Genomic DNA, 144179 nt, shown 5'->3' on the forward strand with positions numbered 1-144179 from the left:
ACCTATGCAGGATAGACAGGTAGAGCGGTCTTGCTCTAGTGAGTCAGGACAGAAGGACGTTGTGCAAGAGTCTATGCATAAGGAGTTAGAGCATGAGAGCTCTTATGAGTCACAATAGATTGAGTGGTCATGTTTGCAGTGGATGATTGTAGAGGAGGCTGAGACGTCAACGATTATGCAATCATTCCTTTCTATGATCGACACTGAGCATGGGGATATAGTTGTGCAGGATATGTCTTCCAGCAGACACCTAGAGCAGTTGGTTTGCTCTGAGGTTGCACGACAGGTTGATGCGTCTTTTGCGGACAGTCAGGAGATGCATGTGGCTGACACGCCTTGTCAGTCAGAGATGCCTATTGCCAGGGATATATATGTTGATGCATGCTCCGTAGAGCTAGCAGGGCCCGCTAGCATTGCATCGGCATTCGGCGGTCTCATGTATGAGATGCTGATCTTGAGAGCGGATATCGCACTGCATGGGAGAATTGCAGTTGGGGTTGTCAGTCGGTTGTTGACTGATGATGGCATAGTGCATGAGGGAGATATGCAGGTATTGCATACATACTTGCAGTACGTGTGCGGTACGTCCGGTGGTGTATGGACTTACACGGGAGCAGGACAGCCGGATGCACACGATCACAGCCAGCCAGTGGGCATCGGTTGAGAGTGATTTTCTCTCGCCTTTTGTAGTCTTTAGACTAGGTTCCCTTGCTTAAAGGCATAGTCGCCTTTAAGTGGGAGGTTGTTGGGGTATAGGCTCCTGTGCCTTGCCCGGCCGCCCAGAGTCTGGACGCCCACTGACTTGTATACCTTATACATAGCATAAGTGTATAGGGGGCTTCTCACTCATTGAGTCTCCCCACCCATATCTATGTGTCGTGTGTCTCCTTCTCTCTCTCACTCTCTGTCTGTGATGCTCTCCGATCCCCTTCATCTGGAAGATGACACGGTTACATGGTTCGAGTCAGTGAAAAGACGCAATTTTGAGACTCTAGACGAGTTGTTTGAAGAATTCATCAAAGAATTCTCCCAAAAAGGCATAGCTCACAAAACAGTCTCACAAATACACAGATTCAATAAAAAAGAGGATGAATCAATGTGCAAGGTGGCATTACGGGTCAAAAGATATGTCGAATTGTGTCCCAGAACAAAAATACCAGTGTAGGTACAATTAATGATGATCTTTATCTAGGGAATGAGACATATGGATATTCAGAGAAGGGTCTACATAAATTAAGGAGCTTGATGCTAAACAAATTCATCAAAGAAGCTCTTTATGGGATGGATAACTGTGAGGAATATAAAGAAAAGTATTGTAAGAGTAGAGATGATAACACGTCCTCTCAGCAAAGTGATTCACAAATGACTGAGTCCATTGCAAAACCAACATCACCTTTCAATCAAGAAAAGTTGATCGACAAAATGGTAAAGAGGTTAACTCCTCTTGTAAAGTCTAATCCGGGGAGCCTAAATCATATGCAAAATTGAGAGAAAATGGACAAACCATACAAGAGAAGAGTGTTACTATAGCATGGAATATGTTGGGGATAGGTATGTACAACCTATTCCAATAGCACCTCCTCCACCTAGATACATTACGGGGAATGTGTCAGGTCCAGTAGGAGTCTCAAGGTCACAAACTGTCTTAGGACAATAACCTCCGCTATTAGGTGCTAGAATTCCTATAGACATGAGATAGATGCCGATGATGGAATCATCTAATAAACAAGTGCTAGAACCAACTACAATGCATTATTACCACCAAAGCGGGTAGTATTTCCCTTTGAAACGACAGAAGATGAGAGACACATGGAGTGGTGAGGCCGGTACAACCTCTAACTCATGTGTTTTAACCTGAAGAAAGAAGGTATGAGATGGATGAGAGGACATTGCAGTTCATTGTGAATAGAGGACTAGCTAAGTTAGAACCTGTTTATAGCCAAGAGGAAATGCAAGAAGAATCTCCTCAATGAGAGATAGATTGTCACAAAAGGTGTGACAATCACTTGGTCAAGCAGTGTCCCAAGACGAAGATTACACAAGTAAATGCATAATGTCTTGACTGTGGTTTCATTCACTTGATCCTTGATTGTCCAAAAAACCCAAACCGAGTCATAAAGATCACAACAAATGTCTTAGGAATCGTTCAGCTACCCAGTAGTTTGGAAAACAAAAATGTCATACCATTCAAGTAGCTACGGGAGCGCAAACTCAAAAGGAAGTTGATAAGAATCCAGAGATGAGAAAATGGAAGTGGACACGAGTCCAGAGACTAGTGAACCAAAGACCGATGCATCTACTCAAAAAACCAACAGCAAACGGGATAGCTAGAGGGCTAGAAAGGCTAGGATGAAATCATATAGGGAACGAGAGAAAAATCCATAGCTGAGGAGCTTACCCAAGCTAAAGAGAAGATAAGACAACATGAGAAAAAGGTTGCACCGTCTCTTATGCAAACATCTCAACCTCCAAAAGGACCATCCACGGAAGCTAAACTGAGAAGTACTAGTTCAGGAGGATCAGTATTGATCGAGAAGGTTAATGAGCCATCAGAGGCCCTCCTAAGATGTGTGCACTATTCAAGATTGTCCAACAACAAAGTTTTGTGATGAAAATGTCTTTGATGTCGTTCCTTACTTTGCAGTGAGTGTGATCCATGAAAACAAAGGAGAAGAAGAAGAAGAAGACAAGTTCTATGACTCTGTAGAACACTTGGAGCTTCAAGAAGATACTGACAATGGAAATCTGCACAACCCAGCAGGTGGCATAAACAACACTTCAACTAATGCACGGTTTTATGATTGTCCAAATCAAAGACACACGAACCAAGGTCACCGCCCGCTACAAGACTAAAGTGCATCAAAAGTGGATTCGAAAATCCCAATGGTAACACAACCGCAACAAGCATCCTCATATGTGGCTCCTATACAGGAAGAAAAGACTCAACCAAGAAAAACACAACCATGTCAACGAGCTAAAAACACTCTAATCAACTGGCTAGAAAATTTCTCCAAGAACCAGTAATCCAAGTGCAAACAGAAAGTAACTTTCCATAATGAGCCAAACCACAAAGAGAAATTGCTAAAATTCAATTCTGATGAGGATAGTAGTGAGAGTAACGATTCTTATGAAATCCCCTACCAAGAACTCAGGTCACCACTATCACTAGCAGCTTCTGTAAGAACCAAGGAAGGCCAAAAGCAAAGAACAACCACGGAGAGCCAAAAAGTTCGACAAATCTAGATACGAAAGAACCAGGTTGGCCAAAAACAGATATGGATCAAGAAGATGAGGATCTTTGATGAAAAACCACAAGATCCAACACCAAAAGAAAAACAATCAAAGCATGCAAGAACGGCTAAGAAAATCACAAAGTTGTAAGCTTTCGCAAATCAGATTTGGGTTCCAAAGACGTTGACTCAAGCACAAAGAGGTCAAGAGTTTATTTGGATTCCAAAATGGTTAGAATATCAACTCCCAAAGTCTAAATATTGTCCCCAACCAAGCGTAGAAGGGATGGAGCAAAGGCTGCTTCTGACTCACACAACAACAAGGTGAATCCCAAAGAAGTCTCTTCAAACACAAACGAAACAGGGACAAATATGGGTTCCCAAACGAGCTGCATCAACAAAATAGCCAATAATCACAAAGAAGTGGGTCCCAAAGGAAACCAATAAGACTACTGTCACTGCACCGCCGCATGAATTCTTTCAATTCCTCCTACGCAGTACAGGTAAAAGAGAGCAAGTCGCTCACTTCACCATTGCATGCTACCAAGTCTTACGGATCAAGAGATGAAGTGAATGCACGTAAAAAGCTCGGAATAAAAATAATCAGTGGCAATCAAAGAGGAAGTCCAAATCTCTCTACAACCTTCAATTCAAAGATCATCACATTGCTTAGAATAGGAAGCCTCTCTAGCAAATGCCAATAAGGAAATTTCTTATGTCCACATCTTGCACATCATAAATTTTTTCCATGCATTGGCTATATATGCATAATAGGGCTCCATTACAAGGCCTACATTGGCACAATTTTCAAATGCAAGAGGCATTCTAAATGTGGACCTAATATTGAGGGCAATGTTTTGTGAGCAGCATTGAATTTTTGCGTTTAATTGTGATGATTTTTTGACAAAATTGAGAGTATATGCCCTCATAATAGCGTTACAAGATGAGTATGCGGACAAAAGCCATACATAAGCATCTAGGAACATGTGTACAATGTACATAGCATTTAGAATTCTATGTGAATGATTGTGCTTTTCGTTGAGGTGATTTTTGGTTTTATTTAGTGGGCTTTTGAAATTTTCTTGAGAAAAGTACACAACAGAGAGTGTTTTACTTAGTGTACAATGGAAGGATGAGTTAGCCCTAGAGTGATGGGCGTATATACAATGCACGGAGGGAAAAACATCCTAGAGAGGGAAAAAATGCCTCGACGGTCCTAAGTGTGTTCACACACATCACTACCACATGTATATGGTAAGAAATCCCCCCTGGAATGATGCGGTGAATGAGAGCTGGCACATAGAGTAAAGGGAAGTGCCATGCCCTAAGGACATGATCAGTCCACAAAGGGGAGTAAGCCCAAAGCTTTGCAGAAAGCTTCAAACTTCTCACGAGACAATGCCTTTGTGAAAAGGTCTGCAAGGTTGTCCTGTGTTGGCACATAAGCCAACCTGATCTCTCCTGTTGAGAGCCTCTCCCTGACATAGTGGTAATGCACCTCAATGTGCTTTGTGCGAGCATGAAAAATTGGGTTCCTCCCGACAGCCAATGCGCTCTCAGTGTCAGTGTAGATAGTGCAGGAAGTGTCCTGTCGAACACCCAAATTAGTCGGTAAGGTGTCTAAGACATACACACTCAACTAGAGCTGTGAATACTACCTTGTACTCATCCTCACAACTGGAAGTGGCCACAGTAGGTTGCTTCTTGCTTAACCATGATATGGATGAGCTGCCAAGCATGAAACAAAAACCAATTGTGGACACTCTGTGTCAAACAACCAACCCAATCTGAGTCCGAAAAGGCATATGATCCCTCCTTGGGATAAAACAAGCCAAGATGTAAAGTGCCACTCAAGTATCGGAAAATTCTCTTGAGAGCCTGTCAATGCTTAGACCCTGAGCTATGCAAATATCTGTTGGCCTGTGGGACTGCAAATCGAATATCTAGCCTCATGTTGCATACATAAATGAGGCATCCAACCGCATTTTGGTAAAGAGTGACATTTGCAAGATGGCCAGCATCATGAAGACTCAATTTTACACTTTTTTCCATGAGAGTGGCAATAGGTTTGCAATACTCAAGTCCAAACTTAAATAGCAATGTCTCTATGCAACTTTTATGACACAAGGCAATATCACCATCACACTGCTTAATTGTACACCCAAGTAATGATGCAATAGCCCCAAATCTTTTATCTTGAAAGTAGCATTCAAATCAGCCTTAAATTCATCAATATGTCTCTCATTTGGTCTAGTGATGAACAGATCATCTAAAAGAACCACAATGAGAAGTACATCACCCTCACGCTTTACATACAATGTGCTTTTTGTTGGATTATTACAGAAGCCTCGTTTGACCAAATGAGTCTCAACATTCTCATACCAAGCACGAGAGATTGCTTCAACCCATACAAAGCTTTGTTACATTTGCACACCTATCCTCTTGTCCTTTCTTGACAAAATCGCAAGGCTGTGTTACATAAACTTCCCCAAATATGTCACCATTCAAGAAAGCAGTAACAATGTATGACTGATGTACATCCCAACCAAAATAAGCTGTCAATGCACATAGAAAACTCACAATAGTCATACGACAAGTGGGAGCAAAAACCTCTTCATAATCTATGTATTTTTGTTGTTCATAACCCTTTGTAACAAGTCGAGCCTTATAGCGATCAATCGCACCATCCAACTTGCGTTCAACTTGTAAACCCACTTCGTACCAATGGCCTTTTTTCTAGGAGGTAAATCTCATAAAGTCCATGTGTCATTTTTTATGAGTGCATCGTATTCTGATTGCATGGCAGCCATCCAATTTTTTGAATTTTGTGCTTCATCAAAAGATAGAGGTTCCTCAACATCATGTAAGCTAGACATAGCCAAAGCATAACAAGATGATGCATAAGATGCATGGTGAGAGCCTGTTGAATGAGTGTGACTAGACAAAGGTGCATTCAATTTACTGTCACGCAATGTATGCACCATCCATTTTGGCATACCTCTAGCCTGCTCATTTTCAGCCTTTACCTCATCAAGTACATCAAGTACATTTGCATCGGTAATAGGCTGATCTGTAACATTTTCAAAAACTCCCATAGGCTATGCATTTGCCTCATTGGAATTTACATTTGAACTTTCACCACTGAAAAGAGGCAACAAAGTGTCATAAATGTCATGTGAGCTTACATTACTGTCTCTAGTACATGATAGCAAGGGCTGAACATAATCTTCCTCTCGTGAGACCAAGATACATTGTGTTTGCGGAGGCCGGCCTCAAATGATGCCCATCCACAGCTCCCCAAGTGGTGCGAGCTCCTTGCCTCTACTAGCGCTCTGGCTGCATCCTTTTGTTGCTTCCACTTGTCGGGATTCTCGCGCGCTGCTTTCTTCGCATTCTTCCAATCTTCTTTGGCCAACCAATCTGGCCTGTTCCACCCATGCTTGATTGCTTTTTGCACTTCGGAACGCTTGTGTTTGCAGTATTCGCGCATTCGAATCTTCATCAGGTCTTCATTGAAGCGCTGATCCCGTGTTGGAATGGGAAACTCATCATGAAGTATGTTGATGACTCGGTTTTTTAAATCACTTGGTACTTCACTCCATTTGTTTAGTATGTAGTGTCTAAACAGCTGAGAGCAAAGACCACGCATGCGCGAGATCACCTTCTTGCCGTCATGATCCATGATGATGCCACCGTTGTAGTCGACGGAGTAAGGCAAGCCCTCTGGCCGGTGACGCGTGAATCTGGGTGTCCCGGCAGGGGTCTCTAGCAGCGTGTCGATGGGGGTACGGACGTCAGGTGTCTCCACCGGCGTCTGGGCCCCGAAGCGAGGAGTGTCGAGTGGGGTGGCTCCTGGCGGAGTAGGTAGAGGTGTGTAGCTGCTAGGAACAGTCAGCCGTGCAAAACCTGGCGTAGATGGCGATGATGTGGCTGGTGTGGGGGCGGGCAAAGAAGGGGAGGGTAAAGAGCCTCGTCGAACACGAGGCGGTGTGGAGGCATCGGTGGCGGAATCCCCACAACAACCGCCACCGCCACCACTAGAGCGCCGGTGTCTAGACGAGTGTGAAGCTCGTCTCGTCGACGCCGAAGCTTCGAAGCGCGCCGAATGCTCCGAAATAGAGGGAGATGCGGATGGAGTAGGAACGCGCGATGATGCGCCAGAGCGATGACGCTCCACGTACCACTGTCTCTGCTGCGGTGACAAAGAAGAAAGAAACTCCTCATCATCCATACCTGCATTAAACACACAAATATTTAACACTAGGTTGGTAACCTAAGAGGACATAAAAGTGTCCTTTCAGGGTTTTGAAAAAAACCTCCAAAACCATAGTAGATCCGTTCATTTTGTAAAATCCTTTCATGAGGATATAGTTCAAGGCCTACTAAAGATGGAAAAAATAAGAAACTTGTAAAATTTCTCATCTTTTGGTCACACCAAGCCTCCAAAGTTGATGGACCATTGAATTTTCATCAAAACAGTCATTTCTTACGTTTTGTTGCATAAAAATAAGATTAGGGATTTTTGTAGGACTTGAGATAAATTCCCTACTTAACTTCAATGGGTTGGTGATCAGAACATATGATTGCTTCTCACTCACTATTTTTTGTTTTGCCAAAATAAATAGGTACAAAAAAGTTGAATTTTTACCATTCTGCAAACCTATCATCAAAGTTTCTATAGCCACGCTCAATACAAATAATATATGCATGTTTTATTAGTTCCCTATTGTCCTTTATGTTCATAAGGATCCATGGAGCATGTCAAAAGAATAATACATCTCTTACCAAGGGGAATCTTGGGAACAAAGATGAAGTGTTAAATACAGCAAACATGAAAAAACTAGGTTGAACATTATGAGTTGTAGAATCCCATAGAAACTATTCAATATCTAGCCAAATTTGATCCTTATGACTAGATATGGTTACTACCTACAAAATTCATGTAGTTGTCACAAGAAACTAACAATATTGAAAAAGCTATACTTGATATACTAAAATGTTTCGTTTTCTTCCATAATTGAAAAAATCAACCATCGTTGTGTACTATACAAAATAGGGTATTAGGTGCCCCAAAACTCAAGGAATGTTAGCTTTATGTTACAATATGCGACATAGAAAATCAAAAATGAATTTGGATATCATGAAATCCACCAAAAAAATCATAGAAGAGCTAAAATTGGCTAAAAAATAGGATTTGACAATTTTTGTAATTTGGTTATAACTTACAACTTTAATATTTATTTCTCCCTAGAAGCATCAGGACATGTTGAGGACTACTAAAGATAGTTCTCTAGCATTATAGACCTCACAAACATGAATTCTAGAGTGGTATAGTTGCAAAAAGTTGAAAAAAGCCAAAAACATGACCCGTTTTTTCACACAGTTTAGGTTGTGAAATGTTGTGCAAGGACAATGTTAAAGATGGAATTGATATTCCAAAAAAATGTCGAGTTTTTTTCAGCTCATGAGACAACTTTCTAGATAGATAGCACCTCAAAATCCATTTTGAAACTCTTGACATAATTCAAGGAAAATGGTCACTTCACAGGACATAAAAGTGTCCCATTACCAACCTAGTGTTAAACTTAATATTGAATGAATAGAGTAGACAATGACGCAAAGACCATTAAATACAATGACGTAATGACGCATATAAATACAATGACGCAATGAATTGAGTGATAGAAGAGGCAAGTCGAAAACTCAGAATTTTCAATCAAAAGATGTGAGCGCGAGTAGAAAAGAGCGTTATACACCATGGAAGGTACTTATAGAGCCAGAGCTTTTACAACACGGAGCAAAATTATTCAAATACAATATTTGTGGCTTTAAGAGATCTCTCTCTCATCCTTGCATAACTCAGCATAACTTCCTATATCTATATAGAGCTCTCCGTTTAAACACATATCCTCTGTTTCATTTTGTAGCTCCTCTGCATGCACCCCATATAGAGTAGTAGCATCTTGATGCTCGTCTGGCACCACCGCAGCGGCTTCTGATTGAGCATCTTCTCTGATCTCCTCCATTGATGCCGTTGTGATTGGCACATGGTAGCCTTCATACGTCCTTGCACTACCATGATATTAAAGTCCACATTTTATGCAATGATATTAAAGTCCACTATGAACGTACCTGACACATTTTATGCCAATCGTGTGACTTCAAACCGGTAAGCTTTCCTTCTTTAGTAAAACACGTTCGGAGCGAGTGCATTACGCCAGTGGGGGTCCGCAAAGATCGAATGGTCTCTTTTACTTTGCGTTCTTGGGCTCCTGTGAAAATCCATGGTGCTTTAGGGAGTTTTATCGATCCATCAGACGCTGTTTGCGGCCAATATTGCTCCATACGATCCACATTTCTAAGGTCAACTCTGGCTCCCAAAGTATCTTTCTTACCGGTCAGATGGTCCCATAGTAGATTACCCACATTCTTGAATATGTGCATTGGATCGAGCAAGTGATTGATCATGAGTCGGGGCCAGTATGGTAACTCGTACCATAGAGATAGTCTCTTCATCCCTGGAGGCAATCCGTCATCGCACATCTCCTTCTCCTCTAACCATGCTTGTGCAGACATCCTTGGTGGCTCTCTTCCCAAAAAGCCGTCGCGTAACACATGATTCTCTGGAAGATACGCTTGATGACCTTCGTAGATTTGCTTCTTCAGTGAGGGCGCCCTACGTGCATTCAGTCTAGGTCCACATGTGACACATGCTCTGTATCCGCTTGTTTGAAGCCCTGCATGTATACACATGATAATAGATCAACTATGGGAAAAAACAAGATTTACAGTGTCTGAGTGAGGAGTGTCAATAGATCACCTGAGCATTCTGTTAGCCCGGGATAGTCATGCATGGTCCACATTAGAATGCCTCTGATCAAAGCATTCCGTCGTCCTGTGTATCGGCTCATATCCACCACCTCTATGCCAATCCACAATTGTTGTAGCTCTTCCAATAGTGGACGAAGATACACATCCATATTCCCCACTTTATATCGCCCTGGCACAATCAAGCTTAGCCATAGGTGCCCCTTCTTCGTAGTCAACCACGGGGGAATGTTGTAGTTGACGATGACAACGGGCCATACACTGTAAGATGTTGATCTTTGACCAAATGGATGTACGCCATCCATAGCCAGGCCTAAGCGCAAATTTCGAGCTTCCCTGGCAAAATCCGACCATGTTCCATCTATATGTTTCCAGGTTGCGCAATCTGCAGGAATTCGTAGCACACCATCCGAAGATTTATTCTCCTCATGCCATGATGCTAGGGCGGCCATGGACTTACATTCGAAGAAATGCTTGATGCGAGGAAGCAGAGAAAAATGTCGCAAAACCTTTTGTGGAATTTTTGTCCCGTGGAGATCTACTCGATATCTTTCAGAATCACATTTCGGACACTTCTCCATGTCTATGTATTCCCCTCTGAAAAGAATGCAGTCATTAGGACTAGCGTGGATAGAATTGTAATCCATCCCCAAGTTTCGCAAAATCTTTCTTGCTTCATCTCGGGAATCTGGCATCACATTGTCAGCTGGTAGTATGTGCTCTTTAAGCAATCTACACAACATAAAAATACGATACAGTCGTGTAAAAATCTATCAGATCATTATACATTTAGAGTTTTATTAAAGTAAACTAATTGTAATAGAGCACCTGAAAAACGCTGTGACGCTAGTGTCACTCCATCCAAACTTTGCATGCATGTTGAGAAGAACCAGGAGTGCTTTCAATCTAGACATACATGCTCCATTATACAATGGCGTATCGGCTTCACTTTTCATATCATCATAGATAAGCCTTTCTGAATCCATGATCGTCTCTATCATTTCATCAATCTCGGGCTCAAACATTGCCTCGTTGGGAATGTGCTCTGCATGATCATCCCCCGAGCTGTCAGAGGCTACATCTTGTGGCCTCACATATGTTGCTTGACCAAAGCGCCTGCAAACACGTCAATTGGGTTGCAAGATTGCTGCTTGTTGGCCAGCGTCAGAGTCCGACGAGTTATAATTGGCAACAACTCGATCTATAATAGATGGATCGAACTCGCCAAATTCGCGAACGTGCTGCAAAGAAACACGTCTTGTCCGTCGCACAGCATGCTTGCATTGATTACAAGGACATAAGACCCTCGTTGAGAGATAGGTGTTTCGGTTGGACGGTCCCACATCCTCGTCACTACTCATAATGAGGATAAACCTAAATCTAATAACCTGGACAAAAAATTTAATATTCTATTGGCATTCTTCGTCTTATCTCTCTCTCTCTCTCTCTCTCTCTCTCTCTCTCTCTCTCTCTCTCTCTCTCTCTCTCTCTCTCTCTACCTCACATTCTCTAGTCATGTCCAATCCCCGCACACCTCGGTCTAGAGGTGCACCGAGATCAGAACCACCGGGTTATAATCTCGTCTTTATTGGTCAATACCTATATTTATGGGTACAAGAAATCTACAGACCCACGTCTACATGATACTGCATGTAGTGGACAAAACCCCTTTGCCTCTTCTCTAGCTGTAGCACTTCACAACATCTTAACATTTTTTCACAGTAGATCTTTTCACTATTCGTCTAACTCTAAACCTTAAACCGTAAGTAATTCTTGCGTGGACTCGATCTAACGTAAATAAGCGTAAATCTAAATAAACGTAAATCTAACTAAAAATAAACCTAAATCTAATTTAACATAAGTCTACATCTAACATAATCTTTAACGTCTTTTGGAATAGTTTCCTACGACGTTAAAACTCTCTTCTTCTTTTGTGTGTGTGTGTGTGTGTGTGTGTGTGTGTGGGTAAACCTAAATAAACCTAAGTCTAATCTAATATAACATAAATCTAAATCTAACGTAAATTATGTTATATTAAAAACAAAGAACGAAACTAACAAGGATTATATGAACCTTAAAACTGATTTAACACATAATTTTTCACATAACTCGGCAAGAGTTGGCATTCTCATCACTAAAGATGTGAGAGTTAACTTCCAGCGGTGACGCTGCCTCATCTCCATCCACATCTGACGACAGCAATTGGCCCTTTAGACCATTCTTGCTCTTGTTACTAACTTTGAAGTTGTTGTTGAATGACTAGAGGTTGTTTAGATGGTCATTGTGTCGGGGATGTAGTGACTCTTGCCGCCCTGAAGATCCACCTTCTTCCCTATCTTCTGAAGACATTTCACCAGTACTTTTGGATCGACGGAGCCCACCATGAGTGAAGGCAGCAATACCCTATATTCCATTGAGGGCTTTCTTCACCCGCTTCATGCAGGCATCGCAGTCTATGGAGACCTAAATCTAATCTAATATAACGTAAATCTAAATCTAGCGTAAATAAACGTAAATCTAATTAAAAATAAACCTAAATCTAATCTAATTTAACTTAAATAAACCTAAATCTAATTTAACGTAAGTCTACATCTAACCTAATCTTTAACGTATTTTAGGATAGTTTCCTACGACGTTATAACTCTCTTCTTCTTGTGTGTGTGCGCGTGTGTGGATGTGTGTGCCAATAAAAAGAGATAAATGGTATAACCTTTCTATCACCCATGCCAAGTATGATAGATTGGTTATGCCATTTCCCTCTTGAATAATAGGTCTTGAGTTCAACTCCTCATCGGCTAGATCTTTAGGTCTTTTAATTTTAATTAGTTTCCTATGACGTTAAATTAGTTTCTCTCTCAATGTGTGTGCGTTTTTTTGTTTATGCATGTTTTCTCTCTCTTTTCCTCTCTCAATGTGTGCGTTTTTTGTTTATGCATGTTCTCTCTCTCTTTTCCTCTTTCAATGTGTGCGTTTTTTGTTTATGCATGCTCTCTCTCTCTTTTCCTCTCTCAATGTGTGGGTGCATTCTTTGTTTATGTATGTGTGTGTGCATTTTTGTTTATGTTTGTACTCTCTCTCTCTCTCTCTCTCTCTCTCTCTCTCTCTCTCTCAAAAACACTATGTGTGTGTGTGTATGTGTGTGTGAGAGAGAGAGAGAGAGAGGGAGAGAGAAAGAGGGGAAGGGAACATGAGAGTGAGGAGAGGGAAGGAGCATACCTGGCTCTCCTTCCTCTCCTCGTGTGTGTGTGTGTGTGTGTGTGTGTGTGTGTGTGTGGAGAAGAGAGAGAGAGAGAGAGAGAGAGAGAGAGAGAGGGAGAGAGCGTTACCTGCTCCTTGTTTGAGGGCGCCGAAAAACTCAAATCTGAGATCTGAGTTTTTGGGCGCTCTCTGTTATTTTTTTAGCTCAGTCGACGTCGCTATGAGCATCGCAAATTTACAAAGAAATTTACGACGCTCATAGCGACGCCGAAATTTTTTTTTTTAAGCGTCGTTAATATGAATAGCCTCTTGTAGTGTGTGGACAGGAAAGAGAGCTCTCCAAGCTAAAAAGGGCTAGGGCCAATGCCCAAGATGTGGGGCAAGAGAGGATCTGCAAAATCTATTTGTTAGCTACCCTGGAAACAGGGAGATGCTTAAAATATTGCAAGGAAACTGCAAGTCCCTTCATCCACAACTATTTAGAAATATAACTGGGGGAAAGTAGACACATGGTTATATCCCTTGTGGACTATATGGAGAAACTCTTACATTTGACAAGGAAGCTGCAAGTCCGTCCATCCATAAATATTCAAGAGCCAAGAGATATTATAGGGGGAGAAGTAGACACATGATATCCCTTTGTGGATTATACGGAGAAACTTTAATATTTTGCATTGTTGGTGTGCCGGGAATAATGTATTATTCAAAAATGTTGCTACCAAAAACTCTTTTTCCCTGCTACATGAATTTAGAAGATCCCTAGCTGAGGTATTTAGCAACCTTAGAGAGGTTTCAGAATTTCTCTTATTTCTTGCAAAGGCAGCTTCAAGGGCAGTGATGGAGATTAGCTATGTTGAAATGCTAGTGTAGAGAGAGAATTTTGATGAGGGAAGATTGTTTGGCCCTCTGGTTTGTTTCAAGGATTGCCTTTTTCTCCATTTTTGAGGCTTCAGCTTTATTTTTTTCCATTTCTTCATTTAATACAATTCTTGTTTTGTCAAGAAAAAAAATACGGCTTCATTTAATACAATTCATGTTCTGTCAAGAAAAAAAATCTTTGTTTTTTACAATATTTGTTTTAAATTGAACATGCTATTTGACTTGGCTTCATAAAGGATTTGAACATGCTATTTGACTTGGCTTCTTTATGAATGCCATAGTAACGTAATGCAAGGATGCTATTGTTTAGGGGATACCATCACCTGTGGGTAAGAGTTTTGAGCCATATACTAACATCATCTACGGACATTTGTGAACCCTCTCTTAGGCTTGGGTCAGACGAGACGATAGAGGCAAAGGTTTGGAAAGAAACGTGTTGCTTTTATGGCATGTACTCATTGGAAAAGAAGCGCAAGGAGAATTTTTGAATCCACCCGGAAATGGGTGAGCCCCCTCTTCGGAAAGGTTGTGTAGTCAAACGTGAAGTGTGGACTGTTCCACGTGAACACGGACCACTCTCAACCAGTTGAGGTGGCAGGAAACGATTCGTGGAAGAGGGTGTCCGTTGCTCTGTGAAATCACCCAACGCAGACCCCTTTCCCATCCTTGCCTCACGGCAGACACGCTCAAAAATAGCAATGCGAATTGGAGTCGACCCGACTCGGGACTAAGTGGCACGGGCAAGGAAGGGTGGGATCTATGACCGTAGGATTGTGGGCCGTAGATCTGGAATGCGGGTACCCTAAATTACTTTTGTAAAAAGTAATCTAGGGTTCCTGAGTTTTGAAAGTAATCTAGGGCACCCACTTTGGCGGGCGTGAGTATTGAATGCGTGACCTCATCCATAAGAGGCACATATCCTAACCACTACGCCATGCGCGCGTTGTGAAACATGGGGGTCCTAATTTACTTAAAACATATATACACAAGGGTGGTAGCCAAAAGTAATCTAGGGTACCCTAAATTACTTTCGACGCCGCCACTGGGATCTACGACCCACAATCCCCTGGCCGTAGATCCCACCTTCCCATGCCCATGCCACTTAGCCCCGAGAGTCGACCCGGTGTCTGGGGACAGGGACACCGCTGAGAAACCGTGGATGATGTACCAGCTGGGCTATGCCCATTCGATGCACAGAAATGATAAGGAGTAAAGTATTAAGTTTTGTCCGCCTGGTGTGACAGCATATGTGCCTCTTAGGTCACTGTCCGGCGCCCGCGTCTGACAGGGGCCTCTTCAGTCTGAACCCCAACGTCACCATTTTGGCTTTCCTCGAATCAAATCCTTCAAATTTTCAAAGCTCAAAAAGAGAGAGAAGGGTTCGCCACCCTTCGCTGCTCCCGCGTGTCCTCTCTCTCTCTCTCTCTCTCTCTCTCTCTCTCGCTCTCTCTCTGTATATCCTTCCACAGACATATCCACACTTCGTGTATGAGCAGCAGGACTCCATGGAACCTGCGTGCTCGAAAGTGCAGGAAGAGCAAGAGGCGACCTCTAGCGATCATGAGCACGACCTCAAGCCCATCATTTTTCAACAGAGAAATGGAGGTGAGGAGGAGGAAGACGCAGACAAAGAGGAACAAGAATTAGACGAAGACGAAGACGAAGAAGAAGAGGACACAGATGACGATGGTGATGTAGAGGACGTTGCTGAGGAAATGAGCCCTATAGTCGCTATTGATGACGCAGAACCTAATTTAACCACACATTTTTCAACCCTGGTTAGCCACAAGCAAGGGCTTGATGAGCCAGAGCAAAGTCCGCCGAGCTATGGAGACCTTCATCAGGCAGAAGGGCTCAACCCTAACCCTGACTCGAGTCCTGATAATCAAGCATATCCGGAGGATTACATTGACGATCGAAGATCCGAGATGTATATTGAATTCGCCGACTCTGTGGACAAGATTCTGATAAATTCTTCGGTAGAACTTGATACAATCCATGAGGTTGCAGCAGAGGAAGATACCTGCAAGGAGGAGGATGTGCAAAAGTCACTGGCGATGTGCGAGAAGGAGAATCTTGGCAGGCTCCCCATTCGGCCTCCGACGCCACCTCGCGCAAGTGCGAATCACGACCATTTCTCGCGCAGATCACCGCGCTTGCTCAAGAGTCTGCCCCCTCTCTTGCCAATCACGCAGCAGCAAAGCATGGCTCCGCCTCCATTGAAGGCCAGCAAGAAAGACGCCTCGTTATGCAGAAAGCTACTGGTTAACGAATGCGTGAAGCCGGTCAATGATCAGGGTGCCAAGCCGACGGCTAAGCCCGTCAAGGGCGAGGTGGTGAAGCAGAGGCAACCGGCGCTACCAGTTAATTACCGGTCAGCAATTAAAAGGAGGGGCAATAGCAATGAGTTGAACTTGCAGTCTCCCTCTTCAAGGATGACAGAGGACATGAACGAAGACGAGGCCCCTCAAAACTGCAGCCGCGCTAGCATTGAAAGCAGCCCATGCCTCCGTAAGTCCTTCTTGCACTGCCCTTTCTTAATTTGTGGGTAGCTCACAAGAAGATTTAGAAATTTTCTCATGTGAGTTTTTTTCAGTGTTTTTTACACTGCATAACATCATGAGCTTCTCCTCGGAAGGCACCGCATACCTAGCTAGGTACGATTGGGAGCAAGGAACCGCCGGCCCCCCCACCGGGCAAGGAACCGCCTTGCCCCCAATCGTGCCTAGCTAGGTATGCCGTGCCTCCCTCACAGAAGCTTATGATATTGAGATAAGCCACAATGTGAGAATTATTGCGAGAGTATGTCCAAAACTTCTTGTGTATATATAGTGGGTCATAAAAGAAATGGTTCAAACTTCACTTGGATGGCCAAGATCTTATTGATCTTCTCCTTGTTAGGACGCATATGCATGGGCATCGTTTACCCCCAACCCACATGCATCAGCAAAACACAGCCTCCATTTTTCGACTTTGTCGATTTTGGCAAAGTTGGAAAATCCCATCGCTTACACCCGCCTTTTGCAAATGCAGCTGGGTTTGCACATGCTAGTGTTGCTTGCTATTATTCATATCCAACAAGATTGTTGATGTAAGGCAGGGGTTCTATCCTCCCCCATGAGAAATTGCTCTTAGATTGTGACTTATTTATTGGGTTCTTTGTCTTTTTTTTTTAACAATGTTGTGAACTATATGTACAATGATTTTTAAATTTGAGCTGCCGTGTTTAGTTTCTCTCAGCTTAGCTTTAGAAGTTAGAACATCAATATGACATAAAGTCATTGAAGAGTGAAAGATTTGCCATAAATATCGACATAGAGTTTTCAAAAAAGCCAATGTATAAACTGTTGGGCTATTCACATAAAACTAGTTTCAAGTAGCCAAATGGCTTCAAGATCAAGCCTTTAACAGAGGGCCAAACCATATTTCCATATTACAACTATATACTTATGTACCACATCCATTCAATATATTGCCATTTTTGGACTAATTGTTATTTTGTATTGTCTTTCGCGAAGTATATATGCTATTCGTAAGGACATAATTCTTGTCGCATTACCAACTCTCTTTTGGACTAGGTAGATATAGCTCGGTAAGCTTGCTATTTGTTTCCTCTTTCTTGTTCATGCAAACTTGTATCACTTCATTTTAGACATTGATCTTCATGGACTGAGTGTTTTTTGAAGGCATACATGTCCGTACGAGAGCGAGAGAGAGAGAGAGAGAGAGAGAGAGAGAGAGAGAGAGAGAGAGAGAGAGAGTTCCTCTACTCATGGTTTGTTGGTGTGTCAACAGGTCAACAAGGATGTATAAGTTTGGATGATGTGAGGAGATTCTCCTCTTTACATATAACAAGTCGGTCTAGTAGTAGGTTGGAAAGATTTTCACTAAGAGGTGGTAAAATTGATCGAGTTGCAAGGTAAATGATCTATTCTATTGGGAAAATACTAGTCGATGAAGAGAAAATTAATTTTTGGTATAAAATTCATTGTTATTGGTAGCTTGTTAAGGTTGTATGTAATACTAGAAATGAAAGGGTTAAGATTATGCCTTGATAAAAGCTAGAAGACACTAATGATAATCAGGAGAAATGGAAATTTTATTTCTTGAATGAACATTACCAATTTTGACTTAAAATTTTCATATGATGAAACTTTGATTTTTGGATTTTAGATTTGCACAATTGCAAAAAATATGGAAGAAGGATTCTTTTGTAAGAGGTATAGATGGAGAGAAGAGACCACAAATTTTGCATCACCTCTTTGCTCCCACTCGAGCCACCTAAGAAATACACAAAAGCAGAATCATATTATGGTAATTATCCAACCTTCCGTAGCAAGTCGACGTGGTTGAATTTAGTGCATATATTTTTCTAAAGATTAAGCACTTTTTTTTTTTTTGGTAGGATTTGCTTGTGGGAAATTAAGTCCATGGAAGGGAAGAGATCTTGTTTTCTATCTAAAAATGATTTCCAAAGACAAATTTCCCTTCACATTGTGACCTTTGTAAGGTTGTGCTATGAATCCTCAAGTTGTTCATATACAGAGGAGAGGTTCAAGATGTGATTGGATGTTCCACATCTCTTCACACTAGCTACATAAGCTACTTTTTGAAACCATCAAGATTTGAGGCTTTTGTTTCATTCCTTAATGTCATCTTTTTATGTGTTATGAATCTCTAATGGATCCTAATCCCAAATAAAATCATCATCTTTCAACAACAAATTTATCTTTTTTCTCAAATGCCAAAAAAAATTCTTATGGATTTGTGTGCCACTTCTCATATCACATAAACATTGGCACCTTACGTAGGACCTAATTGCCAATACAAATCTTACAAGAACCATTTCATGTAACAGTCTATTCCCTTTATATTTTATTATTTTTGGCAAACGGCTACAAAGTAGTTATGCCCTTGAGGCATACAAATTGGTGATGCATAAGCTTGAATTGGTACATTACATACTAGCTTTGATAAGTAATTTGCATGCAACCAAAAATTTCAATCCCCAAACATCACTCGCTACTGAAGTGCTAGTACTATACTAATTGAGAGAGAGAGAGAGAGAGAGATTATAGCTAGTCTGTGTTTTTATTGAGAACTCACAAAATGTAAATACCTACAACATTGTGACTACAAGAGAATTGCATAACTTAGTGCTCACACTAAATGTTGCTGGATCTAGAGGAATCAAGGCGTAGGGAATGGTCCTCAGCTGACCATTCCCCATAATATGTGCGATCCATGTTGGGAGCACATATTATGGGAATGGTCAGCTCAGGACCGTCAAGGTCCGAGGTCGGGGGGCAGAGAATCTAGCCCGTCCATCCACTAGCGTTTCCTCACTATTTCTGCCAGGTCAGCACGCAGGACGTTCTTGCCATGCATTCAATCAACTTCTACCAGCTCAGCGCACGGAAACCTGCTGGCTGCTTGCCATGTCAGCGCACGGAATGTTTTCCGATCATTGCCAATTAATGTAAGCCCCGTCAACACTCATAATGAGTCCGTCGACCTCTCGCAATCATTGCCAATCACTGCAGGCCCTGTCAGCATCCGTAATAAACCTCTCGAGCAATGGAAATATGCCAAGTCAGCAAGCGAAGTTCGTATTGGAATGCGAATAGGCTATGCGTGGCATGTGTGCTCTGACACAGTTACGCATGCAACCGGCTGAGCTCTCACACTGCATATTATACGCATGAGACCGAATCTGTGTCTGTTCTGTTGGCCCCCCTCCCTCGGACCCTTGGCGGCCGGGAATGGTCTCGGGACCATTCCCCACAATCCTCCTCCCCCATGGCTCCCGGCATCCGCCGGTCGCCAAGTGGTCGAAGGATTATGGGGAATGGTCCCTCAGGGACCATTCCCTACCCCATTCCCTCCTGTCCACAGTCCAGGGGAGTGGGGGCCAATAGGAAGCTTACACATGGATGGCAAAGCACAAGCTTCGCAGGGGAGGGAGGCGGCTTTACAGGTACGCAGATAGATGATAGCTGCACAGACACGCAGATTACAGACGCAATGATTGATGCATGATTAATATTTCCAAACGGTGCTGACATGGCAAACGGTGGTTAATATTCCCACTACTGACGTGTGAGTCCGTCATTTGAAACCTTGAAATTTGTTCTACATGATTAATATTTTCTAGTGCTGACATGGCAAACGATGGTTAATATTCCCACTTCTGATGTGTGACTCAATCATTTGAAACCTTAAAATTTAGCAGCTGATGTGGCACCCATCCAACGGATGCAAGAGAGGATTCTGCAGAAGAAAGGACGCTAGATAGAGGGTTGTGATGCACTGCCCTCCGGCCTTTGAATGTGACGGGGGAGAAGGAAAAAGCATGCCTATGTTGATGGGGGATTTATCCTTCAAGGAAAATTAGCATTTGAAATATGGTTTTGGTCAAATTGTAGAATCCTCCATCATGTAATGATCCTCAATGTTACACACAGACACACACAAACACAGACACATTCCTTACATATGGGGTAGGGAAAGGTCTTTTACTGACCTTTCCCGTAAAAAGTGCGACCCCATGGCGACCGGCGGGAAGCCGGGAGCCATGGCGGGAGCAGTTTTTACGAGGGAAAGGTCAGTAAAAGACCTTTCCCGACCGTCAAGGTCTAGGGGAGGGGGGCCAAGCAATGACTCTGACGACGAGCATGTGCAGTCCTGCAGCGCAAGTACAGGCAGCCATTTTTCCGCATGCTGAGGTGTCATAAAATGATTGCCAATCATTGCCATGAGTGATTACGCGTACTGATTTGTCTCACATCTGACGGCCCATGCTAAAATTACTGTCAGTAATGGACAGTAGATGAGTGGCCGAGATCCCCTGCCCCACGACCCTGGACCTTGACGGTATTGGAACCACCCAATACTTTATTAATGGGACCACCTAGCCTTAGTGATTTCGGACCACCCAAATTTTCTATTGCTTTTGGCTTGACTTGTTCTAGCTAATAGCTTCCATTAGATTGTGTCACTTTATGGCTTGTGATTCTTGGGTTGTTGAATGAATTCTTTCAAGTTATTGTTTCAGCTTTTGAACCAAGTGTTAATGGTCATTTGATCCTTGACAATGTTTTCCTTGAATCCCTTAGCATGGGTTTGGACTAAGGGATTGCTTATGTGAATTGCTGGAAGGAGCTTGTTATGACTCAATTCTCTTGTGAGTCGCTTTTACCAGTGTATATCTTCCCTTATTGTTACGGTAGAAATCTTAAAGCATACTTGCAGGGAATTTTGGCTCTTATTACCCTGACCCCTTCACAAGACACTTAGTTTTCTTTCCTAGCTACTTATGTATGCTTTCTTAACCCTTGATAATGATGGGCTTACTTGAAAGTGTTGGCCGAAGAGGTTGCCTTGGAAATGTGATTGCAGATTGGAACCTTTTGTGTCTCTTTTTAATATAATGCATAACTCTTGGGCCAGTATGACGTCTGTTTTTCCTTTGGAGAATAAAATTCATTTAAAAAATGTCAACTATCGCTATTTTATTAATGAAATTAAATTATACAAATATGCTCATTGGGTGCGGCCACGTGCTCAACTAGGTAATAAAGTCTGGCACTTTTGCATGCCTAACCTCATGATTTTCACATTTTGCACTTCACAAACTTTTGTTGTTCTCAAATCCCCTTAAGTGCAAACTTCCTTTGCACTAAAAAAAAAAGGACGAGTGTTTCTCCTTTTGCTATTGAACGATAAAGTACCATCAATGACATCTTTAGGCTAGCTCTACTTCTCTTTACCTTTAATTGGGAATCCTCCTCGAAGCTTGTCGTTGCCTCTCCCCCCTCGATAACATTGGTCTATATGTATGCTTGTGATGCAATATCGCTATTCTCTCTCTGATCAAAGATGGTCGACCTTGTCGCTACTCCAAGGTGCTATCTTCCTCACTATGGCGATTGCTAAACCATGTTTTAGTTGACAATGCTTCTTCTTTACAAAGTATTTAGGTAGGCTTTTTAAGCCTACCTAAAGATGTTATCTTCCTCCCTATGGCGATTGCTAAACCATGCTTGAGTTTATGATGCTTCTTCTTTACAAAGTCTTTAGGTAGGCTTTTTAAGCCTACTTAGAAATTGCTTTAAGTACACGTTTGTTGTTCCTTTGTGCATGTGGATCTTCATGAAGCATGCCAAAGTTGGGTCGTACAAGCTATTTGTTTCTCAAATTGGGTTGTGAATACCTTTTGGATTGTGGTGCTCATATTGTTAGGTGAGTAATTCTTTCTAGATATAAAAGGATTGCCTAGTGCAAGGTGTGGATTGTGGTTTCCATATTTAGAGTAGTTTAAAAACTCTCAAGCGAGACCACTAAAGTTTCTTCATATTTTTGTAGCTAACATCAGGGTATTTTATAAACTACTTTGCAAAAGGACTATAGCTATGGTGATGTTCCATGGTCTAGGACACTAGTGATTCTTCCTAGAGCCGTGGACAATGAAGAACTACTTGGTTGTCTTGGAACTTTTACTCTATTGACATTCAAGTATGAAGAACTTTTATCTTCGGGTTTACTCTATTGACATTCAAGTATGAAGAACTACTTGGTTGTCTTGGAACTTTTACAAAGAAGTAGTCAATTAGTTATGTATTAATTGCAACCCGCTTGCACTCTCGCATATACTATTCTGTTTAGATTTTTGGGGGTTGTACATTGATACTTGGAAGTTTTGACTAAGTGGTTTTCATGATTATTGTCTAAAATGTTAAGACTCCATTAGAAAAAATATGAACCCTTTAGGGGGCCTTTAGGATTAAGGTTAATTAGAGGTCATCCAATAGGAAGAGGGTAGTGGACACACTCTATACCCTCAAAAAAGTAGGGGGGCAAGGTAGCTTTACACCTCTTAATTGCCTCTTACCCAGTGAGAAGATAAGGGAGGTGGCTAGGGGAAAGAAGGGGGGGGGGGGGGGGGGGGGGGAACCACTTTGACCTCTTTTCCCCCACTTTTTGGCTCGGATTTAAAAATATACTAAAAATTTCAAATTTTTAAAAAATTTCAAATTTCAAGTTTTCCGTCCTTAAAAGATCCCCAAACCTATTTCATGGTCAAAAAAGTATTTTTGACCTTCAAAAGTTAAAAACGTGCACTAAAAAATCCAAAAAAATGATTTTAAAAAAAAACAAATCAAAACATCATTTTCACCCTCCAAAGTCTTTCCAAACCTATTCTATAGCTAAAAAGTATTTTTCTCTCTCTACAAACCCTTTTCCAAGCTCTCCATTGCTACAACAACCACATGCACCCCCTATAGTCCATCATTATCTCTCTGCTAGCTTTCTCCCACCTCCATTGTAGCACCAAGCAAACTCCTCCTCCATCTCTTCCCCTTGTCCACCACATAGTTTCACACCAAGCTAGCTCCTCTCCCTTCTCTCACCTCCATTACAACACGAAACAAAATTCTACTCCTTCTACTTTCATTCACTCACACTACATGGAAACCTCTACTCCCGAAGGTGGCAAAAGTATGAGCTCACATGAGTTGCATACCACAACAATAGGAGGTGTGAATATCGCGTGGGTATTGCAAGGGTTCATCTACAACATAAAGATAGAATGGTAAGAAAACTACCCTTGTAGCTTACATTCAGAGCTTAACATCATCTCCATCTTTAAGTTTATCATACTGGAGAGAATTAACCTCTTTATGGCTTTCAGTGTTTAGGCTTCACACCTCATAACACTGGGTGGTGCTATTTTGTTGATGGCTTTGGTGCGCCATCTATAGTTGTGTAGCATGTGATTTGAGTCTCACAATGTAAGTAAGTTGTGTTATCTATGGAGAGTCGTCAAATATTTTTCTTGTAATTTATTCTTCGTATAATTGTCATTAGATAATTGGAATGATATCATTTTGCACTTTATAACTTTGTGCTCACATAATCTTTTGTTTACTTACAGATTCAACTTGTTTTAAAAGGACATGAGCAAGCAACCATGTGCAGAGATGGAAATCACTCTATTTTTGTTCCTTGAGGAACCTTTCACTACCATGTTAAAAGATTTTGATAAGAATAGTAGGTGTTTTTTAGAATCTTGAACCAATAGGGACTCTCTAGGAGCTCTCATAGAAGCCATCCATATAGTACTACTATCTTCCCTAGTGTCATAGACACACAAATACTCAAGTGTATATGAATCTCTAGATGAGGAAGACAAATACTTGTAAGAGAAGCCTAATAGCAACAACATTGTTTCCATTTGTAATTATTTTTCATGACGCTGGATTCCTCTATAAATGCAATATAAATATGTTTTTTTGTTAAATGGTGTCACATTGAGTGAGAGTATTTAATTTAGATTACTGAAGTTTCATACAGATCTGAAAAATATTGTTTACTTTTATGGATATTTTGATTTGCATGTACGATTATTCAAGTCGCAAGTCTTAATCACTCCACCTTGAAGAAATTCAAGCAATATTTTGATTTCAGTTTAATCATTAATGGTTATTCTTATTAAAGTGGATCATAAACTTTGTCAAGATGTCCTCATTTGGGGATGTTGAATATATATCATTAGCAATCATGTTTCACAAGTTAAGAAAGCTAAACTCTTGCTTTCCAACATGTTATTGCTTCCATACTACACATATGCCAAGCTTGATTAGAGAAATGATCACTTGAGATGGAGGTGTCTATGTATAGGGGTGACTTATTATTGATTCTTGTTTCATCATACATATATTGTAAAGCCTTTGAGTTTCCAACTTTTTGAGTAGTGTTGACAAGTTTTTGGTATGAAATCTTCTTAAATATCCCTATTCATTAGCTATTGGTAGCTATTTCTTTGGTATTGCTAAAGATGATACCAATAGCTATCACCTTGTGAACTTAACTGTTAAATCCCGGATTTTATTTTTACCATATAGCTCATTTGGATAGAGAAAGTCTAAACATAAATTATAGATACATGCATTGTTAACATAGAAGATATGTACCACTCGAGCCTATGTAAACTTCCAATCAAGAAACCTTTGGTTGGATACTATAACGATACGGGTCACATGTGGTTTCAAATACCAAAGAAATGGCTTAACCAAAACATTCCCAAGAACACTAGGTGGACACAAGGAAGTAAAAATTGGCTCCTGGTTTGGTCGATTTCTAGTGTTTAATGTTTAGTGCACAGGATTTGTGAGGCCGTTGACATGGGGAGTTCACTAAAGTATATGTAACATAGCACATGTGTTCAACAGAAGGGATTTTATATTCATGTAAAGTTGCAGAAATATGTGTAGATAAGGCCTATAAGGGGTACTTTTAATCCATTCTAGTGAACGCACGTGATATAGGAAAATTTTACATAGTGAATGCTCCGGACCTTTGAACACAAAGAAAGGGGGGGGGGGAGCTCTAATTACATCTGAGTGAAAAGAAGTGGAATTTGTACTGTCATGTTGCATAAAGATTTGCTTTCACTTAATCTTTAAAAAAAATTGGTATCCTGGGGTGCAGACAAGGCCATATAATGCAAAAAAAGGGGTGGCCACAAGGGCACTTAGTGAGCCATCCAAAACTGCTGGATGGGCCCTTGTGGCCACCCTTTTTTTGCATAATTAGGCTATTGCTGCACTCCAGGACCCTGGAAAAGATGAGATGGACCTAAAATTGAACTTTTCAATCACCACATTATGCCTTCCTTTAACTCAACTTACTAGTTTCCTGCACCAAAAGGGAAAATCATATTCGACAGTATAAAAATCTAGTCTCATGCTGCATAAACATCTGGTTTTATCAAATATTAACATTCTTGCTATTATAAGGGGCAGACAAGGCCCATATAATGCAAAAAAAAGGGTGGCCACAAGGGCACGCAGGTGAGCCATCCAAAACTGTTGGATGGGCCATCTGCGCGCCCTTGTGGCCACCCTTTTTTTTGCATAATTAGGCTATTGTTGCACTCCAGGACCTTGGAAAAGGTGAGATGAATGTAAAATTTAACTTTTCAAGCACATTATGCCTTCCTTCAACTCAACTTACTAGTTCCCTGCACCAAACGGCCAAATCACATCGGACAATATAAACATCTAATCTCATGCTACATAAACATCTAGTTTCATCAGCTATTAACATTTTTGCTATCCTAAGGGGCAAACAAAGCTAGAAAATACAAAAAAAAGGGTGGCCACAAGGGCGCACAAAGATGAGCCATCTAAAACTGCTAGATGGGCCATGTGCGCGCCCTTGTGGCCACCCTTTTTTTTGCATTTTCTAGCTTTGTTTGCCCCTTAGGATGGCAAAAATGTTAATATTTGATTTAAATTTAACTCTTCATGGCCAGAACCACTTAACTTAAAACACATGGATAAACCGAAAAGCCAAATCACTATGGAGACAGTAGACACAACTCTTAATCATTTTGTCATTGCAAAGTCATCTGAAATGATGTGAGCCTCTACAACTTCTTGAATAGCCTCCAACGCTATTGCTTGCATTTTATACTGATTTGCATAGCTTTGAAGCACCTCCTTCACCGTGTGAGCATATTTTTTATGCATGGCATGATTCAAGTGGTAAGTTTTTTTTTTTTTTTTTAAGTGTTGAACTTTTCAGTTGTTTTCAACAGCTTCTAGATTTCAATCAGCTCCGGATCTGTTTGGGCTTGTCTCACATGAATTTGTTCATCTCATCGCGTTCTTCGACCATCATGTGATGAGAAAAAATCATATCTTGCTCGCATTCTCCAAAAATCAACGTGCAAGTTGACAATTTATTTAAAAATGATGTAAAACATACATTTTTTACTTTTTTCTTAATCTACGGGCTCCAACGAGCATTAAAACCATGGAATCTGAAAATACTCAAAGAACCATTGTTTTTTATTGAGTTAAGGATTGTATTTCCTACATACAAAACTTTCCCAAAATCTCGCCCTAACACCTTTAAAAGTGGCTTCCAAGGAGTGCACTCGGTCAAAATTTGAAACTGAAGAAAAACAATCAGAATGAACTCCTAAACTGTGTATAAACTTTAGAATAATCAAAATTTCCTTCAAAAAAATGTTATGCTAAAAATTTGAAAATAGCCCCCGCTTGGACTCCCCACAACGATAGAAGTCAAAGGGTTCAAGGAGAGGTATGGTGTCACAAGTGCATGGTGGGAATCTCATCGAGGTTTATTCCGTCAAGATCTCTTGTACTTTATCATGTCTTCTCATGTACAATCTTACAAAATAAAAAATAAAAAAATTGACACTTTAATGACTACAAATCTTATTTAACTTATCAAACAATCTAAAATATGATAGACCAAGAGTGCTCTTACACATCAACAAACAAAAAAGTCCAAACTTCTTCTCATTAACTTTGATAAACATACATTCGTGAACAACTTCCAAGGGGTAGTGCAGTCATAGTTCTTACATCCATTCCATGACATGGTATGCTCATGGGGTGACCTATCATATAAAAATATCTCTGGTGGGGGTGCCCTCATGTTAGGAAAGGGTGTGCTGCTGATGAAAAGCTGTTGTATTGTCCTACTAGGGATCTCTCCATGTTAGCATAGTGATTTTTGGTGTAGTGGGAGCCACATTGCTTGAGGAGAGCTTTGTGCCACCATAAAAGCTTCATGTTATGCCAGTTCCTTGAGCCATTCTTGTAAACAACGCCACTTAACTAGCATAGTAAGAGGTCACCTTGTATCATGACGCATTAGAGACATGTTCTTCAAACAAAAATATGTATGAATTCAACATTTTTAAGTTGTATAATAAAGACACTTATTAAGTATATGTTGTACAAATTTGCAAGTATTTCCATCCAACTAGGAATAAAAATTCCTAAAATATACATTAAGATGAGATTACCCACCTCTAATGAGGATGGATTTGAAGCACCTACCAAGATGTAACAAAGAAGGCTGTTTTAGAGGAAAAGTGGTGACACTTGACCTCTCTAACCTGCACCCACTGTTTCTTGTAATTCCACTGTTTTGAGCTGAAGAGCTTGACATTCGTGCATCCACGAATGCAAAGAAGCACCTGCACCCATACACAACCAATTGCAATAGCCTAACAAGCCTACTTCTCCTCTCCCAAGATATTGAAGAACCATACACATTCGTCTCACCGACAGTATGACGATCTTGGGATGACCTCTGCTCACCCTCACGTGCGGCCTTCGGTGCAAACACCGCGGACAAGCAATATGTACACTTTTGTTGTGCAGAGTACATGGTGGTGGAGGCATACGATTTGTGATGTCCGTGAGCACCATGGCAGCTATTGCGTGAGGAAGCAAAGAATGAAAAGAAAGAGGGGGGAGAGAGAGGGAGGAACATGGGAGGAGAGAAGGGGGCAGGGGGGGAGAGGGAGAGAGAGGGGAGGAGGAGGAGAGAAGGGGGTAGGGAGGGAGAGGAGAGGGAGAGAGGAGGAAGGAGGAGGAGAGAACAAAGGTTTTTTTTTTTTTTGGGATTTTTTTTTTGAAAAAATGGACTTTTAGTGTTTGTAGGTTTAAAAAAATGTCAAAAAATGATTTTTTGATGTGTATATATGCTGGGAGGGAGTTTTAAGTCAAAAATAAGTAAAAATAACTTTTTTGAAAAAAAGTCAAATTTTGGCTCTTAGTGACCCACGTTTTTGCTGATGTGGCCACACCCCTTTACTCCCTTCACTTTCCAAAAGTTAAAGAGAGAAAGTGACCTCTTAGGTCCACATCCTACATGTGTCTAAAAAAAAGGCTAGAAAAGTCTACTCAAAACTAGCTTCTTGAATGCCCTTGTCCCCTTAACCATACACAACATTAGCCTTAATCCCTAAAAATTAGGATTCCTTACAAGGCCCATGCAAAGTCCATATTTCTCCTAATGCAATAGGGTTTTTTACACATGACCAGTCTTTCTAACCTATAATTGGTGGTTGATAGAGCTTCAAGTAGTGATCCTTTGGTGAGGGTTAATATGACATTGGCTGGGAAAAATAAGGGTGGTCAGTTGGTTTGCTTACTTGTATGCTTTATTTTACATACTTCGTACTTAAATGGTGATTTCAAGCTATAGTTTCATTTTGCATGAAATCGACACTCGTAGGCGTTTAGTTGGAGTTGGGGATATGAAAGCTCGATCAACCTTCAACCTTCTTATAGCTTGTGGATGATAGTCGATATAAAATTGGCTCAAAGTTATAGTGTCAAAACTAAAAACCTTGAATGATAGGATTTTTTAAGTCGATTTTTGAAATGGTACTTGAACATGTTGATGGTCTGGGGGATTTCTTTGTAGATGTAGGTCTTTTCTTTCATAAGGGCTGTAGTAGTGAGATCCACAACCTACTTTGTAACGATGCCATCTGAAATTAATGTGTGCTTGAGTACTTTCTTCTATATTCTTGATGTGTCTAGGGTTTCTAATTGGCCTTTTTTTATTCTTGGCCTCTTGTGAGGTGCTCCACTTGGTGTTGAAGTACTCAATCCTTGTTTGGGTGGATTTATGTTTGTGGATAGTGCTCTTACACCATAAAATGAGTGATAATTTTTGGAACTACCTGGCTACTTTTTTTGTATTGGACAATATGCTTTGGCTGGATTGTAATAGTAATGACCCGTCACATTTTATAATTATGGGCTCAGAAGTAGGATAGATATATTGGCAACGAAAGAAACATGTCCAACACGTTGTTTTGTTCCATGGGGATTATTTAAAACTTTTGGAGCTCAAGTATAATAGAAGACTTATTTATCTGGATTTTATTGTTTCCCTAAGCAGTTTTGGTATTTTAGATTTGAATGCAATTTTGAGACCTTGGCTAGAAGTTTCAGTTCATAATTTTTCTTCAAGCCATTCTCTCTTATAGTAAGGGTATTTTTGGGTTACTTATTTTACTTGGCTTTTATGGTAAAGATGTTCTTTTCAACGAGTGTAATTCGTAGATGATCTAGTACCAAATCGCCTATACGATAGGTGACATAGATCACAAGTGTGAGGGTGCATTGAAACATACTTTTCCAACCAACTTAAATTTCATTATAATTAAATTTATTTGGTTGATGGTGGCAGATAAAACTCTCTCACTTTGTGTCATAGACTAATGTGGTCCTAATTGTCGATACAGCTTTTTGGAGTCTATCAAGTTTCTAGTTGTCATTATTAGCTAGGAGACTAAGTGTTTGTACTACTAATCCAAAAATGTTGGTAGCCAATGGACGCAAATGCATACTTGTCTAATTTTTAATCCATTATTGTTGACCTTCACTACATGGGAGTAGCTGCTTCAGTTAATGTTGTACTCTTTACTCATAATCAGTAATAACTGATATACTTATACTTGTACTTAATAACTACTATCAAATTAGATGGAGCAAGGAGGAACAAATCATGCCCTATGTTGATGAAAATCAAGCCTTCAAAGAAAATGAGTATTTGAAATAAGGTTGTTGTCAAATTGTAGAATCCTCCATTATGCGATGATCCTCAACATCCCCCCCCCCCCCCCCCAACACACACACAAATTTTTCTTATCATCCTTAAGGTCAAATATGACCTAGGGATCAAAAGAAACATACCATGTGGGGTGTGTGGAGATGGTAAGTGACTCTCAATGCTCAAGAATTATGGAGATAAACGTTGCAATAGAGAGTCCAAATTGTGGTTGGGAGAGGAATGTGTATAGAGAGAGCTCACGATTAAAAATGTGGAGAAAGCAAGCCTTAATGTGATCAAAAGTAGAGCACCCAAGTAGAATGTGGTGCTCATAATTGGAAATTTTATGGGGACATAAAATGCATTGTTGATGAGACTCCTCACCAATGCCCCACTATGCCTTGTCCTACAGGCGTACCGAATGAGAGCTAAGCCAAATGGCAAGCGACAATAATGTGAATCACTCTCAAGAAGATGGGCTTGAGCATGTACGGATGCATGCAGTTCCCTTGTTTGAAGAAGAAAATGGTTTTGTACTTGGGGAAAACATATATGTTGTATGTCTCAAGTGTGAACCCCTCGATTTCTCCTATGCCATTATACATTGGCATTGTAAAAAAAGCCTCAATTCACTTTGGAGCCTATCGAGGCATCATGAAGCAAGTGTAATGCATCCCATCTTCCAAACCACTTCTTGATGTCTCTTGCATCCAACCTAAGCTTAAGATTTTGCTTTTGTGTGGCTTTTGGAATTTTTTCTATGCTTCTCATGCAATTCTTGGAAGTTGATAAGAAGTCTACACTTGGAGAAAGTTTGCAAGAAAACAATGTTGGAAATTCTCAAACTTTTTCCAAGTAGACTTAGAGATGCTACAACCCCATAGTTCAAGTCCATAAAGAAGTACTCATGTCTAAGTCTACTTTTTCCAAGTAGACTTAGAGATGCTACAACCCCATAGTTCAAGTCCATAAAGAAGTACTCATGTCACAATTTGTCCAGGTATTTCTTGAGAACCAAACACCGCATTGCACATGTTCTCAACTACATAGTAGGCTCCCTTTCCAGATTCAAAGCATTCACATAGTGTTGTGTGTGTGTGTGTGTGTGTGTGTGTGTGTGTGTGTGTGTGAGAGAGAGAGAGAGAGAGAGAGAGAGAGAGAGAGTTTTTATTACTGGCCTCAAAGATCAAATTGATCCCCAAAAGAAACATATGGTGAGGGCTATGTGGAGCTGATAAGTGTCTCTTGATGCTCGATTTTTTTAAAAAATGAGCACGAAAATTGAGAGTCCACATTGTGGTTGGGATGTATGGAGAGCTCACATCTGCAAAATGGGGAAAGCAAGTTCTAATGACATTAGAAGCTGAGCACTCAAGTAAAGTGTGATACACTCGCAAATTCATCAAGGGCATAAAGTGCATAATTGATGAGACTCCTTGTGAGTTCCACATCACCATGTCTTGCATCGTAGAGAATGAGAGCCGAGCCGAATGGAGACGATGGTGTGGAGGAACTCAAGGGGATGGGCTCAAGCATGTAAGGATGGGTACATCTCCCTTGTTTGGGGGGGGGGGGGGGGGGGGATTAATATATATATATATATATGTATATGTTATTATTACGTAAAAACTACAACATGTGATTAAAAGCCATGAGAATGGGATTTTGCATGTGAATGTACCTTTAGGACATTCAAAAAAGGAACCCATGACTACACTACATTGTAATCAACTTTGTACAAGAGCAGGAGAGAAAGAATAGCATAAGAGAGCAATCTAGTTATCTAGCCTCAACCTTAAAAATCAAGTGCCCCATTTGGTAAGCTTGAACACATTTCAAAGGATTGTTATATGAACACCCAATGTATCGAGTGTGGGAAGACATGTGAACCACTTGATAGATGTTTCTACAAGGATCAACCAAAGAAGAAGACAATCAACAACAAGAAGCATATGAAGACTGAAGCAAAATTTACAGAAGGGCAAGAAGAAGCACAAAGGAGCACACTCTTTGTCTTCTTTGACGCCAACCCAAATATTTTGTAAATTACCTCTACCGTTTATTTTTCGTATCACTTTATAGATACTCTAAGAATGCTTGGTTTTAGTTGTGATCATAAAAGTAGGATTTTATGAGTTATTACGTCGTCTGTGAGTCTTTTAACCACATTTATTTGGCTTCTATGAGGACACTGCAAGCATGATATGAGCCATCTTTAACATGGCAATCTATGAGACATTTCGACAACTCAAAAAATTGATAAGAATGGGCTTTAGCCTATGAACCTACCCTTATAGCATTCACGTGATATGAAATAAAATTACATGATATGAGATGGTAATGTGGCGCACATATTGACTTTTAAATAAGTCCTTAGCCCCCCAGAATCTAAGTCAAACCCTCTTCCTAGGGATGCTTTCTCACAAGTATTTAGACTCTAGTGAGGTGTACTACCCATGAATAAGCCTAAATTGATGGCTATAAAATGAGCCATTGTGGAATCTCTTGGATCTAATTCAGTAATGAAGTTTCCTCTTCATTTCTCTCTTGTTATGTACTTATGCTAAGGTAATCATGAAGGCTACTTTGCTTCATCCTCCATACGCCGCAACAATAAACAATTTACTACTTCAGTTAAAAAGTGAGAACCTTTTCTTATCTCCAGGCCACAAAATATTTTCATAGTTCTAAAATCTTTTGACTTAATTAGCCTTGTTTCCACACACTATGAGCACCTAAGCTATTATATGATTTATCTTATAAGGGAGATGTAGAGAGATTTTGTGTAGTAAACTATATACTTGATGCCAAGAAGTTTATATTTTGATGTTATTAGAGTGCTTTTGTCTATATAGAACTAATATATTCTCTTAGAACTGAGAATGTGATTCAAGATATGTCTCACTCACTTAGTTAGTCTTTCATTTAGTTATCATATGCGTAAGACACGAGCTCAAATTGCATATTGCATGGTCAATAAGTTTTTCACTCAATTGTCCAAAAATTAATTTTCAAACATTATTGTTTTTCAACAGTCTCTTTGCCCAAAAAGTACTCAAAATCAAAGTCTCGCCATAGCATTGATTGCAAGCATCTTTGACTCATTTCTCAATTGCAAGGAAAGCAATGAAGGCATCCATTACACTAGCAACAAAATCAAAATACAAGCATGAGGATTTTCCTTGATATATGTGGAAGCATCCCTTCATTTGTTATGGAATTTTTTGCTATGAGTGAGAGAAATGACTTTTAATGTAGGAGAAGGGATGGAGCTCCATGGCTCAAAGCTAAAAAATGCAAACTTCATGTGTCGAGGCATCCAATAGCTCAACACTCTCTGCGCACAAAGAGAGAAATGAAATGAAAATGAAATGAAATGTGATATTAACTTCTTCAAAAGGCCAAAATGACCTATGAGACCAAAGCGTTACAATGTGGTGAATCTGATACAAAGTCAAGAGTAACAAAATGAATTGACAAAATGATAAAATAAAAGTACTATGGGATCCTAAACTGGTAGGTGTGAACTAAGCAGCTAGCTAGGATAGCTAAATCACAAGTCACAAGAAATATAGCATCGGTCGCTGGCGGATCTGATCAATCTCCTCCGAACAGTAGCTTGACGGGGCATCGTGCATGTTGGGCCAAAGTGATCCGAATCCTTTGATGTAGCCTCCGTCGATGCTGTGTAGCCCTCCGTAGTCGGGGGCGTCTGGATCTCCCCAGATCAGTCACTCGATCGATCAATGTGCCTCTAGTGTGAGGCGATAAGATCTGTTGTGGTAGTAGCTCCTCTGGGTGTCCAGTGTCTGCTCTAAAGCTTTAAAGTCTGTGATGTGTCTTTGAGACTGGCTAACCTCTCCTCTCATCAGGCTCTCTCCGTGTCTATGCAACTCGAGCAAGAACAAACCCAAGCATCTTTGATCCTCATACCTCATGACTCTGGAGAGTGGTCCAAAGCCCTCTCTGAACAAGCAAAGAGAGAGAGAGAGAGAGAGAGAGAGAGAGAGATTTCTATCTTTGTTAGGGATTCCAAGTAGATGGTCCATTAATTGTACATGGCTCCATTCTTACCCACAACAATGAAGTCAATTTTTAACAAGTTAATGAACCATCTGACTATTATTTAGGTCTTTCAAGGTTTTCTCAACCAAATTCAATAACGCTTGATGATTAACAAATATATTAAATTTGCTTGCTAAGGGATGCAATGCCAACATTTCTTTACAATATATACTATTTCGACACATACTCTTTTCAAACTTGTTTGTTTTGCACTATTATTTGTTTGACATAGTTGATTGAAAACCCAACGTTAGCTTCTCTTGTGCCAAAACACACCCAATAGAAAAGCTTGAAGCATCCACATGCACACAGACAATTTTGTCCAATTTGGTCTCTTGAGTAACAAAATAAATTTTTCTTCTAAATGGAATGTGTTTTTGCTTGCATTTTTTACTTAATTTTTTTTCATCACTCCATGGAACGGTTTTGCTACAACAGAGGACATGTATAACAACCATAGTGTCCCATAAAAACTTGTACCTTTTTCAAAAATTTGTAGTCAATCTTGGCAATGCAAAAATAATCTTGATCTTGCCAACCCCTCTTTGACAACGCTTTTTTCACACAGTACGTCCAAGGATTTTTCCTTGGTGTGTACTATAAATATCCGTTTGTGGTGGCCGATCTTGGCAATTCATGAACCAACTTAACTTGCTTATATTTGTTGATATTTCCTTTTTAGACAAAATATGTCCAAGGATGTTGTTTTTGGTCATCTTATTTTTATTTGTTGAGATCTTTTTTGGTTTTGGCACAATGTCTGAGGATTTTGTCCAAAGATAATAAGTACAAAGACGTTTACGATTCACATATCAGTCACCCCTGCCTCTTCTATGTCACCGATATTCAACAAGACAAAAGTATATGTAGCAATCCAACCAACACACACGCACGCACACACACAGGAGTATTGATGCCTCAGGTGATGCCTCTCTTTATCATGAGAAAGGAACTACAAATAGGCCAAAACTGAATATATTAGACCGTTTATGCATGCTCATGGCAGAATTCAGAATTTCTGACAACTCTTTTCCTTCTACCAGTGTTTAGTTCCTAACAACAAGAACAGAACTTTCTATGCCTCTTCAAAATTGCAGTTTCAGATGGTGAGCTTAAGCCAAAGCTCAAGACATCCACGGAATTCCGTACTTCAAGCACTCTTTGTATGTCATTGAATTGGGAGTTTCGACAATAGGCCCAATGAAAAGCCGCCAAGCATCGAGAAGAATAGTTACCAACATTGTTGCAGCTAATGAATCGATTGCTGTTCTAGATAAGCTCCAAGGATCTTTTGGGTTTTCATCAAGCCTGCCACATGACAATTTCAAATCACTTTCATTGCTATAACCATTTGATCGGGCACTTAGAAACAAATGCTCAATTTCTCTGAGCTACATGATAGGCTTAACAGAATTATGCGCTGACAAGCTTACTACTTTACTTCATTCGAACACTGTTATTACATCTTGCAAGTTTTGAAAAGACCTATTTTAGAGGAACCAATATCTTTCAATTTTCCAAGTTCTACAGAAGGATGTGGTATCAAGGGATGTGGTTGCTCCATACAAAATAAAAATGAGCACCAGGCCTAATACAACATACAGCGAGTCCTCTTACAGCTAGTTGTTGATTCTTGTAAACCTTTTTCCAGTTAAGAGGTTGCCCAAGGATTTCCTCCAGCAAGCCTTGGTTCCTCAAAAAGGTTTTATTTGAAGTACGCAATTATAATGTTTAGCAGACCTAAAACCTTACCAAGGAAGATGAACATCTACACAAAATCCTAAACACAAGCTTCATGAAATTGCTGGAAAAGCTCTCCCGAAGGCTCTTTGGAGTCTGGCCGATATTCCATAAATAGCCGAAGAGAATGGCAGTTACTAAAACCTCAGCTCTCGTTTGGCACTCCTTTATTGTCTCTCCATTGAGAAAATTCTTCCAAAATGAGTTGTGTTGTTCATCCTTGGAAGAAATATTCTTCCTGGAAACCCGTTGCAAATCATGTAAAGTAGTAGGTCCTCACAGAATTGTGTGTGAATGTCGTTGAGGGAGTGTACTCACACTGAGCAAGCCATATGGTTTTCAGAGGTCGTTTGTGCAGAATTAGTACATGGAACAGAACCCTTTGTTCTCCTAGTTTAGTCCTACAATAATGGAATGGCAGGCTGCCATTAGATAGAAGGACAAATGACCCCCACCAAAAGTTGAGAAATATGATACTAGACCCTAATCATATAAGTCCGTAATCCACTAGAAGCAGTTCAAGGTTTGGTCATACTGAAAAGGTAAGCCACTTTCTTTGCACCAAACTTGTAACTACACAAAAGTATGTGTCAACACACCAGTATTTCATAATGATCACTACTGGTAATCTGGTTGTGCATGCAGCCTCAGAGCCATATGCATGAGTGTGAACAGTGACGTGCACCCATTATTGAATATCGACCAAAATCCATTTAAGAAAAGAATAAAGGAAAACGATCAACAGACCTGTGATGGACCAGTTTTTTGAACAGAAGATTAAAGACTGTAAGCCCAAGAACAACAGTACTGACCTCAGAAACATTGGATAGCTGACAATGAAGTACATCGCATAAAACAAAGATCCCACCTTGTACATGGCATCTCTATCAACAAAATCATAGTATGGAAACTGCATAACAAGAGAAAAAATGTGTTAGCATATGGTAAACAACCAACAAAATTTGCTTCACAAGCAGTCAAAAAATTTAGAGCACCGTGAGGATGGTCGAAGTAACCCCTGAGTTTTGCTCTGGACCATAATGAGAGCGTATGTGTGATATTTAAAAGTAAATATTGATCCTTAGCCTCAAACGCTCTTTTCTTTTACTTTACCCCCCCAAGCCACCTAAGAGACGCTGGGAAAAGGGGATTTTACATCAAATTGCTAAAAATGTGAGTTTTCTCCAAATAGGCTTCTCCCTTCTCACATGGAAAAGCTTGTTTTTCATACATAAAAACTTGAGGCTCATCTCCAACATCAAAGAGAGAGGATATGAAAGATTGGAAGTCACATTGGAGATGCTTATCAATGAAAAGAATGAGGAGCAGTTGCTTGCCTTGCAAGAGTCAGTGTAAAAAAGATGATGATATGGAGACTGTTACCATTAGTGCACGTCCTACACATGGCCAGCCATCATCAGCCAGCCTCTTCCAGCCATGTTGGAACGTGATGCTTTGTTGCTACTGAGGCTCACGAGTTTGAGGATGACGCTGATGAGGAAGATGGTTTCTCATACCTTACTCAAAGCCATGTTGGGACATCATGCTCTGCCGGACCTACACTCCAGTCTGCTACAGAGCTTACTCCACAGGAGTGGTGCAGTGAAAGAGAGGAGTGCTGGGAGCTCATCAGTGGCCTGACACTCTGGTTCATCTGGCGGGCCCGCTGCTTCCGCATCTTTGAGGCTCGCCCTGTACCACCAGCAAAGACTGTTCGCGATCTGTGGCTAGAGCTGATTCATACTCTCAAGAGGACAGCTCGAGAGACTCCAGGGCAGCTCCGACCGCATGCGGGACCGCCGAGAGGCTTTCCTTCGACTCTGGCGTCCTGGGCCTTTTTTCACCATGGTCTAGGGTGTACTCAGATGGCACTACCGTCCACCCGTGTGGCTCTTCCCTCCTCCCATTTCTTAATTTAGCCTCATTGTACATATGGTGTTTTTTCATTTGGAGAGTCTCCCCATCATGGTTGTTGTAGCCCTCTCTTGAAGAGGTAGTTGTAGGCCTATGGGCAGTTTCATTAACTAATAGAAGGATCTTTTTCTCGGAAAAAAAAAAAAAGTCCGAGGGTCCTCGTCAGCCTCCCACGTCATCAACGAAATTTGGGGGCGTTCGTACAACAGCCATGTCATCAGCCCTTCATGCCACTTTAAGCCTTTTTGTCCCTTAGGCCCCATTGAACAGGACCCCATAAGTTGAAACAACTTATGAAATGGATGTCGTACAATTTTTATGCCTCTCGGATAGGTTCTACAAGTTGGTACAACTTCTGCATCTCTCAGTAGGGTTATGACCCCTCTTTGTCTAGAGGTTGTCTTTTAGGTCATGCCACGTCATCACTTTGTGAAAAAAACAACACGAAAGCACCCCACCAAAGGTAAAATGTGAGATATTTGTTAATAAAGTGTTATCAGTTTTGAAGGAAAATGAAAGGGTGAAGAGTTTGGAAAGTTACATCAGAGTTGGAGGTTTACCAAAAGGTTGGGCAATAGGTACCAGCCCAGATGAACACCTTGATGGATACATCCTAGATGTAGGCATACTCAAGGAAAGACTCACCAAAGTGGTCCCTTCTGTAGACCTTGGTGATCCAACTGCTATCCAAGTCAAAGGGAAACATGCTGTCACGACGTAGATGACAAGATTAAGGTAATGGGATAAAGTCACTACAAGGTACATCACTGTGGATTTTAGATGAGTTGACCCCCCTACAGCTAAAGAATAGAGCCAGAGAGTTGGCCAAAGTCAGAGAAGCAAGGAAGCAAGGGAAATGGGCAGTCTACAAAGGAGAGAAAGCTATCATTAGAGATTTCAAGAGTCCACCATCCGCCTCAAAGACATGGACTAGACACTTGTAGCATCTAGCCACTTAAAGCATATGGTGATTTATACCATTGTGATATTTATCTCTCATGAGTCATGAGAGTTTTGAGGTTAGGAAGCACATGCACTTTTTTTTCTTTTCTAGTACCCAAAGTGGATTGTAACCAAAGATGTATCCGATTTGTCCCATAGGTCAACTTTGGCCTCCAGTGGACGTTAATACTCTCTCTCTCTCTCTCTCTCTCTCTCTCTCTCTCTCTCTCTCTCTCTCTCTCTCTCTCTCTCTCTCTGCACTTAAAGAAGAGGTCTCAGCTCTCAAGCGAGAACTTGCCGATAGAGCGAGCAGTGGACTAGAGGAGGGGGAATTCCAGCCGTCGGTAGTAGAGGAAATCAAGGTCATCAAAGAGCAAGTACGGATGATCAAAGAGGAGGAGAAACAAAAGATGGTAAAGACGTCTTCATGGATGGATGCGATCACGAAGACGCAAAAGGAGGAGGATGAGGCCGAGAAGTGGATAGAAGTCGCTAAGAAAGGCAAGGGGAAAGAAACCACATCTGTCCCCACTCCTACACTCATCAACATGACTCTAGAGGAAGAAGCTTTGCATATAAGAGTAACCGGTTTAAAAGACCGAGATGATGTGGAAGGGGAAGTTGAAGAACTTCTCCGCATGATGGGTAGTGAGGCTACTCATACAAAGGCATGGAGGGTGGGGAAGAAGACACAAGGCAATGGGGAGACTTCAAAAGGGAGAGCTCTAATCATCCGTTTCCCATCCATGGAGGCAAAGAAGGACTTCTTGAAGAAGCGTCCTACACTAAAGAAAACGGGCATATTCCTTGGAGATGACCTCACTCTCACACAGCTTGCGCATATGAGAGAGGTAATGCCAGAGATTCAAGCGGCAAGGGAGAAGGGAAAGACGGCCTTCTACAGAGATGGCCGGGTTGTGATTGTAGAGCGGCGCTCCACATGACGGTGCGAGACCCGTGGGACCACCCTCAAAGTTGCCACGTGGAATTGTAATGGATCTATGCGACTTGATGTGGGCGCCTTTGAGGATAGTTTCAGGGGAAGAGACATCGTCTTCTACTCTAAGACACATCAGGCCCATGGGCAGTCTATGCCTCACATCAGTGGATACAGATGGGAGACTGCCTATAGACAGGAGACACGATCAGAGCGCAGAGGGCGGGGATCGGGAGGAGTGGCAGTGTTATTCAGGGAGGTTGCAGCCATTGATACATATAGCCCGCAGAGATGAGCAAGCTAGGTACATGTGGGTGAGGCTGAGAGCAGAGACACACAGATATCTTTACATTGCTATTTGCTACTTTACCCCGAGCACGTCAGTATATGCACCACCCAGAGGACAGTCCCCTTTCTCTATTTTGGATGATGACATATGGGAGTTCTCTAGAGATGGTGACATCATCATTCTAGGGGATTTCAATGCTAGGACTGCCCATCATCAGACAGTATTTTATGATACTTCAGAGGAGATGCTGAGAGAGCTGGATGCTGCAGAGACAGGCCTATCCAGAGTATCACAAGATGGAGAACACACTGAGTATGGACGACACTTGATAGACATGGGGACTGCACATGGATTGGCCATCTTGAATGGCCTAGAGAGATTACCCGCCTCAGGGGGTTTTACATGCTTTCCACACAGACATGGAGCCAGCACAGTGGACTATGTCATGGCACAGCCAAGCCTCATCTCTAGTATCCAGGATCTCACGATTGGACCCAGACCTGTTGGTGTGGCAGTGGATCATGCTCTTGTGTCAATGACCATCTCCTTTCAGTTTAGTGTAGCACACAGGCTACGGACAGCAGCCCCTACTCGCTACACCTTCACGCGGGAGACAGACTCTGTATACATAGACGGGATCTACAGACGCCTATGCACAGAGGAGCCAGGGCGACCTCTGGAGGAGCTTACTACTATATTGACACAGACACTACATGATGCAGCAGCAGAGGCATACCCACATACCCAGCCTGAGCAGAGACGCCGTTCGGGGAGCATGCCCCAGAACAGTTGGTATGATGAGGAATGCCGGGACACTAGAGCTAGACTTCAGAGGGAGGTGCTTTTGGGGGACATCACTCACAGACACTCACAGACTAACTTCCGACGCCTAGTGCGGCGGAAGAAGAGGGCATTTTTGGCTCGGCTAGAGCAAGATCTATATCAGCTGTTCTTGAGTCAGGATTCACGTGAGGCATGGCGGCTCTTTCAAGAGCACTCCCCCCCCCCCCCCCCCCCCCCCCCCCCCCCCATCACTTCTACAGAGGACTGGGGCCAGTATGCATCATCTCTGTACACAGTTCCTGAGCAGCCCCCCCTTCCCGACCCCCCCGATCCATGCCCACACACATGTGCTTTTTTCACCGCAGAGATGGTGAGGAAGGCCATTGACAGGATGAGGACTGGGAGAGCTTATGATCATGATGGTTTAGTGGCTGAGCATTTCACGCATGCCAGAGATCTACTAGCAGAGCTTCTAGCAGTGATGTTTAACCGTGCCATGTGTGAGGGCTTGCCTGATACTTGGAGCCTATCTACTATTGTACCTATCTTCAAGTCGGGAGACCCTATGGAACCTGGGAATTATCGCACTATCATGATTGGACACACATTGGCACGGTTGTACGCATCCATTCTTGAGCAGCAACTGAGTAGATGGGCAGAGAGGGAGGGGATACGCGCAGCCGGGCATGCAGGGTTCAGGAGGGGTTTTTCTACTCTTGACCATATCTTGACACTCAGAGCCATCATTGAGGAGGGTAGATCGCGTGGGAAACGGATCTATTGTAGCTTTGTGGATTTCCGCAAAGCTTTTGACACAATGCCTAGAGCTAGATTGATGCGCAGATTACAGCAGATGGGAGTACCCACAGAGCTCATATGGGGGGTCATGGCATTATACAGGTCAGTAGTGGGGCAGGTACGCACCTCAGAGGGTCTATCCACCCCGATTCACTCCACTATTGGGGTGAAGCAGGGCTGTCCGCTCTCTCCTACTCTATTTGGTATGTATGTGGATGAGGTTTCTGACTACATTGAGAGAGATGGTGATAGAGGTGCACAGATAGCAGGGACATGGATTCCATTATTGTTATATGCTGATGATATTGTGTTGATCTCCGACTCTCCGGAGGGGATGCAACGTCACTTGGATGCTTTGAATAGGTTTGCTCAAGAAAGTGGTTTGTCCATCAACCTTGGTAAAACCAAGGTCATGGTATTTAATACCACCCCACAGTGGATCAGGAGGTCAGCACCAGCATTCACATACGGCCAGGCGACTGTGGAGTATACAGATGCGTACACTTACCTCGGAGTGGTTTTTAGTGGGCCAACATTTTCATTGAGGAGGGCAGCAGAGACTAGACTGACCAGAGCCCATGCAGCATTGGGTAGATTGGAAAGGATGTGTTCACAGGTTCAGTTTCAGGAGCCTAGGACGAAGCTCTGGCTCTTTGACACTCTGGTGGCTTCTGCATTACTTTATGGAGCTGAGATCTGGGGACCTTCATTAGATCATCACGGGAGGACAGGCCGCAGTGATGGATGGGGGGACATGGAGAAGCCTCTGGTCTCTATGATCTTGCGGCTCATTAGAGCCAAGGCCTCAGTACCACGTGCTATTGTTCGAGCAGAGCTAGTTGCCCCCCCACTAGTGGTGGAGGCGCTCACCAGATCGGTCTCCTTCATACACCGCATGTGGGAACTTCCCAGAGATAGATATGCTCGCCTTGCACTTGAGTCCTCTCGACAGTTAGCCATGCAGGGAGATACAGCATGCTGGTATGGGGAGATGACATCATGGTTTCAGGCGCATGGGTTCAGCATAGACAGATTGCCTCCCTTCCAGTACTCACTGGATGCACCCTCTCTGACTCTTACACAGTCCGAGATCACCAGGCTCATCCACCAGGACTTGACTCAGCTAGACACCAGGAGGACATGGATACAGCCAGCACAGGAGCTGGGCACGAAGATGGCTTTCTACAAAGAGCATCTCTTCCAGCTTACGGTTGATGGCTTTGTGACGAGGCCGAGATACATGGACACCCACTTGTCTCATGGGATACGATGTGCTATCGGCCAGATACGTACATCTTCACACCAGCTGCGGATCGAGACTAGGAAATACAGCAGAGTACCAGCAGAGGCCAGGACATGCCCCCTGTGTGACATCGAGCCAAAGACAGAGTTGCACTACACATGCCACTGCCCCGTCTACTATGAGATACGAGGCCGCTTCCATTGCTTGTTCAGAGAGGGCTTTGGACCATTCTCCAGAGTCATGCAGTACGAGGATCAGAGATGCTTGGGCTTGTTTTTGCTCGAGCTACGCAAACACAGAGAGAGCCTGATGAGAGGAGAGGCTAGCCAGTCCCAGAGACAGATCACAGATTTCTTTAGAGCTGTCACTGGACACCCGAAGGAGTTACTACCACAGCAGAGCTTGTCGTCTCACACCAGAGGCACACTGATCGACCGAGCGACTGAGCTTGGAAGATCCAGACGCCCACGACTGCGGAGGACTACACAGCATCGACGGAGGCTGCATCAGAGGATTCGGATCACTTTGGCTCGACATGCACGACGCCCGGTCAGACTACTGACCATGGAGGAGAATGATGAGATCCGCCAACGACCGATGCTGGATCTCTTGTGATCTAGATATCCCAGCTAGCTGCTGTTCACACCTAGTAGTTTAGGATTCCATAGTATTTTATTGTGGCATTTGTCATTTCATTTTTGTCTTTGTTGTCATCTTGTTCCTTTGACTCTGTATCAGATCCACCACATTGTAACTTTCTGGTCTCATAGGTCACTTTGGCCTTTTGAAGACGTTAATATAACATTTCATTTCATCTCTCTCTCTCTCTCTCTCTCTCTCTCTCTGCTAGGGTTCGTCGACCACCCTGCTGCCACAGCCCCCTGCTGGGCGCAGGACAGCGCCCTGTGGGGGTGTTACTCTAGCTTCTGCCCCCCCCAAGCAGGCGCCCACAACACAGATCTGCAGTTCACCTTCAGTCTGAGCTTCGGTGCCTCTGCACTGTTCAGCTTCAACTTAATCGAGCCACAGCCAGCGCACCTATTCTGCAAGCTTCAACTTAATCAAGCTCTGTTGACTTAATGGAGTCACAGCCAGTCATTCCCGCGCTCTGTTGACTTAATCGATTCAAGCCACAGCCATCAAGCACTCGATTCAAGTTCACTCATTCGGCTCACCTTGCTGAGCTCTGCCGACTTATTCGAGCCTGCCAGTTCACGCACTCGGCTCACCGAGGCCGTCGACTGTACAGACAGTGATGGCAGCACTTACAGCTTGATTTTGCTCTGTCCCCTGCGACAGTGAAGCATTTTGAGAAGTAGAGTGATTTTGCTCTCGTTCCCTGTGACAATGAGCATTGAGAAGTAGAGTGATTTTGGGCATTTGGAGAGAATGTTCTCACCAAAGGCACCTCCAGCAAGTGAGAAGATGGCGACCAATACCCCAAAAACACCGGAGAGAGCACGGGCTAGCTTTGCCGCTGTCCTAGCAGCCCCGAACAAGACAGATCGCATCGGACAATTGCAAGCTGCCCTCGACATGGTCATGGAAGAAAGCCACGACCTCAAAGCGCGCCTTAGCACGCTCGAGGCACGATTTGACTCCATGGTCGGCCTCACAACAGACAAAGTGACGGAAGTTGAAGAAAAAGTCACTCAAGTTCACACAATCGCACTCGCCAAAGTGGAAACTTGTGTGAAGACAGAATTGTGAGAACGTCAGCTTCAAGAAGAGAATGCCCTCAAGCTTCGCATTGGAGGGCTGCCCCAAGCATGAGACGAGTGCAAATAAGACTTCTGCAAATTAATAGACCTCCACAACGAAACTCTTAAACCGATCCATGTGGACTACCAATGCGGTAGAATGTATCGTCAACAAGTTCAACACCAAGCGCACACCTAGTGGACATGCCATTCTTGAGTTCAAAGACAAGGAGGAACGGCTCCGACTACTCGAGCAATCGCGTCTCCTTAAAGACACCGGGTTCTGGATCACCGAAGAACTCACCCCGACACAAGTCAAGCACAAAGGTGAAGAGCTGAAAAAAGTGCGTAAAGCACGAGCCAGAGGCAAGTGGGCACTTAACCGCGGAGGGAAGGCCATCATCCAGGAGTTTCGAACTCCTAACTGGCTCCTACCCCATAGGAACCCTTTTAGGCTTTGCTTTTTCTTTTGATGGACCCTCAGTCCTTAACTGATATGTGTCGATTGCCCTCACTTAGAAGAAATGGTTGTAATGTTTTGTTTTTGGTCCCATGGGTCATATCTGACCTCCGTGGACGATAATTCAATCTCTCTCTCTCTCTCTCTCTCTCTCTCTCTCTCTCTCTCTCTCTCTCATGCAAGCTGCAGAACAGGGTTTGCACAAGCAGCAGAGCAAGGTTCACCCAGGGCTCGCACGCAGAGTGCAGATTGAGTTCGTGCAGATTCGCGCGCACAGTGCAAGTCTCTTAGCCAGCCCATCGCGCTGTAACTCTATTGCGCCTTGCACGATAGCTTGCATTTGTGCGCAAATCGACAGCAGGCAGCCACGCCATGTAATAAAAAACTTACGTTAATGTTTTGATGTTACGGCAGTTGTAGCAACAAAGTAAGGTTCGATCAACAAGGCAGGTTTGGGCAAGGTAGTGTGCAGTTTCATCGAGTCCAAGTCCTCTCTCTCTCTCTCATGGCGGGCTACTGAACGCGCCAGGCTGGGGTTGCTGAGCACACAAGAGTTTCTGAGCGCACAAGGCTGTGGAAACGTAGGGGGAGCAGGTCATACAGGTACACCCTTTCTCTCTGACACAGCAGCACTCATAGCAGCACGCACAGGTGCAGACACAACAGGCAGCAGACCTGGGACAGTTTGCATAGCAGGTCGCCATCGCGGGTTGCAGCAGCAACACCCCATCAGTACTCAGCAGTGTTACTAAACACGAGCAGAACTGAGGGCCAGCGCAACAGGGGCCGTTACGATGGAGGTCATGAGCGCTTCACCAGTTTGCAAGCCCCGTACGAAGGCGACCTTCATGCTTACAAACAAGCGGATAACACAAGTGGGATGGGAGATGAAGGAATGGAAAGCAGAGATGGAAGGATGGTGGAAGGAGAAGGCCAGCCTTCTTCAAATGTTCCTCAATGAAGGCATGCATGGAAGAAGGAGAAAGAGGACCTGCACTTAGAGATACAATCACTTAAGGTGGATTCACAAGCACTCAAAGAAGAGGTCTCACCCCTCAAGCGAGAACTTGCTGATAGAGCAAGCAATGGACTAGAGGAAGGTGAATTCCAGCCCTCGGTGATAGAGGAAATCAAGGTCATCAAGGAACAGGTACGGATGATCAAAGAGGAAGAGAAACAAAATGGGGCAAGGACGTCTTTGTGGATGGATGTAATCACGAAGACACAGAAGAAAGCTGATGAGGCCGAGAAACGGATCAAAAGTCCCTAAGAAAGGGAAAGGGAAAGAAACCACATTTATCCCCACTCCTACAAATATCAACATGACTTTAGAAGAAGAGCAGCGAAGGAAGACTAGAGATTTGCACATCCGGATAACCGGTCTAAAAGACCGAGATGATGTGGAAGGGGAAGTCAAAGAACTTCTTCGCATGATGGGTAGTGAGGCTACTCGTACAAAGGCATGGAGGGTAGGGAAGAAGAAACAAGGAAAGGGTAGGGCAAGGACGTCTTTGTGGATGGATGTAATCACGAAGACACAGAAGAAAGCAGATGAGGCCGAGAAATGGATCAAAAGTCCCTCAGAAAGGGAAAGGGAAAGAAACCACATTTATCCCCACTCCTACAAATATCAACATGACTTTAGAAGAAGAGCAGCGAAGGAAGACTAGAGATTCGCACATCCAGATAACCGGTCTAAAAGACTGAGATGATGTGGAAGGGGAAGTCAAAGAACTTCTTCGCATGATGGGTAGTGAGACTACTCATACAAAGGCATGGAGGGTAGGGAAGAAGAAACAAGGAAATGGGGAGACTTTAAAAGAAAAAGCTCTAATCATGCGCTTCCCATCCATGGAGGCAAAGGACTTCTTGAAGAAGCGTCCAACACTAAAGAAAACGATCATATTCCTTGGAGATGACCTCACACTCACACAGCTTGCTCATATGAAAGAAGTTATGCCCGAGATAATGACAGCTCGGGAGAAGGGGAAAGTGGCCTTCTACAAGGATGGACGAGTGGTTATTCTGGAGAAGCGCTCCGCATGACGGTGCGAGACATGTGGGACCACATTCAGAGTGGCTACATGGAATTGTAATGGATCTTTGCGCCTTGATGTAGGGGCCTTTGAGGATAGTTTCATAGGGAGAGACATCATTTGCTACTCTGAGACGCATCAGGCCCCGGGGCAGTCCATGCCCCATGTGAGCGGATACAGATGGGAGACAACTTGCAGACAGGGGACTCGATCAGAGCGCAGAGGACGAGGTCAGGAGGAGTGGCAGTCTTATTCAAGGAGGAGCTACAGTCTCTGATACATATAGCTCGGAGGGATGAGCATGCTAGGTACATGTGGGTAAGACTGAAGGCAGAGACAGCCAGATATCTCTTCATCGCTATTTGCTATTTCCCTCCTAGTACGTCAGTATATGCATCACCTAGAGGACAGTCCCCTTTCTCTATTTTAGATGATAATATGTGGGAGTTTTCCAGAGATCCAGAGACAATGGAAGATTACAGATTTCTTTCAGTCACAGACAGAGGAGTTTGAGCAGCCCCCACAGCATAAGAACACCAGAGGCACCAGAGGCATACTGCTTGATCGGGCGATAGAGTTGGGGCAGTATCGTTGCCCAAGGATGAGGGGGCCCTCTCGACATCAACACACAGTGCGACAGAGGATCCATACCATACCGGCACGACATAAGAGCCGTCCCAGATACTGAGTGTATATGTATATGATCATTGATGCCCCGACTGTTAGAGAGCTCCATTGTATCAGCGCACCCTTTGTACTCCCCTTTGTATCAGCTTTCACCCCACCCCTACCCACTATTTTCTTTTCAGATCTTTGTACTTTTTGTACCCAGACCTGGTATTAGATTCACCACATGTAACCTTTTGGTCTCATAGGTCATTTTGGCATTTTGAAGACGTTAATATTACATTTCATTTCATCTCTCTCTCTCTCTCTCTCTCTCTCTCTCTCTCTCTCTCTCTCTCTCTCTCAAGTATCTAAGAGGAACCATCAATAACGCAAAGTTGCATGCATTAACGCAATGTTAAAACAAAAGATTTTCTAAATGTAAATTTGGTTCTAAGTTCTAACTATTTTCAGTTCTGTTGCATCTAACATTAATATCAGAGGTTTAATTTCACATAATCCTTGTGATGTTTTTTCTCTTATATATGAGTGTGTATTTAAGCCGTTCACCCAAGTATGTTTCTCTCACTCAACCAATTGCCTGACCTATCATTGCGTGTTGGACCGTGTGCCTTGAGCGTAGGAAATGCAAACATAGTATTTCGGGGGTTGCAGTTGTGGTGCAACTAAGAGAGGGTAGCTGCCTTGGTGTGAGCGCTAGACCACCTCATGAGGCCTTGCATGAATATTTGTAGTCATCACTTCTTCGACGTGACGCATTCGCATCCTTGCAGACATTCATTGGAAACATGAAGATATTGATTGCGAGAATCAGGATTTGTTCGCAACCTATGACGACAAGGGGAGGCGACATCCAAATCAGCCTATATGCTTTGAAGTCTTGGCAATGTTTGAGCATCATCTTTCCGACCTCCTTGGAGAATTCCATCTATCGAGAAGAGGCATTGGATTGTCATTCATCTATACATATCTTTGGTAGCACATCGTGTCCACACCATCTACATCTTCTTAGCAATTGGGTGCCACCATTCCAAAGCCGAAGGGTTCCACTCCGGGGTAATCACAACGGGAATTTGGAAGTCGTGAGCCTACATTCGCAGTCAAAAATGTTGCAAGACAAGGATTCGTCTAGAGCTTCCATCATCCGGCAATCTAGTCGAGCCTCCATGAGGAGCCTCTATCCTTCACGAGTTACTTGCAATTTCAAGAGACATCATACAAAGGACTTTCCATGGTTCATGGGCATTCCAAAGGACATACCCATCTTTTTGGTGTACATCCGGTTTGCATTTTGGTTCACACCATCTGAGTTGGGGCAGTGAAGGTTATTGTTTGCCAATAACCAACAAGGGCATCGTTGTAGCAGGCTACAGTGTCACTTTCACAGGACACACAGTTAGTACAGTTGGTATAGTCTGGTTCATACTAGATGGACTCTCTAGGCTGGCAGTGACAGGTGGCAGGGATACGGACGGTGGTCTAGTGGACATCGTGGCCAGGTCCCCACCACCACTCAGTTTGGAGATAGACTTAGGTGGCTGACATTTATGAGTCGTTGGTATTATCTTCTTCATATATGGTCCACCGTCGTCGTCTAGAGTAGCAAGTCTATACACACAGCACGTCTGCACCATCCCTGCACATCTGAGCCTCGACACCCCCATTGTACCTGTGAGTTCTGGGCTGAAGCTGAGTGTGCTGCCACGCCAGAGTCTGTATCGGTTCTTTGAGATGGTCGAGTCCTATGTTCTGGTCTGTTGTTGTGTCTCTGTGTGATCAGTTGTTATCTATTGTTCCTTTGTTTTCAGTCTGTTTTGAGTGAGATTGTCACGCACATTGCACTGAGGAGCACCCACTGTAGAGAGCACGACACACTATCCGCGCTACATGTGCTCTCATTTTTGGCGATCACGGTGGGACCTCAACTGAAGTCTCACTCTCTGTTGAGGTACAAATCGAGAAGCTAGCTGGTTTTTACCTAGCTTCGCCTACTTTGCCTTGCACTGTGCAGCCTACTGGTCCGGTCCTCTCTCGCCCTGGTCTAACCAGCTCTCATCCTGGTCTAGGCCTTCCTCGTCCCTGGTCTAGTCCTTCCTCTTCCCTGGTCTAGTCCCTCCTCGTCCATGGTCCAGCCTGGTGGTCTAGTCACTTGCCCTGGTCTAGTAGAGTCTAGACCTGTATTTAGCCACTTAAAGGTCTTCTTGCCCAAAGCTTGGTTGAATTTGTGGTCGTTGCATGACACATACAAGGGGGTCATTAGAGCGTCAAAGCGCACTAATGAGTCCTCTGAAGTACTACAACAAAAGACAACCCTTGGTACCTAGTAGAAGTCCATCAACCTCATCACCCATACCTCCACATACGGCATCACCCATTCCTCTATCCGGTTCCACATCTTCTAGGTTACCTTCCCCAGTAAAGCTCTCTCCTATTTTGTTACAGCAGGCTATTGAGCAACGGACTCCTGAGCAAGAGGCCATGGAGGCATTGACTAGTGTTTTGGCCAAGGTAAACATCAAGTTTCCTACCTTCAAGGGACTCTCCTCAGAAGATGCAGACGACCATGCAAGGAGGTTTGTATCTCTCTGTAGAGGTCATGGTCTTAATAGAGACAATGCTTATTTAGTACTCTTTCCATCTACCTTGGATGGCTTAGCAGACAAATGGTACAGTCAGTTTGCAAAGAACCATTTTGCAATTGGGCAGATTTAAGACAACAGTTCTGTGCAACATTCAGGCCGGGTGACTACCAGGAAAAGGTTTTGGATGAGTTGGCCAACATGGTGCTCCAGCCAGAGGAGACTTTTGCAGAACTCATGACTAAAACCAAGTCTCTGGTTGCCAAGGTTCCCCAGCAACCCGGTGAATTTATGGTTAAGAAGTGGGTAGAGAAGGCTCTTCCCAAAACTTCTCAGCAAAAACTCCGAGAGAGTCTCCGACCCGACGCCAGTCTGGAGGAGTTTGTCACGGCTGCTACTAGGATAGAGGGCGCTAGGAAGCTGTTCGCCAACTCCCCTCACATAGAGACCCCCTCTGTGTTTTCGGAAAGTCCTTCTAATCCATTGACTTCTTTACACAAGGAACTTGAAGCCCTAAAACTACAACGCGCTCTGCAAGAGGAGAAATCAATCTCTCTTAGACAGGAGAAACCCCCACATCTCGAGGCTTTGAATCAAATCAAGAAAGAGCTAGAAAATCTTCGGTCTCAGCAGGAGACTAAGGCTATGGTATGGTGCAGCTCATGTCGCTCTCCAGGACTCTCTCCACAGGACTGCCCCTTCGGGCTTATTGCCATTTCTGCGAAAAGTATGGGCATGAGGACAAGGACTGCTAGTACCTCAAGGGATTGCGACAAATACAGCAAAGTCTTGGTCCTACTCTTCAACAAGGGCCAGCGCCTGCATCCAACATGGTTTCTCCCTGTGGCCATCCACACCACATGCCACCCTTATTGCCAGCCCCTCCTATGCAAGGTATGCATGCAGAGCACTTTTCACTCTCAGAGCTTTTATCACAACCATGCTGTCACAAGACGGGCACCACGTGCCAATAGAAAAGAACAAACTGAACAGACTTTTAGCACTTCAATAACAACTCAACTGAAAGAGAGAGACGACACGCGACACGGAGTGGCGAAATTCCACCCCAAAGAGTATTGGCCCCAAACCTTGGCGCCCCTTTCGGTATTTCTTTATATTGCATCATCAAAGTACAAGCCGGTATTCCAGACTCTGCACCTTCTCTAGGAAGCATGCCAGAGAATGAACCCTGACCTCATATTTAAAGGCCCTTGGCCTAAAAAGCAATTACAGTGAAAAGCCTTCAAAGCTCAAAAGCTCCTAGTCCAAAAAGCATGCCAAAAGCTGCCAGCTTTTTTGTAAACCGTGCTAGTGTCCGTACAGCAGGACACGTGTTAGCCCGCCACGTCAGCGAATCAAGGTTAGGGTTTCGGGCCGAATTAGGGTTTCTGATTTTAGGGTTAGGGTTTCAACAGAATTAAGGTTTTTGATTTTAGGGTTAGGGTTTCAACAGAATTAGGGTTTCGACATGTCAGCAGTTTGTTACATCTCCCCTTCTTGAAAGAGAGTAATCGTCCGCGATTACAGCATATCTGCAAAACAACTTAAGTTAGCTCAAAAATTTCCGAGGGTCATTTCGAGGGACATTCCGAGGGACAATTAGTTTGCTCTTTTTATTCAGGAGTTAGCTTCTCCTTTCTACTCTTTTGATCAAGGAGTTAGCTCCTTTCGGCTGTTTTGATCACGGAGTTAGCTTCTCCTTTCTACTCTTTTGATCAAGGAGTTAGCTTCTCCTTTCGGCTCTTTTGATCAAGGAGTTAGCTTCTCCTTTCGTCCAGATCGGAACTCTTGATATTCCGGCGTAGTAAAATTAGCCATCACACCCAGACCGTACTGATCTTCCACGGGTGTCTTGATGGACTAAAATTACATACCCAGGCAATGTCATCCAATTAGAAATATTCAGTAATTGGCACATCACAATGCAACACAAATGCTTACATATGCATGTCACAAGACACAACAAACAGCGCCGCTGAGCACCACAAACAACACCTAAGCAAGTCTAAGTTAAGAAGGTAGAGGTTGCACAATTTCAACAGACCAAGCTTGTGCCTGAAACCACTCCAACACTGAGTTTAAAGTTCACTCGGGCTGATCCCTGCGCATAGGAGAAAAGAGAAGCCAACCGTTGAGTCCAGGGCCTCTATCCCTCTAGTTGTAAGGAACAGTACATGAACTCTGATGCAAGCTGCCTCAAAGTCTGGTGAGGAGTCGCCAAGAAACCGTGTAAAGTCGTAGGCAAAGAAATTCCAACGACGACGAATGTCAAAGCTCCTCAATCCACGAGGAACTGCTGCAAAGGGGGACATCTGCACCAGAAGAGGGGTTCGCAAGAAAGGTTGTCCCTCTCTCACCAAGCGACTCGTGGCAAAAGCACTGTCAAGAGATCTCCTAGCAGCCAAGGATGGTCCTGCCCACTCGGATGGCTGTGGGGAAGGAGGGGGAGGAGATGTGGAAGCAGGGGGGCTCGTGGAAGAAGGAGGAGTGGGGGGGCGGGGAGCGGAAGAGGAAGGATGCGGGGGGGGAGGGGCTGTCGAGGTGAGACTGAGGTGGAGGATGGAGCGGGGACCTCGTCCTGCTGAAGAGGGTCAAAACGGTTCCCTATGGGAACTGACTGCTGCCTGGGGACCACTCTGAGTGCCAAGCTAGCGTGGTGCCCCTTGTCGACGTCGACCACGAACCTGCTGCCAGCCCTCCTCCACTCGAGTCCCAAGCTCGGAGGGTGGATTTGCCTGCGTACCCTATGACTCTGTCTGCTGCTGCTGGCCAGCCCTTGAAGGCTGGGACTGAGCCTGCGGTGTAGGTCAAGATCTCCTCCATGGACAGGCCTTCGCAAGATGGCCCATCTGACAACAAGTAAAGCACTGATTCGGGAGGCCCGAATACTCCACGCTCTGATGGAACCAACCTCCACTCACTCGAGGTAGTAGGATGACCTTCGGGAGAGAGTGGGTGTCCCGAACCAGAACACGTATGGGAATGCTGGACGCCTTGGCAGCTACAGAGGCTGTCGTGCGAGGTGTCCCCAGGACAGTCCAAATCGCTTAGCCTATCCTAGAAAGGAGTGGAAGGTACTCCCTCCACAGGCCGGGGAAGCCGACTGAGATGGGTAGGTCTCCCTGCTCGACAAGAACGTTGGTAGTTGGGTCGAAACCGTGGCACTACTGTCGAAAGTGTGCTCGAACTTCTCAAATGGCCAGGGGGCTCATCGCAATGACCTTGGACGCCATCTCGCGAGTCTCAAACTCTATCTGGTAGTAGCCATGCCTGTGAAACTGAACATCGAGAATCTTGCCCACCTCGGCAAGAAGGTGGGCCTGAAGGAGATCACGCAACTCTCCTCTGCTAGGTCGGGCGCCAATGATCTTGCAGATGACGGAGGTCGCTTGGAGGCGCTCCACCTCTGCGGCTAGGCTCGCTTGCTCTGTCGATGAGAGAGCAAGTTGGATGGTGGGCTTTGCAGGGTCGAGCGAGGGGCCTTCTGGAGAGTCCCTCTGGAGGCAGGTAGTGAGGGGGGGGAGTGAAACAGGCCCGTAGGGCGGTAGGCGTTGGCTTTCACCCGAAATTCTTTACTTCAGACACACACACAGAGCACTTTGCAAAGGTAACCTGTAACGGGGATTAACACCTAAGTACACACACGGCTCGGAAGCTAGAATGCTCCGAGCAAACGCCGACAACCTGTAGGCCCCAAAATTGGCGCCCGTTTCGGTATTTCTTTATTCTTTAACAGTGGGAATAAAACCTGTGATCTCCTACAAGCTGCCCCGCACAATCTAGGCTAAGAAACACCTGTTCTGGCCCGATTTCGGTAACATAACTCTACTAGGACGCTTCACAGTCAATATCCCCACGCAATAGATGATTTTCCCGACACATACGGACACTTTGCAAAACCTGGCGAGAATCTGCAGCACGCTGAATTCTCTGTTTTCTGCCCCGAGAATGCGTCAGATCACCTGTACAGCGGTCCCCTCGCGTCCCCGAACCTCCTAGGAGTATTAGGGTCCGTTTAGGGCCGAAACCCTAAACCTGCAAAAATACACAGCAGGCTGTAATTCCCTGTTTTGGGCTCCGTTTGCGTGCCGGTCGCATCTGTAGCAAGACCTCGAGCTCCCCACCTATAGGGCTAGTTGCCCTTTGAATCGGACGAGATTTCTCACGTGAAACCTCTCCGAATTCACCTGTACCTACGGGGGATTAGCCGATAGCTAATCCAGTACCTGTGCAAGAGGCTCTTGCCTCGGCAAACGCGCATGAACCCACATAACAGTACATTGGTCAAATGAAAAGCCCACTAGTGGGGCATAACATACTGCTCGTAGGGGAGAGAGAGAGCAGTGCATAGCGTGCAGGGCGTCACTCCTAGCACCGCACTCTACATAAGAGGGAAAGGAAGCACTCCATAGCTCTTAACCTGTGATGAGAGAGAGTTGCAAATGAGCCTCCCAGCTATAAAATCAGCGCCAACTCTTCCTTGCATTGGAAAGTGCACAAAAATGTGACACTCGACGCATTTACAAGCATTTTCCCGTTTCGGGTTCGCCACTTAAAAATCTCCTGACCAGTTGCCCAGTTGACTTCGCGGCAGAGTTGTAAAATGTTCCCCTAGTCAATCCGGAGGTAATGACGTGAACAGATTTCACGGCCCAAAATAGCAGTTCCCTAAATTTTAGGAAATGATTCCGTTGGGCTCCCTGTGGTCATCTGGCCATCTATCCTCATTGGGACCGCATCCAAAAGTGCAATGTGGCCCAACTGTCGGATACTTTCTATTGGTAGTCCCACCTTGACTTTATGCCTTTATTGAGTTCACTTCCTAGTATCCACCAACTTGCTAAGTGCGACGGGGGGAACTATATGATCGTGCTCTGAGCCTAGACATCCTCTTACCATACGAATTCCAGTGCCAACCACTACCCATCTGCGGGTGAAACTACCGTTCACATTGGCCATACAATGTCCGACCGTTTGCTACTTCAAGAAGAGGGTCTCAAAAATAAGACAAAACCCATTGGAAAGAAACCAACAACTAAAGTTAGCAGTTGCCACGTCCTCGTGACATAGTTAACAGTTGCCACGTCCCCGTGACAGGGAGTAGAGTGTGCGGGGGCTGAGGGCAGCGAATGAAGGGGGGAGGCGGCAATGGTGAGCAGCAGGGGCGAGGGGGAGCGGGCTGAGCAAAACGCGCTGGCTAGGCAGTGGGGCACAGCAGCCCGCAGCTGCAGGCAAGGGCAGGCGGGGGCAACGCACAGCAAGGCAGGCTTGAAGGAGAAAGGGGGGGCGACAAGTGCAGGCGAGGGGCGAGCGAGAGCAGCAGCGAGCTATTTTTGCTGATAATTCTTACAAATGAGCAAAAAAAAAAAGGCCATTCCGCTTTTAAAGCATCTCTCTCAACATCCGTGTTCATATTGGTGTTGTTGGCTTTCTCTGCTTTGGCAATCTGCTTCCTTTTTCTGAGGAACCTGCCAGGGCTTCAAAGCCTGACTTCTTTGCCACATTGTACAGACTCCTCATTCAATATCATGGGTACAACCTCGTCCCAAGTGATAGATAGTGTTGAGACATCCCCTGGCAATCAACGATGAGTAGGAATTCATACAACGCGAAGGCAACTAAGAAAAGAGTTGGACACCCATATTCTACAAACTGATATGCTTCTCCATGTGAAGTATCTTTGGTTGAACCTCCTATATCTTGTTGAGGTGAACCCCCATGGATACTTTATTGCATCCAAGGTCCTAAATTGCACCTCCAAAGCTATCCATTTTCATTGGAGAAACTTGATCATACAAAGAAGCCAGTTGTCTCCAAATCATCTTTGGTTGATTACAAACGGTATACGATTGAGGATTATGAATGAATGGATTTTAGCATTGACATGCTCCCACAATGCCCCTCCAACCAACTCCCCTGGCCTTTCAAACTCCTTGGTAACAAAGCCTCCAAGCTCATACGAGTTAAAGACTGCCATCATGGTCACTCACCATATAGCATCAATTGCTGGTCCATCCGAAAAGTCGGAAGGGTAGGGATCTAAGATGGCTTATCTGCAACTCTGCTTTACAAATTCGCCCAATCTCCCCAATCATTGTCAATTCCAGGACATCATCCTCAAGGATTGGGTTCTTCTTTGAACCTTCACCCGTCTCCATTGGATCCAAAGAGAACACACACATCCACAATGATCATCATGAACAGATTTTATCCATTTTTGGGATTGCACTGTAAAAGTCTATCTGCACTGCTAAAGAGAGAAGCATTTGTTTTTATATAGTTATTAGAGACCCAAACTGGCAGTAGACCTTTTACTATTGCTCATTGCAGCTCCTAAGTTAAAATAAGCACTATCTCCTTACTCAACCCAGATCCAAGCAACAATTAGAGGAACTGCGAAAACTTAATTATCAAAACCAAAAAGGTGAGAGGAGCTTCATGCTGATACATACATGGAGATTAAGATTATTACCTCTGAGATTGCCCAAGCTTCAGCAAATGCAGTTGCATAAGATAAAGCAAGTATCCACAATGCTTCAATCATCCACTGCACCGACTTCATTGAATCGTTTCCCAATGCATGCCTAAGACGCCTCAGGGTAATGTTGGAGACAACATGATAAAACAAAAAACAACAGTGTGCTAGGAAAAAGGTGGTCCATGGTACCTGCATAGACCACATCATGATCGTCACTTGAAACTATTCGTGTGAGAACTTGAAATGTGCAAACAATAAATAAGACATGTTCAATATGAGTGGTTATCAAAAATTTATGATTTGCTATATCCAAAATCGTCAAGTAAGCTAGATATTGTACATTATTGAACCTCCAAGAGGGAAATGTATAGGAGGCACCAAGAACTGTGAAAAAGTAGTGTGTCCAAAAAAAGTTCCCAACATAGCTGAAGATGGCCATCCACAAAGAAGCCTGAAAATGAGCAATGTGACAGATTAGTGAAGGAAGAGCTATAACCGAGCAAGAATTGAGGACTGCATGCCTTGAACCAGTAGCGTTTCCATATAGGCTTCCCCACATCTCCCTGATAACATCAGTAAATTCCACAGATCAGTACGCACCATGTTAAAAAAATCTGTTTACAAGAACCAAACACATTAAACATGACATGTGACCCAAAAAGACTGCCAAAATCTTTTTGTCAGACTCATATGTCATGGCTGCCCAGCCTCAGACTTATAGAACCCCTCACCAAGCATAAGAGCATTTCGTTACACAAGATCCCAGATTCAAAACAGACAAAGTATACAGAACAGAAGTACCAATGATAGCATGAGAGTCAGACAAACATCAAGATAAATTTCACAACGCCCTTGATCCTTCTTGCAATGCTTTAGCTAATCAGTAAGTTTGAAGGTGGCAATGGGACTTACTATTGAAACTTTGTAATACCATTGGCTTCGGTACAACGTTAAATACTTCTAGCTTACATCACAAATAGGACGCAATACATGTATTTCAAGTTGACTCTTTCAGTTTTCATCAAAATGTCAAAATAGTAATAAGTAGATTTCCGGAAACAAAGATAAGCTACAAGCTTTAATATGCTGCTGAATTGATACAGCTCAATGCAGCTTTAGGTTCAGCTTTATCCAATTAAGAGTTTAAAAGAATCAACAAGTCAAAAACATCTTGCATACATAACTTGTTCATGAAGAAAAACTGTTTAAAATTCTTACCAAGAGCTTACCTTTCCAACAATGAAAATAGGCACGATGACAGATGGTACTGCTGAAACGAGACCCAGAAGAAAGTACTCTAGCTCGCTAAATTTCTGAAACCAATAAATCAAGTATTTAGTAAATGCTCAAACACCCAAAATCCCGCTGTAGTAAGAGACGGCAGTTAAACAAACACGAAGCACAGCACTTCCACTATACTTTCATGCTCAATGCATCACATAAATGCTCATCATCTTATAGACATGCATTGAGATTGAGAACCTTAGCATTTGCACTCCATCCACGTTTCTCTTTTTCCCACATGTGTAAAGAGACAAAAAGCACCTAGAGTTCGGACATCTTGCCTCTACAAGCAAGAGATGGCAGAGATCAAAGGCCAGTTCCAACTGGAGACTGCAGAGCTGTTGACACCCCCATATTTGATGTATATCATTCTACACCCCTAGTATAGCACAGGATGAAGCTAGCTAGAGTGCAAATTATACTTGTATAGCCTTTGCACATAGTCTTGCATTTCGAACCCCTAGCAGTAAAGCTCCATCCTCCCTCCATCCACCATCATGGTCACCACTCATTGTACCCCACAAATCACCAGTTTATGAATAGCTTTAGCTATAGTCATTACTTTCAGTTCAGCTTTTCATTCTTTGAGATGCCAGGCTCTCTCTCTCTCTCTCTCTCTCTCTCTCTCTCTCTCTCTCTCTCTCTCTCTCAGAGGGTGTTTCGGTCCTTTCTCTAGGGTCATGAGTTATGAGGATCAGAGATGTCTTGGGCTATATCTACTTGAGTTACAGAGATATAGAGACACTTTACTCGGGAGAGATAGAGAGAGACAGTCCCAAAGACAGATTACAGATTTCTTTTTACTAGATATGGAACAGCCAGAGGAGCAGTCATCATTGCAGAGCTCGGCCCACACTCATTCGGCCACTACCGGCACTCTCATCGACCGAGCACTAGAGCTACGGAGATCCAGACGGCCACAATTGAGGAGAGGGGCTACACAGCATCGACGGAGACTACAGCAGAGGATTCGAGCCATACTCTCTCAATATCCAAAGTGCAGATGAGGATGGATTCTAGTAGTAGAATCTAGTTCTTTTGTACCCAGACATGGTATTAGATTCACCATTTTGTAACAGATTGGTCTCATAGGTCATTTTGGCCTTTTGAAGATGTTAATATAACATTTCATTTCATCTCTCTCTCTCTCTCTCTCTCTCTCTCTCTCTCTCTCTCTCTCTCTCTCTCAGTTCAACTCTCCTCGTCGGCTAGATATTTAAGGTCTCTTGGGAGAGTTTCCTACGACGTTAAAACTCTCTTCTTCTTCTTCTTCTTCTTCTTCTTCTTCTTCTCTCTCTCTCTCTCTCTCTCTCTCTCTCTCTCTCTCTCTCTCTCTCTCTCTCTCTCTCAGTTCAACTCTCCTCGTCGGCTAGATATTTAAGGTCTCTTGGGATAGTTTCCTACGACGTTAAAACTCTCTTCTTCTTCTTCTTCTTCTCTCTCTCTCTCTCTCTCTCTCTCTCTCTCTCTCTCTCTCTCTCTCTCTCTCTCTCTCTCTCTCTCTCTCTCTCTACCCCCTGCCCCATGCTCGAGCGTTGTCCCCCTACACCCCCTGCTCCTGCTCGCTGCCCTCTGCTCTCCCGCTGCCCCTGCCCCCGCCCTCTGTTCTCTCCCGCTGCCCCTGCGCCCTGCCCCTTGCTCGCGTGATGCCCCCTACTCCCGCTCGCTTCCCCCTGCTCTGCACCCGCCCGTGCTCGCGCGCTTTGCTCTCTCCCGCTGCCCCTGTGCCCCCGCTCTCTCTCCCGCTGCCCCTGCCCCTGCCCCCGTCCCCGCCCTCTATTCTCTCTCATGCTCTACCTGCAACCCCCCAAACCCAGCCTAACCTAACGCATAGAGAGAGAAAGAGGGGAGGGGAAAGTAACGTAGATACAGAAAGAGGGAGAAAAAGTGGCGTAGAGACTCGAGAGAGAAAGAGGAAAAAGTGGCGTAGAGAGAGAAAGAGGGGAAAAATTGCGTAGAGAGAGAAAGAGGGAAAAAAAAAAAACCAAACCAGCGTAGAGAAAGAAAGAGGGGGAAAATCGTGTAGAGAGAGAGAGAGAGAGAGGAAAAAAAAACAGGCATAGAGAGAGAAAGAGGAGGAAAATCGCGTAGAGAGGAAAAAAAAAACTTATGTATCCCTCTCCCTCTCCTGCTGTGGCCCGTCAATCATGAGAAAGCAGAACGGCAAGAATGACCCGATGGAGGATGCCATCCAAAAATGCAAAGAACAATTGAGCGAGTCCATCAATAAGATAAACCGCCACCTCCTAGGTACTATTAACGAACTCGACACACGCGTAGCAGCACAAGAAAGCACGATACATTCACTCAAGGATCGCGTGAAGGCCCAAGATGAGGAAATCGCACTACTCAAGAAAGAGCTTGCAGAGGTGCAATCGCAGAATGTCCTCGAAGGAGAGCTTCAACCCTCTGCCATTGAAGAACTTAACACGATTAAGGAACAAGTACGGGCCATCAAGGAAGGTGAGGAGCAACAAAAAGAAATGATGACCTCGTGGGTAGATGTTATCACAAAGACCCAACAAAAAGCAAAAAAGGCCGAAAAATGAATCGAGATTGTCAAGAAAGGAAAAAGCAAGGAAATAACCCCCACTCTTACGCGAACCATCATCAACTTGACACTAGAAGAGGAGCAAAGGAGACGTGCACGGATCTTACACGTAAGGATATGTGGCCTCAAAGACCAAGATAATGTGGATAAAGAGGTGAAAGAACTCATGACTCTGGTGGGAGTCGGCGAGCAGACGCATACGAGGGCTTGAAGAGTGGGCACTAAGAAAAGTGGGAGCAACGGAGAAACCTCGAAGGAAAGGGCACTCGTTCTCCACTTCCCCTCCATGGAAGCGAAGAAAGACTTCTTGAAGAAGAGACCGACTCTAAAGAAGACTGGCATCTTTCTTGGAGATGACCTCACCCTCTCGCAGATTGCTCATATGCAAGAAGTAATGCCGGAAATAAGAGCAGCAAGAGAAAAGGGGAAGATTTCTTTTTACAGGGCTGGAAAGGTGGTGATATTGGAGCGACGCCCCGCATGACGGTGCAAGACCTATGGGACCACACTAAAGATGGCAACCTGGAATTGTAATGGGTCATTCCGTCTTGATGTAGGGGCCTTTGAGGATAGCTTCACGGGGAGAGACATCATTTTCTACTCTGAGACGCACCAAGCACCTGGACAATCCATGCCACAGGTGAGCGGATATAGATGGGAGACAGCCTGCAGACAAGAGACCAGATTGGAGCATCAAGGACGGGGCTCAGGGGGAGTGGCAGTTCTATTCAGGGAGGAATTGCAGCCACTGATATATATAGCACGCAAGGATGAACAGGCTAGGTACATGTGGGTGAGGCTCAGGGCAAAGACGGGCAGATACCTCTACATTGCTATTTGTTACTTTCCTCCTAGTACGGCAGTATATGGATCACCTAGAGGACAATCCCCCTTTGCTATTTTGGATAATGACATATGGAAGTTTTCCAAGGATGGTGACATTATCATACTAGGGGATTTCAATGCTAGGACTACCCACCACCAGACAATATTTTATGATACTTCAAAAGAGATGCTTAGGGAGCTGGACGTCGCAAAGATGGTCTATCCAGACTATCACAAGATGACGAATACACTAAATATGGCAGATACTTGATAGATATGGCCATTGTAAATGGCCTACAAAGATTTTCGATAGCTGGAGGTTTTACTTGCTTTCCACACCGACATGGTGCCAACGCAGTGGATTATGTTATGGCCCAACCAGGTCTCATTCCATTCTTTCAGGATTTCATGGTGGGCACTAGGCCAACTGGAGTAGTAGTTGATCATGCTATCGTGTCTTGCACCCTGACCTTTCAGTTCAGCACAGCTCCATTAGGAGAGATCCCCACACACACTCGGTATACCTCCATGAGGGAGACGGATTCAGTGTATATGGATGAGATATACATGCAGCTATGCACCCAGGAGCTGGGACGGCCACTAGATGAACTCACTCGGATACTGATAGAGACGCTCCATGATGCAGCATCAAAGGCATACCCCCGCTGCCAGCCCACGGAGACGATCTGGGAACATGCCCCAAAACAGTTGGTATGATGAGGAGTGCAGAGAGACAAGGATCAAATTACAGAGGGAAGTGCTCACAGATATTACCACACATAGACAGTCACGGATTATCTTTCGCCGCCTAGTGCGACGAAAGAAAGGGGCCTATCTATCTCAACTAGAGCGGGATCTATATCAGCTATTTATAAGTCAGGACTCAGGCGAATCATGGAGGCTATTCCACGAGCATTCACCACCACCAGCAATCACCTCCACTGAGACATGCGGGGAATATGCCGCATCTCTCTAAAAAGCATCAGGGCAACCACCTCTGCCGGACCCACTAGAGACATGCCCGGAGACATGTTCTTTCTTTACTGCCGAGAGGGTAAGGAAAGCCATTGACAGGATGAAGACAAGGAGAGCACATGATCATGATGATCTGGTAGTAGAGCACTTCATCCGTGCCAGAGATATGCTTGCAGAGCTCCTGGCTATGATGTTTAATCGAGCCATATATGAAGGCTTCCCGGAGACTTGGAGTATGTCTACGATTGTGCCTATTTTCAAGTCAGGAGATCCCATGATTCCCGCGAATTATCGCACCATCATGGTTGGACACACATAGGTTGTATGCATCCGTTCTTGAGCAATATCTGAGTAGATGGGCAGAGCGAGAGGGCATAAGAGCACCAGAGCAAGCAGGTTTCAGGAGAGGTTTCTCCACTCTTGACCAGATTCTGACACTTAGTGCTATTATTGAGGAGGGTAGACACCATGGCAAGAGGATCTATTGTAGCTTTGTGGATTTCTGCAAAGCTTTTGACACAGTGCCGAGAGCCAGACTTATACACAAACTATAGGACAAGGGTGTGCCTACAGAGCTAATATGGGGTATTCTGGCTCTATACAGGACAGTGATAGGGCGGGTACGCACCACTCAGGGAATGTCTGACATGGTCCACTCCACTATTGGAGTAAAGGAGGGATGTCCCCCTATCCCCGACTCTTTTTGGGATGTATGTGGATGAGTTTTTGGATTATGTAGAGCGTCAGGGGGACAGGGGGGCTCAGCTAGCAGGGACATGGATTCCGCTGTTACTATATGTTGATGATATTGTGTTGATTTCTGACTCTCCAGAGGGGATGCAGCATCATTTGGATGCTCTGCATACATTTGCTCGTGATAGTGGATTGTTTGTCAATCTACGGAAAACCAAGGTTATGGTGTTCAACACTACACCACAGTGGGTCAGGAGGTCGACACCCACATCTATGTATGGCCAGGAGACTGTGGGGTACACAGATGCATATACTTATCTTGGGGTAGTCTTCGGTGGACCGGTGTTTCACTAAGGAGAGCATCAGAGACTAGACTAACGAGAGCATGTGCAGCTTTGGGAGGACTAGAGAGGATGTGTTCGCAGGTTCTGTTTTAGGAACCGCGAACAAAGCTTTGGCTTTCTGACACTCTAGTGACTCCAGCTATGCTCTATGGAGTTCAAGTATGGGGACCCTCAGTAGACAACCATGGGAGATATGGCAACACGGATGGATGGAGATGTATGGAGAGGCCTCTAATCTCCATCATCGCTTGGATTATTCGGACTAAGGCCTCAGTACCACATGAGATTATCCGAGCCGAGCTAGCGCCCCCCCCCCCCCCCCCCCCCCCCCCCCCCCCCCCCGCCTCGTGGTGGAGGCACTGACGAGATCAGTTTCTTTTATGCATGGTCTATGGGATCTCCACAGGGACAGATACGCTCGGCTTGCCCCCTGGAGTCATCTCGACAACTAGCTCTACAAGGCGATACAGCATGTTGGTATGGACAGATGACATCATGGTTTCAGTCGCATGGTCTCAACATGGATAGATTACCTCCGCTTCAATACTCCCTGGATGCACCCTCCCTGTCTCTCACACGGACAGAGATCACCAAACTCATACGTCAAGATCTGATTCACCTAAATACCAGGAGCACATGGATACAGCCGACACAAGAGTTGGGCACGAAGATGGCCTTCTACAAAGAGCATCTTCTCCAACTCACGGAGGACGGCTTTGTGACTAGGCCTGCATACATGGATACACACTTATTTCATAGGATAAGATGCGCTATTGGACAGATGCGCACATCCTCACATCAGCTCCAAATCGAGACTGGCCGATTTCGAGGGGTGTCAGCAGGAGCCAAAATATGTCACCTATGTAACTTAGAGCTAGAGACAGAGCTGCACTACACATGTCACTGCCCGGCATATTATGAGATACGCGGCCGCTTCCACTGCCTGTTCAGAGAAGGATTCGGACCTTTTTCTAGAGTCATGAGATACAAGGATCAGAGGTGTCTCGGATTGTTCCTGCTAGAGCTGCGCAGACTTAGGGAGAGCTTGCTGAGGACATCAGGGGAAAGACAATCTCAGAGACGAATCACAAATTTCTTTACACCAGCCAGAGGAGAGCCAACGAAGCATTCATTACAGCAGATCTTAAAGCCTACTCATACTAGAGGTACACTGCTTGACCCAGCCACTGACCTTGGCAGATCCAGACGTCTACGACCTCGGGGGGTATCCCACTACCGACGAAGGCTGCAACAGAAGATACAGATCACTCTAGCTCGACATGCTAGACGCCCAACCAGAGTACTGACCATGGAGAAGGTCGATGAGATCCGACAGCGACCGATGAGAGATTTCATCTGAACCCACAACCCCCCCCCCCCCCCCCCCCTATTTCCTTTCTCCTTAGTGTTTTAGTGTTAGTTCTTTGTAACTTTGTAATTTCCGTACTCAGGCATGGTATCAGATTCACCAATTGTAACTTTTTGGTCTCATAGGTCATTTTGGCCCTTTGAAGACATTAATCTAACATTTCAGTTCATTTCATCTCTCTCTCTCTCTCTCTCTCTCTCTCTCTCTCTCTCTCTCTCTCTCTCAATTATGAGGATCAAAAATGTCTTGGGCTATATCTACTTGAGCTACACAGATATAGAAACACTTTACTGGGGAGAGCTAGAGAGAGACAGTCCCATAGACAGATTACAAATTTCTTTTCACTAGATATGGGACAGCCAGAGGAGCAACCATCACTGCAAAGCTCCGCCCACACTCGTTCAACCACTATCGGCACTCTCAACAACCGAGCTCTCTCTCTCTCTTCTATAGCGGAAATTGCACGTAGAGCTGATTGGGGCAAGAAGCAGGAGGCACAGAGTAGCAGAGAGCTAACGCTAGAGATCGAAGCAGAGAGAGAGAGAGAGAGAGAGAGAGAGAGAGAGAGAGAGAGAGAGAGCTCACGTTTTTGGGAAAAACTCAATAAGTGAGTTTTGGGTTTTCCCACTTTTATTATAAGTGACTTTGAAAAAATGTGTCCAAGTTCAATGTGAACCTAGACAAAGTATAAAAATGTACAAAACGGGGTTATTTAGGTCTTTAACCCGACAACCTCCCACTTTTGGGCAATCTGCTTTGCTAAGCTTAGTGTATGGAGGTAAAGGTACTCCAAGAGGCTTAGCATCAGCCATATTAAACATGTCAAGTACTTTTGCAATGTACCTTTCTTGAGATAAAAACAACAATTTCAGCTTGCTATCTCTTTTAATACGCATGCCCAAAATATGTTTTGCATCACCCAAATCCTTCATAGCAAATACTGTATTTAGCTTACATTTCAGAGCATCAAGACTATCCTTATGTTTCCCGGCAAGCAGCATGTTATCAACATAGACAACAAGAATGATGGGACTACCATCTTCATCCCTTTTCGTATACAAACAATGATCTGCATAGCTGCGTTTAAAGCCTTGAGACAGCATAAAAGTGTCAAACTTCTTATACCACTGCCGTGATGATTGTCTCAAACCATACAGAGCCCTTTTCAGTTTTCATATAAGTTCCTCGCATGTAGGAACTACAAAACCTTCAGGTTGTTTCATGTGTATGTCCTCTTCAATGTCACCATGCAAAGATGTTGTCTTTACATCCATTCGATTCAGTTCCAAATCAAGCACCTCAACGAGAGCAAAAAGGACATGTAAAGTTGTAAGCTTTACAACAAGAGAAAAGATTTCTTGAAAATCAATTCCTTCTTTCTATGCATATCCTTTTGCAACCAATCTTGCCTTGTACTTGGGTTTTTCATCCACAATCTTAATCTTGTATACCCATTTGTTAGGAAGAGCCTTTCTCTCTTTAGGCAATGATACAAGATCCAAAGTATCATTTGCATACAAGGATTTCATTTCCTCTTGCATTGCAAGCTCCCACTTACTGCTTGACTCACATGACTTAGCCTCTTTATAAGTAAGAGATTCACCCTCATCTGTCAACATTGCATGATCCAAAGAGGGATTAAATCTTTGCGATTTCCTTCTCAAACGAGTTGACCTACGTACCCAATGATCTACATTCTCAGGCAACGGTTCTACATCATAAGGCAACTCATTTTCAGCTCTATCATGCTGCTGAAAATCATTTTCATCCAATTCAGGTGGCTGTCCATCCTCATTAGGAGCATCAAAATCATGTCCTACCTCTTCTGGCTCAAGGGTAACCGGTTGATTATCAATTTCAGCTTGTTATAATGCATCATGAGGCTCTTTTTCAACATCAATGGGTGGCACGGAAGGCCGAAATCTGAGTGTTTTCTTGTCAGCATCAGATTTTGTAGCATTCTTAAGCAATTTTGCCTCATTGAACACTACATCTTGGCTGCGTATTACCTTTCTAAACTGTGGTAACCACACTTTATAGCCCATTTCACCTTCTTCCCCATAACCTAGGAAGACTCCTTTTATGGACTTTATATCAAGCTTTGTTCTCAAGTCATTGCGTACATGAACAAAAGCTTCGTAGCCAAATACTCTTTGGCCGGTTCGGGTTTCGAGGTGAGGATATGTAGTACCAAGTCGTTCATGCATTGTTCTCTCTGGGCCACACGCTCTAACTCCAAGGCCACTTGCGCTTGCTCACGCTCAAGCTCCATAGTAGCCTTTCTTTCTTCGGCCACTTCTAGACGAAGTGGAAGTGGAAGCATTGAAGATGACTTTGTCGCTTTCGGCACGGCCCAAAGAAGCAAGCGTTGCAGATTTATGAAGTTCAAGTACCGCACGACCCACATATCAGAGTGGGCTGGCGAAGAGTCCTTTCCAGAATTCCGGATGCTATTGGTGATCTCCCTCGACGCCATACAATGTGGTACTAGTACCTCACTTTGAAAAGGAGGGGATGTCACGTGACACATCCAACCCTATGTGTCCGTGGACAAGCTACAGCATGATCAGGGTTCAGTAAGTCAAGTCAGTCTAGAATAGACACTGATCTGGCACTTTTGTGAGTCTATTCGTAGACCGTGCATGACCAATCACTTAAGTTAGATGCATATCCTCCGGTTGCACACAACATGATCATCAGCATTCCCATCAGAATCCATCAAGGGAATTTTCCAGAGCAATAAGCCTATTTTCCCTATTTTTGACATTTTTCACTTATTTATTAAGTGACTTTAGGGCAATTTTGCTAAGATAATATATAAGCAAACGAGAGTTAGTACTTTCTGGCAGAAGAGGCAACAAGAGCATTGCTCAACAGGTCACTTCTCAGCAAGAACAAGACCCCTTCAACCTGGCGTTTTTGGAGCCAAACACACCAGTGTTTTCTCCCCAGCAGCCTCAGCGTTTTCAGCCCCTTGCATTGGCGTTTTCCAACCAGCAATTTCAGCGTTTGTAAAGCCCAGCAAGATCAGCGATTTAACACCAGCAACTTAGCGTTTTTAGCAACCCTAGACCAGCGTTTTTGTAACAGCAAAACAGCCAGCCACTTCAGCGTTTTTGCCAACTTGCATCAGCGTTTTTGCACTACCAAACCAGCGTTTTCAGCAAGGCAAAATTCAGCAGATAGAAGAGCAGCATATCAGCATTTTGCATCAACCAATTCAGAAGACAGAATAGCAGCAGATCCAACAAAGTCCAAGCACGAAAGACAACGTTGTTGCACATCAAGTCACAATAGCGGATAGCCTCTTCCTCGTCATCACCACCGTCGGCCTCGACATAGCCATTAGACTTGCATCATATAGCTTCCACATACACTTGTACTAGATTGTGCAATCAATAGTAGACCACTCTCGCCATCGAGAGTGGGGCCCTTGCAGGAGGGTTTGACAACTTCCCGGTGTCATATTCTCTTCTCTGGAGAAGCCGAAAGCTTACAAAGAAGGTCGTAGAGCTGTAAAGTTTAGCACTTTCAGCGGCTTTGAGGATAAAGCAAAGGCTCTCACTTTCCTCCAGTAGCAGTTTGATACAGCTTATGCAAGAGGGAATTTTACAGAGGCCTCTAAGGTCAGGAAAGCTGCCACTTTCTTAGAGGACAATGCCCTTACATGGTGGACGACATTGTTAATGCAAGGACGGGCACCCGCCACTTGGGTCTACTTCAAGCAAATGTTTGCATCTGCTTGGCTATCAAATGATTTTGAAGCCGACGTCATGACAGATTGGCACCCACTTACTTCGACTACATACAAAGGCTTGCTGGAGTACAATCGGAGGTTTTGTAAAGCGTTACTCTCAGTGACCTCCTAGAGATTTGTGCCATTGACAGAGCAACAATTGGGCCACATTGCATTTTTGGATGCAATCCCAATGGGGATAGATGGTCAGAAGACCAGTGGGAGCCCAACGGAAGCATCTCCTAAAAATTAGGAAACTGCTATTTTGGGCCATGAAATGTGTTCGCGTCAATGACCTTCGGATAGACAAGGGGAACATTTTAGAACTCTGCCGCGAAGTCAACTGGGCTACTAGTCGGGTGATTTTTAGACGGCAACCCCGAAACGGGAAAATGCTTGTAATCGCGCGAAGTGGCCCAAAATGCTGCACTTTCCTCTTGCAGAAAAATGGGCGCTGATTTTTGTAGCTGAGAGGCCTCATTTGTGAAAACTGTCATAGGTTAAGAGCTATGGAGTGCTTACTTTCCTCTCTATGTACAATGTGGTGCTAGGAGTGATGACCTACACACTACACACTGCTCTCTCTCTCCCCTATGTGCAGTTATGTGATGCCCCACAAGAGGGCTCTTCACTTGACTGATGTACAGTTGTGTGGGTTCATGCGCGATTGCCGAGGCAAGAACCTCTTGCACAGGTACTGGATTAGCTATTTGCTAATCTCCCGCAGGTACATGTGAATTCAGAGAGGTTTCACATTAGAAATCTCGTCCGATTCAAAGGGCAAGTAGCCCTACATGTGCGGGAGCTCGAGGACTTGCTATGTATGCAACCGGCTCGCAAAACGGAGCCCAAAACAGGCAATTACAGCCTGCTGTGTATTTTTACAGGTTTAGGGTTTTGGCCCTAAACGGTCCCTAATATCCCCAGGAGGTCCGAGGACGCGAGGGGACTGTTGTAGAGGTGATTTGGTGCATTTTCAGAGCAGGAAACAGAGAATTCAGCGTGCTGCAGATTCTCGCCAGGTTTAGCTAAGTGTCCGTATGCGTCGGGAAAGTCATCTATTGCGTGGGGATATTGTCTATGAAGTGTCCTAGTACAGTTATGCTGTCGAAATCGGGCCAGAACAAGTGATTTTGAGCTCGGATTATGCGGGATAGCTCGTAGAAAATCACATGTTTTATTCCCTCTGTTAATATATAAAGAAATACTGAAAAGGGCACCAATTTTGGGGCCTACAGGTTGTCGACGTCTGCTCGGAGCATTCTAGCTTCCGAGCCATGTGTGTGCTTAAGTGTTAATTCCCGTCGCAGCTTTCCTTTGCACGTTCTCTCTGTGTGTGTCTAAAGTAAAGAATTTCGGGTAAAGGGCAAAGCCTACCGCCCCACGGGCCCGTTTCAGAGACCTTCATACTTTTGTCAAACAATGTACACTCCTACTGCACTGAATCCTTATGTACATATGAAGCTAGCTCTATCATCACCCCTCTTTTGAGCACGTGTCAAGCCCTTTGACCTTTTCTCTACTTAAGTGATCTAAGTTGGAGAATACATGGGTTGTAAACCAAAAGCTTTTAGGTAAAGCTACAATATATTTGATGACTCTATCAATTCACTTTCATCCATCCATTTTGCATCCATAGGTGGATAGTTTTTGAACTTCATCAACTGTCTTGCAACTTTTCCCTCAACTTTTCTTTCTCTTGGCTTGTCCTCTAAAAGACTCGGTTGAGTCTTTAGCCTTCTCTGCATTTCCTGACGCCTGGGAAGCTTGAAGCTTTAAGAGCCTCTCCCCAAAATTCATGTAGGAGATTAGTTGTGGACAACATGCATCTGAATCTGTCACCAGCCAGTGCCAATTCCATTTTTGTTTATTTTCTCTTAATTTGGGAAATTTCGTTTGTTTTACCTTTTGGAAACACCCCTCTGGAAATCTAATTGCCCTGCATTGCATAGCCAGTGTGGAACTGTTCAGAGAGAGTCCAGGCCTGAGGGCTAAAGAGCACTAAGGTTGGACAAGGACTATGGTTAGCCAAAGTAGGGTCATTGGCTAGCCAAAGCAGAATCCTTTGCTACATAGGCTACATTTCAGTTCTGGGTGTGGCTGCAGTGTACAAAGAGGGTCAGATGACCTAGAAGAATGTAATGGCAGAAACTCCTAAATTTTAGGGGCTGCTATTTTTGGATGGCAAAATGTCTTCGCGTCATTACGTGCGGTTTGACATGGGGATCATTTTGTTACTTTGTGGCCAAGTCAACAGAGGCTGCAGGTGAGATATTTTTAGACCCGAGGGTCTAAAGCGGGAAAATGCACAAATGAGTGACACTTGGCACTCTGAGGCCAGTTTACTACTTAAAGAGAAGGCAAAAACGTGATTTTCAGCTGTGAGCTCGTTTTTGAGTGCTGTCACAGGTGGGAAAGCTTCAATGGAGTGCTGGCTTACCCTCTATGTACAGTGAGGTGCAGGATGTCATGACCTGCACACCTCTCATTGCTCTCTCTCTCTCCCATATTCTTTATGGTTATGCCCCTCTAGTGGGCTCATCAGATTGACCATGTACAGTCTTGTGGTTTGATGCTCTATTGTTGAGGCAAGAGCCTCCCTGAACAGGAACAGGAGTAGCTAACTGCTACTCCAAAGCAGAGAAACGAGAGGGTGATAACCTCTCAAGTAAACACACAAAAATCAGCACTGTTTTATTGCTGATTTTGGGCTATTTTGGGACTGTTTTGTGCTCGGAATCATGCCAGAATCAAGGGGCACGTAGTCCAAGGCATTGGGAACAGCGCAGGGACAGTTGACAACTGAAATTAGGTCAAAAACAGGTCCTAACCAGAAAATACAGCGGTCTGAAATTTACTGTTTTGCAGACGTATGGATGCCAGATGCATTGGGAACAGTGCCCAATCGTCAGAGAACACTTATGGGAAGTGTTGGGACTCAAAACAAGTGAAAAACCAGAAATTCCAGCGAGCTGTAATTGCTCTTTTTGAGTTGGAATCGGAGGGTTTATGCCAGTGGAAGTGAGTTCCAGAAGGGGAATTGGTTTCGCGCAAGTTTTGGGGCTGTTATGTTGCCGAAATTTAGCCAAATCAAGTGGTATCTAGTTGGATATAGACAAAGGATTCCCAGGTGTAGCGCGGATAATGTGTCGTGCTCTCTACAGTGGGTGGTCCTCAGTGCAATGTGCGTGACAATCTCACTCAACTGAATCTCAGACTGAACAGAAAAGAAACAATAGACGCTAACAGAGCTCACAAAGACACAACAGCAGACCAGAACATATGACTCGACTATTTCAAAGACTAATACAGCCCAGGACTCACAGGTAGAATGGGGGTGTCGAGGCTCAGATGTGCTGGGATGGTGAAGACGTGCTCTGTGTAAAGACCCACTCTAGATAACTCCGTACAAGATGATGCCACTGGCCGAAAACGACTACTCATATGTACCATCATCAAGAGCCACCAACAGCTCATAAAGAACATCATCTAAGTCTATCTCCACTAGGTGGCGGTGGTGATCTGGCCACGATGTCCACTAGACCACCCTGCCACATGTCTCTGCCCAAGTGTGAACCGACCAGACCAAAGACCAACTGACCAAAGCCCAATTGTAAACTACTGTCGTATGAAAGTGAAAGTGACACTGTAGCAGGCTACAGGTTGCCCGCCACAAGACCGCTGCCCGTCCCGGAGAGCGGAACTGAAGAACTGAAATATCAGCGATCTACTGTTGGTGGTCGGATAATGGAGGAGGAGGAGGCTTGTAGTAAGGTGGGTAAGGAGATGGAGGCCAAGTGTATGGTGAGGGGTAGTGGCCATGAGGAGGGTACATCGGGTATGGAGTAGCCACCCCATGAGCAACAGGCTGAGTCATGTGAGACGGTTGAGGGTGAATAGGTGGAGCTGGTGGAAACCCAGGAAAAGACTGCGCAGGCTGCGAGGGTGGAACAGGTTGTTGGAATCCCGGAAGCCGTAGAAGTCCTGAGGAAAGGATGGGGACTGGGAGGGGGAGGCCATAGAGGGACCCTGAAATTGTGATAAGACCAATCCTGTTGGTTTAGACTCCATATTGGTGGGATTTGCTTTCTCTGTTGTTTGAGAATCCCCTGAATGTGCTTTGGAAACGTCCGTCTGTGTCGGTACCTGTGTTGCCATAGCAGGAACTTGCTGAGAAACCGGGGTTGTAGTTGTAGCTATAGCTGGAACTGCCTGTGAAATGGCTACAGCTTGGTATTTTGCACAAGAAGGACATAGTGTATGTACCACTGGAGAGAGGTCCTAAACTGCTGCGGTCATATCATTTGCCTCGTTTAACTGTTTTTGTTGAGTGTGGACAATATGTTTGAGGTCCACTACCTGTTGAGTTAAGATTCTTATGCGATCTTGAGCTGTAGCAATGAAATTGTCCCTATCCATCGCTCGTTGAAGATGCGTTTGCACTTCCCTTGTCATATCGTCATAGCAAGCACGATGCATACCGTTGGTACCTTGCAATGAGAGGGCTGCATTGATAATCGTCGAAATGGCTCTTCTGTCTGCCTCTAAAATTCTATCGGCCTGAGGCGCAAAAGTATCATATATGTCATGCTTGTCAAATGTAGGCGCCTCAGAGCTAGATGCCCCTGCAGTATCCTAAGGTGCCCCAGGCATTAAGAGTAGTACGTGGTGCTGGCGACACAACTAGAGGTTGTGTTTTAGTGACTGCAACACTACTCACAAGAGGTGGTGTGAAAGTGGAGGTGGCCACAGAAGTAGACATACGCACTGCTGGTGTTGTAGTATGGACGTCAGAGATTTTGACCTGTGATTCTGAGAAAGGTAGTGTTGCCAGCTGCTCAGATGAATCTTTTTGTACCTTTGCCCTCTTGCGCAAGATGCCTTTCCCTTTGGCCATTTTGGAACGTTCTTGCTCTTTTGGATCATCTTGAAGGGTGAGAACTGCTTTTGCATCTGTCTTTTGCTGCATAATCTGTACTTCCCAATACATAATAGGCGCTGCATAGCAATTGAACCTTTCCGCTTTGCCTTTACGCTGAGTCCGAAAACGCTTTGCCCTGTCCTATAGCGCTATAAACAGCAAATTGTGAAATGGGTATGGCAGGCAGTGGTAGAGACAAAATAGAGCATCGCATATTGCTGGAGAACCTGGAGAAGATGGAACCCCTGTTCTTTCAAGTGCTCGCAGTAAAAAATAATACTGTAACATTGAATACAGTTGCTGACTCCTGTGATAGTGGATTCGAGAAGGTTTTTGTTGCGGGCAGAAGTGCCAGCACAGTCAATATTCCCATAGCCTATCCGATATCCTCTGCTGTAAGTGCAGTATCATTCAGCTTTGGAAAAGTTAGCAAGAGGGAACATAGCTTGGCAGTAGAGATATTGGCAGACAAATCGGTCTGAGCCAAATTTTGAAGACCCAAGTGCATCAGTTGTTGCTGAGAGAACACATCCTTGAGTGCTGGATTCGGAGTTTGTAGATGATATTTCATTATTAAAGGTACCTTGGAGAGGGCACCAGACGGACGAGGCACCTGGAGAGTGGTGACTCTGTCAGCAGTGACTGACTGCGGTGAATCTTCCTGTGAAGATTCCTCTGAAATCTGCTCTGAACTAGGAGTATAGTCTGATTTACTGTCAGAGCTATCCCGAGATGCAGAGGACTCTTCCTCTGATTGTAGATGCTTTTCCCTATTTTGAGTACGAACCATCTTACTAAACTGTGCGGAGACTTCCAGTGAGAAATTGGAGTAGCAGGGCGCAGGAGCTTCGGAGGCACCTGGCGCTGGGAAGACTGTGAAAACTCTTGGCGCTTCTGATATGAAGAAGTGGAGACTGATTTACTATTAAGTTGAAGCTAAAGTAGCTTTCCAGTTTTTTTTTTTTTTGTGCTTTATTAGGTTATTTGCTTTTGCGCAAGCCAAGGTTGGGGGCGGGCGAGGACCAAGGCCGAGAGTGGGCCAGGGCGAGGGGCTAGGGGCGAGGAACAGGGCAGGGGAAGGGGCGAGAGGATGGGAAGGGGCTAGGGGCGAGGGAAAAGGGGAGGGCAAGGGGTAAAGGGGCGAGGGCGAGGGGGTGGGAGGGCGAGGGCGAGGGCGAGAGGGAAAGGTGAGGGGCCAAGGTTGGGAGAGGCGAGGGCGAGGGGGAAAGGGCGAGGGGTGGGAGGGTTAGGGCGAGGGCGAGACGGTGAGGGGGGGCGAGGGCAAGGGGAAAGGGTGAGGGGCGAGGGGATGGGCGAGGGCGAGGGCGAGGGAGAATTAGGGCCAGGGCGAGAGAGTGAGGGGTAGTTTTAGGGCGAGGGCGAGAGGGGGAGGTTTAGGGCGAGGGTGAGAGGGGATGGGAAAGGGCAAGGGCGAGAGGGGGGCGGGAGGGTTAGGACGAGGGCGAGAGGGTGAGGGGGCTAGGGCGAGGGGCGAGGGGTGGGAGGTTTAGGGCGACGGCGAGAGGGTGAGGGGGATTTTTAAGGACGAGGGGATAGGGGGAGGTTTTAGGGCGAGGGTGAGGGGGTGGGGGGATTAGGCTAGGGGTGAGGGGGTGGGGAGATTAGGCTAGGGGAGGGGCGAGGGTGTGAGGAAAGGGCGAGGGGATGGGAGAGGGGGAGGGGGAGGGTTAGGGCTAGGGGAGGGGGAGAGGGTGAGGACGAGGGGGTGGGAGGGTTAGGGCTAGGGCGAGGGCGAGAGGGCGAGGGGATGGGAAGGGCGAGGGCGAGGGGGAAAGGGGGAAGGGAAGGGTTAGGGCGAGGGAATCGGAAAGGATGAGGAAGGCCAAGACTAGGACGAGGGCAAGAGTAAGGGGCACAGGCGAGGAGAGCGGGAAAGCGCTAGGGCGAGCATTAGGCTCAGGGGATTAGGCTTACGGGATGGGGTTGAGAGGAGAGACAACGTAGAGAATAGAAAAATAAGGAGGGAGTTTTTAATGCTTAGAAAACTAACCCAGAGACCTTAAAGATTTAGCTACAACCAGATAATAGAACGCATTGATATATTCGAGGTACTCAGAAGTGGCAGATAAAACGCGAATCTTTCATAAATAACTACCTCACTCAAAGATACAGAGGCATTTATGCATACCAAAGAACTGAGTTTCACTTGATAGGCAAAAGCTAAGAAAAGGAATTGAGTAGAGATTGAGGGGATTAGGTTATGTCCAAGAAAGACAGAGAGTGAAGGAGAGAGTTGATCCAATTTAGAATCAACCCCCTTGAGCTTAACAGAGTCTGCAGAAGGAGAGCTGTCTAAGGGGAGGATGATTTGGTTATTGAAATGTTCAGGAATCGGCGAAACTCCACACTTGATGTAGCTTGGTTAGACCCTTGAGCGGCAACTTAAGCATGATAGCATTTTATCCGAGATCCATTGACTAAAGGCAACGTAACTCCTTCGAGAGTGGCTAATTGTACAGCGCCGTGGGGTAGAATCTCCATCACCTTATATGGTCCTTGCCATGCTGGGACCAACTTCTTTGCTTTTTTCAGAAACTTGGCCTGATAAAGTAGGACCAGTGCTCCTTGCGTTATTTTCGGCTTCCTGAGATGGCGATCATGCCAGGCTTTACGACGAAGCTGCTCTGCTTCTAGAGCCAGTGAAGCCAAACTCCAAAAGGAAAAGACGAGAGACAGATGCCGACCAAATTTCCATTGGCACGAAGACTCCCCACTCGTGGGGATCCTGAGTTGAATTCAAAAGGTACTATCGCTTCCAAACCGAAAGCCAATTGAAATGGGGTGTGATTGGTTGTGGCTTTGAAAGAAGTTCGATAAGCCCAAAGTGTACCGTGGATAGCTTGAGCCCCAAGTCGAGGGATGAAGATGACATGCTTTCCGCAGGAGTGCTATCAGAACCTTATTAGTGCTCTCTGCCTGCCCGTTTGCTCTAGGGTAATAGGAACAAGATTTTCTGTGAAAAATCTTGGAGTTGGCCAGCAAGGTAGAAATTGTTTCATTCACAAAGTGACTACCCCTGTCACTCGTGATTTCCAAGGGACATCCAAACCTGCACAAAATATTTTCGTAGAGAAACTTGGCTACCGTAGTGCGAGTGTAGTTCGTTGTTGCAAGTACCTCTGCCCACTTTGTTGCGTAGTCGGTAGCCACCAAGAGATACTTCCGATTGCCGGGTTGGGCAGAGGGAGTAATTGGGCCTACAAAATCTATGCCCCATCTCTCAAAGGGTTGCCATGCCATAGAGACCTGCAGAGGACGGTTTGATTGTTTGCTTGGTTTAGGGCCACAGCGCTGACATACATCACATACCTTTACATAGGCAATTGCATCGCGGAAAATATAGGGCCACCATAAGCCACACTGGAGAATCTTTTGTGCAGTAATATGGCCAGGGTAATGGCCACCAGTGGGACCACTATGGGCATCCTCTAAAATATACTCGACTTCATGAGGGGAGACACACCGCCTCAGAACACCATCCTGCCCTGATTTGTATAGCTGGCCCCCAATTAGGGTGAAAGGCCTAGACTTCAGCAACAGGCGTCTCTTCTGCAGGGGAGAAGCATTCTCTGGGTAGAGGCCAGTAGAAAGCAGATGCAAAACATCGCCGTACCATTTCGTAGTGGTATCCACCTTAAAGAGACTGCTATCAGGAAAGTTGTCAGCTACCCCTGTTGCTTCTTCACCAGTGTGAACGCGAGAAAGGTGGTCGGCAAGGACATGATGTTTGTCGGGCCTGAGTACCACTTCGAAATCGAACTCTTGAAATAAGAGTAGCCATCACCATACTCTACCTGCAACCTGCGGCTTGTTGAGCAGATATCGCAGGGCATGGTGATCAGTAATAACTGTGAAGTGGACCCCTAATAAGTAGTGCCGAAATTTTTGCAGCGCATACACAATAGCTAAACCTTCCCTTTCTGTGGTGCTATAGTTGCACTCTACCTTGGTGAGTAGGCGACTTGCATAGTGAACAGGGCGATCCAGGTTATACTCCTTACTAGTGAGACGGTCCGGGGCGGGCAACAAGAAGAGTGGCCTCTAAGCACCCTTCTAGGCTCCCGTGCTGCTCAATTGGGTTGGGGTTGAAAAAACAACAAACACACACACAAACCCGCAACCTAACCCTACACAAATTTGGGGCACCACCTACTTTTGGATGCGAACTAGGACGCGTAAAGAGAGAGAGAGAGATGGTGCTCGGGCTGCTTTGAAATGTATCGGCAATGATCAAGCAAACACAATTATATATATAAGAAAGAGAGAGAAGGGGGAGGGGATGCTTGTTGCATTAACACCTTACAAATCTGTCATGACCAATCAAAGTGAGATTAGTATTTGTTCAACATAGCTTGAGTAAATTACACCACAACACATCACAAGAAAAGCCACCCCAATCACTGTCTTAAGGCCAAGGGAGTCCTCTCCACCCTGTCGCCCTCTTACAGTATGTGGAATTTATGGCTAAATTGATGACAACACCCAAAGACAAGCTATCAAGAACTTAAAAAACACCAAGACACTTACACATCATTGTTGTCCATTACTTTACGTTGGAAGAGAGACAAAGTATCTAAGCTTAGTCCAAATCCACCCTCCTTGATTCAGCAAATGTTGGGCTTACACTAATAGGAGAAATGATAGATTTCCTACTCTCAATTGAATGATCACTCTCTCTTACAATAGCATAGAGTTCCCTTGCTAATCACCCCTAATACAACAATTGCATATGCATAAGACAATGAGCTTCTACTCAAGAGCTCCTTCTAGAGAGGTTGAGCTTGGCTTCTCAAGCTATAGCATAGTGCTCTTGCTTATGGCTCCCCCCCTTTTTGTGCTAGCTACACCCTCCTTTTATAGCAATTTTGAGAGCTAGGGTTACTCCTCTAACCATGGTTGGGTTAGATTTTCAGCACTTATTTAATTTCTTTTGCTTGGAATTATCAAGAAGTTGGTGGGGATAGATGAAGAAGAGAGAGGGGAGAGAAGTGGAGGTGATAGGACTTTTCATAGTAGGTTAGTATTAGTAAATTAGTAGAGTTGGTATTTTTATTAATTTACAAATGGAATTGGATATTTACAATGGAAGTATCCATATAGGATACAAACAAGGAAGAAAAAACTCTTAAAAGGTAAGAAAATATGGATTTCCTACAATGTTGATGCTCCAAGTGTCTTGAGTAGGGTCAATTTTGACGCTTGTTGACGGTACATTTTTTCTGCACTCTTGACCTTCCTTGAGAGCCAAGGTGATTGAATATGAGTAATCAATCAACATGGTGCTGTCTTTCAAGAGAAGAGGCTGAATTTTGTGGTTTTCTTGATAGATATGGGTAATATGGAAGAGGAAAAATGAGACTAGGTGATCAATTTTGGAATGGAAGTGTGTGCAGGAGACATGAGTTCACCATGGTTTCTCTTATTCTTCAAGGTTGAGAAGAAGGTGAGTAGGGTGCACAGAGGAGTGGTGAGAGAGGTGGGGATGATGAGTGGAGAAGTGTGTGTGAAAGAGGAAAATGATAAAGTGGAAGAGGGAGTGTGGCTGCATAGCATGGGCAAACTAGGGTCCACCAATAAAATCATAGCTCGCAGTTCGTAGCTCAAAAAAATATGAAAAAAGTTAAGGTAAAAGTTCAGCCCACGAGCTACAACTTTGTTTGTATCACCTTTTCAAATTCGAGGAGCATGTGATGTTTAAAAATTCAACAAAACCGACTGTTTTTTTCCACTGCACAAAGTCTTTGTGAGGTTCTTCTTTGGATGATTCTTTTGAATACCTCCAAGAGTGAACCCCCCCATAGTGCATGCATGCATGCCATATACCCTTGATCTTATTTGGTAGGTCTATAATTGAAGATATTGTTGAGATCATGATATAAGTGAATAGTATAACTAAGAAAATCAAATATTGAGGGGTCTAAAAAAAATATGTACATGTCAAATATAAATAATATAGGTGGAAAAAATATAAAGGGGTCAAAATAAATCTCTCTCATTATAAGTCTACCATAAAAAGATGAATATTTTTTGTGGTCTAATTTATGAGAGTAATAGAGAATAGATGTAGGAAGGAAAAAATCACAATAGTGAAAAAATATAGAACTAGTTTTTTTTTATTTTTGTTGGGATGAAGTTACACCAAAAATAAGAGAAGCTTCCATGAAATTATTTTTATATGGAATAAAGAGTATGCAAAATGATAAGAAAAAATATGGTAATGGTGAGTCAATGTACATAGCATAAATAACACACCATAGGTAAAAATATTTAAATAAATACCAAAATAATTATGAAAAATCTTTTTATTTAGGCCCTATATATAATGAATTATTTACACACAAGTGGGCCATAATATACTTATAATTTTATTTTATTTTTTATTTTATTTTTTTGGCTCAACTAGCCCAGTGATTAGCTAATTGAGGGTTTTTAAGAAGATATGGGAAAAGTCCCCTAACTCACACACACCTATATACAGTGAAATGGTAGAGATAGCCACAGTGTTTGGATGATTTTGGTAGGGTGGATTAACTCACTATGGCAATTACGGATAGCCGAAAAACGGCTATCACTAGGTTGAGTTAGCACCGTACCCACAGCCAGTTGACTGGCATCTGTATACACATAAAAGGTGAGAGACCAATCGGAAGCTACTAAGATAGGCGCTTCAGTGAGGCGTTTTTTAAGGTATGCAAAAGCTTCATCCTCTGTCTTTGACCATTGAAAGGCAGCACTGGTTAGGCGGGTTAGGGGTTGAGCCACCTATGCATACATGTGTATAAACCTGCGATGATACCCTGTGTGGCCTACAAAGCTATGTACCCCTTTTGGGTTGATATGAGGTGGTAACTTTAAGATTGCCACAATCTTCTCTGGGTCAGACGCTAAACCTTTAGCAGACACCACATGGCCTAGAAGTGTGCCTTCAGTAACCAAAAAATGACATTTGTTAGGATTTAGCTTTAGGCATGCCTCTCTGCGCCTGAGGAAGACAGCAGAGAGTTGAGCGAGGTGTTCCTCTAGGTTTTCCACTGGGGTTGAACATTGAGCACCTGAGAAGGTCGAAAAATTGTCCATGAAGATGCGAAGGTGATCCGTAAGCAGAGGACAAAAGATGAGATATACAGTCCTATTGAAAGAAGGTGGGGCATTTTTCAACCCAAAAGACACTCGAGTGTATATAAAAATACCCTAGGGAGTCACAAACGTCGTTTTCAGCTGATCACCTGGATGGATGCCCAACTGATTGTATCCACTAAACCCATCCATGAAACTGTACAATACATGCCCTGCTACATCTTCGAGCACACGCTCAGTGAAAGGTGTTGGGAAACCATCTGGGATAGTTACCTTATTCAAAGCACGGTAATCAACGCACACACGGATTTTGTTGGATTGCTTCTTAGGCGCTATCACCATGGGTGATAACCACTCAGAGTGCTCCACAGGTACTATGATCCCTGCCTTTTGCATTTTTTCTAACTCTGCCTTGACCGCCTCAGCATACTTCGGGTTGAGCTTGTAAGCTCGGCCTCTTACAGGCTTAGCCCCTTCAACCAGAGGTATAGTGTGGACACCCAATTCTGGTGGAATCCCCTCTAAATCCTTATAGGACCAAGCAAAAACATCTTTAAAAGAGTGTATAAAAGAGACTACCTGATTTAGTAATGCGGGATGCTCCCATAACCAAGCTGCTAACAGTACGTGCTGAGGTGGTTAGGATCTCCCAGCTTGACTTCTCTGACCGGGTCCGGGAGTGTAGCTAGAGAGGGTGCTTGTGAAGATGAGAGGTGAGCTGCCTCTTGGAGCTTCAAGACATCATGTGCAGGTGTTTGATCGATTGGACTCTACATACTCTTCTTGTAACCATCCCTGTGGGAGCTCCTCGAAGGGTAAATCTTCAGATGCAAACGTCATGACAGAGTGCTTTTGAAGGGGGTCCGACTTGGGAGATGCTCCAGGAAGGGGGAAATCTTTGGCGAGTGCATGCATAGGAGATTTCTTCCCCCTTCGGTGGTGTGTTATAGGTTCCCCAAGATCGAGGGCTTCCATCGGCGGGTCATTCGAAGCATGAGAATTTGGGGCTGACACACTTACTTCTTCAACTGTTGTACTGTCTGCTGTAGTACTTTGGATATCTGTGTCCTCCTGAGGATTTTGAAGAGAGAGTGTTACTGGCGGCACAGGTAAGTTTTGAGTAGAGACCATGTAGCATGGCATCGAAGTGGTAGCTTCCAACCACTGGAGCAGGTCCTCGTCAGACCCGTCAGGTGGGATGGGATGCTCAGGATCAGGGTTGGACTGTACTGACAATGAGCTGTGCTGAGCCACTGGATCCATCCCTCCTTCAAGCCGGATTGGTTGCATTTGGGAGCCAGGAGTGTGTATCCACATGGCGTCGTTTCCCCAATCATGAAGTGCCTTAGTATGCTGCAACCATGGTCTACCAATCAACAAAGGAAATCCTCCCTCCACCTGAGGAAGACTGACCACCACAAAATCCAAGCTAAATGTGAAGTCTTGTACCTTCAAAGGCACCTTCTCTACTATGCCCACAGGATAGACTGTCCTCTGGTCTGCCAATGTAACAGTGAACGGAGCAGGGCGAGTAGGCTGCAGACCTAAGGCTAACATGGTAAATTCAGGCATTAGATTGATTCCAGACCCACCATCCACTATGACGCCTGAGAATGACTGCCCAAGAATAGATACAGTAAGACATGGACTTTTATAGTCGGTGAGGGGAGCAGCTGGATATGAAATCATGTAGGACTCCAGGGGCTACACATGTAGGTGCCCGCCAGTACGCCCTGTACCAGGGTACAAAGACTGAATTATAGAGAGGGTGTCACTTCTCAAGGTTGCATCTAGCCGGAGCATCTCATAAAGAGACACTTGCTGAAAGGTGTTCTTCAAGATTGCTTCCGCTGTGGGCCTAGCTTCTACAACCTGGGCCTCCTCGAAAACTTTGACCTGTTACAAGTCAGCTACTGCTGCCAGGAAGGCTCCATCAATGTCCGAAAGCATAGAGATTGGCCTATTCTTTGCACCACTTACGGATGTGACATTTTGAACAGGTTGCTGAAGCGTTGGACCGGATGGTCCCGTTGGCAAACTTAAACCCAGGGCTGCTCTTTGTGCTCGAGTGAGCACCCCAATAGGCTCTGCTGCTTGTTGTGGCTGAACTGTATGTGTAGCAGGTGCTGGCTGAGGGGTGGTGTTCACTGTGATCAAATTGATTTTCGGGAATGTAAACTCTTGTTGATTTTGATTTGGGCCTAAAGATAAGGATGCCCTTTGTTTGGGACAATCTTTACTGTAGTGGTCCTTAGACTCCGGACAATGTCTGCAAGGAGGAGACCCTTTAGGTAAAGGACACTTACTTTGGTGCCCATATTCACCGCATTTGTAGCATAGGATTGGTCGATTAGACGGACGAAACGGGGGACGAGGTGGTCGCTGCTCTTGTTGTTGCATGGTGCTGGAGGCTGAGGTGTAGAAACTTTGGGGAACTGAGGGAGTACTGGCATGATAAAAGCTGTGGGGTACAAAGTTGTTGTGCATGCCTTGCTGCATAGGGGGTGTTGTCAGCAGAGGAGGCAACGGGTTTTGATGGCCGTAGGGTGAGACCATGTTGGATGCAGGTGCTAGCCCTTGTTGGAGAGAAGGACCTAGATTTTTTTGTATTTTCCACAATCCTTTGATAAAGTAACAATCCTTATCTTCGTGCCCAGATTTTTCGCAGAAGTGGCAATAAGCCCGAAGGGGACAGTCCTGTGGAGGATGTCCAAGAGAGCGACAAGAGCTGCACCATACCATAGCTTTGGTCTCCTGCTGAGACCGAAGCTCTTCTAGTTCTCTCTTGATTTGATCGAAAGCCTATAGGTGCGATGGTTTCTCTTGTCTCAGAGAGATTGATTTCTCTTCTTGGAGGGCGCGTTGTAGTTTGAGAGCTTCGAGTTCCCTGCGCAAGGAAGTCAAAGGATCAGCAGGACTTCCTTCGGAGAACACAGAGGGAGTATCTATGTGAGGAGAGTTGTTGAACAGCTTCCTAGCCCCCTATATTCTAGTAGCAGCTGCGATGAATTCCTCCAGAGTGGCGTCAGGTCGGAGGCTCTCCCGGAGTTTTTGCTGAGAGTTTTTTGGAAGCGCCTTCTCCACCCACTTCTTAACCATGAATTCATCGGGTTGCTGGGGAAGCTTGGCAACCAGAGACTTGGTTTTGGTCATAAGCTCCGCAAAAGTCTCCTCTGGCTGGAGCACCATGTTGGCCAACTCATCCAACACTTTCTCTTGGTAGTCACCCGGCTTGAAAGCTGCACAGAACTGTTGTCTTAAGTCTGCCCAAGTTGCAAAATGATTCTTTGCAAACTGGCTGTATCATTTGTCTGCTAAGCCGTCCAAGGTGGATGGAAAAAGTACCAGATAAGCATCTTCCCTGTTAAGACCACGTCCTCTACAGAGAGATACGAACCTCCATGCATGGTCGTCCGCATCTTCCGAGGAGAGTCCTTTGAAGGTGGGGAACTTGATGTTTACCTTGGCCAACACGCTAGCCAACGCCTCCATGGCCCCTTGTTGTAGCAGAATAGGAGAGAGCTTTACTCGAGAAGGTGATCTGGAAGATGTGGAACCGGATGAAGGAATGGGGAATGAAGGAATGGGAGATGAAGGAATGGGGGATGGCGTATGTGGAGGTAAGGTTGATGAGGTTAATGGACTTCTACTAGATACCACCGGGCGTCTTCTCTTATAGTGCTTCAGAGGGCTCAGTAATGTGCTTTGACGCTCAACTGACCGCCTTGTATGTGTCATGCAATGAACAGTGAACAGCACAGGTCTAACACAGAACAAGTGAGGATAGTGACTAGACCACCTGGTCCACGACCAGTGACTAGACCACCTAGCTGGCAGGACGAGGAGGGCTGGACCAGGGCGAGGACTAAACTAGGACCAAAGACAGGACGAGGAGGGCTGGACCAGGGCGAGGACTAGACCAGGACCAAAGACCAAGGGCCAAGGACGAGGACCAAGACTTGGACCAGGGCGAGAGAGGACCAGACTTGCAGACTATCTACACAGTGTAAGCAAGTGTGCAGAGCCAGGTAACAACCGATTAGCTTCACGATTTTATCCCCACAAGAGTGAGACTTCCTTTGAGGTCCCACAGTGATCGCCAAAATAAGAGCACCTGTAGCGCGGATAATGTGTCGTGCTCTCTACAATGGGTGGTCCTCAATGCAATGTGTGTGACAATCTCACTCAACTGAATCTCAGACTGAACAGAAAAGAAACAATAGACGCCAACAGAGCTCACAAAGACACAACAGCAGACCAGAACATATGACTCGACTATCTCAAAGACTGATATAGACTCTTGCGTGGCAACACACACAGCTCCAGCCCAGGACTCACAGGTACAATGGGGGTGTCGAGGCTTAGATGTGCTGGGATGGTGAAGACGTGCTCTATGTAAAGACCCACTCTAGATAACTCCGTACAAGATGATGCCACTGGCCCAAAATGACTACTCATATGTACCATCATCAAGAGCCACCAACGGCTCATAAAGAACATCATCTAAGTCTATCCCCACTGGGTGGCGGTGGTGACCTAGCCACGATGTCCACTAGACCACCCTGCCACGTGTCTCTGCCCAAATGTGAACCGACCAAACCAAAGCCCAACTGTAAACTACTGTCGTATGAAAGTGAAAGTGACTGTAGTAGCAGGCTACACCAGGACTCTACTTTGTAAATTTACCCTCTCAAAGTATAAAGAAATACCGAAAGGGGCGCCTATTTAGGGGCCAATCTAGTGTCTGACTCGCATACAGATGCATTCTAGCATCTGTATCCCATTCCCCTCTCTTGTGTCATTATAGCACAGGTAGAATAGACGACTAATAATGGGTGAAAGCTAAATCAAAGTTTGAAGTAAAGTCTACCGCCCTTTTTGAAGTTAACAGGCCGGTTACATGGTTCCATCGACGGGATTAAATCACTTTTTCCTCAAAAAGTGAGCCTTGGTCAGTTTGGGTTAAAGACACAGAGAGAGTTTGGGATGACCTTGAAAACACAAAGAGTTTGAAAGTAGATCGAGTGGATTTACAGGTGAAAAAGGCTACGACAATCTTTCTTTGGATACAAGTGAAAAAGGCTACGAGTCTTTCTTTGGATTTACAGGTGAGAAAGGCTACAAGAGTCTTTCTTTAGATACAGGTGAGAAAGGCTAGGAGTCTTTCTTTGGATACAGGATGGATGGCAACAAGGAAGAGGGTTCCTCTTCAAAGGATAGACAGCCTATTCCAACTGCACATGAAATTGGCGAGAGTTCAGGCCAAGCAGAGAAAGATTTGCAGATTGTTACTACTGTGACCATGTTCAAGCAATTGATGGAGAATCCAAGATTTATGGAGTTTATACAATCTTCATCAATAGCACATCAAGTTCAAGGCAGTTTTGGCATGCCAAGAACAGTGTTTAGGGGTATGCAAGGCATGGTGCCCAACCCCATGTATGCAAACATTGGTTTGCACCCAGGATTTCAAGGCACACAAGGTCAATTTGGGGTGTCACAAGGCAACTTGGGTATGGCTGGTTTTTCAATCCCATCAGTGAATATGACACCTTGACATCAACATGTTACTAGCCAAGGAGTACAGATGGCTCCCACACGTGTATCCATTATGCAAACTGTCTCTTTTGACAATTTGGAGTCAATGGATAAGCTAAAGCAATACAAAGAAGATAATCAGTGAGTCCATTGACACATTCAATGGCTTTGATGAGAGGACAAAGGTTTTCTCTTTCCTCGAACAGTTTGACAAAGCATTTGTTGGAAGGAGTCAGGAAAGCTGCCACTTTTCTGGAAAAAAATGCAAGTCAGTGGTGGAATACACTGTTGTTACAAGGACAGACTCCTTCCACTTGAAATGATTTCATACAGATACCGAATTAGCTAAAGGCTAATTCAAAACACGTACAGGATGATTTAACAAGATTTCTTGCGAGAAATCTCATGTAAGTCAAAGGGAAAGTAGTCCTACTGATGCAGAAGATCAAAGGCTACGAATTGGTGCGATTCGCACGCAAAACAGAGCCCGAAAGAAGAAAATACAGCATGCTGTATTTTTCTGCAGATTAGGGTTTTGACTCTATTTGATGCCTTTTTGTCCCAAGAGCTTCAAGGAAGCTAGAGGACAGTAATACAATTGATCTGGAGCATTTTAGCAGCTAAAAACAGAGAATTCAGCGTGCTGAATTTTCAGGACAGGTTTGCAAAAGTGCTCTATTATGCGTGGATAATCACTTAGATATGTGGATTTTTGGTTGTGAAGGTTTCTATTACACTTATGCTGCCAAAATTGGGTCAAATCAGCCCAATAAAAGTGACAGCATAAGGGTAGATCACAGGTTAATCTCCAAAGATCAAGATGAAGAGCAGAGAAAGATTGTTTTCGATGCTCAGTATGCAAATCAGTGATATTGCATAAAGGCTGAAATTGCCTGAGAGTTGGAAGATTCACAATGTGTTTCACGTGAGTCTTCTCAGACCCTATGTGGGTGATGTGCCAGAAGATATGCCAGCTGAAGATCAGCCGGAAGTCGAGGAACTTGACGAGATCTTGGTCCCGGAACAGATTTTGGCACATAAAGAAAGAAAAGAAAAGGCAAGGTTGCAAGGTGCTGTTTGGTAAAGTTCAAAAGCTGTTCACCTCTGGATGTCAAGTGGATGGAAAAAAGTGAACTTGCAGAGTCACTAAAAGTATGGGAACTTAAAACCTTGGTTTGCAACCCACCTTGACCCCTTGAGATTCAGAGCTACATGGATTGTCAGTGTGACAATGGCTTCTGAAAGAAATGATATACATGTTACTTAGTGGCAGAGTGTGACGCTTCCACTATGTCATTGGGACACGGTTCATACGTAGGCAATACATGTTTCAACGAGGTGTTGACTGTGAGCATGTATGTGTCGTACATGTGTCGACACGATGTCCGGACACCCGAGTGCTCACTGTAAGCATGTACGATATAGGTGCAAAAGAGGACGTTTGAGATTTCAAGAGGGGGGTATGTCACCAGCTAGTGGCAATTCCATTTTTGTTTATTTTCTCTTTCTTTGGGAAATTTCGTTTGTTTTACCTTTTGAAAACACCTCTTTGGAAATCTAACTGCCCTGCATTGCATAGCCAATGTGGAACTGTTCAGAAAGAGTCCAGGCCTGAGGGCTAAAGAGCACTAAGGTTAGACAAGGACTATGGTTAGTCAAAGTGGGGTCATTGGCCAGCCAAAGTGGAATCCTTTGCTACATAGGCTACATTTCAGTTCTGGGTGTGGCTGCAGTGTACAAAGAGGGGATGACCTAGAAGAATGTAATGGCAGAAACTCCTAAATTTTAGGGACTGCTATTTTTGGACAGCAAAATGTCTTCGCGTCATTACGTGCGGTTTGACATGGGGATCATTTTGTTACTCTGTGGCCAAATCAACAGAGGCTGCAGGTGAGATATTTTTAGACCCGAGGGTCTAAAGCGGGAAAATGCACAAATGAGTGACACTTGGCACTCTGAGGCCAGTTTACTACTTAAAGAGAAGGCAAAAACGTGATTTTCAGCTGTGAGCTCGTTTTTGAGTGTTGTCACAGGTGGGAGAGCTTCAATGGAGTGTTGGCTTACCCTCTATGTACAGTGAGGTGCAGGATGTCATGACCTGCACACCTCTCACTGCTCTCTCTCTCCCCTATTCTTTATGGTTATGCCCCTCTAGTGGGCTCATCAGATTGACCATGTACAGTCTTGTGGTTTGATGCTCTATTGCTGAGGCAAGAGCCTCCCTGAACAGGAATAGGAGTAGCTAACTGCTACTCCAAAGCAGGAAAACGAGAGGGTGATAACCTTTCAAGTAAACACACAAAAAATCAGCACTGTTTTATTGCTGATTTTGGGCTGTTTTGGGACTGTTTTGTGCTCGGAATCATGCCAGAATCAAGGGGCACGTAGTCCAAGGCATTGGGAACAGTGCAAGGACAGTTGACAGCTGAAATTAGGTCAAAAACAGGTCCTAACCAGAAAATACAACGGTCTGAAATTTACTGTTTTGCAGCCGTATGGATGCCAGATACATTGGGAACAGTGCCCAATTGTCAGAGAACACTTCTGGGAAGTGTTGGGGCTCAAAACAAGTGAAAAACCAGAAATTCCAGCGAGCTGTAATTGCTCTTTTTGAGTTGGAATCAGAGGGTTTATGCCAGTGGAAGTGAGTTCCGGTAGGGGAATTGGTTTCGCGCAAGTTTTTGGGCTGTTATGCTGCCGAAATTTGGCCAAATCAAGTGGTATCTAGTTGGATATAGACAAAGGATTCCCAGGACTCTACTTTGTAAATTTACCCTCTCAAAGTATAAAGAAATACCGAAAGGGACGCCTATTTAGGGGCCAATCTAGTGTCTGACTCGCATACAGATGCAGTTAGCATCTGTATCCCATTCCCCTCTCTTGTGTCATTATAGCACAGGTAGAATAGACGACTAATAATGGGTGAAAGCTAAATCAAGGTTTGAAGTAAAGTCTACCGTCCTTTTTGAAGTTAACAGACCGGTTTCAGACTCTCTCACAAATTGTGCGATTATATCATTCAACTACGCCATTTGATGCAGGCTTATCAGGAACTGTCAATTCCCTCTTAATGTCATACATCCACAAAACTTATTGAACTCATTAGAGAGATACTCTCCCCCATTATCCGTTCTGATTGCTTTCAATTTAACCAATATGGATGGTAACAAAAGCATGAAACCATTTCAAAGCATTCAACACTTCAGTTTTGCTCTTTAATACATACACCCATGACTTTTTACTGAAATCATCAATGAAAGTAGCAAAATACCATGCACCCAATGTGAATTAACAGGCATAGTGCGTACATCAGAGTGTACTAAATCAAGAGCATTAGACTTCTTAGCGACCCCAAAGTAATAAGAAGACTTCACATGTTTTCTATAAATACAATCATTACAAAAGTCGAGACCAGGGCCTTTTACATCAAATCTCCCTAAAGAGAAGAGAACCTGAAGAATTTTCTAGCTCATACAGCCAAGTCTTTTGTGCCAAAGCTCTATTTGAGAATGGACTTTAGCTACAACCAAAAACTTGCTAGGTAATGCTTCACGATACAAATAGTATAAAGTAACCTTCTTGCTGCCTTTTACAATCAGCAAAGAACCCTTCTGTACTTGCCAAGACCCACCACCAAAAGTAGTGAAATAACGTTTAGCATCTAGCTGCCCCACAAATAACAAACTTTTCTTTATGCCAAGGACATATCTCACGTCTTGCAAAACCAGCTCTTGGCAGTTTTCAAGAGCCAAGTGAATGGTGCCCGCACCCTCTATTTCACATGCATGGTTGTTGCCTAAGTAAACCTTGCCTAGGCAACCTTTAGCATAGAAAGAAAACGACTCCAAAGAGGGAGTAATGTAAAAAGAGGACTCGTTGTCCACTATCCAAGATTGGGACAGCCCATCATGAGCTGAAAGTAAAGCATCAATCACTTCCCTTTAAGTGATGTGCATATTACCTATTGTTGCCATAACATCTCCATTAAAGCATGAAGCTGCACAACAAGCACTTCTTCAGTGTCAGGAAGCTCTTCAACGACCACACTAGATGCGACATTTGCTTTTGCCACTTCTTTTGAGGAAGAGTTGTCATCATCTTTCTTGTCATCCTTTGTTTTCTTTCCCTGTTGTGTCTTTCTTTTTTGCTCTTTCTTCTTGTAGTATCGGCAATCAGCCTTTTTGTACCCTTTACGTCCATATTGATAGCAAGTAACATCCTTTGTTTGCCCTTGCTTCTACTTCTACTTTTACCTTTACTTGTTGCATTCCCCCTCTTTTCAGATCTGCCTCTAACTTGATAAGCTGAGCCATTGCTTTCACCACTAGACTTCCTCCTCATTTCTTCATTCAGGATAGAGTCCCGAACACCATCAAAGGTTAAAGCAAAGTTGTTGCTAAGTGAAACAACCAAAGATTCCCAGATATCGGGTAAAGTCATCAACAAGAAAATAGCCTTCAATTTATCATCAAAGCTGGCAGACTTGAAACCTACAACTAACTCAAAATCCCGTGAAAGAACTCAAATGCTCAGATGCTGGCTTAGCATCCAACTCCATGTTCACAAGTTTACGCATAAAGTGCACTTGATTCACAGGAGTTGTATTTTCATAAGTATCCTTTAGCTTATTCTATATAGCATAAGCCATATCAAGACGATAAATGTCTCTAAGTACATCATCAAACACAACCATTTTGATGTTTGCAATGGCCTTCTTGTTGAGTCTAGCCCAATCCTTATCCGGCATGGTTGCAGGCTTAGTTTCCAAGAGCGCATCATCGCAGTCCTTGAGAAACAAAATGGCTTGCATTTTGTCCTTACACAGATCAAAGCTTGTACCATCAAACCTCTTGATTTCAAGAAGGGATTTAGTGTCACTGCTATCAGAAACATTAGTAGCCATATTTTAGCAATGCACTTAAGGTACAAATGCTGCAATTTATGACAGTAAATAACCAGCTGAATATTCATCCAAATGCATTCCAATTTCTCAGGAAGATTAAGAGCAAGGATCACCACCAGTACGCCCCAAATGCATATACAGCAGTAAATGTGATGATTTTCAGCAAAGTAGCTGAAATTTCAGCATACATAACACGCATGCATCACTGTCGAGTGATCCGACTTCAGTAATATTACCATAAATACATTTGCAATAATCCCAGATCTACTAATGATCTCTAGAACAGTTGCAACATGAATATTCAGCAATATATTAACTCGATGAGAGTTACCCAACACATGTAATGCATACATAAAAGTTCGTATCAATTTCTGATACGCAAAACATCAAAGAATCTCTGCAATTTCTCCAAATTCTCACAAATAGGAGGTAAATACGCAGTTTACAACACAAAATTTGCTTCAATAATATCCCCAAAGTGTACTACACATATCAGTTTTGCCAAAATCCATAAATTTCAGCAAAAGCCCCAGAACTTTTCGCATCAATTTTGCTGAAATCCATAATTTCAGCAAAAGCCCCAAAATATCACTGACAACACTTTCCCAATCGCATTAATACATAATCCCAAGAGAAAAATACGGGGATATCCAGAAAAATTTTGACAAAGTTTGCAAAAGCCCCAAATTTCTCAGGTTCGTACGTGCACAATGTCAATGAAATCGACTCAGCTGAGTGAAACTTCACTGATGCATGAAAAGCCCCAAAATTTTCGAAGCTTCTATGCACCCAATCTGCAATTTTTGACTCAGATTTTGCTATTGTGCAAGAACAGCACGAGGGCTCTTAATTCACAAGTGAATTGAGGTTTGCCTTGTCCTGAGTGAAAAGATTCGGGCTGCCTCAGCTCTGCAAACAACTTGTGCATGCAGCATTTTGATTTTTCTGGCTGCTGTGTGCGTGGAAGTGAGTGGAACACGAAGGCTCTGTTACCAATTTGATAGAGCACCAGGGGTTGCAGGGTGTTGGAGCGTTGTAGAGCAGCGTACAGCACAGAAGAACTAGCGTGAGAGAGAGGACGAACGCAAAGATAGTGTGTACTGTTTCGATAGCACACAAGGAATCAAAAAATAAATTTTATATGCTTTAGGGTAAAGGGTGTGTTCACACCCTGTGTGAGTTTATACTTGAGGTGAAGGGCCTTTACACCCAGCATCACAACAACATAACAGCCTTGACTCCCTAATCTATTCCCAGGAGATATTGGAGCCACCATCGAACAGGAATCACAAACTTCTTTAGAGCTGCCACTGGACACCGAGAGGAGTTACTACCACAGCAGAGCTCGTCGCCTCACACCAGAGGCACATTGATCGACCGAGCGATTGAGCTGGGGAGACCCAGACGCCCACGATTGCGGAGGACTACACAGCATCGACGGAGGCTGCATCAGAGGATTCGGATCACTTTGGCTCGACATGCACGACGCCCGATCAAACTACTGACCATGGAGGAGATTGATGAGATCCACCAGCGACCAATGCTGGATCTCCTGTGATCTAGCTATCCCAGCTAGCTGTTTAGCTACTTAGTTCACACCTAGCAGTTCAGGATTCCATAGTATTTTATGTTTTCATTTTGTCATTTTGTCATCTTGTTACTCTGACTTTGTATCAGATCCACCACATTGTAACTTTCTGGTCTCATAGGTCACTCTGGCCTTTTGAAGACGTTAATATAACATCTCTCTCTCTCTCTCTCTCTCTCTCTCTCTCTCATAATAAAATAAACATCTTAAGGACAAAGCCTCAAGATAAATGTACAAAGCTGATCATCATAGAGATGTGATCCCCCAAAATGTCCATAAAAATAACCTATAATTGCCCAAGATTACTTCTTGGTCTTCAACATGAGTCTCTCAAAATTTCGAACATATACATTTCTTAGCGATCAAAGCTCTCATACCATGTCATGAGCACAGCAAGAGGAACATCATCTCTATCGGAATTGCATGAATGTACAATAGTATCCCCAGGAACCCTATGGGGCTCAACAAAAGCAGGTGGTATCTCATCCGAAGAAGAGCAAGCCTACAGACGTCATTGTGGAGGCTCTTGCACACTAATTGGAGGCACCTCTATCTAGGGAAGGGTCAAACAGTGTCAAGCCTTTTTGAGGACGCAAAAATTGAACCAAATTTTTTTAAAAGCTTATCAACTTACATTTATGCATGGTATATGGATGGCGCAATGTACATACTATGCATTGCACTATCCACATACATATTGTACATAACTTCGTGCATTCTTTGACAGCGGTCGCCTATGTACATGCTTTTTGGGAGTTGGTTCCTTAGATGCAACGCCTTTTTTCTTGGGATGCTTTAAAACATGTAAAAAAGGTTTCTTTGATGTAAATAAGTGATGTCCAATGTGGCCAAGTTGGCATCTCGCCTAGAAAGTTTGTCATGTGCAATGATGGACTTAATGTAGAAACTGGCGTGCAGACCCGTCAAAAATGCATTAAAGGCCATTGAAAGTGTACGTATATGGGGTTCCGCCTTTGGAGCTGAAATATGATTTGGGACTTTCCTCACCTATATTAGATTTTTTGGCTCTCAAAAGGTCATTTTAGGGTTTAAAATTGTTAGACAGAGCGGTAACACTATCTAAAAAAAGATAAAAATGGGACAAAAGTCATGGAAAATGAGTGGCATCTCACAGTGCCATGACAATCAAGTTGGTGGAGGGAGGGGGGGGGAGGGGGGGGGCGGGGCGCTTGCTTAGTTCAAAACTCAACACTTTTATGCATTATTAAGGAGAAGATCAAAGCTTCTATGTGGTGCTCCTATGTAGTCCAACCTTCCTTCCTTCATATTTTGGGGTGTGTGAGGGAGTAAATTAGGGTCTCCTCTCTTCAAATTTGTATGTAGGGTTGTGTATGAGAGTGTTGGAGCTCTCATAGATGTGTGTTGGTGGAGAATTGAGGGGATTTTCTGCAAAACAAATTAGAGCTACGACTGTCTCATAGGAGACGAGGCTAGATGATTCGATAAGAGAGATTGGAGTTTTTTGTTGTTCTTGAAGGTTTTTGGAAGTGGATGGTTTTTGGCTGAGAAAATGGTGTTTTTGGTGTTTCTCTTTGTTGGCTTGGTTGGAGTGTCCTCGAAATTCCAAGCCCAAGCTTCACAATTCGTCCCATAAGTGTTTTGGGTTAGCGGGTGCTTGTAATTTCCAAAAGGCGAGGCTTGAGTTGGGAGAAAGGAGACCACCTTGTGTGTTTGGCTGAGGTTTTATGTTTTGAGAGTGTGTTTTCCAAACGGCAAGGAGGCTAAGCTATAGAGGTGCCCCAAATTTTGCTTCCCTTGTCAAAAGCAATGAGAGATTGTTATTAGGCAGTGGGAGGTGTCGGGTTGTGACCGATAGGGTTAGAGCAGCTAAAGAGTTCAGCACGAGACTTCTGCACAACACACCTCACATCACAAAAGTATGGCGCTTCGGAGATGAGAAGCTGGCTTATAGCCCCATGCGGTGCATCCATTCATAAATTGGTAAAATTGCTGCAATGAGTGGTGTTGAAGTAACAAGGAATAGATCTAAATGCAAAATGAGCAAATCATATATTAGGTATGATACTGACCAATCCAAAAACCAACTACCACACATGCATGGACAAAGACTACTCCAACAAGTACTCAACTTAATCTAAGGTCTATAAAAAGCAAGAACAATCTATTCCTAGCATGAAACATACCTCATATAAATGGAATGGTACAACAATGCCAAGGCACAAAATAAGCCAAAATGGAGTATAGAATAGAAAGAAAAGCTCCCCCCATCTTTTGCTTGGTGTTGAAGCAAGCCATAGACTCTCTGATTTTTTCTGATCTACACACACTCAAACATGGTAGGGGACAAAAAACTTGAGTTGCACACAAAAACAAAAAATTAACTAGCATGAGTGACAAAAAATCATTCAAAAAAGAGAAAAACCTAAGTTAACCTGATAATTCCCTCATGTATCTCCCAATATGAAAGGTGTTAGTTTTCGATCTTTAACATTGTCTAAATATATCACAGGACATTCATCAAAGAGTTACAAGTCAATCACTCGTGTGAATCAAGATGCAATCCTCACCGTTAAAAGGAACCTAAGATCGCATAAGCGAGGGAAGGTGTACATGACCACCACAAATGACAAGGGCAACTACACCCACTCATGTCTACCCATAAAAGTAGCTAAGTTATTTAGTATATTATAGAAATCTCCAAAAACTACAACAAAAGAAACTACTAAAACTGTTTGCCCTTGTTCTTTAGAGAGCATAGAAATGTATTAGTAAATGATGTTGCTACTAGAAGTGATAACTATACGTTGTAATCATACATTTTTCAAAAAGCTTTAGGTTGCACTAAGAATGATCTTGCTCCTAGAACGAAGCAGTTAACTAATTATTGTGAACGTAAAAACTTTTTACAAGATGAGGGATTTGATTTGAACCCTCCCAATATAGTCCATGGCATACTACAAGTTTACAAAAAATGAAAGACAAAACTTGAAAAATTAGAAGGATCCTGCCCTATTCAATACGTGCTATTCATTATAAAGTTTCTAATAATTTTTACTCGTGTCCATTTTGTGTTTAAAATTTCTCAGAGGCATATTAACAGCACAAGCAGACACTAAAAAGAATAGAATGGATTCAAAATGAAGTCCCCATGCTCTATTTAGAGACAAAAGGAGTGAAATCGAGTATCCTTGAGTCCTTACAGCAAGGTTGATACTTAATTTGACAAAAAGATGCACCTAGTAGGTGTAATCACTGGGCATCTTGTGTAATTTTAAGTTTCTACACCAATACATGTATGCTAACCTACAGTATAAACACTACTCGCCTTTCTCCTAAAATGGTTTGTAGGGAAAATTACTTGGAAGACGAAGATGCGGACGCTCACTGCTGTTGACCCTCGCCATCGCGCACCCTCCCCTTGACCTTCCTTGTTTGTAGCCCTCCCCCCCCCCCCTTCTCCCCCTCCCGCTGCTCGTGCTACCTCCTCCTCACGCAACCCACCCACCCCGAACCCTGCTTCAAGTTTCCTCGGTCCTGCCTCACAGCCCCTTCCCACTTGAGCTCCCTGCGGGCTGATTTCAGCCTATTGGTAGCCTTCCACATCATCCTTGCCTTCTTTTTCAGCAACAGACACAGAATCGCGGCCCCTGCTTCACCTTAGAGGAACTCTATTAAAGCCCCCTCGTCCAACACCACCGAGCGGACCCTTCGACTTGCTCTTTCGTCAAAAGAGCACGTGAGCCTGATGGCCGAGGCGGAACGTCTTCAAGCCACCTCGGTCATCTGCAAGATCGTTGGCACACGGCCCGGCAAAGGTGAGGTTCGAGACGTGATAGAGTTTGAGTCTCCAGGGATCGCAACCAAAGTGATTTCGATGAGCCCTTTCAGCATTTGGCCGAGCTTACTTCAGACAGTAGCATCATGGCCTCGACCCGGCTTCAAATGTGCCTATCTCAATTTGCTTTCCAAGTTTGAGACAGGAGTACCTCCCCCTACTTTCCAGGATCAGTTCCATGATTGGGATGGTCTTCGAGAACCCACCCACTTCAGCTTCAGTTGTGGTCAAGGCCACAGGGTTACCCTCTAGGCGGGTTCTTGTTCGGGACGCGCACACATTCCCGAAGATGGTTTTACTACCTCGGGTGAGCAGTGGTTGTGGATCAGACAGAATGTGGAGCATTTGGGCCTCCCAGACCAGTGTTTCATTTGCAAAGAGATCGGCCATCTTGCCAAGGCCTGTCCACACAGGAGACCTCAATCAGCTCCACAACCACATGCCCCCAAGGCGGGCCCCTCTTCGAGTGTCAAGGTTCCCCCTACCAAGGCTTCGAAGGCCCCCAGAGAGCTAGCTCCAGCAGCGACAAATAGCCAAACTGAGGAGGGATGACAGCAAGTTTGGGGCCGCTATCAGCAGGGCCAGGCACCTCGCTCGAGTGGTCGTGCCATATTTCCTCGCCAAGAGTGGGTCCCCACAGGAAACCGATTCAAGCCTCCACAGCACGAGACTGCCTAAGACCCCTCACCCTCCACTTCTTCTGGGCAGGAGGACCCGTCCTACACCCTCCCCCTCCCCCCACCCCCCCAAAAGCCTCCTCTAGTCCACCCCCATCCCCCTCTTGCTTTCCCACGCATGACATTTCCCTTCCCCCCCTCGCCGTCTCTCCCTCGCCACCTTCAGCTCCCCCTCTCTCTCCTCCTGCTATTGGGTCCGAGCGAATTCCTGCGGCATGCCACTCCTTGGGCAGCTCTTTTGTTGCAAGCGGGCTGGCTCAAGAGAGGCAGCCTTTCCTTTGACCTCCCCTCCTGGTTGAGACCTCCGCATTTGGGGTTATCCCAATGGGGCCTCTCCAGTTTCAACATCAACAGACGGTGGGATTTCTTCAGCTACGCCTTCACTTGGTTCCACGGTGACCCCCATGCTGACCTAGAGGGAGCTTGCTTTTAAATATGTCTTGTTGCTTGCAACACGTGGCATAGATACTTTACACTCTACAGTGGAATACTCTTTTCCATTGTGTGGTTGGGACCAGCAGGATTGGACCTTGGATTCGACACATGGCTGGCTCCACTCTCAAACCCTTGAGTTCTCCCATCACATAGGGGACCTTAGGATCACTGATTTGGTGCAGACATCTAGCCGTTGGCCAAGTTCACAGTGATATTGCCTAATGCCACAGGCTGCAAACCTTGGTGGCCATCCGCAATCCCACGTGGAGAAGGATCCAAAGGTGCATCAAATCAGCCCCGGAGGTGCCTAAGGCCTCGTCTTGAGGAGCTACCGAGGTGATTCTCATCATTCGAGTCAGTAGAGTCTGCACTTGAGGTATGGCATTGTGTGTACATTCCACTTACGCAATCTAAAGCAAATACCACATTAGCAACGGTGTGGGGAGCCCTTGAGAGGGTTGGTTGGGACCCCATCGGGTGTTGCTCTCCTCTTCTCTCTCCTCTCTCCCTCTACACATCTATTGCATTCTCTCAACCCCTCTCTCCAAGGGAAAGTAAAAGGAACCATCATTCAAGCACAAAGTAATCAATAATGCAAGGACAAAAAGAAAGGATTTTGTGGAGTAAAACTAGATCTTCACCATTGCAATTCCGCTGCACCTAAAACCGGTCACCATGCAAGTTCAAGGAAACCTTCTGGGCTTCTTGAACATTTATGCACCCAACCATGCGAGTGCACGGGTTGAGTTTTTTCGTCGCATATTGTGAAGCCTCTTCTTCATGCATAGCAGTGGTGCATTGGGGGGGACTTCAACATGTTGGAGAATCCCTCGGATAGGATTGGAGGCAGTCATGGTACTGCTCACGGGGCTGAGCTAGCTGCATGGGAGCGCCTATGTATGACAATGAGGATTTCATATGTATGGCAGCATGCAGGCTTTTTACAGCCCTCCGATAGCCTCTCATTCTCTCAATCAGACCACAGAGTGGGGGGTGTTGTGAGAGTGAGCAACGGAGAGGGTGTGAGCCACACGTGTCGAAAACCCTGGAGGGAGAGAGAGAAATGAAATGAAATGTTATATTAACGTCTTCAAAAGGCCAAAATGACCTATGAGACCAATCTGTTACAAAATGAGAGAGAAAACTGCAAATGATGCTCTCAATACACAATCTCGATGACTACAAGACCCTAAGCATTCTTCTACTTATAGAATCTTAGGTTGAGGTAGGGCAAAATGTGTAAATGGTGCAAAAAACATAAAAGCCCAAAAATTGGCTAAAAATGTGTGCACCCAGCCAGGCTCAGAAAATGACCGGCCGGACACGTGCTAAAAGTGTCCGCCCATGCAATCTACATGATGCAGCATGGGTGGCCAACCCAGGACAATCACTAGCCGTACAAAATGGCGAAGCAATGGTGGTGTAACTCTAACACCCCCTCTCAGCACCGGATGCTGAGACAACACAGATGAGTCGAAGGTGAGAAGCCAAGGTCCACTGAGGTACAGCCTTCGTGAAGATGTCTGCTGCATTGTCCGCTGTAGGAACATACTCCAAATGAAAATCTCTAGCCAAAACCCGCTCCCGAACATAGTGGTACTGCACCTCAATGTGCTTTGTCCAAGCGTCAAAGATAGGGTTCTTGGCAATAGCAATGCAACTCTAATTGTCGCACAAAAGACGAGTCATAGCAATCTAGGGAAAACATAACTCTCCCAGTAATCTTCGTAGCCATATGGCCTCACAAGCAGCATAGCAAGCTTCTCTGTACTCCGCCTCTGTGGAAGATAGCGCAACAGTGGGTTGCCGCTTACTGCTCCATGAAATGGGTCCCGAGCCGAGTGTGAAAACTACTCATGTAGTAGAGCACCGAGTATCTGGATTTCCTACCCAATCTGAATCGCACCAACCAAGTAAGGTGCAACCCTTGGAACGACCATAGAACACACCATGGTCCAAGGTGCCGTTGATGTACCGCAAAGTACGATGGGCACACTACCAATGTCGCTGATGAGGTCGGGTGTTGAAGGAACTGAGGACGAAACTGTGTAACCGATGTCTGGTCGGGAATAAGTCAGCCATAGGAGGCAGCCCACAACATTTCTGTCCTGCTCCAAATCAATCCGTGGGAAAGGATCATGAAGCGATATGTTCTCTCCGGGCTCAAGAGGAGTGTCAATCGGTTTGCAGTCTAACATCTGGAATCTCTCCAAGATAGCCTTCGCATACTTCCGCTGAAAAAAGAAGATGTCGTCTGGTGTCTGAAAGATCTTGAATCCAAGAAAATAGTGAAGAAGCCCGAGATCAGTCATCTCGAAACGTGTCTCCATAGCTTTCATGATCGACTTGATCCTGCTAGTCCATGAGCCTGTGGAAATGAGATCGTCCACATAAACAATCACTATCGCAACCAAAGAGCCATCAGAGACAACATAACAGTTGGAATCTGATGAGGTACGTCATAACCCAGCTTCACGAGAAACCTGTCAAGTGTGAGGTACCACTCTCGTCCTGCCTGCTTCAGTCCATACAATTGCTTTCCACAACTGATAGACCCAATCCTCCTTGCCTGGTATACGAAACCCAAGAGGTTGCTCCACATAAACTTCTTTATCCAAATCTCCATTTAGAAACGCACTTTTGACATCCATCTGGAAGATAGGCCAACCAAAGTTGGCTGCGAGAGAAAACATTGTGCGTATGGTAGTTATGCGAGCAGTGGGAGCAAAGGTCTCATCAAAGTCCACGCCTAGTCTCTGTGTGAAACCCCGAGCAACAATTCTCGCCTTGTGTTTGCCGAGGGAACCATTGGCCTTGTCCTTTGTCTTGAAAATCCATTTCGTAGAAACCACCTTCCGCTTGTTGGGCCTGGGAACCAAAGTTCAGGCTTTATTCCGCTCGATAGCATCCATCTCTGTCAGCATGGCACGCTTCCAACAATCATGCTGGAGTGTTTCCTCCACCGAGGAAGGCTCAACTGTTGAAGCCTGAATCTGAAACATGAGTGCAAAGTTCACGAACTCTGCGCCATCATAAACTTGCCTCTGCTTGAGGCGTACAGAACGTCGAGGTTGTCCAAGGTCTAGCGGGTCTGGTAACTTCGTGACTCCAGAGGAAGAGACCGTAGAGTAGAGCCAACCAGGTACTAACTTCTCCTTGCGAGGTGGGACCGCCTCCACTGAAGGAGAACCATCATCCATATCAAAATCGAAATCTGACATGGCATGATCGGGTGAAATAATTGGCTGCACAGTAGAGGGTACAAGAACAAGAACAGGGATAGGGGTAGGATCAGGTGTAGAAGGTGGACGAGAAGGAGGTAGGGAAGGTATAGGCTTGGATGTTGCCCCCTCTGCTACACGAGTGCTGAAAAACTCAATGAAAGTCACATCACGGCTTACTGTGGTGGTCTTTGTGTCAAGATCATAAAGCCGGTATCCATCACACTTGTGAATAGCCCAGGAAGATGAGCTTCTTCGCCTTGAAATCTGACTTCTGTCGCTTCTCTTTTGGCACATGGACAAAGGCCGCACACCCAAAAACTGGAAAGTGTGAGACCGAGGGCTTGCGCCCGTAGTAAGCTTGATAGCGAGTCATGTCCTGTAAAGCATGGATAGCAGAACGGTTTTGGATGTAAACCATCGTGTTGCATGCCTCTGCCCAGTGAACCCGGGGCAAAGAAGCATGCGCAAGCATCGCACAAGCCATCTCCATGATAGTCCGATTCTTTCGCTCAACAACTCCGTTCTGGGAAGGAGTGTAAGGAGTATACTGTCAGCTGGCATTGGATGCCCTCAGACTTGCACCATTGTGCAAAGTCCTTCGAGGTGAACTCACCCCCTCTGTCTGAGCGAATAAATTTGACGTGCAAGTCTTTCTCCTTTTCAACCATCGTCTTCCAATTTCGAATGAAACTGAAAGCCTCCGACTTGAGCTTTAAGAACGAAGCCCAAGTGTACCTGCTGAAATCATCCACAAGCACAAGCAAAAATTGTGAGCCAAAAAATGAAGGAGCGCTCATTGGGCCACATAGATCAATGTGAACCAGTGTGAGTGGTGCCGAAGCTCTGTTGGATGCCTGCTTCGAAAAGGCAACCCTGTGTTGCTTGCCCATTTGGCAAGCCTCGCATACGCCTGATGAGGAGCGTATTGCTTGTAAACCCTCCACCATAGAGGTCCTAGCAGCCTGCTGAAGCTGCTGATAGCATAGATGTCCAAATCGTGCATGCCATAGAGAAGAAGAATTCGTGGTCCAAGACAAAAGAGCAGTGAGGCCATATAGGGAACCGTCGCACTCACAGCGTGCAAGGATAGTCCCTGTCGTAGAATGAGAAATGGTCACAATGCCACTCCCAAAGTGTATGTCAGCTCGTTGAGAGTCCAAACTTGACACAGACAGGAGGTTGAAGGCCATGTCCGGAACGTAAAGCACCTCCATTGAACTAAACTTAGGGTCTGAGGTAGAACCAAAGAGGGTAACCTGGCCTGTGTCAAAACACTGGAATCTCATGGTTATCACCCATAGTGACGGTCTGCCCGTGAGTCTCCCAAAGAGAGCTAAACCAAGACTATTGGTGAGTGGTGGCACCATTGTCAACAACCCAAGTACCTAACTGCGATGTAGCAACTGCGTGGTCCGTTGTCGCGACAAGAGTGGTCCCCGCCAGGCTACAACAGAGTCTCCTTATCTCGAATCCGTTCAACCTTGTCCTGCATATTAGCAATGAGAGATGGAGAAGGAACAATGTCCTCTCCATGAAAGACAGTAGGAGAATCACTTTTGGCATTGATAATTAAAGTGTTAGCCTCCCAATCAATGAGAGGGTTCAGTTCACGAAACCATTTCATGCCTAGAATCATATCACATCCTGAGAGAGGAGAAACAACAAATCGTCTAGTGAAGGCAATCTGTTGAATTGCAAACAACACATCAAGGCACTCCTTTGTGATGAGAGCATCCATACCAGGACGAAAGCCAGAGACCTCGATAGGAGATCTCGGACTAACTTCGAGGCGGGCTCTCTCAACAAGAGGGGCTGATCACATCATGCATACTACCTAGGTCAAACAATATGACAAAACGGTGCCCCGACGTACGACCATAACATTTAATGAGAGAATCATCAATGGGAAGGTCCTGAGATTCTGAGAAGCATTGGGCACAATCGTGTTATCATTCATTGCATTGACAGATGTAGTGGGTGTTGTGGGTTCTTTAGATTCATTCGATTCAAGCTTATGTTTTATGTGACCCTTAATGTGACAATGAAAACAACGACCTTCTTTAGAATACGTGCTTTGTTCTTCCAAAGTGATGTATCCTCCTACAATTCCTTGTGCTACTTTTTCATCTGGAGTAAGCTTAGGTTTAGCAATTGTGTTAGCCTTACCCTTAGATTCATTGGAAGAATTCTTTGATGAGAGACTATTGGAAGATTGGTTAGAAGAGTTATCATTCTTACCGTTCTTACCATTCTGCGGGTTCTGAGAAGTCTGCGAGGTACTTGTGGAAGTTTTGTTCTCCTTAGGCTTTCCTTTGTTGTGCTTCATCTCGTGGGCGAGAGCAATTGCTACCGCTTTGTTGAGATCGATTGGATCGAGTATCTCGACATCATACTTGATATACTCGTCCAATCCGTAAAGAAATGCCTCCTTGCGCTTCGCATCCGATTTGCGTAATTGAGTGCCAAGTTGCAAAACACGATTAGAAAAAGACATGACCGGCATACCATTTTGCTTGAGAGAGCGTCAATCGTCCTTCAATCGTGCGAGATATTGAGGTGGCATAAACCGCGCCTTGAGCTTGTCTCAGATTTCAGCCCAAGTCGCCGAAGTCATCACCGTCGTCGTCATCGGCATATTTCCATTGCATCTGTCCATTGCATTCGCATTGCACACCGTTGTGCAATCAAGTAGACCACTCTCGCCGACAAGAGTGGGGCCTTCGGAGGAGGGTTTTACAACCTCTCGGTGTCGTATCTCTTCTCTCTCCTTCTCTCAGTCTCATTCACTTGCACGCACAATATCCACTCACTTTGTTCGTGATCATAGCACTCTCCATAAGACGGAAAGCTCTTTCTTTCCCTAAGAACTAAAAGGAACCTTGAGCAATAAAGATCACTAATCTTGAGAAAATACAACATTCATTCCGCTGCACCTTACCGTCATACTTACTGCACCCACGATCTTTGGGTGGTTCGGTCTTCGAGGCTAGGATTTGGGCTATAAATTCTTGATTGCGAAGCTCCCTTTGAGCTTCACGCTCGGCCTCCTTTTCTACTTTGCGTTCTTTTCGTTCAGCGCGCTCGCGTTCGAGAGCAAGTCGCTATTCTTCTTGTTTTGCGGCAAGAGCAATGCGCTCACGTTCCTGAGCAAGGCGCGCACGTTCCTGAGCAAGTCGATTTTCTTCTTGTTGTGCAGCAAGTCTGTCGTTTCTTTCATCGCGCTCGCGGTCCTTGGCTGCTTGTGCACGGTCCTTTGCTACTTGTTCATCTACTTTGCTTGCGAGTTGTGCCAAGGCAACTCGATTCGTTTCCTGTTGTTGTGCCATCATGTCCAACATTGACTTGACCATCATCTCCATAGGAGTGAGGACAACTCGTGGCGTAGATGGCAAAGGGGGAGGGTTGGAAAAATCTCCTGGTGGAGAGAATCCTTCGTCGCCTCTCTCATGCTCATCACCTGAATGCGAAGTATCCATGCCGCTTCGGGTGGCGACCATGCACTAAGATCTTTGGTTCTTAAGTTCACGAGGAACTTGGGTCTTGAGATCTTGAGGTTCTTGAGGTTCTTGAGGGTTTCTTTCGCTTGCAAATCGCGTTGGAGAAGGATCTTTTCTTCACCCGAGTTCTACCCTTTTCTGCGGGGCGCACCCCTTGCGGCCTTGCGCTCACACCAAGGTTGCTTTTTCCCACCTCACGTCGATTGGCCGGCCGCTAAGTGCACGGTCCGCTCTCAATGAGTGAAAAGAGACACAAGGGGAGGCTGGACAAGCCCTTCTTTCTTGGGATTCCTGTCACTCTTCAACAAAACACGATTAGGAATCGCCACGCCCAAGTAAACTTGGGTTCGTGCGATCGCAACAAGCAAAAAAAATTCTTGTGGTTCTTGTGGTTCCTTCCTTGAGTAATGCAGAACACTTCCAAAGCTCTGATACCAATGTTAGGTGCAGCGGAATGAATGTTGTATTTTCTCAAGATTAGTGATCTTTATTGCTCAAGGTTCCTTTTAGTTCTTAGGGAAAGAGAGGGCTTTCCGTCTGTAGAGTGTTGTGGTCACAAACAAAGTGAGTGGATATTGTGCGTGCAAGTGAACGAGACTGAGAGAAAGAGAGAGAAGAGATACGACACCGAGAGGTTTGTAAAACTCTCCTCCGAAGGCCCCACTCTCGTCGGTGAGAGTGGTCTACTTTGATTGCACAAAGGTGTACAATGCGTATGCAATGGACAGATGCAAGTTGGACTATGCCGATGACGACGACGGTGAAGACGACGGCGACTTCGTGGCTGAAAACTGTGATCTTCTAGATGCTGGATTCTTTGGATTGTTTTGAGGCTGAAAACTACTGTTTTGCCACAGTTTTCATGGCTGAAAATGAGGGCTTGGTCAGGGCCTTAGCTGATGGTAAAAACGCTGCAGACTTGGACTAGCAGGCTGCGTTTTTAGGGCTATTGTACCTGCTGGAAACGCTGGGACAGCAGGCCTGTCCGAGGCTGAAAAACTCTGCAAGGGCAGCAGCCTAGCGTTAGTGTTTGCTGACACAAAAACGCTGAAGGGGCAAAAACGCCAGCTTAGAGGTAATGATGGCGATGTTTGCAAGAGAATGAAACGCCAGGCAAGTGGGGAACTTGGGATGGCGATGGCTGGTCTGGAAACGCTAGTGGATGGAGATCTGGCCCGGCGAGGATGAACTCCAAACCCTGGGGGTGCTTGGAAGGGGGGGGGGGGGGGGGGGGGGGGGGGGGGGGGGGGGGGGGGGGGGGGGGGGGGGGGGTGTTTAACTGCTGAGAAGTTGCCTGTTGAGCGCGAAGCTCCTGCTGCCTCTTCTACCAGAAAGTGCGAACTTTGGTTTGCTTATTTATTAACTTAGCAAAATTGCCCTACCTACTTTTGTTGGAAAGTCACTTAAAAATAATAAGTGAAAATAACCAATAAATAGGAAAATAGGCTAAATGCACTGGAAAATTCCCCTAACTGATGCTAATGGATTCTGATGGGAATTCCGATGATCATGCTGTGTGCAACCGGAGGATATGCATCTATGCTAAGTGACTGGGCATGCACGGTCTACGAATAGACTCACAAAAGTGCCAGATCACTGCTATTCTAAACTGATCGGACTGACTGAACCCTGTTGTGGTGTAGCTTGTCCACGGACACATAGGGTTGGGATGTGTCACGTGACAGATATGGTTGGCGTGTGTGTGTTCATCTTTCTTGATGATATTCTCATTTTTTTCTGCATCGTGGGCACAACATGAAAAGGATGTAGAAAGAATTCTAACCCGTTTGGATAAGTGTGAGTTGGGTATGTCCTAGATTTCGGACTCTCCGCCGACGTGGCAGGGAATCCCGCCCATCGACAATCGGCTCAATTCCAAATGGGTTAACCCCGCCCCCCCCCCCCCCCCCCTTTTTAAACATTGTGATCGTTTGAACAGGGTAAGGCATCAGCCCAGTGTGTTATGCTAGTGGTAGAGCAATAGCCTCTAAATGTGCACGCCCGTGTTCAAATCCTGCATTTGTTTAATAGGCAATGCTTGATCATTTTTGTGTTTTGAGCATCGCGGGCATTGTGCTATGGGGGCACCTGCAAAAATTCTAAGTGACTAAATGTGAACTGCTGCACCGGCCCAGCAGGTCAATGTGCTTGCCACTTGGAAGCCTCTCAAGGATGCCACATCCTTGAGAGTCCAATATTTAGTGAGAGCCGTGTCAGTTGTACATTGCAACTAAGAAATTTGAGTTTTTTCTCACTGAAGTTACTTATTTGGGTTATATCATTTCTACAGAAGACGTCAAGCTAGATCCCGAGAAGGTGGAACACGTACGTAATTGGGATTTGCCCAAAATTGCATATAGTGTGCGTTCTTTTCTTGCTTTATGTCAAGCATATAGTTCGCACATAGAGAATTTTGCACGCATTGCCGCATCCATGACAAATGTTTTGAAAGGGGTCAAGACTTGCCGACAGCGCGTGGATTTGCCCGAAGCAGCCATTGAGGCTTTCGCAGCTCTCAAGGTTGCGGTGACAGAAGCACCATGTCTCATCCTTGCCTCTTGGGATGACCCCTTTGACGACGGATGCGAGCAATGTCGCCATATGGCTGTGCTTCAGCAGCATGGCCGTCCAGTTGCATTCCTTAGGTAGAAGCTAAATAGTGCAGAAAAGAACTATTCAGTTTATGACAAAGAACTTTTGTCTGTCATTCACTCTCCCAAGCATTGGAAGCATTTTCTGTATGGTAGAGAGTTCACAGTTTGCACAGATCACCAAGCCCTCAAGTGGCTCCAGACAATTCCTAGTGCACATTGGAGTAATCGCCAAGCACGGTGGTCACAATTTTTTGAGCAATTTGGAGGTTTGATCGAGTATGTGCCTGGTAAAGCTAACCTTGTTGCAGATGCGTTAAGTCACAAAGGACAGATCCTGGCTCTTGAGTCAAGATCCATAGTTTCTATTCAGAGTTTTTCTTTCGACAGCATGAAGAATCAATATGCAAACTCCGAGTTTGGTAAGCAATGGTTGTAGGCTCTTGCTTCCCAAGGACCCAGCAATTATCTCATTCGTGAAGGTTTGTTGTATTTTCGTCACCGTCTATGTGTGTTGCCCTCTCTCAGGACAGCCATATTGCACGATGCTCATGACGTTCTCACGGGTCGACACAGGGGAATGAACATCACTCTGGGAAAAATAGAAAGATTCTTTTATTGGCCTAAAATGCGAAAGGATGTGTTTCGTTATGTCACACAGTGCATCATTTGTCAAAAAGTAAAAGCTCCTCGGGACAAGCAGCAAGGCCTCTTGCTTCTGCTACCTATTCTCGATGAACTTTTTTGGATATTTCTATGGATTTTGTGACTTACCTTCCACCTAGTTTGCATTCAAGAAACACTCAATGTTTGACAATTGTTGACCATTTCAGCAAGTTTTGCATGTTGATTCCTTGTAAGGCCACAGTCACCGCACAAGATGTAGCACGGTTGCTCATAAGCATTGGTACCCCCTCTGTGGTTTGCCAAAGTCAATTGTTTCAGATAGGGATGTTAAGTTCACGTCCAATTTTTGGCGTGCACTCTTTGAAAATTTTGGCACTAAGTTGAATTTTTCATCGGCTTTTCATCCACAGTCAGATTGGTCAAACAGAAATTTACTATCATTTGGCTTTTGATGTTTTGAAGTCATATATACATGATCGGCAGTCTCATTGGGAGCTCTATCTCCCTTTGGTTCAAGCAATTTTGAATGACTCTTATTCCTCTGTCATTGGTAAAACTCTGTATGAGAGAGCTTTTGGCCGTCCGGTCCAATCACTTTTGACTCGCTCGGTCAGTCAAATGCCTGATGCCAATGCTGAAAGTCAATCGTTGGATAAGATTTTTGAGAGTGTGAAGCTTTGGATAAGCAAGGCTCAGGAGTCTTACTCACGACAGGCTAACAAGCATCATCAGGATATTTCTATCAAGAAAGGGGATTGGGTTTATTTAAGAATCATGAAGCAACGTCTTAAGCAAGTCGAAAAAAAGTGTCCTGAGTTGTCTTTCAGAATGTATGGTCCATTTCTTGTCATTAAAAAGATCAATGAGGTTTCTATGAAATTGCAATTGCCTAACTCATGGTCAATGCACAACGTTTTCCATGTTTCTTGGTTGAAAGTGTTTCAAAGAACACCTCCGAAGGACATTTCCGAAGAAGAAGAGCCCGAGATCATCGATAAAGTTGCAGTCATGGAGCCGGAGTAAGTGTTGTTCCATCGGTTCGTCATGGCTCAAAAAGGAAGCAAGTCAGACATTACTCTTGGAAGTTCAAGGATCGAGCAATCCATGAGGCAGTGTGGATCGATGAAGAGTTTTTCAAAGATTACCCAAAATTGTTGGCAGACTACAAGGAAGCCATGCAGCTCGGTACCAATACCTCACGTTGAAAAGGAGGGGATGTCACATGCACATCTAACCTTATGTGCATGTGGACGAGCTACTTCAGGTCTAGGGTTCAGGTCAGCTTAGGAAGTGTTATGGCACCTTTATGAGCCTGTGCGCAGGCCGTGCATGTCCAGGCACTTAAGAGTAGTTACATATCCTCTGGTTGCGCACAGCATGATCATCAGCATGACATTCAGTACCCATCATGAGCATTTTACAGTGCATAGATCCCATTTTCCCTATTTACTCATTTTTCACTTATTATTTAATAAGTAACTTCGTTGGAAAAGTGAGTAGGGCAAATTTGCTAAGCTACTATAAAAGAAACATAGCGTTAGCACTTTTTGACAGAAGAGGCAGAAGAAGTTCCGGCAACTTGCAGTGCACCTTCTCGGCAAGACCGACAAAAGGCCTAGCGTTTTCAGCCACGAAACTGACAACATTTTTGGGATTCCTTTCCATAGCCTTTTCAGCGGTAGATTCAACCTAGCGTTTTTCATCAACAGCAGATTTTACCTGGCGTTTTTCAATTGCAGACCTAACCTAGCGTTTTGCAGTTTCCGGTGTCAGATCAGCCCCAACACATCAGCGTTTTCAGTTTCCAGCACTTGGACACCGCAGATTCAGCCCTTAGCCTCGCAGATCTCACCTACCCGCAACAGATCCTCGCCATACCGTCAGATCAGCCAACGTTTTCAGATTCAGCCCGCTGTCCTCAGCATCTGCGTTTTTAGTGCATCGTCGTCGAGTCATTGTCGTCACCATCCTTGCCAACACAGCGTCAGTATTCGGCAGAAAGTCGCAAGATTGCAGATTTCAGTTTTTCAGCCCTAGTGTTTTCAGATTTCAACCTGTCCTATTGTACCAAATTTGTGCAATCAATAGCATAGACCTCTCTCGCCATAGAGAGGGGGGCCCTTGGAAGAGGGTTTGAGAACCGTCTGGTGTCGTATCCTCTCTCTCTCTCTCTCTCTCTCTCTCTCTCTCTCTCTCTCTCTCTGTGAACACCTTCATTCACAGTAGCATTCACTTTGTTTGTGATCATTGCACTCTCCCACTAAAGGAACGGAAGGCTCTCTCTTCTGTAAGTAAAAGGACCCTTGAGCACAGTTCGGAGCACTCATCTTGAGCAGAGCAACATTCACTTCCGCTACACCTTACATATGTCCTTTAGAAATGGCAAGTCCTCTGAATGATGCCTCATGAAACCGCCAAATAACTCCTCAAAGATAGAGGCTCCTTAGTTTGACGTATCCTGAAAACTCTAGATTTATCCTTGTCTGCAACGGATGTAGCTGCGAATGTGGGCTCATGATGCCTGCGAACTCCTGTGGTGGTTGCCACGGATTGGAACCTTTTGGCTCCGAATTGATGGCCACCGATTGCTAAGAAGATGCAAATGATGAGGACCTGATGTGCTGCCAAAGAAGTGTACAGATCGATGATGATGTAACGGCTTCTAGAATGATGGAATTCTCCAAGCAGATTGGAGAGATGGTTGTTCAAACAATGCCAAGACTCCAAAGCTAATAGGCTGATCTAGATGGCGCCTTCCTTTGTCGTCATATCCTAATACTCGCAATCAACATCATGTTTCCAATGCATATCTTCAATAATGCGATCTTTCATGTCGAAGAATTTACGATTGCAAATATCCATACTAGGATTTCTTTATGTCGAGGTGGTCAAGTGCGCACACCAAGTCAACTACCCTCTCGCAGGTGCAGCACAACTATCACCCCCGGTATACAGTGTTTGCATTTACTATGCTCAGGGGGCACGGTTCTACTCGCAATGGTAGGTCCTGCAATTCCTAAGTGAGAGAAGCATCCTTGGGCGAAATGCTACAACACACACTTAAACACTATAGAGAAAGAAAAAATTCAAAGATTAGTGAATTAGTGCAAAATCTTTAAAGCCCTGATACTAATGTCGTGCACAGCAGAATTGAAATGGCAAAGATCTAGGTTTTACACTTCCATAGACCTTTACTTCTTTCCTTGCATCAATGAATGCTTCTTAGTATGAATGATGGATTTCGCTAAAGAAAGAGAATCGGAGAGAGAGAGAGGTAGAGACGGGTAGAGAGAGAGAGAGAGAGAGAAACGGAGAATGACATCCGATGGGTCCAAACCCACCCTCTCAAGGACCGCCCCCACACCCGTTCCAATGTGGTATTTGGTTGCGTAAATGGAATGTACACGTGCAATACCTCAATGCGGACTCTACTGACTCGAATGGGGAATGTCGCCACGGTAACTCTTCAAAATGAAGCACCTTTGGACTGATTTGATGCACCTTTAGATCCGTCTCAATGAGGAGTTGCTGATGGCCACCAAGGGGAAGATCTGGGGCTGATTTGTGCTCCCGATGTGAGAGGAATCAAGGGCTGAAAGCTTACTGCAAAAATGCAGATCTTGCACGCAAAACGCAGCAGAATTATCATACAAAGCAAGGTTGAAAACGTAGATCTTGATGGAATAGACAATGGGCAACAATAGGAGCACTCGAGTGGTGACGGAATGGTCGAGAAGAGGCTCAAATGGGCTGCCGAAGTACCGGGCTGCAGTGGAGAGGCTAGTGTTAGCAGATCCGGGCTATATTCGGCAAGAGGAAGGGCTAAAAACTGAAAGCACTCGGCTCATCTGCTGCTAACTAAAAACGCTGGGCAGATTTGCGTGGTTGGAGCAAAACACTGGATGAATTCTGGCGCCGGGTATGCTGCTCCTTTTATAGGACTTTTTGAGGTAAATTGTGCAAGTCTGGTAATTGTGCAAATATGCGCACTTGTCATTTGACGAACAGACTAGACCAACATGTTCTTCTAACCTAGCCCTACATGCTCGTCATGTCAAATGCCCAGCGTAGTGTAATAATATCTATCAAAACGCTTGTACAAACCATTTCTGCAATAGGGTTCCAAAACTGAAGAACCTAATTTGATGGACTCTCCCGGACATTGCAAGTCCTGCGATGAAGAGGCTTCGGTATTAATCCTCCTAGGATTCTAGAAACTCCTATCTAGGGATATTAGCTCTAGAAATCGATAAAGCATGTCCACGTGACACACATAGCCATGTGCACGTGACAATATATTAGCTTTTTATGCTAATGTGACACATTTTTAACTTAAGTGACACATTTGTAGCATTTTCCCACAGGTCATTCTCTTAATGATGTGGCACATTACTAGCATGAGTTGGCGCTTAACTGACCTTTGTGTTTTCTCAAGTTCTAGCTATTAGCATCGCAATCCCATCATCATTCCGGCAACCAGTTGTTTTGCTGAAGAAAAATTCGAATACCTGTGTGTTCCGATGATATCTGCTGCAATTTGTCCGAGTCGATGGAATGCAGCTTGCTTTTTCTCTCCTTAAGGCTATCGTGGCCTTGTGATCGTCCCATTTCTCGCTTCCGTCTCTCAAAGCTGCGACGATCTTGATATGAGCTTTAAGAACTGACGCTCCACACGGTTGTGAGGGGGCTGTTCCTGTTGAGGGGAATGGCGAGTGCTGCTTGAACTACGGCACTTTTGTCAGATTCGCATTGTGACGTTTAAGTGGCGGGATGTGATCGATCTTCTCCTCTGTCTCTCTCTCTCTCTCTCTCCACTAATTGACACCTCCCTAGCGAGGTGGGATCAATGGCCCACATTAGGCGTAGCGAGACGGGTGCAATCCGGGCCGTCCGATCGTCATTTGAACTAGGTATGAAGTAAGAGTGAACTCGGGAGGTATGTGCACCTCACCAAATTTGGTGTGAGCTCGATGTGAACAAAGTGTGAGTCTGGGAGGGGCTCACACTCTTAGTTTAAATAAGAAAGTATTGTAAACATTATATCTTCTTTTTAAATTGTAAATAGATCTTCTCATCATTGTAATTTGACAACTTCATTTAAAGCTCTCTTAGCTTCTTCTTTTTCTATTTGTTTATTTGGACTGCTTAAAAAAGGCTTAAAAAACAAAGAATTAGAAGTACATTCATAGAATTTTGATCATATGATGTGAAATAATGTAATATTTTGATTTGTAAAAGAATCTTTTCAATTAAGACATCCTAAAAGAACATTTCACAAAAATGTTCTTTTGAATTTTACTCTTATTAAACCTACCTTTTCTTAAATCTACTTTTTGGCTTTCTAAAAGAAGCCTTAGATGAGTGTTTGGTTAAGCATACTTTCAATGTTTTCAATGATGATTAAGAGATACCTTAAATGTTATGTCATCTTTAAAATAGTACATGGATCTTTTTATTTCACCCTTCGTTTCACATCTTGACATGTCTTGATTTTTCTTGCATTCTGCTGTTTTATAATGTTAAAGTGAAGTTTCACCTTGCATAATTCTACTATATTCTATAGATACACACACATATTGATGAGTTTTTTTTATTTCACGTTTTATTTTATAGCCTCACATGGCTTAACTTTTCTTGTATTCTATAAATTAATTCTAATCAATATTCGAAAAAGTCTCTTTTATTAAGCGGCCGTCGATCGAATTTCCTCCTTATCAAAAAGAAGCGAACCGAAAATACTAGCATAAATTTGCAAGACTTTTGAGCTATTTTCTCACATATTTCACCGTTTTCTTCCCTTTTACCATGATTTACAACTGGTTAGTTTCGATTTTCAACCGGCTCAAAGCTACGCTGAGGCAATCCTTTTTTGACCACCAATTTGAGTTAAACTCAACCTTAATGACTTTAGCACTTTCATATTTTTGGCTTTCTAAAAGAAGCATTAGAGGAGAGTTGAGTTAGGTATACTTTCAATGATTTTAGTGATGATTGGGACTTACCTTAAATGTTATTTATGTTTTAAAATATTAAATGAATCTTTTTATTTCTCATCACATTTCACATCTTCAAATGGCTTGACTTATCTTGCATTCTAGTCTTTTAGAATGCTAGAGTGAAGCTTCACCTTGCATAATTCTAGTAAATTCTATATATATAAACCATGGTAAAGGAAAAAGAAACCGATGAAATATGTGAGAATTTAGTTCAAAAATCTTGCAAATTTTGAAATTTCTTGTAGTATTTTTGGTTTGTTTCTTTGCAAGGAGGAAAATCAGTCGCTTAATAATAAAGACATTCCCGAACAATGCTTCACCCCTTATAATTCTAGTAAAACTTAATTTAATGATTTTATCGCTTTCTTATTGTTTTAGAAAGCCACATGATCCTTTCACTTGTTAGTTTGTAATGGGTTCTCTTTATTTTGTTGTTTTTATTTTATTGTTTTTATTTTACTTTTTTACTTTATTTTATCTTAAAATGCCAATGTGATCTTTTTACCTTGTTTAAGTGGCCCATTGTAGCAGACAAGGCATCTCTACTACTTCTTTATGGAGTTTGAAAAAACTAAGTGTTATCTTAAGAGTGATTCCACTTTTTTCATTTTGAAGGTCATAAAAACAAACTTTAACCTCACTATTTGTTGACCATTTCACCTCTATGTAGATGTGTGTGTATTTTGTGTGTGGGGGACTTGGAACAAAGGGAAAGTGCATTTCCCATATCCAAAATCTGTCATTGAAGGCAGTGGTGGGGGCCATACCGAATGGTAGGTCGGTTTGGAACCACGATTGTCTAACGCCTATGTCACATTGGGGCATGCGGACAACATTTATCCTCATCCCCACCAATCAATGGCTGTGGCGACGGAGTCATCTGTCACACTACAGTGTTGTCCATGTTTCCCCAGCTTAATTGGCCGTTCAACACAATGCCACACTTTTTTTAAAAGTGTATCGGCCTGCCATGCCCGCCCAACTTCAACCCCAACACTAATCTTACAGTTTGATTGGACGCATAGCAACTTTTCCAATTTCTCGTACGCGCTTAGTGTGATAGCATTTGTGCTAGCTGCTATAATCCGAACTCTTCTCACGCAAGGGCATGCTGGTCATGGTCATCCAACTCATGATGGGCGCGTGGCCCAGTGTGACAGGGACCTAATTATCTGTGTATATGGACAATACAATTGCATAACTGATTAAGACCTACTTTTGACAAATCTTCCCCTCCCCTCTTTACCTTCAGCAGGCCATCGTGACTCATCACCTTGTTTAAAATGTACAATTTTTATTGTTGTCTTTATTGGTGGATAAAGATAGTGGACAATTATTATGCCTGAAGATATCCAAAGAGTCATGAACTTGGGGCCTTGTGAGCTTTTTAGAATTAAATTCCCTACACAAAAATGATGTTCCTTTGACACCTCACTTGCCCTCCCATCCCCATACCCATACCCACCCCCCACATTTGCTTTTGAATCGAGTATGATAGGTCACAACTTTAGGAGCTCTGTATTTAGGGCACAAGTGCACGGCACCATAGATTTTCTTGCGTCGTCTACAAAGTTCCTGCAGAGTAGTTTCATGTCTTGGCTTTTTGTCAAAAGTACGGCACCGCAGGGGGTTTGAGATCTTGTGAGAGAGTGGTTGATGTTTCAGGTATTGTTTGAGAGTGGGCTTGCGTTTGACGCCGTAGGAACAATATTCAATTGTGAGAGACATCAACAATATTTCAATTGTGAGATGAGGCATGTAGCGATTTTGATCAAGTGAAATTTGTGAATTCTATATAGGGTTTTGAGAATTAGAGTCTGCACACAAAGGTGATGGCTGTCCTGACTCGTCTTCATTGCCAAGATCCTCCAAAGTCTTGGCTTTTTTGAGAGGTTCCCTATCTGCTGGCAGTAAAGCTCATGATGATGCACACTCTATTTCTCATTACCTAGATCCTCTTTATGCGTGTCCTGGAGCCAATGGTTGCAAACATCGGGATTGGGCAAAGCAAGACAAGCAATAGGTGGAGGTAGACAGGGTGAGACGCACTCAATGGCATGGCCTTGGGCTATGTAAGAGAGGAAATACAGCAGGGCGCAAGGCGGTTGTAGCTATGGCGTGGAGGAGAGGCTGGAGAGCAAGGGAGAAACGCACACGTGTGCGAGAGAGAGAGAGAGAGAGAGAGCGAGAGAGAGAGAGAGAGAGAGAGAGAGAGAGAGAGAGAAATTATTCTTTTTTGTGACCCACACTATTTAATGGCCATAAGTTAAAAAATGATTCCTCGGCATATTGACCCCTCCCCCCCCCCGCGCGACCCCCTTTTCTTTCCTTTGCATTGCCTTCTCCCCTCGCACATCGATTGTGTGCAGGCTGCTTTCATTTGGCCGTCGTCGGGTAGGGTTGACAGCCTAACGAGAGGCACACAAGAAGATGTTTTGCTCACCGGCTCGTCCTCCTCCACCCATCGAAGATTGCCCGACCCAGCTACACTATCGTCTCTGCTCAAGTGCCTCCATCAACCTTTGTAACTCCTCAACCTTTGCATTCCTTATAGGATTGATCACAACCATCATGGCTACAGTTTGACAAAGGGGTCCGACAAGGGGGTTGTGTGTCAAAGGAAAAGGGGCTTGGCAGGTTGCAACACCCCAAGTGTACTATTGCTTTGTGGAGAGAGCTGCAAGAATGTGAAGCCAAACCTGATGTTTCATGGGGCAGTCCCACAAACAATGACACTGACTCTCCAAAAAATGGTCGCAAGTTGCACAAGCTACCGAAAAGCCACTATGTACTAGCCAACTCCCCACTACTGTAGCTTTGTGTGCAACTAGACGGTGTGGGCATGAGCTGAAAGCACTAGTATAGCAAGAGAGAGTCGACATTGTCAGGCTGGCTGGTGGTAGCAATCTCTCCATAGCAGATTCTGCATGGCAGCCTCCGAGCAGCAAACTCTGCACAACAACAACATTGGCGCATAGGACCGCACGGCTCCAAAACATCCCCTGAATCTCTCTCAAAAGGCCATAGGCCATGAATTGCTACAACACCTCTAGGCAGACTCAAGTTCGTGGCCATTGAAACTCACCAAAAAAAGGCCACAGGTCGTGAAGGCCGCTCCATGTTGAGTCTAGTTCTTCACACCAAAAAAGCTTTCACTTCTATTTTTTGGCCAACAAGAAGGAATATCCATTGTTTGAAAGTATTTTCTTTTGTGAATGGATGCAACATACTGCTTGCTCGATGTCTAAAAAAATCATTAGATTCCTTCTCCCCCTCTTACTCCACCTAACCCCTTCCGCTATCCACTTCCATCTCTACTACTCGTCCTCCTTCCCCTACCGGGTCCCCACTGCCCCTCCATGTAATCACCTTCCCGTGTCCCACCTCAGGTTGCTAAGACAAAGAGAGACAAATGAGCGTGATTTCCTCTACCACTACCCCTCTATGCCATCACCCTCCCACCTCAGGATCTCAAGACAGAGAGAAATAGAAGAGCGCAATATAGAGAGATAGAGGGAGACCCCTGACCTTCCCATACTTGTCCCCTTCTTGCATGCACAGTGAATAATCTCTTGAGCTACATCAGTTGTCGCCAAGAATGTCTTTAGATTCTCCTCTATTTTTTTTATAAAATTGGGGTGCTAGGGATACTTTCAAAATTCATCACTAAAGAAGATTTCTTGCATAACCCTCTTTTTTTCTCCTCACATGCGGATCGCCTTCCTTCTCTCTCCACCTTCCTCCTCTGCAGATTTATCTGTTTGTGAGGGGGAGGGATCCCCACTCCCTACTACTCTAAGGCCCGCTTGAGGTGAGGCAAACAAAAACTAGCAAAGAAGGGCATGCAAGCTCTGTGCTTGATTTGGAATCGTCTTCTTGCCTCCACCAAGGTTGCATCCGTACGTACTATGGATTCTATTCGTACAGTACGTTCGTATAGTATGGATCCATCCACGTTTTTTGTTCCCCCCTTCCCCCCCCCCCCCCCCGGGCTGCTCTATTTCAACCGATTAGGTCTCTCTTTTTGAAAAACACCTTGTTGCGGCTGAGAGCAACTGGTTTTAGCAGAGATACAAGTATAGTGCAATGTGTGCTCCTCTCTTGCACGTGCTTTGAGTGCAGTGTGTGGTTTGTAGTACTTACTACTTATTAGAGTCAGGACTTTAGACTTCAATCTTGGATTATCATCATTCATTATGTATTTATTTTGATGCTCTTAGTTTTATGTGACCATGACAACAGACATTTGACACTATTTGGTTAGCTAAGCTCAACTTTGTGTTTCCATTGTTCGGTTAGAGTGTGGACTCTAGTTTTTGGCATTTCCAATGGTCTATTGTTGATTTGCTAGTCTTTATTAGAAGTCTTGGTGAATGCATATATAAATGTTTAAAGTACTCTCAATTTTAGGCTTTGTGAAAAAAAGTACGAATTTTTATGTACCTAAAAAATCAATCCATTCGGTACTACGTACCTTATGAATTGAATTTGTACCAAACATTACGTACCTAACTACCTTGGCCTCCACCCTTTGTTGGGGTAAATGCGCTTCGCCTTTTTCCTGCCCGGGCATTCGTCCAGTGTCCAATCGCCCGCCCACAACTGTACATACCCTTATTCTCCATATACATGAGAATAAGAAGCTCCTCATCTCTTCTTCTTGTGAGGTCGCTCCACCCACACCGGTCTCGTGCTTCTCCCCTTCCCCGCACGCAAGCATCCGTGCACACGTGCACTCACAAGTGGTATCAGAGCTACGATCTTTTGTCCTGCTTCCTGACGCACGTGCGTAGGCTTTCCGGTGAGCTCTCGGTAGCAACGATGGAGCCCAATCATCGGCGGTGGTAGATCCAACACGGAGGAGCGATCCGGGTGGATTGTGGAGCTCGAAACTTGGTGTGTGCAGCCCCTCCAAGCCGGAGGTGGAATGTATGAGAGAAACCATGGCATCTCTGTAAAAACAGAGATCTATGCAGGAATAAATAATCTTGGTGATCTCTAGATCTTGATAAAAATCTTGCAAGGGGATTAAAGAATTGAGCGCCATGCGAACAGAGTGAGACAGGAACGGGAGCTTCTGACCATGTGCAGAGGCACAATTGGAATTGAAGCTTTGAGGATTGATCTGCAGGTTGACACTCACAAGTGGGTTTGAAGCTTTTGAGGGGAGATCTGCAGGTCGACACTCACGAGCAGAGGCAAAGGGGGGAGTCGATTCGGGCAGTTAGTGAGCTGTAGGGTACAGTACAATCGGGCAGCGCCAGGGGAGAGAGATAATGAGCACCTCACATAACGAACAAGCAAGGGAATTGCATCAAGAGCTCAAGTGCAGACCCGGGAGCAGGAGGACTTGAATGCCAAGCAAGTTGAAGGCAGCACCGGGAGAAGGGCAGTGAGGCACTCGACATTGAGCCAATTGAGGCGCAGTGAGAGAATCGAGCTTTGCAATTGAAAGAGAGAAGCAATTGGGCAACGCTGTTTGAACTCGGGCAGCTGACAGTGAGCTCACGAGCAGAGGAGTGAGAACAGTGTGTGTATACACGCACACACACGCACAGGAGCTTGGGGCAGAGCAGAAACAGTCGAACCCGTTAGTTTGCTACATCTCGTTAGAGCTCGACGGAAACACTAAAAATTAAAGTTTTTGAAAAAAACTTTGCCCTTTGTGTGCAAGGGTGGGTTCAATCCCCCCCCCCCCCCCCCCCCCCCCCGACTTTCGACCCTGTTCTTCCTCATCCCGACTCTCCGCTGAGCTATGAGAGATAGACAACAGTGAGAGATTGAGAGCTATGAGAGAGAGAGAGAGAGAGTGCGAGCGAGCGAGTGAGAGATAGAGAGCAAGAGCGAGCAAGCGAGTGATAGGTAGAGATAGAGCCCGCCTCTTTTGGCGTGCGCTCATGCGCACACATGCAGATGTGTGCAGATACCGGCGAATAAGCCCGGACATCACCAGCATCGGCCCGATTTCACCACCCTTTACAACGATTTTTCTCTTTCTTCTTGGTTTCAGTTTTTCCACGGCCCGGCATCGAATCGATTTCGTCTCCTTTTTCGTCGATTTTTCTCCTCCTTCTCGGCTTCAATTTTTTGGTGACCCAACATCAGTTTTGACACCAATTTATGTTATGATAATTGCTTAGTTGAGGAGCTAATTAGCATATGGTTTGTTATTACATTGTCCTTTACAATCTAAAATATCTAAGGAAGAGCTCAGATCTAGTTCGACACAAGATTTTACTCTATACAAAGTCCTTTTCGCAATCAATCTCACTAAGTCTGACCCTCATCAAGTGTCCTATTCTCTTTCTAGTCTTCATTGTTAAAACTGAAGAGAAATTGTTTGGTTTGGTATTATCACACACTACACAAGTACTACCCCATTTACATCAAACTACATATAATCAAAACCAATTCAATGTAAGTGGTATCAAAGCAAATCGGTCCTTCTAGTCTTTCTCAAGCAGATATCATGAAAGTTTCAGCCTATAACTTAATGGTGAGGCTTCTAACATGATTTTCAAGTGATTTTATTTCTTTGTCAAAGACTGTCAAGCGCACAATAACCTAAATATCTACCCATTTGTGAAAGAACAATATAACTCACCACCTTCTCTCTTTGGTCTATAGAGACAAAAAAATTCCAAGCAATGAAGATCAAAGGGCTAGCACTCCCAAGTCTGTGCATCATCCACAATGGAGAGGATGAAATTATTCTCATGGGAATTGTAGCAAGCCACACAAGAGAAGAGGTCTCTTTCTCCTTTACAACAAAGAATTTTCCCTTAGAGAGGCTGAGATGGTACTACATATACATCAATGTATGGTCATCAAACTATGAATAGTGAAGAGAACAGGTCTAAGCAAAAGAATGGCAAGAAGAAAGATAAATGGCCCTTCCAAATGAAACAATTGACTCTCTTATGAGGAGATGGAACGATACAAAAAGAAGGATAATTACTTCAAGTGTGGGGCGTAAAACCATTCAAGATCTTATCCGTCCTCTCAAGCATGTAATCAAGGAAATCCCACAAGTCACAATGGTATGTTCTCTTGAATCTAAAAAGATTCCCTAATTTAGTTTGATCCAAGATCTTCTCACAATTTCACTTCTCATAAGATCTTTACAAAGTTGGAAACTTATGCAAATGAGATGATGATAATGGGGTTTTCATTGAAATGAAATGCCAATGAAAGCCCCATTGTACTATTGTTGTTGATAGGGCCTTCATTAGAAACAAAGCTCCAATTATCTAGACCATATCTCTCAAGCATGAAAATGTAAGCTTGAAAAAACCTCTATTTCATTGCATGGCTGCCAACTTGAACAACTCATAAAGAGATAAATATGTTAGAGATAGGTGAATGCTCCAAGTTAGAGAATAAAGAATATTAACACTAGGTTGGTAATCTAACTGGACCTAAAAGTGTCCTTTCAGGGTTTGAAAAAAGCCTCCAAACTCATACAAGATCCATGTTATTTGAAAAATCCTTTCTTACGCTTGAAGTTAAGATACCACTACTTATAAGAAAAATGAGAAACTTCAAAAATTCCTCACTATTTGGTCATGGTAAGCCTCAAATTTGATGTACCATAATATTTCACTCAAAACAATAATTTCTCCGAATCAATTGCATACTAAGAAGGCTGAGGATTTTCTAGACCATATCATAAATTTTCCCATAAACTTCAATGAGTTAGTGATCATACCATATTTTTCTTTTAGCCTCACTATTTTTGTTTTGGGACAAAGAATAAGGTTCAAAAGAGTTACGCTTTTCCCATTCTACTACATCTCATCAAAGATTATATAGCCATGCTCATTGGTGGTGATAAGTGCATGTTTTCCTAGGTCCTTGTGGGCCTTTACATGCATAAGTAGTCACGAACAACTTCAAAAACAAAAAAACTTTCACCATTGACAACTTTGTGCAACAAACATAGAAATTTGGGCTCTACGTTTTGATCTTTGCAATTCCCTAGAGAATACTCAATATATAAGCAAATTCAGAGATCATGATTAGATATGGATATAAACTACAAAGTTTGCATAGTTGGTTGTTGAAATTAGCAATAATATGAAGATCAAAGTTGTTAATGTAGAATGGCTCTAATGCTTGTTGAATAAAAAAACCCAACCATGCTTGTATAGTTCGCTATATGGGGTATCGAGTGCCCCAAAACTCAAGGAAGAATAGTTTTATTATATGAAACCCACATGCATAATCAAAATTCTCTATATTTTATAAGATCAATAAAAAAATCATGAAAGTGTAAAATTTGGCAAAAAATCAAGATTAGATAATTTTTGTATTTAGGTCATAACTTTCATAATAACCATTGGATTCTCCTTAAAAGCATGAAAACATGTTGAGAACTACTAAAACTAATTCCCTAGCACTATAGATATCACAAAGATGAGTTGCACTATAGATCTCACAAAGATGAGTTTTTATGTGTTGTAGGTGCAATCTTTGAAAAATGCCAAAAACAACATACATCTTTTTACACAACTTAGGTTGACAAATACTTTGCCAAAAAACATGTGAAGTTTATTTTAGCTCATAAACCGACATTGTGGTTATATACCACTAAAAATTTCTTTTTGAAACTCCTCAAATAATACAAGGAAAATGGTCACTTAACAAGATATAAAAATTTCCTAAGAAATATAAGTGTCCGGTTACCAACCTAGTATTAACCAATGGCATCCGATGAAGCTTTTGAAAAATCAATAATATACTCTCTTTGTGTGTGTATGATTTTTGAGAAGGACTCTAAAGAAGCTAACGCACACTCTAAAAATACCTCTCTATTATCAAAATTACAAATAGGTTGCAAGCTTACTCTTGATGAGAATGGTGATCAAGTTACAAACTCTATCCTTGGAATTACCTCCAACAAGGGAAAAGGATTATCAAAAGCTAGAGCTACTCAAGCTCTTCAAATATTCCTACAAAACAAAGTCTTATAATGTATGCTTTTCAAACATTCTTACAAAACTTGCAAACTAAATTGTATTAATTGCCTTCCACTGTAGATGTGTGTAGTGATCTTGGACCTTCTTCCTGTTTTAAACGTTGTCAGAGGATATGCGTGGGCGAGGTGGGTCGGGGTTAACACCGAGCTATTTGTTATGGAAAAAAGGTGAGAGAAAATGAAAAACACAAGGAAACTATGCACAAATAACGCTTTAAACCAGAATATGTTTTTTTCTAATAAATTTTGAAATTAAATCCAAACTTTAACTATGAACTCGGCTCTATGTTCTGATTTCTTCTGCATAATTGGGAGTGAAATAGAGAAAAGTGATGCCTTTGACAAATGAGAGCACAAGAGAGGGCATCCTCTTCCTCTTCTTGCCTTGCTCTTCCACTTTGCTTCAGCACGTACCTTCTTCTTTGTCTTCTTGTGCTCCTCCTCTTGCTTGGTCTTGTTTGCTAGCCCACTATTGCTCGTTATATTAAATCCCTCTTCTATTATTTCAAAACACCCTCTACCAATTGCTTGTAATCCCCTTCTCTTGCTCATTTTCAATCTCCCATGTTGCAGCTCGTTCTTCCCTTTTTGTCGCGTTGCTCGTTCAAGAAAAAAATTCCCCCTCTTGCTTCTTGAATTCTTCTCCTCAAAGATCTCTCCGTTTGCTACTCGTTAGAAAACTATCCTTCTCACAAAATTTGTTGCTTGTACTTTTCCTCTACTGACTGCACTCTCCCAAAATCTACTTCTACTGCCCTTCATGCCAAATCTATTGCTTATAATTAGCTTTCTTCGATGCTTTTGTTCAAACCACGTGGGAAAGATCTCTTGATGATGTGGCAGCTTGTGGTTGGACCATCACCAAAATCATTGGCTCTTGGCTCAAAAATTTATGCACTAGCTTTTCAGGCACTTCCTGCTTCTTGCTCGCCATCATCCTCCCTCTATAGTGGCTTCCCTCTACATCGAAAAACTTTTGCGTTTCCCTCATTACTTTTTTCTCCTTCTCTTATTACCTTCCACTCTTTTTTTACTTAACCAATGGGCGACCAAACCCTTTTGAGTGGCCACCCTATTCATTTATTTAAGCATGCCCTTGTATCATGTTTTGGAACCAATCCCTTCATATCTAACATAAGTATAATGACATCACACATCATATTCAGTATCTGGTATAGACTCATCCATTGGAATATCATGTTTTAGAACCAATCCCTTCATATCTCACATGAATATAATGACATCACACATCATAGTTAGTACATGGTATAGACTCATCCATTGGAATATCACCTTCAATTGATGCATGCTCTTATTTGGCATATATGCAATGCCAAGCATTGCCAAGTTCTATTGAACTCTATTGGGCATTGCTAAGAACTCTATTGAGCATACGTAACTCCAAAGGTCTGTTTATTAGATAGCAGTGGCACATAGGGAATAGAGCCCAAACCAAAGCTACTTTGCCACTACCATGTTGGACATTCTCGCAATCTTTGCACTTGAAAAGACACCAATCTGAAAATTAAGCTCCTCAAGAACCTTCGTACTTTTTGAAATGCATCACATTTGGCATACTTATCGACCAAAGTATCCTTCAAAACTTGATGTACTTTCTAAAGTGCACCATATTTGGTATACATATCGACCTAGGTACCCATTTGCTTTACATATCCCACAATCAATGTACCACAAGTGAGGACATTCTGGAAAGTAAACTCCTCAAGCAACAAATTTGGTGTACATATCAAGTAAAGCATTGTTAAATTTGGCATGCCAAGGCAACAAAAAGTGCCAATGATCTATTTGAGGGATGATAATTCCCAAAACCTTGTATCTTATGTGAGTTTTCCCTTATGGACCCGGAGCGTCATGACAACGTGGCAAAGTTAGTGGGGCTAGTTTCTTAATAAAGCTTATTTGTTTCAAAATGCATTAATGCTATCAAGAAAGATACATCAACTTGTACATTTCTTGGTTGAGCAAGAAGCATCCTATAGTGACCAGTTCTAGGTGTGAGGTTGAGTACGAGGCAACTTTTGTAGGTACTATTGAGCGTGTTTGGCTCATACGCCTTTTGTAGGTACTATTGAGCGTGTTTAGCTCATACACCTTTTGAGTGACTTGGGTGTTGGTTGCGACTGGGACCTTCACTAGTAGTTAGACTGCTTTGAAGGTTGGAAGGAGCCCAATGTTCCATGCTTGTACAAAGCACATCAAGGTGCATTATTGTTATGCGAGGGAGATATTCTATATAGAATAGGTCAAATTGGATTATGTGCCTCCATGGGACAAACCTATTGATCCTTTCACAAAGGCTCTACCTTCAAGAAGTTCAAATACTTTTTGCAAAGCTTTGGGGTTACTCCCCTTTGTGGATAGAACACATAGGTTCATACACTTCCCTAGAAGGTGCCAATTCATGTTCACTGCATCACTTGCATAGGGGTTTTGTTAACATTTTATGTTAGTGGTTTGAGTGAACACACTTAGGATCACCACAATACTCTTTTTCCCTCACTAGGGGGTTTCTGCCCCCTTGACTTGTATATGTGTCCATCACTCTACAGTAAGCCTTATCTTTGTATTAGCACACTCATTAACACTACTTCCTACATTGTGTGCTCTTAAGCTTCTCCTTCATCTTCTCCATCTTCACATGAATTCCTGCAACCGATTCCAACACCTACAACACTCTCTTGTAGCAAGTGTTGTAGTCCACAAGGCCGATGAATTTTTTTGCTAGACTCTAAAAAAAGAGCTAGAAACGTGTAAGGCTAGTTGGCCAATAGTATACAAACATAGCGGTTCCCTATCCCAAATAATCAAAGCGAGAGAGAAGAATTGCTTCCACTCATATCAAAGGAGCTATAAACCAATCTTTAGTGCCTTTAAATTGAAGATATAGTGCTTTGTGAGATTAGACTTTTCATTTAAAACATCTCGTTTAACTCAATCCCAAGGCTTTAAGCACCTCATCGGCAATAGGATCTACAAGGATTAAGCAAGAATCAGGTTGGAAAGAAGATATGTAAGCATTAAGAAGTAGTAACATGTTCAGTTAATTATGGATAAGCTTGAGCAACCATAGCTATGGAGACTTGTGTGTGTGTGTGTGTGTGTGTGTGTGTGTGTGTGTGTGTGTGTGTGTGTGTGTGTGTGTGTGAGAGAGAGAGAGAGAGAGAGAGAGAGAGAGAGAGAGAGAGAGAAGATGATGATGAGCCTTGTAAAGAGTTTAGAGAGCTTCCTTTTAGATAGGATTTCTTGGAGCCTCCTTTTATATGAGCATGGAGATTTTCCTTTTTTATGACTATTTCTTGGAGCTTGAGAAACCATGTGGTAGATAGCCTTGAGAAGAGCATGAAGAGATTCCTTTTGGACGAGGATTTATTTGAGCTTCTCAATCTTTTGTGGTGTCATGTTGGTAATCTTTTCCTTCATTTTGGTTATAAGCATGCTAGTAATATGTATTTGTAGACAAAACTTGGTTATGCATCCAAGAATGTAATCTCTGTAAATTTATACGTAAAGGCTAAGTACAGTTTCATTGATATCAGAGCAATTGGTTTTTATCTCCCATTCAATTGATATTAGAGCAATTGGTTATTCTCTCCCATTCAAGGAAAAGAATGGTCCCAACTTATACTCTTTTGGGAGAAATACTCTTTACTTTAGCTTACAAGCTATTGCATTAAAGGGAAGGCAAAAAACATAAGATGCTGAAAGATAGCCATGGAGAATAATTCACTAATTGAGATCGATTGTGGCATGGAAGTAAATTTAAGGAAGATGAAGCTTTGAAACAAGGAACTCATGCAATAAGGTATTTAATACAAAGGTTCTCACCACAAGGACTTCTCCTTGAGAATAAGGTTCTTCACAAGGGATTGAGTATGTTGAGAGGCTTGTCAAACGAGAAGAACCACCTCTCAAAAAACATGTTAGAAATAATCTTCTCACTGCCCTTCAAGCGAAAATTCTTCTTCCAAGAGTGGGACAAGGGAAAGAGGCCACTTCCATCAAAGGAGGAAAATATCTCCCTCACCATCACCCTTTCTTCCCACTTTCAAGAATAAAAAAGGTAACTCTCATGAAGCTATGTCAAGTGAAATGAAGCATCCTTCATGTGACGATGCAAAAGAATATATCATGCATGGAAACGAGAAAACAAACTTGAGAATTTCAAGGAAGTGGGCAAGAGTATTGCCTTCCTTGTATCTCCAAAGTCTGCATGTCAATGGTGGATGGTATGCAAAAACGGACCAAACCAAGGACATGGAAGGAGTGGCAAGATCTATAAGTTATTGTGTGGCGATTCTTGACGAACAAAGCCAAAGATGATGTGCTTATGGCTTGTTGCATTCTTAATCTCGGGAGTCAGTTCAAAGTATATGGACAAATTTTGAAATTGCTACCTCAAAGCCATTGTCTTCAAAATAATCAACATCTTTGCGCAAAAGCAACAAAGTTGCGTTGGGATTTCTAAGGATATGCTCGTACATGTTAATGCACAAAAGCCTAAGACGATCTCAAAAGCCATCCACCACTCCATGGTTGTTACCAAGATATTCTCTCCCAACAAGATGCTTTATGAAAATAAGTCATATGACAAGAGTGAGAAGGCTCCATACAATGAGTGTATTTGTGGGTGTATACAAGGGAAAAAACAAGCTCTCACTCAAAGATCTTAGAAATATAAGAAAGATAATCTGTCTCAAGAGTGGAGATCAAAGGCACACCTATCGTGGATGCCTTGCAAGGAATGCTAGAGAAGAACTCTCCTCATGTTACCCATGTCTTTTGTCCTATAGAGGTCAATAAAGAATCTAATCAACCATGTTATGCTTGGGTAGGGTTAGACTTTTCTAAGCAATTGGTTTTCATAGTTGAGAGCACAAAAAGTACCTCACATACATTCAATCAATTAGAAAACTACCATCCTCAAAGATGCTATGCCCCCAAGTGAAATAGAATGGCAAGACAAAGAATATCCTAGATAATGCATTCAAAATTGTGGCAAAATCGGTTAGTAGAGCGCTATTCGAAAAATATATAGGAGAATCATTTGCTTCATGCAGAGAGTCTTACCACACACAAAGCAAAATTTATTGAGCCAATGCAATATATATATATATATATATATATATATATATATATATATATATATATATATATATAGAGAGAGAGAGAGAGAGAGAGAGAGAGAGAGAGAGATTTGTGCATTGTAGGAAAGCATACATTTCTAAGAAATATGTGAACACTAAAGGAAATCTTAAATGAAAAATGGTGCAAATAAAGTGAGCACAAAATCACTCAAAGCCACACCAATAGCCTACTGAGTGCTTTCGTACCATGGTAATAAATATACAAATGTCATAAAACCAAAATGTATGTCAAAAGATAAAAATAAAAAATGGCACATGCAAAAATCTCCATGTGCATAAATATCCACGATAAGGTGGAATGCTCACTAGTGATCGAACAAGTTTTCACCCAATGATCTATTACCCTCGTCCACCACATTTGCAGATGTCGATCCCTCTTGCCTCTCTTGACCCTAGACTGAGGGCAAAGAAGAGGAAACACAAATGCTTTTGGCCAAGAAATCATGACCATACCATCCTTTCATGACACTACGACATTGACAAGCACTCAAAAACAACAACCAATAGCACCACAATGTCCATGGCTGGCACCAAGACAATGACATTCTATAAGAAACGATAGAAATTATATTTTTGAGCTCGGCACAAAGCAATAGCTTGATTTTCATCCACCCCATCTCCTCTACCAATCATAGGACACTTCATGAAACTATCTCGTGTCAGTGCGGGACAATTTCATAGACTATCCCATGCTTGCAAGGTGTTAATTTCATAGCATATGGGCTGTTATGCTCTTGGTTATTGCCTTGTTTGATTTCTTTACTGGTTAGTGTTGTGAAATTTACTCAACTTTAATGCTTTTACACTCATAAACACATATGTATATATGTACATCTATAGATGTGTGTGTGTGTGTGTGTGTGTGTGTGTGTGTGTGTGTGTGTAAGCAACATGCCATACTAAAAATTCAATCAGCATGCCATACACAAAATTCGATAAACATGTCATGCTCTTGAAATATAAGGCAATGAAATTGTATCTTTTATTAAAAGGTTTAATACAACTTGTTTTAATACAAAGATTAGGCATACACAAACACCATCTTGTGTAATTTTAAGCAAATTTTGCAAGTAGTACCTGCATCCATCATGAAAAACACTGTGTGAGAGAGAGAAAAACAGAGAGAGAGAGAGAGAGAGAGAGAGAGAGAGAGAGAGAGAGAGAGATGCTACACATTTACCTTGGGATGAAATTTTTAATAGCGACAATGTAGATGCTACCTTTTCACAATTGTAATCCTTTTTAATGAGCAAGGATGTCCTTTTCTCTTACCACATTAGTGCCCCCTTCTCATTAAAAATCTCTTCAAATGGTAGACACTCCTTTCAAAATCATGAACATTGCTTTGAAGGAAGATGGAAACTTTGGAAAGAGACTTCCTCGTGGGTCAAGGTGGGTGACCATCCATGGATCTTTTATTGAGGGCCATGAGTTTCTTCTTTGAAGGAAAAAACACATGCCCTTAACGGAAAAACAATTCCAAGAGTCAATTTTTCCATAGAAGAGGAGGAGAGATAACCACATGGCCTCCATGAACAATCAAAATTTTCATGAAAGTGGGGTGTCACGCATTTTAGAGGTGTTTTGCGATTTGATTGCTTTTGTGCCAATCATGTTTCACCTTGATAAAAATGCCAAAATTAGGCAATCTCTTGACAAGGAGGAATTTATATTGGGAGCGTGCTAAATAGATTGTAGGGTGTATGTTCTCAACATCCTTTCTTTTCAAATGCCAAACGGAGTCATTACCTAGTGGTTAAGGTGGCCGTGTGGGTGCATTAAGACTGAGTGTTGATACAAAACAACATCTTTCAAAATTGTACCTCTTGAAAAGAAAAATACAACCTAGAAAAACATGAGGAACGTCCCTTGGACATCATTACATTACAACTCTGTCATCCTCATCCCTACATGTACTTGAAGGCTACCATGCTTATGTTCGTGTCAAGGCATGCTCAATGATGCACCGTGACTTCAAACTATTGACAATGCTCTCTTAGCACTCGAAACTCTTGCATGTTTAGATAGTTCTACATTGATTGTGAAGCAAACAACGGCTCTGTATGTTCCACAAGGGCACATAGTGAGAGAGTAAGACTGCATGCATCGAGTGGCTACAACCGCTCTATGTGTGCAAAGAGAAGTGGCCGTCAAATTCTTCTTGGGGTGGCTTTTTGATGAAGGTCAGCACTTGCTCGACTCGCGTAGGAAAGAGTCCTTATGCGGGTTTTATTAAAGTGTAAAGGCAAAGGGTTGATAGATTGGGGCATAGGGAAAATGGCTTCATCCTTATCTAGAGTAGGAGGACTCATCATGTCCCTCAATTCACAGTTGGGAAATCAAGGGCCCAAAGCATGGGGGCCCCACAAAATCCCCGACTTGCAGCAGGCAAGGGTGCCACCTGGCATGGATGCGTGCAAGCTGCTGAGGTGGCGCAGCCGGAGCCGCTACTTCAACGAAGTCACTGGAGAGCGGTTTTGAAGCGTTCAAAAAACCAGCAGTTTTCACGCAATTCGTGTGTGTAATTCCCGTCTTCTGCCCATGTGGGCGTGGGCGCTAACCCTACCTTTAACCTTGGGTTACCCAACTGCATCAGATTTTCTTTTTCTGCTCAAATACCTCAATTTAAGTGTATCTCCAGATTTCCTGCACGCCACCAAGGTTCCATGGAGAGCTCCACTCTGCCTGGAATTTGAGCTTCCGTCACCGCCCACTTTGTTTTTTCTGTGCAGAGTGACCAGAAGCTGCATATCCTTTTCTACATTCCGTAGCTCAATCGTCTCAGTGAATGCGTAGCTTGGTACTTATCGAGGTACTGATGCAGTCCAGTCCGCCGGGAAATTCATACGATCTCTGTCGCAGAATTCTCCAAAAGCAGATCTGCTCCGACAACCAGATCTTTAGGCTTCCTTTTATATTGCTAAGACAGTTTCTTTGGGTTCTAAATATGCAGAGGGATCTCTGCCCAGCATTTTAAGGTTCGCTCATGAGTGCTGCAGAGAGTTTCATTTTACGGTATGTTGTGATATTTATGATGTCCTTTGATGCTCTAACATAGTGAAATGGCTATTATGTTTTGATTTTTGCTCTACTGACATGAGCAGACTGTCTTTTTGGTTTGGATTTTTTGCACTATGCACATGGGCAGACATGCTTTTCTTTCATATTGTCTGCTCATTTTATCATAGAATTAAAGGTTTTTGATAATTCTAGCCTGGTCAAGCGATTTGATCGTGTATGCTTGAGCATCGGAGGCAAAAATGTCAGGAACTTAGAAGGCTCGTGCTACTTCAACGCGGTGTGGTACTCTTCCCCAAATTGAGAAGTGTGGTGCAATGCGAGCCATATGCGATGTCTGCGAAGCTTCTCCTGCCATTCTCTTTTGTGCGGCCGATGAAGCCGCCCTTTGCCTCAAATGTGATGAGAAGGTAGGAGGCATTATATATCCCCGCCCCCCTGTGGTGTCAATTATATGCAATGTTTTTGAGCACAATAACACGATGTGTGTTGCTTTGATTGCAACCCTTGACCTTACATGTTTCTGTCCTTCCCTTTGGATGTTTTTTTTTTCTATTAAGACAAAACAGCATGATAATTTGAAATAATGGCCCTGTTTTATCATAGAGGTCCATGAGACTTTGTATCCCATCAGGTTAAGTTCTCAAACAGATGCACTAGTTGTTTCCTCATAATGTTGTTCCATGCGAAGGTCCATGGCTGCAACAAGTTGGCAAGCAGGCACATACGACTGACACTTGCTGAAGCGGGTGCCCACCGTCGATGTGATATATGTGAAAATGCCCCAGGTAAAAGTATTGGCCCTTCAAATTGGGCCTTTCCTGCTTTATAAAACTATTTGGTTACTTTGTTTAGCAGGAAATTTTTTTGCAAAGAATTTGTATGGCTGATTGTTGTCTCTTCCTTGACGTCGGCAGCGTTCTTTTTTTGTGGGATCGATGGTACCTCACTCTGCCTACAGTGTGACATGGATGTACATGTTGGGGGGAAGAGGACCCATGAAAGGTATCTTCTTATGGGACAGAGAGTTGAGGTATGCCTTTGTTCTATGGAGAGTAGGACCGTATGGGAACTATCTTGTCTTCACCATCTACATACACTTATTTTACCAGCTTTCTCCTTTTGGCTTGCTTGCTTGCAGCTCCCTGTATCGCAAGCAGAAGGGGGGCTTGGGAACCTGCCCATGGCAGATGTGAAAGTAGTACGAAGAATTGATGGCAGTGTACATTTGCATGTAGATCATGAAAATGCGAATCATAATCGCCCACAGGAACAAAATGAACATAGCAATACGTCCGCCATTGCCATCGCAATCGGCGATACTACCACTCAAATGATTGACTTAAATTTCAGGCCTCATCATGAGCCTTCCAGTGTAAGTTGCATCGGTGCAAGGACTTTCCTCAATTCTATCCCCTTACTCTCGACGCAAGCGTCCTTTGTGGGCCTGATAGGGTGGGGGGTGCTCGTCTAAGATATTTTCGTTAGTAATCTGATTAGGTTTGATGCAATTGAGATAGGTGCATGTTCAGCTGTAGCTTATTTGTGCTTTTCGTAAGCTATATTTAATGCAATTGTGCGGTTACACTTGTAATTTCAGAGTGTCAGAGACACGGAGTTGGCAAACAGCCAAGGTGAAGAAGCTTTAGCAATTGTACCAGATGTAATAATGAGGAAAGAGGCTGCCGACAGCTAACTAAAACCATGTAAAGAGTAAATGAAGCGGATGTCCGCGAGTGAAAGCAAAGTGGTGGTAAAAAATGTGGTTGGCAGTTAAGCATGACAGTTTTGTACAAACATGGAGTTTGCTTGCGGAAGGCTACATAATATTGTAAGTCGCCACAGTGTAAAATTGTCAGTAGAAGTGATATTATCCCTCTGTATGAAGGGGTTAAGAAGAGGAATATTCTTCCCAAGGATGACATACAGTTGTCTAAGCCAGAACATTTCAGTATATTGCACACCAAAATTCCGCTCGCAGACAACAGACTCAGTCTTATTGTTGAGCAGGGGATATGATGTGAAAGCTTCTGATCTTTTGACTCACGTTCTGGTAGCGGTCCTGAAGTGTGTGTCCATGTGTGTGGGAGTGTCATACTATCAAATTGCGGATCTGGTTGTGAGTTAAACATGGTAGTGTGGTTGTTTTGCAGCTTATTTTTTGTTTGTTATACAACTCTTCCTTGTCAGCAGTGGAAATGCTGTCACATTTTTTCATGTATCAAAATGGAGCTAAGTCTTGATTATGATAGAGGATATCATAAGACCAGTGCGAGCATGAGCTTTTGACAGAGCAATGAAGGACATATATAGCATGTATTCTATTGACAATAAAAGCCATGGGGATCGACAGTAGTGGCGTCTTACGTGAATCTCGAGGAGAATGAAGGGTAGAAAAAAAGTCAAGGTGGGGCACTCCTAGATGATAGAGGATATCATTAGACCAGAGCGAGCATGAGCTTTTGAGAGATCAATGGAGGACATATATAGTCATATGCTCAAACTTCGATATTCGGTTGGCAATAAAGTCCATGATTGATAGCAGTAGCATCTTGTGTGACTCTCAAGGCCAATGAAGGGTAGAAAAAAAAGTCAAGTTGGGGCACTCTTAGCGCATGCCTGCAACCCATGTTGCCCTCTTTGCACCCTAGCCTTGTGTTTGCATGGGGTTGGGGGAGTGCTGGCTAGTATCCCACAAGATGATAAAGAGAACCCCTAGGCAAAAGTGACGCATCCCAAAAAAAAAAATTGTAACCCGGACCAAAAAATTAATTTGGGACCATCTTGTGCGATAATACATAAAACGTTCTTTGATGAAACTGCAAGCTAAAAGTTTGGCTTCATAACCTACTAAATGAGACATTTTATTCAAAGGAACAACAAAATATCAATCACAAGCATGAACAATAGGTCCCAAAAATATATTTACATGGATGTAGCCCCCCTTGCCATAGGAGTGTGCACAAAAGACCCTTTGTGGCAATGTCATATACATAAGTCCTCAACTTCCTATATGTAGTGTCCAAGCACACACAAACTTAATGTCAAATTTAAAACTCTAGGGATGCAGTAGGAGAGACCCAAGGGCACATAATAGTATACAATATAACTTAAGTAAGATGATAAATTAGTCCAAAATGATGGGCATCTACTCGATGCCCTGGAGATCATAAACATGTTCTTGCATAAGAACTAATAAGGTAATATTTTATTGTTGCGGAGAAGAACTAACGTATAATAAAATGGCTAAGCCATATGAATTAAGATCAATCTACAAAATGGAGGAAGCCGAAAAAGATTTAACAAAACCTATAAACTCGTCATCCAATAAATTTATTGCGATGATTAGGTTAGCAAGGTTATCTTGTGCTTGCATATTGTCCACGTTATTTCCTCATGTAGAGAGTATCAATGCACCTCAATAAATCAAAGTTTTAGATTTTTATGATGATCAATGACCGAATGGAAATTAAACCCAAAATGGAGCCTACCAATTGATCAATGTGAGTTTTGAAGAAGCAAGCCCTAAAGGATTATCAAATCATGATTTCTATATGGCTTTGATACCAATTGTTATTTAATGGAGGTTTACTTATTAAAGCATTCATGATGATTAGAGCAATAACCAATGTCACAATACACGAGATAATCAAGATGAAATCATGTAGATTATTGAGAATGAACTCACACTGCAAGTGTGCAGAAGAGTAGCATTTTGTGTTTACCTTTGGCCGCTCTCTTTCTCTCTACACTACTCTTCTACACACTAGAAGTGTGTAGAAGAGTAGCATTTTGTGTTTACCTTTGGCCGCTTTCACTCTTCGGTGTCAAAGGGCTCTTGTGTAGCTCTGGTTATGTTATCTTGTGCTACATCAATGATAGCCTCCTCTTGTGTAGATGCAATAGCTGCTGCTTCTTCATCGACCTCTCCCTTTGATGTGTGAGTGTGCTTCCTCTTTGAGCGGGTAGTAGCTAACTTGGCGGTCTTCACTTCCACTTCTTTTCTTTTTTTCAACAAAAAGATCTTTCTATTGGTTAAAATTGCCATAGGGCTACAACCACCTCTACAAGAGGGCTACAACAATAATGAAGGGGAGACTCTCCCAATGAAAAAAACACAGCATATGTACAACGAGGCTAAATCAAGAAATGGGAGGAGGGAAAAGCCACACAGGTGGATAGTAGTGCCATCTGAGCATACCCTGGACCATGTTGAAGAAAGGCCCAGGGCGCCAAAGTCGAAGAAAAGCCTCTCTACGCTCCCTCATGCGGTCGAAGCTGCCCTGGTGTCTCTCGACCTGTCCTTTGAGAGTATGGATCAGCTCTAGCCAAAGATCCCGATCTGTCTCTGTTGGTCGTACAGGGTGAGCCACGAAGATGGAGAAGCAACGGGCCCGCCAAATGAACCAGAGTGTCAGGCCGCAGATGAGCTCCCAACACTCCTCTCTCTCACTGCACCACTCCTATGGAGTAAGCTTCCACTTCCTCTTCTTTCACTTCCTCATTCTTAACTTTGGCAATGAGCCAATTGTTTTGGTACAAAGGAGGTGGCAAATTGTTAACCATACCAATTGCAGGGTATGCTATTTGTATGAGGACTTCTGGAGCTCCCACTCATGAATAAATGACTGATACTTTTTTGGTACTCTTTAATGTGTTTAGCATATATAGTGCACTGTCAATAGGCATAGGGTACTTGGTCTTCAAAGCATTGGTGAAAGTAAAGGCCACATTATGATTTGGGTGGTGTACTTTTATGGCTTCTTAGCAAAGAAGTGGAAGTGTTGATGGTATAGCCTTGTGGGATCCTTAGTGGGTTTGTGAATCATCTCTATAAAAGTGGCTCCATATGTATTCTTCGTGAATACTTTGGTACCCTTCTTCTCTTTTGGCCGGATAGATAGTCCCTCAATGGGCAACCTTAGAGCCTCTACTACAATCTCTTTTGTGATATTTATCTCATCCACTTGCCTTGCTGACGCAATAATTCTAGTTGTGCCTTCCTTGATGGTATTCATAAGCTCATAAGATCTTTAGAGATCCACTCCACATGGTTCCATCTCGTAGAAAGGCAATAAAATCAATCTTCTATAAGCCTCTAGTGAAAACATCATAGATGAGCAATATTTGGAGCTCTACTGCTTGACTATCTTTGTTTCTGACCTTGCCATGAAATATGGCCACACTATGCTCTTAAGCTGGTACGTTAAGAGCTTATGTAGCTTTTGCTTCATAGTCTTTCTCTTCTGGGTCGCACTCGGTGACAACTGCATAGATCTTGTATGGTGCTAGACAAATTGCAAGTCAATTGTATTTCAGAGTCAAAAACCGCTACGACTCCATTATTTGAGCCGATAAGTGTCCACTGATGCTTGCATAGCACTGCTAGAGCCTAGACAAACACGATGCAACTCAAAAATCCAACTTTGGACAAAAATTTACAGTTCTAATAATAATCACAATTATGATCTTGAGAATAATTTTGACTTTTGGAAGAATTTGGATTGCGATTACTATCTGAGGTCATTTTTCTCCAAGTTTTTTCAAGTCTTGAGCTATACATTGGTTGTACATGCAGTAAAGAACTCTGACCATAGTTTGAGTAAAAATGAAAATTTAGGTCAAAAAATGGGATTTCAACGACTTGGTGTGTTTTCTGATGGCATGATGGAGTAAAAATGAAAATTTTCTTGATATATGGGTTCTATATAGCATATATAAATATAGCATGCGGTAAGTTTAACGAAAAGATGTTATTATGGGTAAAAAGATAATAATCATGATATTCTCAAGCCTTTCATACAATTCGTGGTCAATCTACTCTTAACTCTTTTGCAACTCTAAGTGCTGTGCATTTTCTATGTGCATTGGCAGCTCATTTTGGTTGGGATGTACATCAATCAGACATTGTTACTGCTTTCTTGAATGGTGACATATTTGAGGAAGTTTATGTAATGCACCCTTGTGGTTTTGTCAAGAAAGGACAAGAGGACAAAGTGTGCAGATGTAAGAAGGCTTTGTATGGGTTGAAGCAATCTCCTCGTGCTTGGTATGAGAAAGCTGACACTCATTTGGTCAAACGAGGCTTTCATAACAGTCCAAAAGAAAGCACATTGTATGTAAAGCGTGAGAGTGATGTACTTCTCATTGTGGTTCTTTATGTAGATGATTTGCTGATCACTGGATCAAATGAGACATATTGCTGAATTTAAGGCTGATTTGAATGCCACTTTCAAGATGAAAGATTTGGGGCTGTTGTATCATTACTTGGGCATACAGTTTAAGCAGTGTAATGGTGGTATTGCCTTGTGTCTAAAAAGTTTAGTTGCTATGTAAATTTGGACTTGAGGATTGCAAACCTATTGCCACTCCCATGGAAACAGGATTGAAATTGAGTCTTCATGATGCTGGTGATCCTGCAAATGTCACTCTTTACCAAACTATTGTTGGATGCCTCATTTATGTATGCAACACAAGGCCAGATATCCAGTTTGCAGTCTCACAGGTCAACAAATTTATGCATAGCCCAGGGTCTAAGCATTGTCAGGCTGTCAAGAGGAAGTGACACTTTACATCTTGGCTTGTTTTATCCCAAGGGGAGATCATTGCCGCCAGCCTTACATGCTTTTTCGGACTCAGATTAGGCTGGTTGTTTTGACACAAGAGTGTCCACAAGTGGTTTTTGTTTCATGCTTAGCAGTTCATGTATATCATGGTTAAGCAAGAAGCAACCTATTGTGGCCACTTCTAGTTGTGAGGCTGAGTACAGGGCAATCTTCATAGCTACAATTGAGTGTGTATGGCTCAGATGCGTTATGATGGTTGATTTGGGTGTTGGACAGGACACTGCCAACACTATCTACACTGACAGTTAGAGCGCATTGGCAGTTGCGAGGAACCCAATTTTTCATGCTCGGACAAAGCACATTGAGGTGCATTACCACTATGTAAGGAAGAGGCTCTCACAGCAGGAGAGATGAACTTGGCTTATGTGCCAACACAGGACAACCTTACAGATCTTTTCACAAAGGCATTGTCTCTTGAGAAGCCCGAAGCTTTTCACAAAGCTTTGGGCTTACTCCCCTTTGTGGATGATCATGTCCTCAGGGCATGGCACTTCCCTTTACTCATGTGCCAGCTCTCGTTCACCGCATCACTCCAGGGGGGATTTGTTACCATATACATGCGGTAGTGATGTGTGTGAACACACTAGGACCACCGGGGCATTTTTTCCCCTCTTTAGAAGGTTTTCCCCCCCATACATTGTATATACGCCCATCACTCTAGGGCTATCTATCTTTCCATTGCACACTAAGTAACACACTCTCAGTTGTGTGCCTTGAGCTTCATTCATCTTCTCCAAGCTGTGTGCGTTTCTCTGCAAGCCTAATTCCGACAATGAGTGCCCCCATCACTTACAATTGCGATTGTGAGTCCATATCTTGTGAAACTACATTCATATAAGAATGCATTAGTGGTTCTTGCATCATTATTCCTAGTAGTCCTTGCTTCAACCCAATTGGTCAAATAATCAATGGCCACAATAACGTATTGTGTCTATGTTTTGTAAGCCTGTGCTTGAATAGGACCTATGAAGTCTATTCCCCACTTGCAAATGTTCAAACTTTCATCATTAGTTGTAGTGGCATGCTATCCATTATAGTTGGTGTCTTAGTCCTTTGGCATACATCACAATATTCAACAAACTCTTTGGCATTGGCAAACAATGTTGGACACCAAATTCTAGTCATCAATATTGCTCTACTTTTTCTCTCATGGAAAAAATGATCCCCTACTAGACCTGTATGTGCTCGCTCTAGAGTTGAAATATATTCATCTTTGTTGTTAGATAGTCTTAGCTATTGAACTTTCCCTCTCTTGCACAATTGGTTTTCAATTATCGTATAATTCACGGCTTTGGTTTCAATTGCCCTTTGGTGACATTTGCTCATGTCTTCAAGAAAACTCTTATTTGTATGAATGCTATTAAATATTTGTTCCACTTTGGGACAATAGATATTTGGAACAAAATAGCATGAGGTATATGTTGGGTATGCAAGCCCTTGTACGTCTAGCCTGTGGGAAACTCCCCTTTATGGAGCATGCAGGTAGCTTCACTTGGAGTTCAATTAGAGTCAAGTTGTGCATGGCATTTTTTTCCTTTATATGTAAGGTTATTTTCACAAGCAATATATCAATCACTCAAGCGTGTCTGTTGTTTTTTCCCTATTGTATCAACTTCCTCTTCCGCTTCATCTCTTCTTTCTCTACACTCACCATGCCCCAAAGGCATCCCCAATAGCCATCTCTCCTATCAAATGGTATCAGAGTCCTTGAGGCTTGTGCTCGAGAAGCTTGGTGGGAGCGGTCGCTTGTTGCAGAAGGGAGCACCATCATGACAACCTGCACAACAAATTGAACAAAGCCAGCATCAAACACATCGTGTGTTGGCTTGAGAAGCACCTCTCGACACTACAGCCCCTGCCGGTTCGTCCTGTACAAGCTATGCCGAAGATAAACGACATCAGCGCTATCGACAGCCAGAGCAGAGCTCGCCATATATAATTTGGAGTTTATTTTTCACACTATACTAAAAGTGGCCATTCCTATTTTAAGCCCCTTGCCCTTAAGCAAGGGCCTATTCACCCTTGACAAATATTGATCCTCTGCTCCGTGCTCGCAGTAGAGAAGCAAGGTGCTTGTACATGCTTTTGGAGGCTTATGTAATGAAATGCAGTTGCAGCCACCTCTTTAAAGCGGTGCTAAAGGTTTAAAATTCTAAATCTACGGACATTACTTACTTTCACCAGCATAGAAAAAGAGCCAAGCTATCCTTGGCATATCAAATATGGCCTCCAAGGTGGATAAATTCAACGGATCCGGCTTCCACACCGAGCAAATTAAAGTCAAAGGTTATGTGATGCGAAAAACCATGGAACGTGGTCAAGCCTCTCGCAACCGACGAAGCAGGCACTACAATTGGAGTAACTCGAGCCCTCTTTGCCGAGCAACAGAGGAAAGACAAACAAGCTTTTGGTATCATTCTAACTTCCTTAGAAGACGACTTTATTCATTATTTGGATGATGTTGATTCTTCAAGTGCTGCCTGGATAGAGTTAGAAAAGCTTTTTGGTGCCAAAGCTAAGTATTCAAAAATGAGCTTAAAAATGGAATTATATTCTCTTCACATGCATGAAGACGAAAACATTGCAACTTTAGCTAATAGACTGAAGAGTATTAAAACTCAACTTGTTTATGTTGAAGCCCTAGTACCAGATGAAGATCTTATAGCCGTTTTTCTAAATAGCCTCCCTGCAGAATTTCATCAAATTGTCACTATTTTAAAAGAGAAGGATCCTCTGCCTTCTTTGGATGGTATTGTTCACTCATTGCAGCAAGAAGAGAAACGAGTACCACGAATTAGCTCTTTTGTACCGACTGCATATGTAGCCCGTGGTTGCACTTCAACTGCAAATTCAACCAGGCCTACTACCAGTACTAGACCTTGTGCGATATGTAGACGCAACAATCATCAAACCAAGGATTGTTTTAGCAAAAATCCTTGCACCCATTGTGGAAAGACTAATCATCCTTCGGACAAATAATTTAAGAAGAATAAACGACAGATCAATATGGTTGAAGGTGATGAAGATGGTGAAACATCAATGATTTTCGTAGAAAGTGATCTCCTGTAGTTTTCAGTTTATCTTTATGTTTTTCTTTTTGTCAGTCATTTATCAATAATTGTATGGGTTATAGACACTGCCACGAAAATAAAGTGGTAAGACCACCCTTTGTTGTTTGGTCGAGTTCTGGTATGTCTCACATTGATAGTTGTTTTAGGGAAGTACACACACACACCTATGTTATTGTCAAGGGGGGGACTTCTACTCATGGTTTCAGGTGATTAGACTCTGCCATGGTCTGTCTGTCTCGAGTCCATTGTTAATGGTTTGGGCTTGAGGGGGGGTTGTTGGATATGCAAGCCCTTGTACGTCTAGCCTGTGGGAAACTCCCCTTTATGGAGCATGCAAGTAGCTTTAGTTGGAGTTCAATTAGAGTCAAGTTGTGCATGGCATTTTTTGCCTTTATATGTAAGGTTATTTTTACAAGCAACATATCAATTAATCAAGCATGTCTGTTGTTTTTTCGCTGTTGTATCGACTTGCTCTCCCGCTTCATCTCTTCTTTCCTGCACTCGCCATGCCCCAAAGGCATCTCACATAGCCCATCTCTCATATTAGTATAGGTGTTTGCTTTCTGCATTGAGGGCATTGTTTTATGAAAGCATGAACATCTCCCCCACGTCTCCTCTCATGGATGGCCAATATACTCCCAACCATGTATGTCGTCTCATTGTTTGATCTTCTACAAAATGGATTCCAATTACTATTATGGGATGAGCTTGATTTAAGTAGTTAGCTTGTTTTATTAGGTTTATGCACAAAAGTAAAACTCCATCTTTGTTTTTCTAGTATAATCTTATTGCTAACAATTGATACATAATGGATTTCTCAATCAATTTTGGTGTTATAGGAAGAGGAATCTGGGAGTCAATTTATGTTATGGTCATCAAAGGAACCAGACCTTGTGACCATCTAGGGATCATTTCTATTGAACCTATATAGATGGGCATTGGGTTTTGGTTCTTTCCTACTCATAGAGGCTCCTATGGGTGTTGAGGACTTCCCCCCACTTCCTAGGTTCCCTCTGTGAAAATATAAGCGGGAACACAACGAAAGGATATGGACACAACTCAAATATGAGAGAGACAATGATATAATGTAATGGAAATCTTTATTATGTAGAGAACTATGCGAGATACAATCTAAGTACTTGAAGTACACAAAGAGGTACTTTAAAGTACTTTTCACTATCTGTAGAAGGTACTCTGGAGTATCTTGATAGGTACTGTAAAAGTACTAATGATACGCAATATATGTACTTCTAAGAAACTCAATGGATGATCCCCAAACCCAAGCTAGAGGCTACAATCCCAAGTATAATGAGTGTGTTTTCCCAGCTAACAAATTTCTATAGAAGATGATTGAATGCCTCACAATGTCTCTCATCTCTCTCTCTCTCTCTCTCTCTCTCTCTCTCTCTCTCTCTCTCTCTTTATGTGGTCTCCTACAATTTCACCTGCACTCTCTCTTTAAAACTAGTGTCCTGGCACATATTATATTGTTGTAGCTCTCAAGCTTGTGCATAAGTTGTGGATTCCTCTGATAGGTAGATACATCATAATGTGGAGATCATTCCTTCTTTACACCATGAGGAGATCATGGCGGTATCTCTTGGTAGGTAGCTCCCAAGTTGATAAGTTGACTCCTATGTGCAACTCTACAGGCAACCAACTTGGCACCTTCACCAAAAATGGTAGGAGTGGAATAAGGATAAACCTTGCCACTAGATTGTAGTCCATATATAGTAGAGAAAATTCTCTTTGTATTTCTCCACAAGATCTCTATTGTAGGTGGCTAATATCACTCCTACAAGTATGCTTGTAGACCTCTCGAAATTGCTCCTACCTTTTAGGTACTTTTCAGTTGTCTTCTAGGGGGTTATTGTAGAGTCCTCTAATGTGTATAGCTAATGATGTAGGGATTCATGACCATCCAAAATGATGTCAAAGAACCATGCTAAAGTACCATGCCATCATCTACCATGCCAACATGATCTACCCTTTGTTTTTACCTTATTGAAGAAGATGTGTTGAACTTGAAACCTTAAAACCTTCCCTCAAGTTCATAGGCATCTCTAAGGATAAAAATGAAATCCTAAAAACTCAAACCAAACAAGAATTAAAGATACCAAATCTAATGCTCAAATTGAAAAATGTCTAAATAAGCTTTCCCTTATTCACGAGCCTTGCATGAGGAGCCTTCCCTTATTGTTCAACTCCTTCCATTAAGGGAAGTTTCATCATGCCAAGTGATGATCTATGCTTGAAGAAATCTCCTTTCCTAAGGGTTTAGTGAAGATATCAACAACATTATCCTTGGTGTTGCAATGGTGCAAGACTATGTCTTCACTTTGCACCTTCTCCCTGATGAAATTCTCTCGATCTTTAATGTTTCTTGGTCCTTTGATGCATCATCGGGTTCTCGGCTAAAGCTTCAGCTGAGGTGTTGTCACACATAATAGTTAGGTTTTCCACTTTCATACTAACCTAAATCTTGGAAGTATCTCTGCAACCAAATGGATTCACAAGCCAATGTAGTAAGAGCTTTATATTCAGTCTTAGTCAAGGAAAGGTTGATGGTGTTTTGCTTCCTGGAGATCCATGAAATGGCTGCAGTACCTAGAAGGAAAATTGTATCCATGGAGATTGAGATGTATTTGAATCATTGTATCCATGGAGATTGAGCATATCTCCTTCATATAAAATACTTGAAGAGGGAGCACCTTTCAAGTACCTTAGTACCCTCTTAGTTGCATTTTAATGAGATACCTTTGGTTCTTGCATGTAATGAGCAATTGATTGGATTGAAAAACAGATGTCAGGCCTAGTGATTTTCAAGTACATGAGAGATCCAATGAGCTGCCTATAGAGAGTAGCATCATAGGGAACACCATGTTCATCCTTGGTGAGCTAAAGAGTGAACTCCATGGGTGTTGAAATTGGACAGGAGCTGATCATGCAAAACTTATCAATAATATAGTGGAGGTACTTTTGTTGAGAGATGAAGATCTCTCCCTTCTTCAATATGGAGACTGCAATGCCAAGAATGTAGTGTAATTCACCAAGGTCCTTCATCTCAAACTCCTTGGAGAGTTTGGATTGAACATCTTCCACCATAGTTTCATTGCTTCATGTCAAATAAGATGATCCACATAAAGAATAACTAGAACAATATGTATGCCTTGAACCTTATAATAGAGAGTGTGATCAACATGGCTTCTTTGGAAACCTTGGGAGTGAAGATGATCATCAATACTCCCATACCAAGCTCTTGGGACTTGCTTCAACCCATATAAACTCTTGTCAAGCTTTCATACCATGTCTTCTAGACATGCAACAACATATCCTTTGGGTTGATGCATATAAAATTTCTCCTCAAGTAGCCCATTGAGGAAGGCATTGGTGATATTCATTTGCTTAAGCTTCCACCTAAAGCTAGATGCTAAAGTAAGAAATAACCTCATGGAACTGATCTTGGCTATAGAAGCATAGGTTTCATCATAGTCCATACCTTATTGTTGAGAAAA

The 144179-nt window shown here is 43.6% G+C and overlaps 3 protein-coding genes across 4 annotated transcripts; 2 read left to right on the top strand and 1 right to left on the bottom strand.

Moving 5' to 3' along the window:
- The first annotated feature begins 15520 nt into the window (after nt 1-15520).
- LOC147429141 (uncharacterized) lies at nt 15521-18799 on the top strand. Its single transcript, XM_086495416.1, has 4 exons — nt 15521-16646; nt 17931-18054; nt 18309-18449; nt 18541-18799. The coding sequence occupies exons 1-3, from the start codon at nt 15641-15643 to the stop codon at nt 18418-18420; spliced, it is 1242 nt and encodes a 413-aa protein (XP_086351542.1). The 5' UTR covers nt 15521-15640; the 3' UTR covers nt 18421-18449; nt 18541-18799.
- A 16703-nt stretch (nt 18800-35502) lies between these two features.
- Nucleotides 35503-112749, bottom strand: CPI1 (cyclopropyl isomerase). The gene is made up of 8 exons (XM_086495647.1): nt 112320-112749; nt 95109-95242; nt 58348-58431; nt 57640-57681; nt 57459-57569; nt 57113-57307; nt 37145-37242; nt 35503-35900 (listed from the first exon to the last, which is right to left on the bottom strand). The coding sequence occupies exons 1-8, from the start codon at nt 112417-112419 to the stop codon at nt 35717-35719; spliced, it is 948 nt and encodes a 315-aa protein (XP_086351773.1). The 5' UTR covers nt 112420-112749; the 3' UTR covers nt 35503-35716.
- A 17710-nt stretch (nt 112750-130459) lies between these two features.
- On the top strand, nt 130460-133013 carry LOC147429143 (B-box zinc finger protein 19-like). 2 transcript variants are annotated; one of them, XM_086495245.1, is made up of 6 exons: nt 130461-130964; nt 131163-131377; nt 131659-131755; nt 131885-132000; nt 132109-132342; nt 132568-133013. In XM_086495245.1, exons 2-6 carry the CDS (start codon nt 131285-131287, stop codon nt 132661-132663), a joined length of 636 nt encoding a protein of 211 aa, XP_086351371.1. In that variant the 5' UTR covers nt 130461-130964; nt 131163-131284; the 3' UTR covers nt 132664-133013. The 2 variants fall into 2 exon arrangements, with proteins under 2 accessions (XP_086351372.1, XP_086351371.1); XM_086495246.1 differs by having other exon boundaries at nt 130460-131377.
- Nucleotides 133014-144179: the final 11166 nt, after the last annotated feature.

The sequence above is a fragment of the Adiantum capillus-veneris genome, chromosome 22 (assembly GCF_014529385.1).
Source record: "Adiantum capillus-veneris isolate H3 chromosome 22, ASM1452938v2, whole genome shotgun sequence".
Lineage (NCBI taxonomy): Eukaryota > Viridiplantae > Streptophyta > Polypodiopsida > Polypodiales > Pteridaceae > Adiantum > Adiantum capillus-veneris.

Bases quoted from the DNA above. Each gene is read 5' to 3' on its own strand.
- LOC147429141 (XM_086495416.1), top strand. From the start codon at position 15,641: ATGGAACCTGCGTGCTCGAAAGTGCAGGAAGAGCAAGAGGCGACCTCT. The intron at 16,647-17,930 runs GTAAGTCCTTCT...GTGTGTCAACAG, and splicing joins TGAAAGCAGCCCATGCCTCC to GTCAACAAGGATGTATAAGT. The intron at 18,055-18,308 runs GTAAATGATCTA...TTTGGATTTTAG, and splicing joins AAAATTGATCGAGTTGCAAG to ATTTGCACAATTGCAAAAAA.
- CPI1 (XM_086495647.1), bottom strand. From the start codon at position 112,419: ATGGGACGATCACAAGGCCACGATAGCCTTAAGGAGAGAAAAAGCAAG. The intron at 57,308-57,458 runs GTACAATATCTA...TGGTCTATGCAG, and splicing joins CCTCTTGGAGGTTCAATAAT to GTACCATGGACCACCTTTTT. The intron at 37,243-57,112 runs GTAATAATCTTA...CTTGTTATGCAG, and splicing joins AAGCTTGGGCAATCTCAGAG to TTTCCATACTATGATTTTGT.
- LOC147429143 (XM_086495246.1), top strand. From the start codon at position 131,285: ATGCGAGCCATATGCGATGTCTGCGAAGCTTCTCCTGCCATTCTCTTT. The intron at 131,378-131,658 runs GTAGGAGGCATT...TTCCATGCGAAG, and splicing joins GCCTCAAATGTGATGAGAAG to GTCCATGGCTGCAACAAGTT. The intron at 131,756-131,884 runs GTAAAAGTATTG...TGACGTCGGCAG, and splicing joins TATATGTGAAAATGCCCCAG to CGTTCTTTTTTTGTGGGATC.